This window comes from Cavia porcellus, unplaced genomic scaffold (genome assembly GCF_034190915.1).
Source record: "Cavia porcellus strain 051 isolate PalLab524CR breed Dunkin Hartley unplaced genomic scaffold, mCavPor4.1 scaffold_7, whole genome shotgun sequence".
Taxonomy (NCBI): Eukaryota; Metazoa; Chordata; class Mammalia; order Rodentia; family Caviidae; genus Cavia; species Cavia porcellus.
Window position 1 is genome coordinate 62119029 of NW_026947490.1, and position 128314 is coordinate 62247342.

The window sequence follows — 128314 nt, forward strand, 5'->3', positions numbered from 1 at the left end:
TCGTCCTTCCTTGTACGCAAAGACTGAGATTGCCTGAGGGTCATAACACCGGCCATTGCCAGAGAACAAAGCCTAAATAGGCAGCAATTTCTCACCCCAAGAAACTGAAGAGGTAAGATCTTGCAAAAGATTCAAAATCCAGCCAAGGATTTGGGTCAGCAGCATAAGCGCCTGCCTGAGGAGCACAAGGTTGTGAGTTTGATCACCAGTACAAAAAAAAAAAATTCAAAATCCAAATTCCAGCTACACCTGGAAGATATCTCTGACTAGTCATTTCCTAAAGATTTTAAATACTAGCAATATAGCTGAAAGGCTTTTGGCCCAGGCCGGACACTGTAAGCGGAACCAGGAAGCCCCTATCTCCCCCGCCCCTGGGAATTTGCCTATGGCACCAAACCTAGGACCAATGGGCTACCCGTGCATCCCTGATGCCCCCTTAGGTTCCACCCCAAACTGAGGCTACTTACAAACCCCCCACGCCACCTGTCCGCTGGAGAGATGGCTGGACTCCAGCGGTGGGGGGTGCCAGTCATCTCTCTCCGTGTTCTCAGAATAAAGGCCTCTTTTTGTTTTATACTTTCCATCTTTTGGAAATAATCCTATCAATAACTACTTACCATTAGCAATTTAGAAGCATCAACCCAGGAATTAAACTAATAAATAAATAAATAAATAAATAAATAAATAAGGAAGATACAAGCCCAGACTTCCAGCTCACCAAAGGCAAACATAAAGGGAAATTAGCTCAGTGGCATAAGCGCCGGCCTTGCAAGCAGGTAGTCCAGTGAGTTCAATCCCTGGTACCAATAAAAAAGAAAAAAAAAGGGGGTGGGGGGATTTGAAAGCCACTCTGAAGTGGTGACAGAAGTATAAAGTAGATAAATGAGGGTATTGGGGGAAAAAATAAACTCAGAAATAATCTCTCAAATAAGTTTAGGATGATGACCACAATGAAGGACATGGTTTGTGACTCTAGAGCAGACAATTAAAAAAATATAGAGGAGACTTCTGGAAGAACATGGTGGATAGAGAGCAGCAGCTATGGAGGCTCTCTGAGATACCCCGCTTAGAATCCAGGAACGCTGCAGTAGGAGGAGTCCTAAGTAAGGGGAAATACACCTTGATGACCCAGGAATGAACTAAGTTAAGAGAAACCAACTGGAAATCCAATCCTGGTGCTGTAACAGGAACAGATAAAATCTCAGCACAGGAGCTAGAACCTGCGCTACTAGAAGCCGCGATTTGAATTTCCTGCTGCCTCTTTTGCATCCAAATCTGCAGGGCAGGGAAAGAGATGCATGAAAGCTCTGAGAGCGGGAATCTGCGAATGGAGTTGAGAGCGGGACTAGCAGGGAGTCCTAAATCGACTTGCGGTGAGTGAGCGGAACAGGGACCCTTTCATAGAGTAGAAGGCTCCAGCAAAGGACATACTGGGACCGGGCAGACTTGCCGGAACAGGGCACTGCAGTGACTTCAGTCACATATTCCCCTCTCAAGCGGGGATTGGTGGGGAGTGCCTGGCCTGCGTGACACCCCTGACTAAGACCCAGTAGGCTAGCCCAAACCAGGTCCTAGGGCCTGGAGGTGCACCCTAGCGAAGCCTTCGGTAGGTTGACTTGGAAGGGTGGGCCCAGCAGAGGCTGCCAACGTCTGTGTCTCCCTAGTATACTGCAGTGGGCAGGAACACCTAGCCGGCGCAATTCAAACAAACTGTAACCGAAAAAGAGAGAAAAATTGGGCCTCCTACATTCACTTGTATGGAAGGAACAAAAAGTATGGGAAGAGGAAGCAACAAGAAAGGGTCCTCAATCCCCAATCCTGAGAACACTGATCCAAGAAACGGAAATGCAAAGGAAGACAGAAAACATGCAATATCAGACATGGCACCAATAGACATAAAGGGATATCTCCAGAGCCTCGTAGACGAGTTAGGGAATGAAGTTATTAATGACCTGAAGCAAGACATAAGCAGAATAGTTAGAGAAATGCTAAGCACTTCCCAAGAAAAAACAGATGGTGGAATGGAAGAACAGAAAAAAGGGGGAGAACTATTTGGTGGAGAAAATAGAGAAAACATAGAATACGTGAAGCAGGTTCAAAGAGATTACCAGGAAACTAAAAACTCTATCGAAAGCTGGCATAACAGCTTGAAAGAAACTAAAGATAGATTATCTGAATTGGAGGGCAGATTTGTAATATGGGAGCATGAAATGAAAAATTAAAAATAACAAGAAAACAAACAGCAATAATACAAAGGCTAGAAGATGATAAGAGGATCTATAACCTAAGAATTAAGAACATAAAAGAAGTAGGGACACAAACAAATGGACTACAAAAGCTATTCACAGAAATAATCCAAGAGAATTTCCCTAATTTAGCAAAAGATAAAGATACTCAGATGTATGAGGCATACAGGACCCCAGCCACCTACAACCCAAACAGAGCTACACCCAGGCATATAATAATCAAAATTCCAGAAATCCAATATAACAGAATATTAAAAGCCGTCAGAGACAAACAGATCACTTACAATGGAACACCCATCAGAATTACAGCAGACTTCTCGGCACAAACCATCAAATCACGAAGAGTGTGGGGGGAAATAATTCAAGCTTTGCAAGATAACAACCTCCAGCCACGATTGATATATCCTGCACAACTGTCCCTAGAAACTGATGGAAAAACAAGGTGCTTCCAAGATAAAGAGGAACTAGGGGAATTTGCAACCACCAATTCAACTCTACAGAGAATACTGCAGGATATTCTAAAAAAGGAAAATACCAAGACTTCAAAACAGTGGCAGAGAGGCCACAATGAATGGAGCAGAAAGCAAAATGAAGATGACAAACTGACAACAAACAACAAAAAAAGAGCTCAACAGAAATGAGGCAGAGAAGATTGGATGGTAGGGACAGCTATTTTGGAGAAAACAAGACATCATAATAGCTAGTGCTGATTTAGTATCATCTTGCTTGTAAGTCCCATCAAGCTTTTATTCTTCTGTCTCTGTTGGTCTAAAAAGGTTGTATCTTATGGGATTTTATTATATGTGATAATATAAGCAAAAACTTTTATAGACAAGGAGATTATACAGAAACCATTGTTCATTTTCTGATAGTTGGTTCTAAATACCCTGTAATACTGTCATTCTCTTGAATGGTTTTACATTGTCTTGGTATGTTTGGTACTACAATATACGAAGTTACACTCAAAGATTTCAAGGAAAGAGACATTATGGTAACTACTTTTATGTCGGGATGTCTTGTGGTGAAACACTATTTTGCTTAAATGGTTATGCTTTGACCTGCACTGTTTTGTTGTTATGCCCTCTTTTATCTCAGTCTCCTTTTTTTTTAAATTATTTTTTATTTTTCTTTTAAATTAAGGGAAAAATAAAAAAAGCAGCATACTTTATAGTAACCCACTTTGATTTCCTATTAACTTGATTTGAAACCCTCTATAGCCCTCACCATCTTGCTTTGACTGATTTTCCTCTATTCTGCTTTGCTTGATAAGTTCGAAAGTATAGGCAACAACTGTAAAGACAATAAGATTCATTATGACGCCCATTCCGGTTGAGTATCATCTTCTTTTAAATCCCTATAATGTCTCCAATGTTTTGGTTTTATTCTTTACTGTTTTGTTCAATTTTATTATAACTGATGATATAGGCAATTCTTTTTAAGATAGCAAGAGGCAGTATGGTAACCATTTTTGATCACCTAGTATTTTGTTTTTACATTCTATTATGTTCATCCTTTTTGTTTTTACATTTACTTTACATTTGTTTTTACATTTGTTTTTACATTCTATTATGTTCATCCTTTTGATTTGACTGACTCTGTTCTGCTATGTCACATTTGGTTTTACTCTCTTCAAAAAAAAGTAATAAGAACTGTGGGAGTAATAAAACCCAAAATGTATAACTGTCATTGTACAAAAGAAAGGAAAGTGCTCTAAAGAATATAACCGCATATATATTTAAGTGTATAAGATCAATAACCGTATTACTGAGTTTTGTTGGATCATTGAACAAGACTGTTTTCAGTCTCACTGTTTGAAAGTCCACTTTATATGCTTTAATGTTGTAACTTGAACAACTATTTCAAAATAACAATATGTAATCTATTAACTAGTGATTTCCTATTGTTTATTTTTTCTGAAATTCTGTATAACTTGTACCCTATTTCTGGGGTTTTTTTTTTTTTTTCTCCTTAATAAAAAAAAAAATAGAGAGAGAGAGGTGCTTAGGAAATGATGGAAACTCTGAAAGGCCAACTTAGGAAAGAAATGAAATCCATAAAACAGATTCCAAGAAATATGTGGGTGATTAAATAGTCCAAGGATATGCAGCAGAATAAGCCAATGTGAGGACAGAATATCAGATACAGAAGGCCGGGCATGGTGGCTCACTCCTGTAATCCCAGGACTTGGAAGGCTGAGGCTGGAGGATTGTTGCAAGTTTAAGTTCAGCCTGGGCTCAAGGCCTGCCCGAACTACAGAGAGACCCTGTCTCAAAAAAAAACAAACAAAAAAATCAGATACAGAAGATTGCAATTAGCAATCATAAAAAGAAAGATTTCTTTAAAACAGCATGTAATCACAAAAAATAAATTCAACAGTTGCTAGATAATGCAAAAATTGATCAGAGTCAATGGAAAAGCAGGAGATGGCACAAATGACATTAAAAGCCTGTTCACAGAAGTAATGGCAAAACAGTTCTCTAGCAGGGAAAAATAATTTGACATACAGATAAGTGAGGCATATAGACATCTCATTAGCCACAATCAAGAAAAATCTATACAAAGGCAAATAAGAAACAGTCAAGATTCCAGAAGTCCGACATAGGAACAGAATATTAAGAGTTGTTAGAGAGGAAAAACATTATCTATAATGAAAGCCCATCAGAATCACAGCAGACTTCTCAACACAAGCAATCAAGCCAAGGAGAGCTTAAAGTATTTCAAGTTCAAAAAGAAAACCTCCAGCCCCGACTGATATACCCTGAAAAACTATCTTGCAAAATTGATGGAGAATAGTGTGCCAAAGGAGGGTCATCAAAAGGGAAAAGTTTCACAGAAAGCAACACTGTCAAGCAAGGATGTGACCTGTCCTTATGGTGACATTGAGAGGCTCCATCCATGGTTCCAAGGTAATGCCTGAGGAAACTCAACTGACCTTGATAGACAGACAGCAAGAGGGTAATTTTGATTAACACAGGTCTCACTTTAACTTTGCTTAAATACCCAGCAAAAAAATATAACCAAAAGATGTATAAAAACAAAACCAGCTGGAGATTTAGCTCAGTGGCATAAGCACCTGCCTGGCAAGCACAAGGTCATGAGTTTGATTCCAGGTACCAAAAAAAAAAAAGTACAAAACTAATCGCTGACCCTCTTCTGTCAGTTTACAGTTACACCAGCAGGTGAGCACTATGGTTAAGCCAGGTAAACCTACAGGGGAATCTATAAAATCTCAATGAGTCCCTAAATAAATTCCTTCTCTCCATCTTCTTACAGCTAAACTAAAAGAACTTATAATAAAAAAATATCAAACTAGATAAACTCCATCAGCAAGGGGTCTAAAGTGGCAACTACTCCAAATCTCTCGCAATGTTTCTACACATGGCTCTCCAATCTGCTTTTCTATTGTAGCACTAATGCTCTGACTATATATGTTTTAATTACTTGGAAAATTGTGTTCATTCTTGTCTAGAGGCTGCCAAACTCCAAGTGATCATGCAAATGGAACCAACAACAAAGGTGCCAGACTCTACCAGGATGCACTGGATCAACCTCATACAGGGAATTCATAACTACTAAACTGCAACACGACTTCTAACCAAGGCCCCTGACTCTGGTGCCCTACACCAACCCTTCTCAGCTCAAAGCAGCCTTCTTCCCTAATAGACAGGAATACCTCTTCAGAGGGGGGATATTACAGGCTGCTAAATTAAGTAGATGTATAACAGGCAGCCAGACAGGGTTGGGCCCTTGAGGAGTTAGTGCAGATAATAACAACACAAATAAGATAGGTTGGAGACCCATCTGAAGATTAAAATTACAATAGTTACTTTTACATACTTCCCTAAGGGATAAACAAGGGGATTATTGAAATTTCCCATTAACCCCTTTGTTGGGTGGGGCTTCGTCTCCCACCTAAGACCACCAAAACTAATTAAGGCTAAGACTAAGACTAAAGACAAGACTAAGACGGTACATTACCGACCAAGGTTGATGATGTCACCCATGTACCAATGCTACCATTAGATCAATGTTATCTAAGCATTAAACTTGCAATCTTAGTCTACGGCCATACCACCCTGAACGCGCCCGATCTCGTCTGATCTCGGAAGCTAAGCAGGGTCGGGCCTGGTTAGTGCTTGGATGGGAGACCCCCTGGGAATACCGGGTGCTGTAGGCTTATAAAAAATAAATAAATAAATAAATAAATAAATTTTAAAAAAATAAATAAATAAACTTGCAATCTTATTGGTTGATCGTAAGTTTGAATCACATTGTACCTGCCTCATGATTTTGCTCTACAAAACTTCCTTTGAGAGGCAGGCTCATTGGCAATCTATTCAGGACCCTTCCTGTCTCTCAGGAGGGATTCCAGTTCACCATTCCACTATTCCTATTCACCATTGCTTTTCTCCAAAAAATTTCCTACTCTCAAAATTAATGGAGGGGACAGGGCTGTAGCTCAGCAGCACAGCACCTTCCTTGTAAGCATGAAGCCCTGAGTTCAATTCCCAGTACCAAAAAAAAAAAAAAAAAAAAAAAAACAACTGCTGGAGAAATAAGATACTTCTGGGCTGGAGATTTAGCTTAGCAGCATAAGCACCTGCCCTGCAAGTGTGCAGTCATGAGTTTGATTGCCCGGTACAAAAAAAAAAAAAAAAAAAAAGAAAAATAAATAAGATACTTCCATGACAAAGAACAACTGGGGAAATGAACTCCAAACCAGCACTCTGAAATGTTCTGAAGAACAACATAACAAAGACTACATCTCCATGAATCCCAACAGAATGAATTTGCAATTAAACACAAGCAGAAAAAAAGGAATCAACAATATGAAAATAACTCCAAACCAGCACTCTAAAATGTTCTGAAGAATGACATAACAAAGACTACATCTCCATGAATCCCAACAGAATGAATTCGCAATTAAACACAAGCGGAAAAAAAGGAATCAACAATATGAAAATAACATGAGAAGGATGTCAATACATACAGTTAATGATCTCAATTCACCAATCACAAGGAACAGATTGGCAGAATGAAACAAGAAGCAAGATCTGACAATATGCTGCATACAAGAAATATTTAATTCAAAAAGAAATCCAAAGAAAGACAAAGGATAGAAAATTAATACTCCAGACACAGGGACCCAGAAAATAGTAGGGGTAGCTATTCTACTGCAGACAAAGTGGATTTTCAAGCCAAGACTGACTAAGAGACAAAGTCATTACCATACTTATTAAATGAACAATGCAAGAGGAAAAGATAGCAACCTTAAATATATATACACCAAATACCAGCACACCCAACTATGTAAACAAACATGAAAGATCAAATAAGCGGGCCAGGGGTTTGGCTCAGTGGCATAAGCACCTGCTTGGCAAGGGAGAAGTCATGAGTTCAATCCCCAGTACAAAAAAAAAAGAAAAAAAGAAAGAAAGAAAAGAAAAGAAAAACAAAAAAAAATCAAATAAGCAGTAATAAACTACAATGGGAGAGTTCAAGACCTCTGCGTCACAGACAGATCACCTAGACCAAAAAATCAACAAAGAAATATCAGAGCTGAATCTACTTTTGAATAAATGAACATAGTAGAGGTCTGCAGTGTCTCATCCCACAACATAATACACATTCTTCTCATCTGCACACAAGGACATGGGACAGTCCTAGAGACCGCATTCAAACTCACAGAACATGCTTAAGCAAATGAAAAGGAATTCAAATTACCCCATGCATGTCTCAGACTATATTGTCATGAAATTAGAAATTAAAGTCAAAATAAACCAAGAGAACTTCATAAACATGGTAATTAAATACACGCCCTTAAAAAACCAATGGATCAGGGGCTGGGGATTTAGCTGAGCAGCATAAGCGCCTGCCTTGCAAGCGCGCAGTCATGAGTTCCATCCCTAGTACTGATAAAAAAATTTTTTTAAATAATTAAAAAAAAAAGAAAGACCAATATATCACAGATGAAACTAAAGAAATTAGTCAATTTGTACAATTAAATCATAATGCCAATACAACATACCAGAACTTATGGGATGCAATGAAAGCAGTCCTATGAGGCAAATTTATGGCAATGAATTCCCACATCAGAAAAACAGAGCGAGTTCAAATAAACCTAATGTTGAACCAGAAAAAGAGCAAGTCAAATCCAAAGCTCACGCAAAGGAAGAAACTGCAAAGATCAGGGCGGCAATTAAAGAGAATAAAAGAATCAATGAATTGAAGAGTGAATTCTTTGAAAGATTAAATAAAGTTGCCAGGCCTGGTGGCTCACGCCTGTAATCCCAGCACTCAGGAGGCTGAGGTGGGAGGATTGTTGCAAATTAGAGACCCGCCTGGGCTACAAAGTGAGCTCAAGGCCAGTCTAAACTGCATAGCAAAACCCCGCCTCAAAAAAAAAAAAAAAAAAAAAAAAGATTAAAATAAAATTGATAAATCCTTAGCCAACTTTATCAAAAATGGACTCAAATTCAAGCAATTAGGAATAAAACATGGGTGAAATCACAACAGATTCTTTAAAAATCCAGAAAATTATCCGTACCTACCTTGAAAACCTGTATTCTATTTGGGGATGACAATGCACAATATATGCACCATTGCTGCTCCCTGATGAGTGTATTTTGAAATTTTGTTGTAGTTTTTTTTTTTTCCTTTTTCTTCTTTTTTTTCTTAATCCTTGAAATACAATGGACTCAGAAAAAGAAAGAAAACCTATATTCTAATTGGATGGAAAACATAGAAGAAACGGACAAATTCCTAAATACATACATTTGATTACCAAAGCTGAATCATGAAGATACAAAAACTGTAAATAAAGCAACAGTCAATGAAATCGAATTAAAAACCTACAACAAAGAAAAGCCCAGGCCTAATGGATTCACTGCTGAATTCTATAAGCAATTTAGAGAAAAATCTAATGCCACTACTTCTCAAACACTTTAATGAACCAGAAAGAGAAGCAACACTTCCAAATTCATTCCTGGAAGCAAGCATTACCTAATACCAAAACCAGAGAAGGAGCCAAGCAAAAGAAGAACTATAGGCATAAAAGCTCCCTAATGAACATAGATGCAAAAATCCTGAATAGGAGAGTAGCAAATAGAACGCAGCAAATCATCAAGATTACATACCATAACCAAGTAGGGATCATCACAAGTATACAGAATGTTTCAACATGTGCAAATCTATAAATCTAATACATCATATTAACTAAGCCAAGGACAAAAACCATATGATCACCTCTATAGATGCAAAAACATTTGACAGGGTCCAACACCCATTCATGAAAAAATCCTGCAGAAAAGTGTAATAGATGGTCTTTATTTCAATCTGATAAAAGCCATCTATCACAAACCAACAGCCAACATCATACTAAATGTACAAAAGCAGAAAGTTTTCACTCTAAAATCAGGAACAAGACAAGGATGTTCACTGTCACTCTTATTCATATACACAAGTAACAAACTCACTGATAGAGAAATCAGGGAAACATCTTTCACAAAAACATCCCCAAAAAATGAAATACCTAGGAATCAATGTAATTAAGGAAGTATAAAAGATCTTAATTGAGCTGGGGATTTAGCTCAGCGGCATAAGCGTCTGCCTTGCAAGCAGGCAGTCATGAGTTCGATCCCCAGTACCGATAAAAACGAAAAAGACAAAAAAAAAAAAAAAGATCTAATTGAAAACTATAGTACTCTGAAAAAGGAGATTGAAGAGAATATTAGAAAATGGAAAGATTATCATGTCCTCTTAGATAAAAGAGCCAATATAGTGAAAATGGCCATACTTCTAAACTGTTATATAGATCAACGCAATATCAATCAAAAGTCCAACAGCATATCTCATAGAATTAGAGAAAACAATCCTAAAATTCATCTGGAACCAAGAGAGACCTAGAATAGCAAAGGCAATCCTGGGAAAGGCAACATGAGCATCACAATCCCTGACTTGAAATTATGTAAAGCTACTGTGATACAGGCAAAAAAAAAAAAAAAAAACGACCCACAGATGAATGGACACATTAGAAGATGCAGAAACAACTCCAGACACATTTAGCCACCTTATCTTTGATGAAGGAACCAGACACCTTACTAGAAGAAAGATCACACCTCTTTAATAAGTGGTGCTGGAAAACCTGGCTTTCTAGTTGCTGAAGAGTAAAACTAGACTCATATCTTTCACCATGCACTAAACTATAATTAAAATGGATCAAAATTCTAAATATAAAAACAGAAACACTAAACCTCCTGGAAGATAGAATAGGTAGAACTCTTGAAGACATTGGTGTAGGCAAATATTTTATGAACAAAACCCCTATTGCACAGGAAATATCACAAAGAATCAACATTTAGAATCTCATATAAAAAAGCTTTTGGGGGGGTCAGGGATATAGCTCAGCAACACAGCGCCTGCCTGGCAAGCACAAAGTCATGAGTTTGCTCCCCAGCACAGCAAAAGAAACCACCGAGTGAAAAGACAACCCACAAAATGTGAAAAAAACTTAACTGTTCCTCAATAGACTAATACCTATGATATATAAAGAACTCAAAAAAAACCCCTCAAATGTAAAGAAATGATCTAAAAAGAGGTATCCAAAATGAATATGCATCTCTCAGATGAAGAAATAGAAACAGCAAATAAATACATAAAAAACTGTTCAACATCACTGGTCATTCAAGAGTACAAATGAAAACTCTGAGATTCCCTATCACTCCAGAAGGAACGTCTATTATCAAGAAATCAACTCATAACAAACGCTAGAGGGGCTATGGGGAAAAAGGAGCCCTTCTCCACTGTTGGTGGGGTATAGCTTGATGCAGCCTCTATGAAAATCAGTGTGGAGACTCCTCAAAAACTAGGGCCAATGTGAGACCAGACAACGGCCATAACACAGTACACCTGTAGTGGCCTGACAAAGCTGGAGTCGCATGAATAACAGGAGTGAAGATTTACAGGGTTCCTCTATTTTCACAGACTCAGATAATTCCAGGTTTGAAAAGTATCTTAAGGATCCTCTAGGTCAAACCCTCATCTGAAGTGTCACTTTTACCTATGAATCTTCATCCAGGAGACTCATTTCCTAACAACAGAATCCTTTCTGTTTTTTATTTTGTCATTCATCGTTTTTCTAAATATATATCAATTCCAAACATTTCTTTGATGTTTTGAGTGGCCTAGTCTTCCTCAACCAAGAAATAAAATTAAGATATAATTGAAAAAAAAAATTAGAGCTAGAGATCCACCTGGACCTAACTATTGGCCTTCTTGGTATCTTCCTAAAAGAATTAACAGCATCATACGACAGCAATATATGCACACTCGTGCTTATAGCACCACAGTTTGTAAAAGCCATATCTTGGGAACAGCCCAAATGCTAGGAAAATCCAATCAATGGATAAAGAAGCTGTTTTTTTTCTGCAGTGGAGTACTACTCTGCCATAAAGAAGGATACACTCAAGCCATGCAAATAGATGCACCTTGAGACTATACGCTTAAGTGAAATAAACTGGACACACAGGTTTAAACACCATATTGTTTCTCTGGCCTAAGAAACCAAAAGTGTAAAGAAGGACCAAAATGTATAATAGAATTGGGAATTGAGAAGAAAATGTTTAAATGAGAAAGGGAATAAGGGAGGTGGGAGGAGGAAAGAAAAGGGACAGAACAAAAAGAGAATAAAAGAAAAAAAGCAAAGCAAATAAGAGAGCTCAGTGCAAAGGCCTTGGGCTCAATCCCCAGTACCAAATAAAGATTAAATTTTTAAAGTGAAAGGGTGGGATGTAGCTCACTGGCAGAACGCCTGTCTGATTGATCCCAGTACTGCAAGTCGGCCAGTCAAGAGCTCACTATTTAACTCCAGAGTAATGGCACCAGGTTCAAATCCCCAGCACCACACACACTTCACACAAAAACCAAAGAAGACAATATGCATAAATACACTGCGCTGTACCAACCCCTGCTAAATTGTGCTTTACACCTAAATGCCCCGCCAAAGCCTCCAGCACACACAGATGAGCACAATGACCAATCCAGGGTCCGCTCACTGCTGAGTTGTACTGGCCTGTGCTGGAGGTGGAGCTGGTGTGCAGAGGGGGTCACTGAGTGTGGCCTGCAAGGGCTTCTCTTATCCTCGCCTCCCTTTATTCAGTCTTTCTCTGCTTACCGGTATACAGAGGAGCCATCTCTCCTCTGCTGGGTGATGCTGCCATCCTGTCCTGCCTGGGGCCAGCTGGCTATGGACTGACACTTTTGCAAACTGTGAGCCAAAATAACAGTTTCTTCCACGGAGTTATGAGTGTCAGGTACTGTATCTCACTGCTAGGAAAGTGACTAAGACAATTAACGTAAGGCAGAATCTTCTACTCCTCTCTGTAATTTTGTTTTTCCTTCTTTGCTCTTGAGTCTAATAAACACCAATGCTACACTGCTGTCTTCGTGCCTTTGCTCTTTCTCTTAGTCCACAATTCCTATCTAAAACATTTTCCTTCTCTCCATCTCTCACAAGTACTTCATTCTGATGTTTACCCATCTGGGTAGGAAGAAATGCAAAACCTTTAATCAGAATAATCTCCCACTATTTCCCTGGTCTTCATCCAGTATTTTCCCAGTAACTGCACTCACTCTAGTCTCTGAAAGTTAACTTCTGAGCTAATCAGCATTTGGACTGCCTAACTGTAAGCATCAACATAGAGTTGCACACTGCTAATCCATTGAAAATATGTTCACATTATATTCAAAGACATAAATAAACCTAAGAGTTAAAACCGTAACTCTTGAGGGCAACATAAGGGGAAAGCCTCACACGAGCACATCTAGCAATGATTCTTAGACATAACACCAAAAGCAAAGGCAACAAAAGAAAATCAACAGGCAAACTGGTCTTCATTAAAACAGAGCTTCAACCCAGCACTCTAGAGCTTGAGCCCAGCCTAGGCAGTGAGTAAGACCCTGTTTTCAAATAAAAAAGATCTGGGGATGCAGCTCAGTGGAGAGGCTCTGGGTTCTTTCCTCAATACAGAAACAAAAAACACTCAATCCAATTTAAAATTGAGTGGAATACACACTTCTAAGATACACAAATAGCAAAAAGATGTTCAGTATTACAAGTGACCCATGAAACATAAATCAAAAACACAGATAGAGGTCAGCCATGGTAGTGCACACCTGAAGTCCTAGAACTTGGGGAACCGAGGCAGGAGGAATGCCACAAGTTTGAGGTCAGTCTGGGCTACATGGCCTGTCTCAAAAAACACAAAAAAATAAGTAAAGAAATAACAAATCACAGACAGTAAACAACCATTATTCAAACTTACAACAAAGAACACGTCTAGCATGAGAAAAAGCTGAAAGCTCTGTGTGCTGTACTGAGAATATAAAACCATGCAGCCACTTACCTGGTTCCTCGAAGTACTAAACTAGCAATCACACTATGACCCAGTAATCGCTCTCAGACATACATACAAAAAGGAACTGAAAGCCAAAAAGGAACTGAAAGCCAGGGACAGACATGGGTGCACCCATGTTCATACCAGTATTTTGAGCAAAAAGTAAAATCAAGCCAGGCACGGAGCACACATGCTTAATCACAGTACTCCAGAGAGTCTAAGGCAGGCAAATCACAAGATTGAGCCCAGCCTCCACAATTTAGTGACTTGGCAGGACCTCATCTCAAACTAAAAAGGGTTGGGGATTTGGCTCAGTGCAAAGGAAATGTATGCAGCCCCCAGAACCCCACCACTGCCACTCCTGCCCCCTCCCCCAAAAAAAAGTGGTAACAGGGCTGGGAATTTAGCTCAGCAGCATAAGCACCTGCCTGGCAAGTGCAAGGTCATGAGTTCGATCCCCAGTAACAAAAAAAAAAAAAAAAAAAAAAAGCGTATGTGAAAACAAACAAACCACCCAAGCATTCATCAACATGTAAGTGTAGTATTACATACAACAGAATATTACTTGACCATAAGGGTTTTGATACATGTTCTAACACAGATTAGCCTTTTTAAAAATTACATGAAATTAAACAAACCAGACGGACAACAACAAATAGTTTATGAACCTATTTATGTAAGGTGCTTATTATGAACAAATTGGTCTTCATCAAAATTTAAAACTCGGGGCTGGGGATTTAGCTCAGCAGCATAAGCGTCTGCCTTGCAAGGAGGCAGTCTTGAGTTCGATCCCTGGTACCGATAAAAAGGAAAAAGACAAAAAAAAAAAAAATTTAAAACTCCCATTGGGCACAGTGGCACACACCTCTAAGAGGCCTGCACAGGGCAACGTGAGATGGTGAGGGGAGACAGAAACTCAAGACTGCAAAGTTCGACTGGTAGTAATGAAATGTTTCAGAAACGGTGGCAATGGTTACCATGACATTGTGAATGCAACTAATGTCACTTAAAGATGGTGAAAGCATATACTTTATTTTGTATTTTACTCCTCCCCAAAATACTACCTTTATTCTAAGTGCTTAAAAATCTAGCTCACACGTACAACAAAGTTAGGATACCTGTAACCAGTGTGGTGGTGCATGCTGTAATCCCAGCACTCAGGAGGCTGAGGCAGGAGGATCGCTGCTAGTACAAGGCCAGCCTGAACTACACAGCAAGACCTAACTCAAAAAAACAGTTACGACACATGAAAACACTATCTGAATCTCAACACAAAGTCCTCTCTGAAAATAATTTAAATGGATGCTTTCTAATCAAAACAGTATTTATAACTACAAAGACAGAATGCCATTATTTTGTTCAAGCAGTCAAATCAGAAGAGAACCCTTAAAATTTCTCTAAAGTCTTAAGGCTACTTGGAGATACTATTCTTTTTGTATTACTCATTATTTCAGTGACTTACTATTACCAGATCAGCACTGTATCTATAACAAATTTTCTATTTCCTCTGGTCAGAGAACGGCAGTTACAAATGAAGGAAGAAGATCAGCCTGAACTTTGTGCTACTGGACTGGAAATGAAGGTATCGGGATGCACGGACTTCTAACACACAAATCCACACACACATGCACGTGCACTAATTAAAAGATGCATCAGTAAACACAGATGCTGCATGGATTCATACACATGCACATATTTCTAGTTCATGCACCTCATAGCACAAATACAGAGATCCCAGGTCACAGTTTCTAAACACCATTTTCCAGTAAAGAAGAGCTCCTTAGAAACACCAAGGCCACAGCAAAGAAATGTAGGTTCATCATAGACTCTCTGATGCGGCCAGAAAATAAAAGTGGCTTCCTAAAGAAAAGATAGGGCTAGGCTGAAAGGACAAACAGCCAACCTAAAAGTAGTAAGTGGCAAAGTAGGTGTCAGATTATAAGCCTTAGAGAAAAATAAATGTCCACACCTCAAAACCAATAAAAACAAATTATTATATACAAATAGATATAGACTAGGATCAGATCGTTATCTGCTTTCTTTTCTTTTGAGACAGGCTGTTATGACACTGCACTCACGTGTGCAAGTTATCCACCTGTAGCAGCCTCCCACGTAGGTGGGACACGTAGGCAACCTCCAGCACACCAGGCAGAAGGGCTCCTCCCTCCGGGTTAACTCCAATGGAGAAGAGGAAGAAAAACACAAAACCAAAGCAGAACACTTGGGGCCAACCTGAACCCCAGAGTAAGACCCACTCTCAGTGAAGGAAAGGAGGGAGGGAGGTGTGGTAATGCTATCCTAACCAAATGAGAGTCACCATCAACTCTAACAGGTTACCATGACGTCCTGCACCCCAAGATTCCACACACTGAGGAGGATTTAAGATCCTTGCTGCAGTACTCGTGCCAAAGTGCACAACCTCCCCCTTAAGAGAAAACAGCAAACCTGCATGGGAAGATATTCCACAAAGTGACTGGCCACACTCAACACAAGTGTGAAAGTCAGTAAAGAGGAAACGAAAACTTATCACAGACCAAAAGTGACTGATGAGACACAACAACAAAGTGTGAAGTCTGCTCCCAGACTGAATCCTGAAACACAACAAAGGCACTGGCAGGAAAATGGCAGAGTCAAACAAAACCTACAGATTAGTTACTAGCTTTTTATCACTGCTAATTTTCTGATTATGATCACTATGCTAACTGTATAAACTGTTAATAATAAAAAATGATGGGTAAATGACACACCTTAGTTCCCACCTTTGCAATTTTCTCTAACAGTATTGCAACATTGTAAAAATTTAAGTATCTGTACCTCTCTTCTTCAACAGAATACTTACAAACGGTACATTCAACATTCCATTCCAAGTAACCTGTTAGTTCTAATGAACAAGACTTCTTACTGAGATAACAGGTGCTCATTAAACATTTACTATACCCAAGACCAAAAAAGGGGCTGAAGATGTGTTCCAGAAGCTTCCAGTTGGTAAGAAATAAAAATGAATTATCAACTTGATGGGAGGACAAACACTGGCACACACATAATGTAATCACTAAATAACAACAGGGACATACATGTGACAGCATGGTCAAACCCTGGACTGGGAGTAGCACGGTCTGTGAGTGTGCCTGTGAGTGTACCTCTAGGAGTGTGCCATTTGATGAGCAAACATTTCTAAGTCTTAAGTTGCTAAATGAGTGGTGTCTTAACTGCAACAGTACATTGCGCCGAATCACAGGATAGTGTTGTTTGCGCTCTTGCTTTCTCTCTCTCTCTCTCTTTCTCCCTCTCTCTCTCCCCCCTAGCATCTCTAACTCTGGTTGCTCTGATGAACATGTAAGAGCTTTGGATGACTCTCACCAACTAAACTTTTATTTACATATAAAGGAACATCTCTTGGATAACTAAAATCTGCAAATGACACTTACACCTGTATACCTGGAGGTGGATTAGTGACCCCAGTGTCATAGGCTTGCCAATCACATACAGTCACTGGTGTTCAAAGCTTCAAAACTGCTAAGTATTTTCTATCAAAGATCATCTCCCTGAACTAAAAGGAAGCTGTTCACTTTCAACTCCCACATTAAACAACAAAAGAGAGGTAATACTAGGAAAAATTAAACAGAACAGTCTGTAAATCAGAACAATTTCAAGCAGGGCATGGTGGTGAATGCCTGTAATCCCAGCACTCATGAGACTGAGGCAGGACTGCAAAGCTGGAGGCCAGTCTGTACTACACAGTATGTTCAAGGTCAGCCTGAATAGTATAGTAAGACCTAGTCTTAAAAATAAATTTTAAAAAAACCTCAAAAAAGTACCTAGATCAATTTACACAGAAAATGTGTGGATAAAGGTAGTTCAGTGAAAGTCAAAATTTCTTTTTTTTTTTTTCTTTTTCATTCTTATCGGTACCAGGGATCGAACTCACGACCGCCTGCCCACAAGGCAGGCGCCCATGCCACTGAGCTAAATCCCCAGCCCCGAAAGTCAAAATTTCAACCAGTACAAAAATACTACAAATTTACTACAGAACGAGTTAACTTAATTCTTTCTTCAAAATAATTAAGTTCACAACAACTGAGAGAAAATATTCCTCATCCCCTTCCTCCAAATGATTCAACTAACAGGGCTCAAGTTACACAACAATTGTTGAATAACCACGCATGGGAAGATTCAAGGGCTGATCCTATCATAAATTTACAAAACTTAACTGATAACCCATAAATGAAAAAGACTTTTTTAATCAAAACCAAACATTTTTCCAGCCCATACAAAGACACAGCAGATGAGATGGAGCAGTGCAACCTTATATAAAGTCTGGCAAAAAGAAAAGCTTTTAAAACAACTCACAGATAGTTTATTTATCTGTAAATGAAAAAACTCAGAGGACAGAGACCAAATCAGAAAACAGTACCCCAGCAGTTTTCTTTTTTGCTAATTTTTTAAAGTATACTCATTTTATTTTACAACTTTTAACTACTATTAAATATTCTAAGAAATACAAGACATCAAAGCAGGTCAAGGATGCTACCATTTGTGCAAAAGTGAGGAGAACAATACACAAATACAGTACTTGCTCATAGGTGCAAAAAATATCTTTAGAGCCAGGCGTGGTTGTACATAACTATAATCCCATCTTCAGGGAGGCTGAGACAGGATGATCACAAATTAGAGCTCAAAGCCAAGCACAGAAGTACATGCCTACAACTCCAGCACTCAGAAAGCAGAGGCAGGAGGAATGCCCAGAGTTTGAGGCCAAACTGGGCTACACACTGAGCTGAAGGCCAGCCTGAACTACATAGCAAGATCCTGTCTCAAAAAATAAAAATAAAAATAAAGCAGTGGGCAGGAAGTTTGCTCAATGCAAAGACCTTGATTTTGATCACCAGCAACACAAAAAGGCAGTATCTTTGGAAAGATATATAAGGAACTGCTAATACTGACAACAAAGGAAACCAGGTAACAAGGACAATGTGGATGGAGATTTTAACACACCCTATTTAACATTTGAAATTTTGAACACCAAAAGATAAATCCTAATGCACTGCATTTCCATCCTTTTCCACTAGAATTTTCATTCTGAGAGGGCAGAGTTTTGTCTGTTTTTTTAACTACTGTCTCCATATTGCCTGCACCACAGCTGATGCTGGAAATCATTTCTTGAATGAATGACATCTAGAACTTTTAACTTAACGACTTGTAGATCCTAGTGCCTGCTCCTCAGCTCCACTTGAAGAACCAGCTCTCATCAATCCAACTCTGTCCCTATAACCTATTTCCCTTACCTCAGTATACAGCGTCACCATCCTCCTGATGAAGAACTCAGGAGATGCCCAGCCCCAGCCAACTGCACACAGATCCAAACTGTGACCAGTTCAATAAATCCCTTGAATGCCCAAACACGTCACAGAAACCCGGCTGTCTCTTAGCAGCCCATGGCTACCACTCTGTCCATCTCCGTTTTTCTGTTCCTCTTCAGTCAAAACTCAAAGGGTGAATCAGACCAAATACTCTCGGCTTTATAAAATACTCCAATATCTTTTCAGGATACTTTAAGAATTAAAAACAAGGGGGCTGGGGACTTAGCTCAGCGGCATAAGCGCCTGCCTTGCAAGCAGGCAGTCGTGAGTTCGATCCCTGGTACTGATAAAAACGAAAAAGACAAAAAAAAAAAAAAAAAGAAAGAATTAAAAACAAACTCCTTCGGACAGTAAAATATGAACTTTTCTCACCAAGGTCCACCTTATCCAAGATGCTTTTGGCTTGATAGCCCCAAGACCAGTATCATATCAAGTTTTTCGATGCACAATTTCCCAAGAAATAAACACTCTTTCATCAGAATTTCCAAAAGGCAGATTAAAGCATGAGGTGAGTTCAATCCCTGATACCACAAAAAAAAAAAAAGCCAAAAGGCAGATTCAGACAAGTGTGGTAGCACACACCTGTGTCCTAGCACTTAGGAGGCTATAGGCTGAGGCAGGAGGATCCTTGGGAGTTCAAGCCCATCCTGGACTACAGAGTGATTTCAAGGCCAGACTCCACAATAAAAAAAATAAAATAAAAAAGCCTAGATTCTTCATCAGGTTAAAGGTCACCTCAGAAGGGCCTTTCTTGACTACAGTGTATTATGTGAAATAATCTTCCCCCAGTCACATCTCCATACTTTACTTTCTTCATAGCACTTAACTTCTCCAATATTTTTTTTTCTTATTGTGTCTTTCCATCTCCAAGCAGAACTACAGCTCCAAGGGGGTAGAAATATCACCTCACTATGTTGTATCTCTAATGTCTGCAATCTTGCTTGGTGTATGTGTTGAATACTTAATATTTAAGGCAAAACTAGGAGAAGGTCCACAACATTTAGTTTAACTTACTAACGATAAAAGACATGCATAAACTCTATTTACAAAAATACTTAAAGTCACCAGAAAGTATGGGTAATATGAAGAGTATGTCAGATACACATGAACATCTAAACATTCAGAAGATGCCTCTTTGATGGCAGACACCTGTAATCCCAGCCCTCTGGAAAGCTGAGGCAGAATTATAAGTCAAGCTCACCTTAGGTAACTTAGTGAGACCCTGTCTCAAAATTAAAAAAGGGCTCGGGATGTAGCTGATGATGTGAAGGCTCTGGGTTCAATGGACAGTACTGCAAATAAACAAATTTTCAAAAGATAACAATGCACATTGTAGACATGTTTCCCACTCATACACAGAATCTGAAAAAAACATAACTCAAAATACTATGCACATACAATTGTTACATCATCTGTGACTCTTTTGGAAGGGTTTTCCAAATCATGAATATGGGCAAAAGAGGTACAGAATAACTAATCAATTATTTTGCCTGTCTTGAAAAGGTACAGGAAATAGAACAGTAATCATTTCTCATTTTTCCTACGAACAAAATAGTCTGTTCACATAGTAGGTCTCATTCAAAGATTTTTATATTATTGAAAAGCCAGAGTCAATAGTAAATGTTAATATTTTCTGGTTACCTGCAAACAAAAGTTTCAGAGTAGTGTCATTCAACTGGTAACAATAATCATGAGGAAAAGAGAACTTAATACACAGCCTACACCCCATAGATGTTATAGTTGCATGCCCATAATGGTAGGGAATGTATGGGCCAGACTATCCAGTGTGTAAGCAAGTCTAAGTCTGAGGACTTATTTCACCAGCCCCTAAGTGTAAACAGGAGGTCTCGCATGCACAGAGAATCCTCCTTCTCAAAGCTATCAATCCTTGCAGTCTGCGAAAACAAAAGTGAAAATACTCGTGGTGAGGATGCATGGGATTGATGCCACCACCACCACCCCAACAAGGACTTCTGCACCCGTGTGGGTTCGGAAATCAGCAGAAGCACACGCACCTCACCTTCCCTCTCTGGGAGGAAAATGGGGCCGAGGGAGGGCGGCGAGGGCCGGATCGAGGAGGCCGGGATCCGGTCCCTGGATGGCCGGAATACGGGTCAGCCCTCCGGGGAGTCGAGGTCACTGACAGGACACCACCTCTCCTGGCCTCCCCCTCGCTTCCGTCTTCCCTGAGCCCTCCAGCCCCCAACTCCTGTCCACCATCCCCGCCACCCAAGAACCGGGAAGTTTCCCGGCGCCTGCGGCCCGGCTCTCCAACTCTTTGCGGGGTTACCTTCCGCAGAAGCAGGACAAGGGGCAGGGGCAAGGGGAGGGGAGGCACCCGAAGGAGCGAAGGACGAGCCCCGGCGAGGAAGGTGGGCGGCGGCGGCGGCTGTCAGCTCGCGTCCCCGCTCACCGCGCTGCCATTACTGAGCGCCGAGGCCGCCTCCCGCCGGGCGCCGCCACCCTCCCGGGGACGCGGGGGGAGCCGAGCCCGCGCCGGCGCTCACGAGCCTCCGCAGGAGCCCCGCCACCCAGCCTGGCGCCGTTCCTGGGGAAGAAGACACAGACGTGTCGATCACAGGCTCAATAAGTCAATCGTTCTCACCACTGCCGGCTGCACTCACCACAGTCGTCTGCTTCCGCTGCCGCCGAAGGCCCCCACGGGAAGCAATGGTAGATTCCACACTACGGCAAGCGCTGGGAGCCCAGATTCCTGAGATTTCGAAGGCCACGGAAGTCGACCTACGCAGGGATACCCGGGGGTATGCACTTGTCAAGGAGAAGATAGTGCGCCGAGCTCAAAAGGCACCGTACGCACCGAGTTATGGGACAACTGACAAATTAAACATGGTGTTTTCAACAGAAGTGTTTCACCTTGGGGCATCTCAGACTTGCCTGAATATTTTTTTAAATTACTGGGGATCGAACCCAGGATCTTCACACTAAACTACATGCCCAGCTCGTTTTTATACCTATTTTTATGACAAGGTCTCGCCAAATCGTCCAGGCTGGACTCGAATTTGCGATACTCCTGCCTCAGCATGTCAAAGTGATGGAATTACAGGAGTGTGCCACCACTCCTGGGTCTGCGTGAATGCCTAAAACACCACACACCACTAACCCCTTGCCACACGCACCCATGAGTTTTGCAGATAATCCAGACTACTAGATTATAATTATAATCCAAACTCCCCTTCCCTCTAACAAGCTCCATCTCTGATGGATTTTTATGTATAGACTAACTCAGGGACATTCTCCTGCCTTAAGAGTTTAAAGGGCAGGGGCTGGGGATTTAGCTCAGCGGCATAAGCGCCTGCTTGCAAGCAGGCAGTCGTGAGTTTGATCCCCGGTACCGATAAAAAAGAAAAAGACAAAAAAAAAAAAAAAAAGTTTAAAGGTCAGTAGTGACAGAAATGTAAATGTAAATGTACCCAACATATTTCCAAATGCACAAACCACAAGGGAACAAAGGCCCAGCGTGGTTTGTTAATTGCCTTTGATGACCAAAATGTCAGTGGTCAGTGATTTGTGCATTTGAAGCAAGCATTTCCCTTTTGGATCCTTTCTTCTAAACTGTGCCAATCCTTCAAAGCCCATTTAAAAGCCTGGATCCTGACCTGATCAAACCCCATCAACAGGCACCTGGAATGCCAGCACTTGGAAAACTGAAGCAGGAGGATCACCATGAGTTCGAGGCCAACCTGGGCTGCATAGTGAGTTCAAGACCAGCCTGGACTACATAAATGAGATCCTCTGGGGGGGGGGGGCATCAATCGCTCTCCTCTTCTAGAAACCTGTCTTTTCTGGCACAAGTCTGTACTGTATTAAAAGACATATTGTATTCCAAATTTGACCATTTTGTTTGCATAAAAATGTTTTTTTAATGCTCCCCTTCTTTTAATCTAGTGATTCTCAAAGTGTGATCCCCAGACTTTTGGAAACTCCCTGAGACCAAGTTTACAGATTATTTTCGTAATATACTATGTTCTTTATCTTTTTACTTTGCCTACTTTGACATCCACGGTGCAATGACCAATGGTAATGCTGACACTAGAGGAATTGGGGCATGCCGGGATGGTGGGCCATCCTGGTGGGCCACACACTGGCAATTCTAGCACTTGGAAGGCTGAGGCAGGAGAATCTCAAACTCAATCCTAGACTAAGTAATTTAGCAATTTAGGGACACTCTGTCTCAGAAATTTAAAAATAAATTTAAATAAGAGCTGGCGTGATGGCACGTATGTGTGATCCCATGATCCCAGCTCTCAAACATGGAACCCTGAGACAGGAGGATCTCTGCAAATCAAGGTCAGCCTGGGCTATACATTGAGTTGCAGATTAGCCAGAAATGCAGAGGGAGGATAAAAAGAAAGAAAGAAAAGAAATGCAGAGGGAGGCCCAAAATTAATTAAAATTTAAAAGGTTGAGACTGGGGATTGGCTCAGAGGCATAAGTGCCTGCCTAGCAAGCCCAAGGTCATGAGTTTGATCCCTGGTTACAAAAAAAAAAAAAAAAAAAAAAAAAATTCAAAGGGTCTGGGAATGTAGCTCAGTGCAAAGGTCCTCTGTTTAATCCCCAGTAACTCCAAAAACCTAAGAAACTCTGAATTGTACAGACTTTAGTTAGGAACATGCCTCTATATTACTGCATTAATTGTAAACACCATAATACTATAATGAGTTAATAAAGGCAGAGTTAGGGGGAATGCATATATTAGTTCATTTCACATAATTAAAACAAAATGTCCCAGCTGGCTGGCCTTACCAAGAAGATTTAACTCACAGGTTTGGAGGTCCAAATTCCCCACGGAGATGTCCTTCTTCCTTCAGAGGTTCCCGGTGTCGCCTGGCAAGCTCCTGGTGCAGAGACCACTCTGTGTGGCTTTTACTTCTCTCCGTATTGTAAAGCCCCCAGGATCCAGCCTCGGAAGCTGATCTTACAGTAACTCAAAGGGAAAGCACTGGTGGCTTCTGCCAGGAATCCCAGCTCTCTGAGGCAGGAAAATGACAAGTTTAAACCCAGCCTGGGCAATTTTGTAACTAGGTGTGAGACCTTTTCTCAAAATGAAATATAGAGCTGGGTGTGGTAGTACACACCTCTAATCCCAGCACTTGAGAGGCTGAGGCAGGAGGATTGTCTCAAATTGGAGGCTAGCCTGGACTGAAAAGTAGTACATGGCAAGCCTGAAATGTAGACTGAGACCCTGTGTCAAAAACACACACACAAAAAAAATATAGAAAGGCTGCAGATACAGCTCAGTGTAAAGACCTTGGGTTCAATCTCTTACACACACAAAGCAAAAACCAACATCCCCACCTCTAACCTCCATAATCCCTTCCAGTTTCCACCTTCTCTCACTATCTGTGATAGACTCTGATTTTGTGGTCCAATCGCTGCATGAGTTGGGACTGAAGGGCAAAAACCATATTTACATCACAATGAGATCTGATCAGTTTATCTGTGAATTAAAACTGTTTTAAATAACTCCATTAAAACTGGGCCTGGGGCCGGGGATTTAGCTCAGCTGCATAAATGCCTCCTGGCAAGCTCGAGACCTTGAGTTCAATCCCCAGTACCAAAAAAAAAAAAAAAAAAAAACAATAAAACTGGATTTGGTAGCATATGCCTGTAATCCCAGCACTGGGAAGGCTGAGGCAGGAGGATCGTTGCATGTTTGAGACCAGCCTGGGCTACAAAGTGAATCAAGGCCAACCTGAACTGCACAATGAGAGCCTGTCTCAAAAAGACAAAAGTTAAATAAAACAAACAAATAAATAAATAACTACATTATTTTTTCTAAGCTCAGCTGGATGTGGTGGCACATTTCTATAATCCCAGCACGCAGAAAACTGAGACAAGATCACCACAGATTAGAAGCCAGCCTTGGGCTACATGGTGAATTCAAGACTAACCTGAATTACATTATGAGACCTTACCTCAAAAACTAAACAAAGCCAGGCATGTTGGTACATGCCTTTAATTCCAGCACTCGAGACTGAGACAGGACGACTGTTTCAAGTTTGAGACTAACCTGGGCTACAAAGTGAACTCAAGGCCAGCCTGAACTATATAGTGAGTACCTGTCTCAAAAAGACAAAAAACAAAAACCACTCATCTAATCCCTTTTAAAAGAGTTGTGCATGGTGGCGTAGGTATACAATTCCAGTATTACAGCAGATAAGGCAAAGGGAGCATGGGTTAGAGGGTGGCCTGCTGAGCCCAGTGTGGTGAGCCCAGCATTTCAGAGACTGACCCAGGAGGATCACTACAAGTTCAAAGCCAGCCCAGCTAAACAGTGAAACCTTGTCTTAACAGTAAAACCCCGTTAGACAGACAGAGAGACAGAGAGAAACAGAGAGACAGACAGAGAGAGAGAGAGAGAGAGAGAGAGAGAACAAGATCTAATCAAAAAAAGCTAAGAAACCAGGCATGGTGGTACATACACATCTGTAATCCCAGTGTTCCAGAAGCTGAGTCAGGAAGACTACTGCAAATTCAAGGTCACTCTGTACAGAATGAGTTCAAGACCATTTTGGGCTACATAGTGAGGCTTTGTCTCAGAACAAAAACCAAAACAAAACAGATCAACAGATCAACGTGCCCTAGATTAGGGCATAGTGAAGCTGACTGGGAAAGTAGGTAGACATGTTAATTACTGGGTCCTAGGTGAATGCAGTTTCCAACTCTGCCTGTGGGCTTTCCCAGCAGCTGGGTTTAGAGCTGTCGTCTGCCTGAAGTGTGGAACCCCAGCACCCGATCGCTTGGGAGTTGCAAATTTCCTCAAGATGTGGACCTCATAATGCAACAAAGATGCCAAGAACAGCTTGCTATCTTGACTTTCTTTACAGTAGCTGTCCCTGCTTTCTCCAGGGTGTGCTTTTCTCCTGCATTTTCTCCTTTTATTCAGCCCAAGCCTGCGGAGTGTTTCTCCCTGGTGTATCCCTTGAACTTTTTCAAATCAATTTGACTCCTGCTTTTGACTCATCTCCTTCAGTTCTTCCTTCCACATAAGAAGAACCTGCAACCTAACTCCAGTAGAGGTGATCAACCCAAAACCCAGTAATCCTGTAACCTTTATTTGGCGATCCCTTTTTAAAGTTTGTTTTGGTTTTTTTGGTTTGGTTTTATTGGTTTGGTTTTTGAGACAGTATCTTGCTATATATTTCATGTTGGCCTTGAACTCTTGGTGACCCTCCTGACTCAGCCTCTCAAGTACGAGGATTACAGGCGTGTGCCACTACACCTAGCAGTGAGCTACTTTTAAAGGAGTGAACTCATCCATTTTGGCATAGCCAACAGAAGAATCAATAAAAAAAAATTACCTGTGAGTGAGACAGGAGAATTACAAATTCAAGCTCAACCTTGGCGGTTTGGTGAGATCCTATTTCAAAATATACTTTTTTCCAAATCCATTTTATTTCAAGGAGAAAAAGAAAAAAAAAATAAAATAAAATTTCAGAACACATCAATCGTGGGACAACAATGGTACATACATTGCACATTGTCATCCCCAAGTCATTCACCCAGAGCATAGGACATCTGTGTCCAATTGTCAGGACAATATCAGCACAAATTCTTCACTTCAGTGAACTCAGAAAAATCAGTGGTATAACTACCTTAATTATTTTATATACATATACTAAGTCTCCAGTTTATCCCTTTTTATAGCCAAGCAGTACTCTGTTGCATAAAAATACCACATCTTTTTTATCCATTCCTCAGTTCATGGGAATTTAGGTTGTTTCCAAGATCTGGCTATTACAAATTTGCTGCTATAAATATGGTATACATATATCCCTATTGTATTGTTTTTAATTCTTTTGGGAAGATACCCAGACAGGGAATAGCTGTGTTGAATAGACCTCCCATCCTAATTTTTTGAGGAATCTCCGCACTGATTTCCACAGTGGTTGCACCAGTCTATACTCCCACCAGCAGTGGAGAAGGGGTTTTTTTTTTTTTTTTCTCCACTGCCCCTCCACAATTTGTTATTGCTTGATTTCTTTTTTTTTTTTTTTTTTTTTTTTTTGGTACCGAGGATTGAACTCACGACCTCGTGCTTGCCAGGCAAGTGTTTACACTGCTGTGCCAAATCCCCAGCCCCTTGATTTCTTGATAATAGCCATTCTTTCTGGGGTGATGTGAAATTTCAGTGTTGTTTTAATTTGCATCTTTCAAATGACGAGTGATGTTAAACATTTTTTTCACATATTTATTTGTTGTTTGTATTTCTTCATCGAAGAAATATGTGTTCATCTCAGATGCCCATTTTTGGATTGGGTTTTTAAATTGGGAGGACTGATTTTTTTTTTTCAGTTCTTTATCTGTTCTTGATAGAAATCATTGGTCTGAGGAACATCTGGCAAACATTTTCCCCCTCTTCACTCTGTTGATGGTTTCTCTTGCTGTGCAAAAGCTTTTCAGTAGGTTGAGATCCCAGTTGTTGATTATTTATGGTAGTTCCTGTGCTATCAGAGTTTTGTTCATAAATTCTTTGCCTGCACCAATATCTTCAAGAGTTTTACCTACTCTATTTTCTGCAGATTTATTGTTTTTGATTTAATATTAAGATCATTGATCCATTCTGATTTTAGCTTAGTACATGGTGAAAAATATGGGTCCAGTTTTAATCTTTGGCATGTATAGAGCCAGTTTTTCCAGCACCATTTGTTATAAAGAGGCTATCTTTCTTCCAGCGAATGTGTTTGGCACTTTGTTAAAGATAAAGTGGATCTGGGTGTGGTGGCACATGTCTGTAATCCCAGTACTCTGGAGACTGAGTCAAAAGGTGCGAGTTCAAGCTGGGAGTTCAAAACTAGCCTGAGCTACAAAGTGAGTTTAAGGCCAGCTTGAACAGCACAGTGAGACTCTGTCTCAAAGAGACAAAAAAAAGATAAGGTAACTTGTGCCTCTTAAATTGTTTCTCCATCTTCTAATCTGTTCCACTGATCTTCAGGTCTGGTGTTTTTGTTTTAGGCAGTACCACACTGTTGTTTTTTTGTTGTTGTTGTTGTTTTTATTGGTACTGGGGATCGAACTCATGACCACGCGCTTGCAAGGCAGGCACTTATGCCACTGAGCTAAATCCCCAGCCTCTACCACACTGTTATCACAGTAGCTTTACAGTATAATTTCAAGTCAGGGACTGTGAGTCCCCTTGTCTTGTCTCTGTTGCCCCGGGACTGCCTTTGCTATTCTAGGCCTCTTCTGGTTCCAGATAAATTTTAGGATTGTTTCCTCTCATTCTGTGAGATATGCTATTGGACTTCTGATTGGGATGGTATTGAATCTGTATATCAGTTTTGAAAATATGGCCATTTTCATTATATTGGTTCTTCCTACCCAAGAGCATGAAATATCTACCAATTTTGTAGTATCCTCTTCATTCTCCTTTTTCAGAGTACTATAGTTTTCAATGTAGAGATCTTTTACATCCTTTGTTAGATTCATTCCTAGGTATTTCATTATTTTGGGTGATATTTTAAAAGGTATTATTTCCCAGACTTCTCTGTTAGTGAGTTTGTTATTCATGTACCGGGAAGCTATTGATTAAAAAAAAAAAAAAAAAGGTAGGGATGAAGCCGGGCATGTTGGCTCACGCCTGTAATCCCAGCACTTGGGAGGCTAAGGTGGGAGGATCGTTGTGAGTTTGAGACCAGCCTGGGCTACAAAGTGAGGTCAAGGCCAGCCTAAACTGCATAGTGAGACCTCGTCTCAAAAAAGACAAAAAAAAAAAAAAAAAAAGAAAAGGTAGAGATGTAGCTAGTGTGAAGCCCATGGATTCAATCCCAAGTATTGCAAAATAACAGGCCAGGCACAGTGGCACATGCCTGTAATTTCAGAACTCAAGAAGCTGAGGCAGGAGGACTGCTATGAGTTTCAGACCAGCCTGGGCTACATAGTGAGCTCAAGACCAGCCTGAACAATATAGTGAATCTCTGTCTCAAAAAAGGCTGAAAAGAATCAAAACAAAAATTATCTATGAATCTATTATGTGTTTTGGCAGTCATGGTAGACATATAATTTAATCTGTTGAAAGTCAGCTCATTTTTTGAAAATCCAAACTGTTATTTGTAACAGATGAGTTTCTAATTTCTCAGAATAGGAGCTGGGCAAGGTAACACACCTATAATCCCAACATCAAGGGAGCCTAAGGCAGGAGGATTACAAGCATGAGGGGGATTGCACGCATGAAATCCGGCATGAACGATTCGGTAATTTAGTTAGACTTGTCTCAGAATAAAAAATAAAAAAGAACCAGACATGGTGGTACACACCTGTAATCCCAGCCCTTGGGAGGCTGAGGCAAGAGGATCATCACAAATTTGAGGCCCTTCTGTAAATCCAAGGCCCAATCTGAACAACATAGTGAGATGTCTCTAAATAAACAGATAAATATTTTAAAAGATTGGGAATATAGCTCAGTGCAAAGGCCCTGGGTTGAATCCTCAGTATGCCCCCAAAACACACACTTTTACTAGTGTTTAGAAGTGGGTTTTTTTTGTTTTGTTTTGTTTCTTTTGTTTTGTTGAGAAACAGTTCAGGCTGGTCTTGAACTCACTATGTAGCCCAGGAAGGCCTCAAACTCAGTAATTCTGCCTCAGTCTCCCAAATGATGGAATTACAGTTGCACAGTACCATAGCCAGCAGTTTGGAGGATTTTCACTATACTGAGGCAGAAGAAGGGTAAATTCAAGGCCAGTTTGGTCTATAAAGTATCTTTACAAATTTAAGTATAAAATCATGCTCTTCATGGTGGTACACGCCTGTGATTCCAGCACTCTAGGAGGCTGAGGCAAGAGGATCATTGGAAATTTGAAGATCACGGTAGCCTGGGATAATGGACTTCATGTTTCTTCATGTTTCTCTTCCTTCTCCTTTTTCAGAGTACTATAGTTTTCAATGTAGAGATCTTTTACATCCAGGCCTGGATTGTATGACAAGACTGTCTTAAAAAAAACCCAAAAAACATATAAAATAACATATGCAAGGTATACAAGTGTGGACCACAAAAACTTACATTAAACCCACCAGAAATGTATCAGTAACATGGGTTTAATTTATTTTTCTGCATGCTTGCTCTTCTAGATCTATGACCAGACGCAAAGTCATTTTTCAGTTTATGAGCACAGAAATACAGCGTCAGACCTGCTGACATCTGATCAGCTAGCGTTAAAAAGCTGTGTCTCAGCTATAGATGTGGGTTACAGTCAGCGGCTGTGGCCTGGACACCAGCCAGGATGCTACTTCAGGGCAATTCGATTTTATTCCGTTGTCACATACTGGCTACCTTCTTTTCATTTTGGGGCAGCCCTGGGGTTTGAATCCAAGGCACGAGCAAGCCGGGCAAGCCCTCTATTACTCCTCTAACCCCCGGCCCCCAGCCCATTCTTCTTGGCAAGGAGTTGCCCTGTGTGAAGGGCCCTGGGTACTTTCCAGCTCATTGTGCAAGGAATGGGTGTGGCAGGCAGCGGTGAGCTGTAAGCGGCTGGCTGAGTGCGCTTTGGTTAGGCACGCTGCTGTGCTTCAGTGAGCAGAGAGGGAAGCGGAGGCGCTGAGTTTGAGAATTTTAGGGCTGCACTGGGCACCTCGCGTAGGGTCCTCCAGATGTGACCAATACATGAGAGCAGGCAGGCGTCATAGCTGCTGCATCTGTCGTGGTCTGTGGCTCTTCCCACAGCAGGATGCAAGAGGCACGGTCCACACGCGTGAAGCCTTGGGGAGTTCCTAGAGAAGACGCATTACTACAGGTCCCGCCAGAGCACCGTCTCCCGGAGGGCCCCCCCCCCGGGGGGTCTTCTGCTTGCTTATCTCTGCCTCAGGCAGTAGGCCTCAGGGCAAAGACTGAGGGGCTGGCCTGGGAGCACGGCCCAGGTGCAGGGAGTGGAAGGCGTGGTCCTGTGGTCACAACTGCCCTGTCTGTATAAAGGTTCACATCCTTTGCATGAGTTTGTGCAAATATTTGTGTGGGTTTTTGTTTTGTTTTGTTTTGTTTTTTTGCTTTTTTTTTTTTTTTCTTTTTAAAATAAGGTTTCACAATGCAGTTCAGGTTGGCCTCGGGTTCACTTAGTAGCCCAAGATGGTCTCTAACTCACAACAATCCTACCTCAGTCTCCTAGAGTGCTTGCATTACAGGCGTGTGCTACCATGCCCAGCTAATTCTTTGAGGTTTTTTTTTTTTTTGAAACAAGGTCTTGCTAAATTCCTCAGGCAGTGCTTAAACCCGCAAGCCTCTTGCCCGTAGCTCAGATTACCTTTAAACTGTGTAGACTAGGCTGACTTCAAACTCTTATCATCCTCCTGACTCAGCCTCTCAAGTGCTGGGGTGACAAGTATGTGCGACTGATACAGGGGAAATGCAAGGCGTGGAGCATGCCAAATTCATGTCCCCGAAGTTAAAGAATGAATTTTAAGGAACAACGGAAGTTAAGACTAGAAAAACTGCCAGGCATATGTAACCCAGCACTCAGGAGGCTGAGGCAGGAGGATTGTTGCAAATTCAAGACCAGTCTGGGCTACAAAGTGAGCCCAAGGCTAGCCTGAACTGCATAGTAAGACCCTGTCTGGAAAAGACAAAATAAATACAGGCAGGATCCTGAATGGACTGCCACTGAGTCCACCTCTGAAGGGAAATTCTATAGAGCAAAATCATGAGGCAGGTACAATGTGGGTCAAAATTATGATCAAACAATAGGATTGCAAGTATAGTCACTTGGGTAACATCGGGTAACAAGGTTACATGGGTGACGTCATTGATCTGGGTGGATAATGGGTAGCCTTAGTTTTGTCTTCAGTGTTGGCCCTGAAGTGAGTTGCACCCTGTTAGGGCTGAATAGCCAGGACAAACCAGGCTCTATCAAATTGGGCCCTGAAGAGCCCACAGTCATTGCAAAAGTCCTGGAGTGGGAGGTCAAACCTGTGACGTTCCTGATAGATAATGGAACAGAACTTTCTGCTGTCAAAAGTTCCCTCTCTCAGGCCAGGGATTTGGCTCAGCAGCATAAGCACCTGCCTAGCAAGTGTGAAGTTGTGAGTTCTATTCCTGGTACCCCCAAAAAAGTTTCTTCTCTTAAAAAGTTACCATTAGCAGGTCAGCAGGGACTCTTGCCCCTTGTCTCTTCTGTCAGCACAAACTTACAGCCTGGGAGGACATCTCCTTCGCACCTCCTTCTCATTTAACCCTGCACTGTCAACTCTGATGTTCCCTGAGAGAAGGATGACCCTTGCATCAACCTGAGACAGATAACCCCATTCCTGAAATTCTGAAATCTCTCCTCCCAGAGGTACAAACTAAAGACTCCCCTCTGGGGCTGGCCATCAACCATGCCACCTCTCTGGGATCCCAATTGCTGTCATTCAGCCACACATCAGCTTGATGGACTGTTAATAATCCTGGGCACACACACACACCCAATGCTGTCAGCAACACAGCCATCTCCTTACGTTCTGCAGTTCCCAGCCCACTCTCTCTCTCTCTCTCTGGACTGTTAATCTATTGCCACTATTTTCAGGGTGGCTCTGACAACAGATTTGACTGCTCTCGGACAGCCTGTCTCTCTGTCCCTTCCAGCTCCACAATTCTGTCCCTGTCACCTGGACCCTGAGATTTGGGCTATTGACCACCTTCCTTGGATCCTGAAACTCCATCCTGGGCAACCCTCACCTGGCTCAAAAAGTGTGCAATGCCATGAGAGACTCGGCTATAAATTAAACCACACATCCAGAGATTGCAAAACTGCAAAATGTCTACAAACTGTCAAACTGCTGAAACACACCTCTCCTGCCTGTAAAGTCAGTTCAAGACCTCCAAGCTAACAATGCCGCTGTGATCGCCCTTCCTATACACTGCCGCAGTCTCCTGCCGCTCACAGCCTGCTGGTGCACCTGCCTGGACATACAGAATGCCTTCTGTTGGTTGGCTCCTGTCAATCAGCTGTTCTTCACAAAGTTCCCAGTTCTAGACTCAAAGGTTAACTGACCTGGACTCCACCTCTCAGAGGTTCAAAAACTTGTTTACCCTCTTTGGAGAAGATCATCGCACCTTTAAAAAAATTTTTTGAAAGAGATAAAAGAAAAAACAGAAAAATCAAGAAGAAAACAAATCAGGCTGGGGATTTAGCTCAGTGGCACAAGCACCTGCCTGGCAAACATGAGGTGGTGAATTTGATCCCCAGCATCAAAAAAAAAAAAAAAAAAAAAAAGCAAACAAATAAAAACAAAAACACCAAAAGCAAAATGACAATAACAACAACAAAAATAACAATAGCTATATAGGTTTTCAAAGCAAGATGATAGGAATTTAACGATTGTTATATTACATATTGTTTTTTTGTTTGTTTTGGTATCAGGGATCAAACTCACAACCTTTTGCTTGCCAGATAGGAGCTTACAACCCTGAGCTAAATCCCTGGTCTTATATTTCATTTTGTTATCTTCTAAATCATTGTGCAGGTTACCAGATGCAGGAATAAAACCAAACAGTAAAATGACAGGAAACACTGGATTTTAAAAAGAAGACAAAAGGAAATCCCCTGAAGTTGCTACAATGTATACTGCTACCCTCCAAATAGATGGCCAGACCACCAGCCTTATACCTACAAAATCAATCAAACAATATGAGCATTAAATTTTTTTAATTTTTAATTTTAAAGAGAATAAAATAAAAGAGAACAGAACAAAGAAAATCAGAAAAGAACAATGCAAGCAACTCAGCACTTCACAACAAGACAACGGGATATCAAAAGTAGCTACCATAATGTCTCTTTTCTTTGAAATAGTTGAGCATGCCTTCACATACAATAATATCAAACATAACAATAAAATGTTTTTTACTTCACTTGCCATCATCTCAGCCTAATTTCCTCCAAATCAGCCCATTGCTTATGGGGTGTTGGGGGAGGTGTTGTGTTTCTTGTCTCCCAGCCCCAGCATCAGCATATTCATGGGAAGGTGTGGTTTGGCTTCTTGTTCTCTTTCCACTCCCATGGCAGCTGCCCCTGGTTCACATGCACTTCTGATTGAGGTACAAAAAAACCTGCAAATTTCTTGGAGTTCCTGGCTTCTATAAAATCTGGATCCTTGTGTTCACACACTGATGTAGTCTGACAAGCTCACCTTGCAGCGAGACTTAACAGTTGAGGTTCCACATGCTGTACTGGATGAGCTGTTCTGTAAATGGCCCCCTTGCCAGACCCCAAGTACACCCCGTTTACCAATGGAAATAGTTGTGGTAGGAACGGAGTCCAACAGACTAGATATACTTTGGTCACCTTGGACAAAGCTATTTTGGCCAAAATTCCCCTTGCTGGGATGATCAGCACAGCAAACTGCTTCCTGCTGTTGTTTGGAAACCGCCACCAGCGATACTAAATGATCTGGTCCAGAGGCCTCAGCCCCACTCTGGATATCTGACTGACTGAACATCCACCTCAGTGACCAGACCTACCCCTACCTTGTGTTCTGCAAAGGCAAGCTCCAGCACTGGCCCCTGCAGCCACCTCAGGCTTCCGTGTCTGTGTCACTGGCACTGATCTCCCATTCCCTACCCATACTGAGAAGATAATAAAAATTTGTAGGAATCTGGGCGTGGTGGTACACACCTGTAGTCCCAGGCTTCGGAGGCTGAGGCAGGAGGATTGCCATGAATTTAAGGTCAACCCTGGCTGTATAGTTCAAGGCCAGCATGAACTACATAGCAAGACCCTGTCTCAAAATAACAATCGGAAAATAAATAAATAAATAAAATTAATAGAAATTTGTAGGATCCTGCTTTAAAAAAATCAGCCCTACATATGGCTACCTCTGACCTTTGGCAGCAATAGCCAGCCTGTATTTGTAGCAGAAGTAACTCAAAAACTAGATTAAATAAAAACTACATGTAGCATGTAGGCCACAAAGCTCTAGAAAGGTTTAACTAAAAAGAAAAATAGCTTGTAACCAGTTAAAAGACAAACTATGCCTGGTGTTATGCTGTGTACCTGTAATCCCAGCAGTGGGGAGGCTGAGGCAAAAGCATCGCTGTGAGCTACCTACCAGCTGGGCTACACAGTGAGTTCAAGCCCAGCCTAAACTGCAGAGTAAGAGCCTGTTTAAAAAAAAAAAAAAAGGAGGAAGAAAACCATCTACACAAGTAGATGCCTGCCTCTTACAAGTTTCAGAAATCCAGTTTTAGCTCCACTGAAAAATTTACCTGGACAGCTCTTCTGAGGCCCACTCTGAAGACACAACATATGCGGACCTGTCTACATACAACTGGGGCCTGAGGACATCATTCACGGATTGCTCCATACCTGTCCCTTGATTTTTGTGCCTTTTCAGGCTGCTTACCCAAGCCCTTGCTTCCCTGCCCCACTCCCCAGTGGTGGTTTTTGCTTTAAACTCTATAGATGTTTACCCCCCAAAAATAGAACAATCAATCAAACACTAACCAAAATCTGATGGGCAGCCCAGGCGCACTGGACACTCTCCTAGATCAGACTAACTCCCTCACTCCCTTGCCAGAGAAATGTTATAGAATAGACGGCCTAAACTCTAATGGGCCTTGTCTCAGATCACATGTAATATGCCCAGCAAAAATTTTCTGGGGAAATTAAAAGAAGGAGGGATGGTAACAGGAAATGCCTCCCCAGCCAGGGTACTTCAGTTTCTCAGTTGCCAGGTAACAGTTCCTGTTCCAGTTCCACTTGCTCTTGTCTTAGAAACAGCTGGTCACTGTGATGCACACGGTATAAACCAATCCCCAATTGATAAGCCATTCTGCCTCTGTAATTCCTGCTTGCTTGTCTCATAAAAGGCCTGGACCACCAGAGATCAGGTCTGATATTTTGGGAGTGATCTCAATCAGTTCCGTGTAAAATAAATCTGCCTCCAAATCCCGGGTGTCGTTTCAGTGTTTCTGCTTGCCCGAGCATTATCCTTAGTCTTCGCAGTCTTGGTCTTGTCTTTACTCTTAGTGTTTTTAGTCTTAGTCTGGGTCAGGGTTAGAGTGGTGAAGGGCCTGCCTGGCAAGCATGAGGCCATGAGTTCAATTCTTGGTAACAACAACAACAAAGGTATTCCTTGCTCTTGGATAGGAAGAACTAACATAGTGAGAATAGCCATACTCTCAAAACTGCTATACAAATTTAATGCAATCCAGATCAAAATACTATTAGCATGCCTCACACATCCAGTGAAAATACTCCTAAAATTCATGTGGAGCCAAAAAAGACCTAGAATAGCAAAAGCAATTCTGAGCAACAAAGGCAAGTCTGGGGACATCACAATCCCAGCTCTGAAATTAAACTACAAAGCTACTGTGAGAAAATCAGCAGAGCATTGGCAAAAAAACAAAACAAAAAGACAGTCTTGAGTATCAGTGGAACAAAATAGAAAATGCAGACCCAACCCCAAATACACTCAGCCACATTATCTTTGACAAAGGAGCCAAACATAGTCACGAGAAGAAAGAGCCTCTTTAATAAGTGATACTGGAAAAACTGGCTTTCCACATGCTGAAGACTAAAACTAGACCCATGTCTATCACCATGCACTAAAGTCAAAATGGACCAAAGATCTAAATATTAAAACAGAAACATTAAATCTACTGGAAGACAAGAAGGCAGAAGTCTTGAAGACATAGGAGTAGGCAAAGAGGTCATGAACAAAATCCAGTCTGCAGGGGAAATATTACAAAGAATCAACAAGTGGGATCTAATCATATATATATGTGTGTGTGTGTGTGTGTGTGTGTGTGTGTATATATATATTTTTTTTTTTTTTTTTGGTACCAGGAATTGAACTCATGACCTCACACTTGCCAGGCAGGAGCTGTGTCGCTGAGCTATATCCTTAGCCCCAGGATCTCATCTTATTAAAGTTTTTGCACAACAAAAGAAATCACCAACAGAGTGAAAAGACAACCCACAGAGTGGGAAAAAATTATACCCAGTTTTCCCTCAGACAAAAGATATATCTACAGCATATAAATAATTGAAAAAAATCAGACCCCTCCCCCAGATTTAAAGACCCAATCCAAAAATGAACACACACTTCTCGGGCGAAATATAAATGGCAAATAAATACATGAAAAAATGTTCAACATCACTGGTCATTCAAGAGATGCAAATTAAAACAATACTGAGATTGCATCTCACGCCAGTAAGAATGGCTATCATCCAAAAAAATCCATTAATTACAAATGCTGGCAGAGCTGTGGGAAAAAAGGAACACTTCTCCACTGTTGAGGGAGTGTAGACTGGTGCAGTCACTATGGTTGTACTGTGGAAATCAATATGGTGGGTTGTTTGTTTTACTGGGACTCCAACTCAGGACCTTATACTTGCCAGGCAGGCACTGTGCCACTGAGCTATGCCTCCAGGATTGGCTTCCCCCTACGTGCACCTGGTGTGGTATGAACCTGGTGTGGTGGCACACGCCTATGATCCCAGCTCTCCAGGGACTGAGGCCAAAGGACAGGCAAGTTGGAGGCCAGCCTGGGCTACATAGCTAGATTCTGTCTCAAAACCAACCAACTGCCAGGGATTTAACTTAGCGGCATAAGCGCCTGCCTTGCAAGCACACAGTTGTGAGTTCCATCCCTGGTACCAAAAAACAAACAACCAACCAACTCATGGCCTGGTGCTAGGCCTGGTGCTAGATTTAACCTGTCCTATTGAAAGCCCCATGTGGCTTTCCATCAGATATCAGTGAAGAATTGAAAATAGCACTTTCCTGATTGGTCCTGCAAACAGCCAGATTCAAATAAGCCAGATTCCCATTGGTTCCACGTGCAGTCATTTTGTGTCTCGTGTTCTGTTTACATCCTCTGGGTTTTTATGACCTTTGGCACACACTGTTCAGGTGACTGTCTTGTTCGCCCCATCCCTAATCTACCTCAGAGTGCTGGGGTTATAGCCAAGCACCACCAAAACCAGCTAAATTTGTATTTCTGGCACCTGGGTGTAAATAAATTGGCATTTTTAAAGTTAAAAATTAAGTCGGGCATGGTGGAACACACTTTTAATTCCAGCATGTTGGAAACTGAAGCAGAGGGATTGCCACAAGTTCAAAGCCTGCCTGAGCTCCATAACAAGACCTTGCTTCAAAAAACCAAAAACCAAAAAAAAAAAAAAAAGAGCAAACAGGATGAAATTTTGAGCACGAAAGGTTCATGATTGTTTGCTTATTTTGTTTTGTTTTTTGAGACAGGATCTCCCTATATAGTTTAGGTTGGCCTTGAACTTGCTGTATAGTCCAGGCTGGGCTCAAATTTGTAGCAATCCTCCTGCCTCAGCCTCCCCAGGGCTAGAATCACAAGCATGCACTACCCTACGCACCAAGGGTCTATGTTAGATTGTTCCCTCCCAACAGTGTTAGGAGCTTGGCAGCCTCGCTGCAAAGGCAGCTCAGGGAGGAAGCTAGGAATGAAGGTTTCCCCTTTGGGAAGTAGCTCAGAACTCAAGGTCAGGGCTGGCAGAGCTCAGCGGGTGGGCAAAGGGCTCTCCAGAAGCATGGGATTCTGAGATTGAATGGGGAGCTCTTCCCCAGCATTTCCAGCCCTGGACTCTTTCCCTCTCCTCACAGTTCCTGACATCAAAGCAGCGAGGGAGGTCTTGGGTTTTGCTGGGAGTAAAAAGCCGGTGTGGAGCCCAGTACTCCCTGGAGAAGGCCAAGAATAGTGCGCTAAAAACAGCTGCAAGAATAAGTGCTTTTCCTTTCTCTGTCCCTGAAGTCAGAAGGGGACAGGAGAAGTGAAGATCACACAAGCCCCTTCCAGCCTGGCAGCAGAGGGGAACAGGGCTGCACATTTTGTCTTCTATCTCTGATGGCTTTCTGTCCTTGCCAAACTTCCATGAGCAGAAGTGAGGTTAGCAATAATGTAAAAGCACAGGCTTGCTAAGTGCTCGGTGGAAGAAAGACCGGCAGAACGCGGAGTGTTCATAACTGCTGGAGAAAAAGAAGAAAAAAAATAGTTATTTTTTAAAAATTTTTATTTATTTATTTTAAGACAATGGCTCATTATATAATTGAGGTTCACCTTGAACTCATTATGTAGTTCAGGCTGGCCTTGAACTCACAGTGATTCTCCTGCCTCAGCCTCCAAAAAAAAATTATTCTTAGTCCAGGCTGGCCTTAAAATGTTTTGTTTGTATTTTTGAGACAGAGTTTTGTTATGTGTTTCTATTGTTTCTTTCTTTCTCATCCTATAGCCTCAGACAAGACTTCCCTTTGCCCCTTCGGCCATCTGCTCACAGGGCTGGCTGCACCCTTGGAGCTGGCTGTGGGCAATGCTACTCCAGCTCTGAAACATTAACTCCAGCCTCTGTTAGCCTTTATACCCCAATGTCCTCCTCAAGTCTGCTGTGCACATAGGTGGGGTTTTAACACGACTGAATCCTGGACATGAGTCCTGGAGGTGCTATAGCTAAGTGCAATGTCCGAGACAGGCCGTGACTTGGGAGGGTGCCGTGTCATCCCCAGCTTGTCCCCAACTGTCTGCTTTCTGGCTGCAGCAATGTGAACAGCTTTTCCTCCCCTGTGCCCTGTGCCATGGTGCCCCACCTTGGAGAGAGCAGACCATGCAGTGAAGAGTAAGCCCGGACAAACTCTCTCAAGTGTTGAGTGTCTGGTGCTGTGTCCAGCGCTAAGTATCCCAGACAACAGCGTACTCTGACTACACTGCCCTATTTCCACCCTCCAGCCTCCTTCAGCTGCTGCCATCATAGTGTTTTCTTCTGGTACCGGGGGTCAAACTCCCAACCCCACGCTTGCCAGGCAGGCGCTTGTGTCCCTGAGCTAAATCCCCTGCCCAGCATCATCCTTGTGATGGCCAGTTCGAGGTCCCCAGACCACTCCTCCTTCCTCCATTTCCCACCCTAATCAGCCTGCATGGTTTTTCATTTCAACTGTTGTTTCCCTAGACCTTAGGTTTTTTGTTCCTTTTCTTTCAGTTGTCTACCAATCTAGATAAAATAGCTGTGTACCTCTATGCCTGCACAAGGCTGAAGAAAAACGAACACTGCAGAATACCATTACGGTTATTGAATCCATTGTTTTGCTTTTTGTTGCTTGTTTTTTTTTGGGGGGGGTACAGGAATGGAACTCAGGACCTCAGGCTTGCCAGGCAGGTACTGTGCCACTGAGCTAAATCCCCAGCCCCCTTCGTGTTGGTTTGTGGAGACAGGTCTGCCAATATAGTCCCTACTGGCCTCAGACTCTCCGTAGCCTTCCTGAGTGCTGGGATTGAGGCTTGAGCTACTATGCCCAAGTGAATTTGCAGTTCTCCAACTTCAAAAGGGTGGCAATCTTCCCAAGTTTCTCTAATCAGTTTGATCTCTCAGTCTTACCAGGTAGTTCACATTTTCCAGATGTGTGTGTGTCTTTGAGAAAGGGCTTTGATATGTAGCCTAAGCTAGCCTTGAACTCATGACCCTCCTGCCTCAGCCTCTCAAGTGCTAGCCTGCATGTTCATTTTAGCATTCATGATCTATGTAAGTGTACAATCTTTAAACCTCTGTTGTGTTTTGCAAACCTCTCCTCTCAAAGAACTGAATGAAATGAGTGAAAAATGGTGGCAAATTTTCATTGAAAAAGCAAAAGTGAAGAATGAGAGAGAAACTGGCTCTGCACAGCAGGCTTGTGCTGAGTCAAAGAGAAAAAAGCAAGATAAAAGCAGGCAATAGGGAAAACTCGGGAGAACTTCTACCAACAGTCCTGAGAGATGGTGCTAGGAGCCCACTCCTCAGGCTGAGGTCAGGTCTAGGGCTTGGGAGGCTGAGGCAGGAGAATCACTGTGAGTTCAAGGCCAGCCCGGCTACAAAGTGAGCCCAAGGCCAGCCTGAACTGCACAGTGAGAGCCTGTCTCAGAAGGACAAAAAAAAAGAAAAGAAAAAAGAAATAAAGAAAGAAAGGGAAAAAGAGAGAAAAAAAGAAGAAAAGAAAAAAAGAAAAGAAAAGATCTGGGATATCTTACTGAAAATCTGCTTGAGTTCTCACAAGCAGCCCATGTGCAGGGCTTTGGGAACTACTCTGCATATGGGTCCTGGGATCTTGGTTGGTTTTTGTTTTTGTTTTTTCGTCTGAGACAAGGTCTTGCTATTTAGTTCAGGCTGGTCTTAAACTCAACCTGAGCTGGTCTGGAACCTCCAATGATCCTCCTGCCTCAGCATCCCGAATGCTGGGATTACAGGCGTGTGCTACCAGGTCCAGCATGTCCTGGGATCTTGTAATTAACAGGTCACCTCTACTTCCTGAGTCAGCCTTGCTGTGTCCTAAGTTCCTGTCTAAATAACTTCCAAACCTCACCATCACAGCCCTGGATACCAACAGGCTCTTCTTAACTGTAAGGTTATTGCCAGGCCTGCCTGTACACATTTGTATTCCTAACACTCAGGAGGCTGGGGCAGGAAGCCAACCTCAGTCTCCAGCCTCAGCTACATAGTGAGTTCAAAGCTAGTCTTAAACTGTATAGGAAGGCCCTGTCTGAAAAGATGTGTAAGGTTATATCATTTCATGTAAATACACAGGGATTCCTTGGGTTTACAGACATTTCCAGGGCACCATTGGGCAGTACAAAATCTTACACTGGCAGAAAAACCAAACTTCTATGTATTTCCTGGGTGTTTGAATAGTAATCCCACAGCAATCCAATCCATCCTTTCTGGGTTACGCGCCTTTTGATTTTGTTTGTTTGGTCTTTTTTGAGACAGGGTTTTGCAATGCTTTTTTTTTTTTTTTTTTGTAATGGGGATCGAACTTACAACCTCCTGCTTGCCAGGCAGGTGCTTATGCCACTGAGCTAAACCCCCAGCCCTTGCTATGCATTTGAGGCTGGATTTAAACTCACTTTGTAGCCCAGATTAATCTCAGAATTACAAAGATTGTCCTGCCTCAGCCTTTGGAGTGCTGGGATTATGGGTGTGTTCCACCATACTTGGTTTTTGCCTTTTAATTTTGGACTCCTCTCAGTATACAGTTTTTAAATGTGCTTTGACAGCTCACATGTCAATGAACTGCAAACCCATCCCTGTTAACTTCCTATTCCTCGGTTTCTGTTTTCTCTGATTTTTTTAATGGCGTTTTGGTTGTCTGAGACAGGGCTTCACTATGCAGTTCAGGCTGGCCTCAAACTCACTATGTACTCTAGGCTGGCCTCACACTTGTGGGGATTCTACTGCTTTGGCCTCCCAGCTATTATCTGTTTTCAATCATCAGATTTACTTATATCAGAGTAGCTGCTTTGATTTTTAGGGTCAAACACTTTCCTGTCTTTCTAGATGACAGAATGAAGATTTCAGGGTGGGTGTGGTGGCACGTACCTGTAATCTCAGCACTAGAGAGGCTGAGGCAGGAGGATCGCTGCATGTACAAGGCCATCCTAGGTTACACAGTTAGCACAAAGGCAGTCTGCACTACATAGGGGGGCCTGTCTCTGAAAAATAAGCAAACAAAGATTTCAGTGACGAGTGCTGACACAGTGGGTCGTGACTATTGATTCCGACCTCCATTCTTTGTTTTTTGGGATGTTTGTTTGTTTTTCAGTACTCCCCCAGGATCACGGGATTGGCCTTGACACTGAGCTACATCCTTAACCCTTTTTACTTTTTATTTTGAGACTGGGTTTTGCTAAATTGTCCAGGCTGGGTTCTAACTTGTGATACTCCAGCCTCAGCCTCTCAAACGATTGCAGGTGTGCAAGACTACACCTGGCTTACAGAGCCTCTATGAGCTAGATTTTAAACCTCAATCTATGAACACGTGCTACATGCTCAACCCCTCAGCACAGGGACCATGCACACTGCGCTATTACTTCCTCTGAATCCACTCCTCGTGCTTCCAAGCCAGTCTTCTGCATAGCTCAGTTCTATTCAGGTGACAAACCCATCATCAGAGGACATATTTAGTCCTGAGCCAGAGCAGCTGTGCTTGACGTTGGTAGCAATCCCACTCACGCTTGGCTAGCTGTGCCCATTCCAGTAGGTCAAAGGGAAACTCTTCTAATTGGAGTAAACTAATGGAGCTTGAGAAATGGGAGCCCTCTGCCATCCCTGGAACAACACCAAGTCATTTAAATACCTGTGCTTTGGTCCTTTAATAAGGAAATTCAACCAGGTGCTCACCACAGGTCCAGCCCCAATACTCCAAATTGTTGAGCTCCCACAGAAGGTGAACAGAATCTCACTGCCCAGATGTAAGGAAATGAATCAGTTGTAAAATCCTTGCAAAAAGGGTTCTAATGTTCTCATCGGTGCTTCACTTTGATCAGTCGGTGTGAGCTAACGTTGCTCTGTACCCCATTCACTCCTCCCCCTCAGTACCTTACCTAAAGGGCCACAGTAGAGTGTGATCTCCCCAAAAAGTAGACCCGGACTCTGAAAGGAAGGTAATAAAAAAATGTATAACTTTACGATAAAAATCTGAGGGCCCCCGAGAGGAAGCTGAAACTTCGTCAGCTTTCTGGTAAATCACCTGTACCTCCAACATGTGGGAAGGCACAGAGTGCAGCCCATTAGTTGCACAAAAACTACATTGCTATGGGATTAGTGCACATGCCCACACAGGCATGCACCTGAAAACGTGTGGGCGGAGGTCAGGAGCCAATGCTAGACCTTACTGGTCCCCTTGAGAGATTTGCTCTTGACTTTCCGGTCCTCTTAGCTTTTTCCCCCCCTTTTGTTGGTGTTTTGAGACAGTCTCACTTCCTAGTTCAGACTATGAACAATCTACATAGCGCAGGTTGGCCTCCTGCCTCAGCCTTCTAAGTGCTAGGATTATAGATGTGTGCCACCACACCGAGTTTTTTTGTTTTGTTTTGTTTTTTTTAAATTTTGAGACAGGATCTCGCTGAGTCAACCAGGCTCAAACTTGTGCTCCACCTGCTTCAGCCTCCTGGAATGCTAGGAGTACAGGTATCCCCTCCCCGCCCACTCTGTTTCTGTGTGTCCGTGTCACTCAGCTACATTGTTTTACCGTGCTTAGTCTCCAGCGGATGTTGGTCTCACACTTAGTGTGACTACCGACTAGCTTTCAGTTCTGCGTGGACCCAGTCCCTCAGGTGAACATTTTGGATTCCCTGCAGTAGGTTTGTTTGCTTCCTCAGGGAGCTATGTGTTGAGCTGTTTTCCATAACCTACACCATGTTGCAGTTCTAACCCAGTCTACAGTGGTTCTTTTGGCTCATGACACACTCAGCCAGGTTTTTTTTTTTTTTTTCTTTTTCGATTTTATCGGTTCCAGGGATCGAACTCACGACTGCCTGCTTGCAAGGCAGCCAGGCGCTTATGCTACTGAGCTAAATCCCCAGCCCCTAGTTTTTACTTTTATTTTTTTATTTTTTTGGTACTGAGAATGAACTCAGGACCTTATGCATGCCAGGCAGGCACTGTGCCCCCCAGCTATATCCCTGGCCAGTTTTTACTCTTGTCTTCTCATAACACATAGCAGAAAAGATGTTGGTCCTAATTTCTTCTTCCTAGTCTACTATCCAAAAATAAACAGACTATTCCCAAATATCCAAATATAAATCCAAAAATAATATCCAAAAACAAAATGCATGGTGGTGCAGGCCTATAATCCCAGCAGTTGGAAAATGTTGAGACAGGAAGGTCATTGTGAGTTCAAGGCCAGCCTGGGCTGTATAAGCTGGTTTGAGGCCAGCATGATCTACTCTAGTGAGACCCTATCACAAAAGCCCAAAATTAATACACAAAGTTTTTTAAAAAAGAAAATAGAGCGAGGTGGGATGCAGCTCAGTGGTAGAGCACTTGCCTCACTCTTGCAAGGTGCTCGTTTGCTCCCCAGCACTACCTAGAGGGAGAGAAAAAAGAAAAGCCAAAGGAATAAAGAATAAAGAAAGCTGACTGTGTGTATCTGTGATTTTCAGGAGGCTTTTTTTCATCTAAAAGACTTTCCAAATTCTGCATGCTAAAAAGTCAGAGTGAGCAGTTCAAGAGTGAATTTTTTTTTTTTTTATCGGTGTCAGGGATCAAACTCACAACTGCCTGCTTGCAAGGCAGGCACTTATGCCACTGAGCTAAATCCCCAGCCCCTCAAGAGTGAATTTTTGCACCACTCCTTAGAAACCTTCCAGATGTATTGGCGCCTACCTGCAACACCAACACTTGGGAGGCTGAGGCAGGGGGAGCACCAAATGGTCAAGGTCACTTTGGACTATGTAGTGAGTTCAGTGTCAACCTGAACTATATAGTTAGGCCCTGTCTGAAAAAGATAACAAAGAAAGAAAATACTAAATTATAAGCCATATGCCTGAATGCTTGCTTTCTTCTTTTTTGTTTTTTTTCTTTTCCCTCCCTCCTTTCTGTCTTTTATGATACTGGGAATTGAACACAGGGGCACTTTACCACTGAGCTATATCCCCAGCACTTTTTATTTTTATTGTGTGATAGGATTTTGCTAAATTCCCCAGACCACAGCCAAAGTTGTGATCCTCCTGCCTCAGCATCTCCAGTGCTGGGATCACAGATATGTAGCACCACGTCCAGCCTGACCAGTTTCTATTATAAATACTCTTTTTTTTTGGTACCAGAGATTACACTCACGACTTCATGCTTATCAGGTGAGTGCTTGAGCTGCTTCCCCTTGCTTCTTCTTGTGGGATACCTTGCTCTAGGGAACCAGCCCCGTGGCACTCCGCTGCAGGTTGGTCTGTCCACCTCAGCAGTGATCTGGCTGATTTGGAGGCTGAGTGTCTCATGATGCTAGACTCTGAGGCTATCTGTGCCTGGATGGAATAGATTGGCATCTTCTCCCTCATCTCCTGTTTGGTCACACTGATTGAAGGCAGCTAGCCCAGGCCATTGCTATGATTACACATGACGGTGTTCAGGTCAGAACCGTGGCAAAGCCATAGCCATGCCAGGAACCAATCTATGCACCTTTCATCTCATGGCAACTGGTAACCCAAGGGCTGTGATTAAAGACATCTCAAAGGGGCCAGGGATTTAGCTCAGTGGCATAAGCACCTACCTGGCAAACGCAAGGTCCAAAGTTCGATCCCAGGTACCACGAAAAAAAAAAAAAAAAGACATCTCAGAGAGAACAGAATGAAGGATGGCCTCCCCATCAAACTGGAAACTACAGGTGAGTGTTGGCACTGTGGGCTCATCAAGTAGATACGGCCCAGATCATAACAGTACAACCTGGATTTAGAGAACAAAGATTCATAGGAGACTGAGGCCTTGGTGCACATCTCTTAATACAGAGCCTTGGTGGCACAACACACACCATAGTTTTGCATCTGAAAGTTTTATTTTCCCTTATACTCATTCATCAAAAAACTATAAAAATGAAGTGTTATATTCGAGGACAATGAAATAGCCACACGATGGCACTATAACCTACAAAACAAGAGATTGTCTCTATTTTTCCCCGTCTTTTTGAGACGTGGTCTCTCTAGGAGGTTCAGGCTGGTTTTGAGCTCACTTTGTATCCTAGGCTGGTCTCAAACTCCCAACGATCCTCCTGCCTCAGCCTCCCGAGTGCTGGGATTACAGGCGTGAATCACCACGCCTGGTTTGATTGTCTGTCTCTTAAAAACCAACATTTTTTACATTCTAATCAGGGTACTTACTACTGATAAAACATGATCAAAAAGAAGGCATTCTGTATGCAAAACTAAATGAGCCATAGCTTTGGAGATATGCAGGCCAAATCTTCATTTCCCTTTTAAAGTGCACTATGGCTCAGCTCATAACACATGTTAAGTCTCAATTATCTGATAAAATATCTCTTGCACATGGCACTGGTCTAGATAAGCCAAGCAAAAGCTAACAGTAATTTACAAGCATCATGTAAGCACCCCATCTTGCTGGGCGCATCTCAATACAGTCCCCAAAATATCATATCATACACATGTATGTTAATTTATTTAATATCATATTTTTCCATAGGTGATTCTATAGGGAGGGATTCGGGATCTACTAGGGAAACTGTCAAAGCAAAATGAATTAAAAAAAAAAAAAACAAGTGGGGAAAAAAAGGAAGAAAAAAGAAAAAGTTAGAGCCAGGTATGGTGGCTCATGTCTATAATCCCAGCATGTAGAAGGCTGAAGCAGGAAGATCTTCACAAGTTCAAGTCCAGCCTGGGTTACATAGTGAGTTCAAAGCCAGCCTGAACCACACAGCAAGACCTTGTCTCAAAAATATAAAAAGAAAGAAAGAAGTGGGGATATAGCTCAATCCAAAGTCCCTGGCTTTAACTCCCAGTATCATACATAAATGAATGAATAAATAAGGTAGATGCTATCATGGAACGTATCTTCTGGCAGGAGACACAGCTTTAAACACATGTCAACATAATTACTAAATTAAAATTATAAGTAGTATAAAAGAGAACCCTCCGGAAAATAAAAAGCCTATAAATGATGAAAGGAACTTAATTCAGCCCAGTAAATAAAAGAAATTTCACTGAGGAAAAGGTGATGAGCCAAACTTTAAAGAATAAATTAAAAAAAAGTACAGAAAAGAAAAAGCATTTAAAAAAAGAAAAAGTACTACGGTCAAAGCACATGAATGATATATGCAAAAGGCCCAACATACTGTGTTTTGTCACTGGGAGCATAAAAAATCTACCCTATCTTGATTCACAAAGCCAAATTTTACCTTAGGGTATTATACCACCAATTCATTAATTTCTGGATTTGTATGCCAGATTCAGTTTAGAGATGAGCTATAGTCTAAAGTTTGATTAAAAAGTTATGTTTAAATTGGGTGTGGTGGCTCATGCCTGTAATCCCAGCACTCGGGAGGCTGAAGCAGGAGGATCATTGCAAGTTCCAGACCATCCTAGGCTATAAAGTGAGCTCAAGGCCCACCTGAACTGCACAGCAAGATCCTGTCTCAAAAAGACAAAAAAAGAAAATTATGTTTAGAATGAAAAATATTTTTTCTGTGACAAAAGTAGTACAAATAATAGTACTAGGAACTGAGAGCCTTTGCACTGAGCTATATCTGCTCTGCCTTTTAAATTTTTTGAGACAAAATTGTCTCACAAAATTGTCCCAGACTGGCCTCAGCCTCCTAGAGGGCTGGGACTACAGGTGGTGAGCCACCAGGTCCTGCTCTGTTTCATTTTGTGCAAGCAAGACTCTGTCTCAAAAAAGAAAACAAAAACAAAATGAGGACTATACTCATTTTATAGCCCAGATTGCCTCAAACTCACAGCAATCCTTCTGCCTCAGCCTCCCACATGTTAGGATTACAGTCATGCCTATGACACTCAGCTCCCTTTTATTTTTGAGACAGAATCTTGCTAAATTATCCACAATGGTTTTGACTTTGTGAGCATCCTGCCTCAGCCTCCTGAGCTGGCATTACACTTCTGAGCCACCACACTCAGCTATGCTGCTCTCCCTTATCCTTGTTATCCTGTTTAAAAAAATTTTAGTTGAAAGTGGTGGTAAGTGGAGAGATAAAAAATCAAGTCGTGTATATGGGGTTAGACAAGGGTGGTCCAGGATATTATCCATGAGTAGTCAACACACCTCATTTTAGCTCACAAAAAAAGAGACAAAGTAAAGAGAAATTACTAAATGATGAAAAAAAATCACCATTTACTGTGGTTAAAGTTTAGCAGGGTGCTAGATGCATATTTCTCATCACCCCTCATTTAGGGAGAATTATGCTTTTTCCTTTTCCCAAAACATTGTTCTCTACCTATTGGTTTATTCCTAAACTTCTTTGGGCAGAAGATACATTCTTTTATAGAGTTAGACTCTGTTGAAGGCCTTGCCACGCAAGTGTAGAATGGTGACCTAAAATACGCTGGACCTGGGGGCTGGGGATTTAGCTCAGCGGCATAAGTGCCTGCCTTGTAATCCTGTGGTCGTGAGTTCGATCCCTGGTACCGGTAAAAATACAAAAATAAAAAATAAATAAATACACTGGACGTCGGTGTCATAAGGAACACCTGAGAGCTAGGCAGGAACAGGATGTACCCAGCCTGGTGTCACAGGCTTGGCGTTCCGTTACCATAGAGAAGGAGGATCACTTGAGCTCAAGAGTCCAAGACCAACCTGGGCAACAACCATTCATGTATCTATATGTATGCCAGGTCCTGTGGTCTTGCAGGAAAAGGACAAGAGATTGTAAGACCGAGGCAGACAGTTTTCTATTGCTCTAAGAAATTACCAGGAAATTGATTACATTTTGGTAGGTCCCAAGGCTGCCATGGGTCTCACTGAGCTGAAATCAGTGGGTTGGCTTAGCAATGAATTCATTTCCTTGTTAGGCTACCATATTCCTTGACTCCTGGACCTTTTCCTCCTTCCAACTCAGCCCCAGCTGGCTGGCTGTCTTGCTGCTGTCTCATTATCCTCTCCTGTCTCTCACAGCCCCTTGTAAAAATTCTCACCATCACATTCAACCCATCCTGCTAAGCCAATACTACTATACCCCAAAGTCAACTCTTAATAACCTTAATTCCTCCTGCAACTTCAATGTCTTGGTCATCTCAATCTAACATATTCCCAAATTGCAGGCCGCTAGAAGGAACCTACAGCACCCATGCAGCGGCGGGCTGTTGCTATCACTGACAGCTCTAAAGGGTTCACGACCCCTGGTTTAGGACATCTCCAGGGTGTGTGGAGCGGGGAGGTTCTTTGTTCTGCCTTTGCAGAGTGAAAGATTCTAAAAGCTTTTATTCTTCAACAAACTCCTGGCTCATAGGTCCATTATTTGCATATCATTCAAGCACTGATTAGAAATGTCAGTAAGAAATGCCCATAACAGACTTCTCCATTTCTTATATTTATATCCACTAAAAAGTCTGTCATTTTTTTCCTAGGCAGGGTCTCACTATGTAATTCAGGCTGGCCTTGAATTCTCAGTAGGACTCTAGCCTCAACCTCCGCTCCCAGCTTAATGTTGAGTTTTAGTTCACTGTTTTTTGTTTTCCCCAACATGAAACAGGACTATGTTTTAGGCTAACAGCTCTTTCTGAGCATCTGCTCAAACTTAGAATGGTTTAGTCTGTCCTCCATAGGTGCTAGTTTACAGTAAGTGGACATTTGACATGGCCAGAAATGTCCCCCCACCACCAGACAGGGTCTTAGGAGATTCCCAAAGCTGAGGTAGGGAACCTAACCCACCCTACCTATAGCACAGGTTAAACGCAAGTTTGTTGACTTCCCTCGTGGAAAATACTTCAGGATGTGTAAGGAGCACTGGAAAGTTTTTTTTTTTTATTTTTTTGTTTTTCTGAGATACAGTCTCACTATGCAGTTCAGACTGGCCTTAAGCTCACTTTGTAGCCCAGGCTGGTTTTGAACTTGCAAGGATCCTCCTACCTCAACCTCCCAAACGCTGGCCACCACCCCCGGTTAGGAAAGGGTTTTTTTTTTTTCCTTTTTCAGACAGGGTTTCACTATGCGGTTCAGGCTGGACTTGAACTCACAGCAGTTATCCTGCCTCCGCCTCCCGAGTACTGGAATTATAGGCTAGTACCACCACACTTGGCCCCTGGAAAGGATTTATAAGGCAGACATTTAAAGGTTAAAAAAAAAAAAAAAAGGTGGCATAAGCCTCTAATGCTAGCATTCAAGAGGCCAAGGCAAAAGGATTGTCATGAGTTTGTGGCTAGCCTCAATTACATGCTGAGTTCAAGGATAATCTGGTGAAATCTGCTCAAAAAAAAAAAAAAAAAAAAAAGAGAGAGGGGACCTTCAAGAGCAAGGCGCATTGATTCCTAGACCTAGAAGACGTTTAGTTTATCCTTTAGAAATGAAAACTCGGGAAAGGCGGCTGTCTCCAGAAGGGTCCGGCCCATTTTACAGGTGAGGGTTTGTGTTTGTTTTTTTTTAAAGAGAGGTAATTTGAACATTCTTTGAATCTTCTCAACCTGTTCCTTTATCGTAGGATCAGCTTCCCGCTTTTATTTTTCCAATTAAACCAATTTATGGACTTACAGTATTTCCGAGGGATTTGGGGTTTGAAAGGAGCCTCAATCTAATCAAGGAATGGTTGATATGGATTACGTTGGGTCCTAGAAGTTGCAGTCTTTATAAAAAGTACAACTTTTAGGTTTTTTCCCCTACCCTCTTTATTTCTTCTATCCTAAATCATCCGTGACTGAAAAGGCATGGCTTCTAGCCGATGAAACAGACACTTTCCTTTTTTTTTTTTTTTTTTTGCTGGTGATCAAAAGCCTTCACTCCCCTCCATGGCCTCTACGTGGGGATGGTCACTGGTTCCCAGTGACAAGGACGCGAAAAGTCCCAGGGAGGCGTGGGGCGGCCTAGGGGGCCCGGTCAGAAGGCGGCGCTCTTCACGGCAGGTGGTCGGGCAGGTCCACAGGCGGTGAGGCAACCCTGAACCTCTCCAGAAGAGCCTAGCCCTCAGACCACCGGAGTTCACCAGAGCCCATCAGACGGAAGACAGCAGTGACCCCAGTTTGTGACAAATTGGATTTCCGGCGCAGGCGCAACAGGCGGCTTCCGGTCCTAGCCCCGCCCCTCCGCCTGGGCCCGCCCACCCCGTTCCATTTAATTGTTGGGTGGCCCGCGCTGCAGTCCCGCCAGCGGCCTGCAGGGGGAAGTATCGGACCCTGGGTTTTCCCCTCGGGCGTCTCCGGCGCGGGTAGGGAAGGCTAGCGAGCGCGAGACCGCAGTTACGTCCGCCACTGCGCGTCTTCGGGTCGGGCTCCGTGGGGCGGCCACGGCTGCTGCTGTCGTGCGGGCTGACGTGAGGCGGCGTCCCGAGCGCGGGCGGCGGTGTCCCCTCCTCCTGCGTCCGTCAGCAGTGACGAGCCGGCTACGTCAGGCCCGGCGCCGCGGTAAGTGGTTCCGCCCGGCCTCGCGGCCGCCCCCGCCCTCGGGCGCTCGCACCGGTAGGTCGGGATCAGCGATGCGGGGCGGCGACGGCCAGGCCGGCGGGGCAGAAGATACGGTCCCGGGGCGCGGAGGCCGGGGCATCGGGCCGCTCGGGTGGATCCGCCAGGCCGCCCCTCCCTGCCGCTTCGGGGGCCGACCACGACCCGGTGTCGTCTCTGCCCCGCACCCGGCGGGGACTGGGGTCCGCGTCCGAGACGCCTGGCGGCCCGAGCCTGCATGATCAGGACGGGAGGAGCCTTGCGAAAAGCCAGCAGGCGACAGCGCCGCCGCCTTTCAGGACGACCCGAGCCTGGAGGTCCGCTGGGCACGTCGAATTCGGTTACGGTCGTAGTTCACCGTCTCTGCTTTGTCCTCCTTTCTGTACCTGATTTTTCTCCTACTCGTGATTTTCTTTTTTAATAAGCTTGTTTTCGTCCATCAGTTAAAATCGTCTTTAATAAATCTTTGAACTTAACGCCTTTCCTCCCAGAGGAACGCACATTTCAAACTGTTTTCGTCGATGAATACTATTAAAACTAATTATTCAAGACTACTTTGTTCTAAACCCTACTTTTTAAAAAAGTGTTTAAATGATTTTGATCCTGGGTGAGTAACTGCATTGCTTTATCAAAATGTCGGTGAATCTGTAAATACAGCACTGTAGCAGATGCTTAGAATCACTTTGGTGAGTGTGAAGTTGTCATTACGGTGATGTTTTGTGTGTCTTTGTAAGAATATGAATAAATTTTTATTGACTATGAACACAGAAGAGCTTTTTAATGGTTTTGTTTTTGTATTGTCTCTGTGAGTTAGTGAAATTTGCCTCTTCTGAATTTTAACAAACTGCACACCCCATAGGTAAACAGGCTGTGTCCTAGTTTCCTACAGGGGCAAGTTACTGTGTAATTAAAGTATAAAGTCTTGTCCAGCGTGTCACAGGCCTGTTATCCCAGCCCTCCAGAAGCTGAGGCAGGATGATCTCTTCCGGTGAGAGTGAGTTCAAAGCCAGCCTAAAACTACACAGCCATACCCTTTTTCAGAAAACAAAAACAGAAACAAACAAATTCTTGTGTAGAATTGTGGTTTCATGAAAAGGAAGGGAGAGTTTTAGGTTATTACCAATATAAACATGATTTTCTGATTTTGTTTGCCCTAATTTGATTTTTCTCTACCACTATGTGTTGGGCCAGAAAACTGAGCTAGGCTTATTGTGGAATTAGTTTAAAGGACGGTCCAGACTGGGAACATTCCAGTTGCAAACTTGCACAGATACAAAAGGCCCTCATGTTACTAACAGATTGAAGCAGTAGGTAGCCCACATGTCTCGTGGCTGTCACAGCTGTACTGCTGTGTCGTCTTTGTACAGTGCCATAGTGTGTAGGAGTACAGTGCTCAGTCAGCCCAGGCTGTCTGGAAGCAAGAGGAAAAACTGTTTTATTTTTTTTTTCTTTTGAGACAGGTTCTCACTATGTAGTTCAGGCTGGCCTTGAACTCCCTATGTAGCCCAGGATGGCCTCAAATTCATGGTGATCTTCCTGCCTCAGCTTCCAAAGTGCTGGGATTTTTTTTTTTTTAAATCAGTATCGAGGTTCGAACTCAAAACCATGCACTTGCAAAGCAGGTGCTTATGCTGCTGAGCTAAATCCCCAGTCCCCCAAAAGTGCTGGGATTACAAGTATGTGCCACCATACCTGACAGAAAATAAACTAAATACCTGAATTTTGTTAACTGTTTCACTGTAACTGAACTGATGGATTCCATATGTAAAAGCCAAATTTGAGAAAAATTATTGTGCCTGGGATGTAAGTCAATATTAACCAAAACAGGCATTTTAAGCTGGGTATGATGATTAATGCCTGTAATCTCAGCAATTAGGAAGCTGGGGCCGGAGGATTGCCATGAATTTGAGGCCAGTTTGGGCTTCGTAGTGAGACCTTGTCTCAAGACAAAAGTGGAAATCATAAACAAGTTTTAACACTTAAAATTATATTAATAATTTCCTTTTTTTTGCCAAGACATTTAGATCCAAAATAATTTCCTTTTACAGAGTAAGGTATTTTAACATTTTCCATGAGAAGTGCACAATAAAGAGTATTATGATTAACAATAAATGCTTTCCTTGGTTTTCTTTTTCTGATGACCTAAGAGATGAGTGAAACCTAAGATCACACTGGTGAGGATTTTAGCCTGATACAGATGAAACTCCTTTACTCTTAAGGTTAAATTCAATTCTAGCAAAGTTTAAACAGTAAAATGAGCCTAATGGCGTAGCCTGGGACTGTAATCCCAGGTCTTAGGAGACTGAGGTGGGAAGATCATGAGTTGGAAACCCGTCTCAAAAAACAAAAGGCATAAAAAGAAATAAATTACACCTATTTTGCACTGATCCTCATTTCTAAGATTGTGAGAGGGAGTTACTGGCAAGAGAGAATTGTTACAATTAGAGAAAAATGCACAGGCAACAGTTCTATGGAAGCTTTGCTCTTAGACTGCTTAAATAACTCCTATGGATCGGGTCATGCTTGGTGGTAAGAATTCAGCAGGCTGTCTAGGAATGAAGAGGCTTCATACATATTTCTACATACTGGTGTGACCAAGGCAGTTAATATCACAATAAAGCTGAGCTTGTGATGCGTTTTTGTAACCCTAGCACTCTGGGAGACTGAGGCAGAGGCATTGCAAATTCAAAACCAGCCTGGCAATTTGGTGAGTTGGCCAGACTCTGTCTGAACAAAAAAGGACTAGTGTGTAGTTCCCGGAGGAGCCCTGGGTTCACTTACCAGTCCTGCCAGCAGTCAGAACTCTGAAATGTTAAGATTGGGGCCAGAGCTTGGATGGTGCAAGCCTGTAATCTCAGGATTCTTGAAGGCTGAAACAGGAGATTTGCAAATTCAGGGCCATCCTGGGCAATTTAACAAGCAGCAGATGGGAAATTAATTGGGAAAGATGTTTTGATAGTTCATCCTTTAGGAAATTTAATAGACCAAAGGCTCTTAAAAACGGGTATCTCAAGCTATATACTTAAGTTTCTAAATTGGAGTAGCCTTGAATCTATGTTATTTTATATTTATAAAATAAGCTTCCTTCCTTATATATAATTCATATGTGAAACATTAAAGACATTCACAAGTGTTTGGAATGTTTATTTCCAAGGGTTCCTTCTGGCCATTCCTATTTTTACATAAACATGTAAAACTTATTTCAAAGTTACTGTAACTTTCTTTCACAAAGAGTACAAAGCTTTGAAAGTCACAAAACTTTTTCTCTTTTTTAACATCTCTTTTAAGGTACATGATAAATTTGGGCTCGTCTTTTATCAGTTACAAATACATGGCTGTTTGAAATTACTTCTCTCTTCTCAAGGATTTCTCCTCCAGTTTTTCTTTCTTCTTCCTTTCACTTCTTCTCCTGGCCTTTCCAGTGAACTATATCTTCAGACCTTACTTATTTTAATTTTGAAACAGGATCTCACTAAATTTCTGAATTGTTCAAACTGGCCTCCAGCTTCAGTCGTCCTGCCTCAAGCCTCCCAGAGCACTGAGCCCAGGCCTGGGTTACCAACTTTTTCATCAAAGCCTGTTCACGATGTGAATTTCATGTTTTTTCCAGTATTTTCCAGCCTTTATTATTGCTACTTAAATTATAGTTAACCTACACTGATCTTAAACAACTACACATGTTCTTCATCTTAGAATTAAAGCAGTACTGTATACTTTTCTGTGTGCTTTTTCTTCCTGTTGCTATTAAGAGTGTGCTGCTTTTTAGTAAACATGTTTTTTTTTCCTTTTGGCTTTGTTCCTTTTTTTTAGCCTTCTTGCAAGTACCATCTCAATGGTACATAATTTGCAGACTCCATTTTTAGCATTTTAAAAGTGGAACAGGAATTTAGAAGACTGGGCCTAGTGGCACACCTCTGTAATCCCAGGACTGCTTGTCAAGTTCAAGGCCAGTGTGAATTGCATAGCAAGACCCTGTTTCAAAAAGCCAAACCAAGGGGCTGGGGATTTAGCTCAGCGGCATAAGCGCCTGCCTTGCAAGCAGGCAGTCGTGAGTTCGATCCCTGGTACCCATAAAAATGAAAAAGACCAAAAAAAAAAAAAAAAAAAAAAAAGCCAAACCAAAAACTGGGAGTGTCTTATGAAGAACTCGTTATTTTTGTGTTAATGCCCAGTATTTTGTAGTTATCTCAGGCTGCAATGTGGCCCCAAAGCAGAATTTTTAAAAAACAGTAACGAAAAAATGGCTCAGTATATTTCCAAAGCTTTCAACTTAGTTTCCAGAAGAGCAGTTCTTTTTCCATCATTGTATAAATCCTGCGTGTGTGTGTGTGTGTGTGTGTGTAGTATGTAAGTGAGGTACTGAGGATTGAACCCAAGGACACTACCACGGAGCTACATTCCCAGCTCTTTATTTGCCAGAGGGTCTGTTAGATTCCTCAGACTGGCCGTGAACAATGGGATCCTCCTGCCGCAGCCTCCTGAGTGCTATTATAGGCGTGCACCCCTCATTTGATTCTGATTAATTGTTTTACGTAGCGTACTGTTTAGCAAGCGTGGTGGTCGGGATGCACAGTTATCTTGGTGAGCAGACAGTCCTGCTGCCAGGAACAGAAGTGCTAGGCCAGTGGAGACACACTTTTCATCCTCCTGCCTCAGCCTCCTAGAGTGGCATGTGCTATTCCACCAAGCTCAGGGAAATTAATTTTCTTTTTTTTTTTATTAGTAGCAAAGTTTTATTAAAGATAGGAAAAGGATCAGGCAGCACAGTGTGAGTTTGGGTCAAGTGAAAGTAGGAAAAACTGCAGCCTGCAGCATGAGGGTGGCCACAAGGTAAGCATGATCATGTGAGTTCAATCCTCAAAGAAAAAAATCAATCAAAGAAAAAAAGAAAATTTGTAGAATAAGGGAATGATGTCAGTACCTACGTGATTTCAGGTGTAAAAAGATCACCTAAAAATTTAAAGCTCAGATGTTTGAAACACGATCCTGAATTCCAGGGGATGTTAGGTTACATAGCATAGTTTTATGTCAGGCCTATCATGGGAACATACGAGGACATTTGAGCCCTAAACCAGTCCCTGGGGTTGGGAGTGAGGTGCTGGATTCAGCCCTTGTCATCGTGATAAGAGCGGGTTCTAAGGCTTTGAGACTGATTTGGAATGCTTCAAAAAGCAGCTGAGATTTCAGGGGTTCATAGCATATACTGATGGAAACTGGGGCCCCTGCTTTACAAATGTCCAGGATTAAATCTGCATGTGGGATGCTGAAGGGACAGGAATGACATTCCTCAGCCCAAACGCTTTTACACAGGTTTTATTAAACCTCCATCTAAGTACCTTACATGTGCAAAACTCTGGATATTTCAGGGCAAGGGGGACCGGTGGAGAATTTTAAGTAAGGAAATACCAGGTTCGCGTTTCAAACAGTGTTGTGGGCAGGTGGAGTGAATTCCAAGAAGTGGAGAGGAAGTCGGAGTGCAGTGATGACAAGGACACTGACGTTGCTTGGAGCGGTTACTGCTTTGATCATGACACGCGTGAGCTGGGTGGGAATGAAAGAATGGCAGGGAGGGTGGTGGGAACGGAGGGGAGGAAAGGGCTATTTAGGAGGCGGAATCACTAGGGCTGAGTATGCTGACACTCCTAAACTCCCATGCCAAGCCCAACTAGACATTCTGCATTCATTTCTTTGCTTTCTTCTCACGTGATTTGGCCAAAAATAAAGACTGCAGTTAAGCCACGTACACCTGGAGGATGGGAAGTTTGAGTTTCCCTATGTCAAATGCAGGCTTGTGCTGGGCATGGAGGCACATGTCTGTAATCCCAGCCTGGGCAGGCTATCAATTTAGTAAGACCCTGTTTCAAACCATAAAAGTAAAAAAGACCAAGCAGGAAGAAATTTAATAATTTCAACAGTTGTCCAAGATCACATGACTAATACGAGGTAGAGGTCATTCACTCCAAAGCCAGTGACTGCCCCCCAGTTCCACCTGAGCCCACGATGCCCCCTGGGGATGGAGGTGAGGGAGCTGAAGACCCTAGGGAGGCCTGCCAGGGAGAGAGAGCATTCTGGGTTTGAGGCCCCTGGGAACAACCCCAAAAGAAGCTGTGAGGGACAGGCCGAGGGGTGGGCCGGAGGGGAAAGCTGGCTCTAGCGGCACCCTGGCCATCAGAACAAGGTGAAGGCCTGGGGAGGCTGCGAGGAGACTTGCACCCAGGGACTACAGATCTTAGCTGAAGAGTGGGCCGAAGCCCACAACACACAGGACCAACTGAGTGGAAGGGAAAACATAAAAGCCACGGAGGGCAAGACTTCCTGGGGGGATGGAATGCTGAGGGGCGCTGAGGAAAATGGAGACCAGAGCAGTCTTTCAGAGCTGGCAAGCAGGCATGCCATCACTGACTTCTCCATCAGTGCGGCTGGTTGCAGGAAGCTGGCACTCTCTTCAGTGCTGTGAGCTTCTGGGAAAGGGGATGTGGCGGCTGTGGCTGGACTTCTGCACTGAGTACCTTCTACTATTTACAGTTTTGAACTATAAGAGTGTGTTACTATTTGAGAAAAACATATCCAAGGAAATGTAGAGATGAGCAGTCATTCCTGTTACATGGTGCCATGGTCATGGTTGCTCCAAATAATATTTTGCACCAAATAGTCATTTCCGTTTGTTTATGCATCTTTTTCCCTATGTCGAATGCAGGCTTGTGCTGGGCATGGAGGCACATGTCTGTAATCCCAGTACTCGGGAGGCTGAGGCAGGATTACAAATTTGAGGCCAGCCTGAGCTACATAGTGAGTTCAAGGCCAACCTAGGCTACAAAGTGAGACTGTCTCAAAACACAAACAAGTTGACTGGCATGGAGAGAATCACTTTGGTGGGGACCCTGGAGACATGGTGTCCACACTAAGCACCACCATTGCTGGCAAAGTACCCAGCATTCTTCGGAACAAGAATCATTCTTTCCTGCACTAAAATAAAAGAGTCTTAGTTACTTTTTTGCCTTTTATTTGTGAATTTTATTTCCTCCGTGCGTCATTTCTTGGGGGAAGAGCTGGAAAAGGAACCCAGAACTTTGCACATCTTAGGCAAGCACTCTGGTGTGAGATCCATGCCCTGCCTCTCAAATGTGTATTTTTGAGAAGATACTAGTTAAAATTAGGGCGTATCCAAACCAGTTTTGACAGTGGACTGAACGCTCCTATGAAATTTAAATGAACTGTGATATTTTACTTAATTTGACTCATGTTTGAATTAAAGGTCAATGCAAAATGGGTGATGTGTTGCCATTGAATGAAAGTTTAAAGAATGATAAATACACCTGCCTTGAAAGCAGGTAGTCATGAGTTAGATCCCGGTACCGATAAAAAGGGAAAAGACAAAAAAAAAAAAAAAAAAGAATGATAATATCATTTATTAAAGAGAGCTGATGACTGAGCTGTACACTGTGTATTTGATGAGATTGTGCTGCTTTCACTTTAGTAGAGAATAATTTAAGAAGTAGTGTAGCATTTAAATTTTGTGAATTTATTTCCCTGGGAAGAAAATTGAATGATATATAAATAAGATTGAAGAAAAGCAATGCAGAGTTCTCTTTCCACTATCTATTCTTTTGTGCTTTTTTTGTTATGTTTTATTTTTAGTTTTACATAGACTTTTTCCTGGCCTAGCTTTGAGGGATTTTAATATTTTAAAAATAAAATGTTATGATCTCCCTACTTAATTTTATGGTTTCACTGCAGGGTATATAAAGAAGAAAGTGGAGAAGGAGCAAAGAATTGATTGCAAATGTCTTAATAATGAGCAAATGTGGCAGGAAAAAATACATTAAGACAAATACAAGGTAGGTGGATATGTTTTTCTGCTCTTTTGAAGGTTATGCCTAGAGAGCTAAAAGTTAAAATGGTGAATGAGTTAATGGTATGTAGGTATATACGCACGTATATGTGAATATATGTGTATACATTATAGCAATATGTACTCAGAGTGTTAGTTAATTCTTGACTTGGGCTGCAAACTAGAATATCATCTACATATTGCAGGATGGTTCCTTGTTCTAGTTTTAGGTTTCTCAAGTCTTTTGTAGCACCTGAGCAAAAAGGTCAGAACTCTCTAAACCTCTGTGGGAAAACTGTGTGTGTTGGGTTTTTTTTTTTTTCTTGATAAGAGATTTTCTTTCATTCAAAGGCAACAGAAACAGTGTCTGTAGGGGGATGGGAAAGAATGCCTCCTTTAAATCTAAGACTGAGACCAATTAATATCACCTGGAATTTGGGAGAGACTTATGTTGGGATCTTCCCCCAGAAGTTAGATTGGAGTAATAGCCTTGCTAATTAGGTAGAGGCCTTGTGCCATCCTGTATTCTCCTGAGGGCTTTATGACAGAACAGGAGTGGTCAAGGGAGGCTTCAGAAGGCCGTGTTTTAGAAACCTAAATATGAGAGGCTGGAGGCCTTTATGAGCCCTTTCCTTGATTGGGTATTGTATTCAGCTAGGAGACCAGCTGGTAACTACTGGCTTAGCAGGATTTCCCTTGTAACGTGCAGCAGGATCCACCTGCTGGCTAATGTGGTCTGGGAGACCTGGTGTAGTCCAAGCAGGTAAAAATCCATTTTAGCCTCAGCTGGAACTTGAAAATTACTTCCAGTGTTGTTAATAAATCTCTTCTGAGCAAGACAGTAGGATACTGTAAGACAAGAGGAACTCATAGTTAAACATTTGACCTTCACAGTGACACATCAGAGGTCAGGAAAGAATCTCCAACTAGGGGTCCCATTGACCCCAACTATGGGATAGGCCTAGAGGAGTTTTCCAGAGAAGGAAATCGAAACAGAATGAGCCGTGTCTGTCTATAAGCAGTGGAATTCCTCACCCATGATGTGTAAGATTACCCAGTGCTCTTCAGAGAAGATGGTGATGTCCATGCACAGGTTCACTGCAGGTTCCTCTGGAGCTCTTCAGTCATCAGAGCAGGAAATGAGCTTTCTGGCTGACCTGGCCCCTGTCTGGGAATGGGGCAGTGAGGCCTCCAGTGCCAGGAGTCAGGCACATCAGCTGCCTCACATTTAGTGCAGGGTCCAGGTAGAGGCTTAGTGCAATCTTGTGCCCACATCCAGTCTTCTTACACTTGAACAGGACGACCTCTGTCGTCCTTGGGTTGTGTTTTGTTTTCCTTAGATGACTTGAGGGGGTTTAAACTATCACCAATTGCAACAGCCATAATCTTAGCCTTTCTCTCTTCTTCCTCCTCTGGGTCCTGATTGCTAAACACAGAAAAGGCCATTGTCAGCAGTTGGGTTTTATGTACATCTGAGGTCCTATCTAAAGCTTTTGTAGCCTACATCAAATATCTGGAGCTGACTGACAAATGAAATATCTCGTTAGTGCCTCTCCCTCCCTAGCAGATGGATCTATATTTGTATACTTGTGGAAGGCCTCTGCTAATTGGTTGCAAAGCAAAGCTGGATTTTCTTCTGTGCCCTGTAAGACCCTACTCCCTTTATTATAATTAAACTGTGTAATGCACATTTTCATCACAATATAAGAGCAGCTAGCACACTAGACTTCATTTTTAGTGCATCCCATACCCATCTTTTTCCACCTCCCAGTTTGTATTGAACCCAAGCCATATTACAATGATAGATAAGTTGTTCTTGTTTTAAATTGTCAGGTTCAAACCTGTCCCATTCATCAAGGATACACCTAGTGCAATGGTGATGAGATCTATATTTCCCAGCTGGTTGTCTTCAGACTTAGAGCGAGAAGGGAGACAACCTGGCCTCTGCTCCTTAAGGTGGCATCCCATGCATAAAGACACCTGAAATCTACAAGGTGCTCGTCATGTGACTTTACAAAACCCAGCAGATGTCTCTGAGATCTTTAGAGTGATGTCAGCATAGGTTTACATAGACCACAGAAGAAACCCCTTTCATAGTGTGCATTTGTCTCCACATCTTGACCCATTAACCCATTAGAGAGAGGGGACTGGATGATCTGTTCTCCTTGCTTTGTTCAAACTCCCAGGAGGTAATGGCAGAACTTTCCCAGGCAGAGCTCATTTAACCACCTCATTGGAACTCTTGCACTTAGAAATCATGTAGTAAGAAGGGTTGTGGGTATAGCTCAGTAGCATAAGCACCTGTCTGGCAAGCACAAGGTCATGAGTTCAATCCCTGGTACTCCCCACCAAAGAAGTCATGGTAAAAATATCTCTTGCATGTACTCTAACAGAAGAAGTACTAAGAATTGGGATGGCTGGGTTTTTTTGTTTTTCATTTACAGTTATTTAAATTAGCTGTTCTGTTTATCTTATCTGCATTTAAACAGGGAAACACAAATGTCAGGTAATAATGGTCTTATGCAGGCTCTTGAACCTGAGAGGAAAATATTGCTGGCCCTGGATTCTGCTAAAAAGGATAAGTTTTGTTTTTTTTTTTGTTGTTGTTGTTGTTTTTCTTTCATTCCCATTGTTCCCACTCCCTTGGCTAGGTAAGACAGTAACCCTGCTGTAGTGGAAGCAGGCATCTATCCTGGGGCCAGCAGCCCCAGTTCTCCAGTGCTGTATGAGTTCTTTTTTTTTTTTTTTAACATAATCCTAGAGAACTGGAACTGTATGAGTTCTTAAGGGATAGTACACTGTTTCTGTTTTTCTTTTTGTGCTGTGTTTAGGTGTCCCTCAAAGCCTCATACAGTCATGGGGGGACTTTTCCAGAAATGAGTGGATCTCGACTGTGTGATGCTGGGATTGATTCGTGATGTATTGCTAGGATCAAGGGCAGGAGGATTAAGGGCATGAGTGCTACCTGCACTGAGTACCCTAGATAAGATATAAGAGATATAAGGAGAACTATGGTTGTCTCTTGTTGCTTTGCTACCTTCTGCCCATCGTGAACTGTTTCTTCTTTATGGTGCCCATCGCCCATGCCATCCTGCCTTGGAGCCAGCTGGTTATGGACTGAAACACCTACAGATTGTGATCTACATAAGCCTTTACCCCTTTAACATTGTGTATCAGGTATTTTGTCTCAGCAATGAGGAAAAGCAACTGAGACAGAATTTGGTATCAGAAGTGGGGTCACTGTGTGACTGTACTTGGCCATGTGTTTATGAGCCTTTGGAGCTGGCTTGTGTGAAAGTGAAGAGTTAGGGGGCTGGGGATTTAGCTCAGCAGCATAAGCGCCTGCCTTGTGAGCAGGCAGTTGTGAGTTCAATCCCCGGTACCAATAAAAAGGAAAAAGACCAAAAAAAAAAAAAAAAAAAAGAAAAAGAAAAAAGAAAAAAAGAAAGTGAAGAATTAGGTAAGGTTTAGAGATGCTGGCTAAAAAGGTAGAGCTGGAATGCCTGAGGCTATACTTGATGGGAGATTCTGGTTAGAGTTCAGAAGACCAGATGGCTGACAGAAATTCTGCCAGGATGGGGCTGGGGATTTAGCTCAGTGGCATAAGTGCCTGCCTGGAAAGTATAGGGTTGTGAGTTCAATTCTTAGTACCAAAAAAAAAAAAAAAGAAATTCTGCCAGTAAAGACCAGGCTCAGTAGACTTCTGCTGGGAAGAACATTGGTTATTGGACTCCAGATGATGTGTTTTATTTCTTGGCAGAAAGTTTGTCTGCATTGTGCTTGTGTCCAGAGACTCTGCCTGCGACTGAGAGTAAGGGCAGCAGGTTAATCTGGCACAAGAAATTTCAAAACAGTCTAATGTTGAGGTGGTGACATGGCTATGTTTGGGGGCATTTAGCTAGATTGATGTTGAGAGCCAAGAGCAAAAAGCCCAGCAGAATGATTTAAAACTTTTTGAGTTTATCCAGAAAGGAAGCTCCAGTAAAGTTGTGGCCTGCAGAAATGGAACAGAGGAGAAACTGGTTGCCGAAGAGATTAGTTAGAAAAAACCAAGTATCTGAGAAGAAAACACAAAACATGACCTGAAGATATCACAAGAACCAACAGAATTCCAGGCTCCACAGCCTTGTAGTTGCAAAGGCGAAAGCCTTTGTGTAGAAGAACAAGTGGGTGGCTCTCCTTGAATGCAGAATTATTACCTCCGCATGAGTTAAACCAGGCCCTGTTATGCACAGTTGTACTGTTATGCACAGCCCTAGCTAAGCTATTTCCCTTTCCCTTCAATTGGCTTTAAGCAATGCAAATAAGGCTTAGTGAAGTACTGATATATAACCCTTGAGGCAGGCCACAGTTTCCTGTTTCCTCACATTGCCTTCCCCATAAATGATTAAGCACAGTGTGATGGCAGAGCCATTTAGCTCCAGGAATGTCAACTAGGTACCAGCCTCAATTTAAGAGGCTATTACTTCCCAGGGACACAAGTTTACATATCAGAAACTGAAACAGCAGCCTCCTAAATCCTTCAAAGGCTGCACTAACTGGGTTATGCAGACTGTTCCTTCTGCATATCCTTCTTTGCATATTGCGGAGGTGCTTGCTCTCCACCTGGCCAGCTCACCTCACAATGCTCAGGTAATTCCTGCCATCCTTACTGTCACACATCCTTGAGCCACTCCCTTCTTCGTGGGATAATACATTCTGGGCCTTGGATCAGGGCCTTTGTTCCTCACCTGGACTGCACTCAGGACCCCTTGGCTTCCCACAACTTTGAATATGGCTTAGTGTCTTTATTCTCAATGTGGTTGCATTGGAGGTGGTAGTGATATAGGGGAATGAAACACTCAACCTACTATGTCCACTTGTGATCTCTGAAACCGAAGAATGAATTTTAGGAACAACAGAGGTGAAGAGTAGAATATGTTATTGAGAGAAAGGAAGCTTCCGTCTGAAGAGAGACGGAAGGCGTTGTGTGTGGGTTGCCAAGGACTTTGTCTTTTTCAGGGACTTTTATAGAGTAAAGCCATGGATTCAAGGTGCGGTAGACAGAACTCACAAGGCAGATGGGCATGAGGTAGGACATAACTATAGTTAGCCAATAAGATCAATAGTTCAGGTAAAATTGATTACATTAGGAACAAATGGGAGTCCCATAGAAAGCAGGCATTCTTACAGAGCTGTGACTCTTTCCTAGGGGGATGGGAACTATTTAGGGTATCAATCCCAGGATATGAGTGCATTAGTACGGTCTTTTGCCTTGAGGCCTGGCCCACAGCAGGAGATGTCAGCTTCCCTGCAGCTGCCAGGTGTTTGTACTGGCTCCATTGAAGACCTGGCCCTATCTCACTGCTTATAATATTTCTAACTAGCTCAGCTACCTGCAACGATAGGTTAGAATTAACTTGCTGGAATTCCAATAATATTCTAATGGGATTACAAATATAAACTTTTTGGACCATGAGGGAGACAGGATAAGAAATTTGGATTACAATATTTGGATTACAGTATACAGTATTTGGTTTACAAGACTGTGCTTTGAGCAGTGAACCCCATGTTCCAGAATGGTAGCAGCCTGGAGAAGTTGTTCCTTGGAATTTGGTTCATAGATGCTCAACTCTTTCAGCCAAGAGAGAAGAAAGCCTGGCTGCTGTTCCATCTAGTGGCAGACCTCGGCATCATCCCCATGGAGCTGGTTTTAGGTATATGCAGAATGCAAGAGTTGTGGTATTGAGAAGGCTTCTACCTAGATTTCAGCAGAAGGCCTGGGAGGCCAGGCGGCGTACCCTTGAGAAGGCAGTATGTAAAGCTATGAGTGTGAAGACATGATGTTATGAGGAGACATGGCACTGTCATATTTAAGGATCCAGGTGAGGTAGAGGGAAAGGTGTCTTTGATTTAGACATGTCATTATATCAGGATGACGTTGAGGTAGGATCATTGTCATAGTGAGGTAGAATTCTGAAAAATAAGTGTGAGGTTAGGAGGAGTGATGTTATGAGAGGTGATTACTCCCTCATCTGAAAGCATAAAAGTTAAGAGGGTAGGTGTGTAAAACTTGTCTCTGGTCCAGGAGTTGAACCGGAAAAAATAGGGGGAGTAGGGAAGGCGGTGGCTGTACCAGTATAGGGAAGGTAAGGGCTTAGGCTTTCAGGGATGTCACGTTTAACCAGACAGCTGAGGGTCGAAAGAACTACGACAGTCATCACGTAGAACATTATGAAGATGATCTTATGCATGATGTGAGAGTCTTTAGGTAAGACTGTCAAGAGTTCTGCTGTAAAAATGATCATTAATAGAACGTAAGAAATTAGGAACCAAAGTGGATAACAAAACTTGACTTAGCCTGTTAACTGTGGTTGCGAGACCTTTGTGAAACAGAGACAGGTGGGCGACAGAAGATGAGATGACCACTCAGAATGATCAGATTTAGGGCTGGGAGGACACCTCTTAGCCTGAGTGATGTGAAACCAGGATGGGAGTTCAGCAACTTTGACCGCTGTATGGGTAGCCAAGTAGACCAGATAGGGGCCACTCCACCTTGGTTGTAGTCCTGTGGATTTAGAACATTTGAGATAAATTAGATCTCCTGGGGATATGGGAGGATCTGGTTTGGGCTCTCCAGAGGGTTGTGGAAGGCAGAGATCAGCATGTTGTTGCAACAGGTGTCGGAGGAAGGAGAGGACTGGGACATAGTCAGCAAGCAGAGGGAGATTTTGGTGAGTAGGAAGATTGTGGAGTAACAATGGCCTGCCATACATGAGTTCAAAAGGACTTAAGAAAATAGGAGCCCAGGGAAGTGCCCTGAGCTTGGCTAAGGCTAAGGGCAAAAGTTGAGGCCAAGGTTGGTGTAGTTCCAAAGGGAGTTTTGTAAGGTGTGTCTTTATGAGGCCATTTGCCTTTTCTACTTTTCCTGAAGATTGTGGATAGTATGGGATGTGTAGGTGCCAGGTAATGTGTAAGCTTGAGGATACCTGTTGATTGATCTGAGAAATAAAGGCGGGACCATTATCTGACTGAATACTCAGGTAGACCAAACCTTGGAATGATTTCTTGTAATATGACTTTGGTAACTACATCAGCAGTTTCCCTGGTTGTGGGAAAGGCTCCTATCCATCCTCAAAATGTACAAACAAAGGTGAGAAGATATCTGAGAGTCTTGTGGGGGGGCATGTGTGTAAAACTATCTGCCAGTCCTGACCAGGAGTGTGTCCTCGAAACTGATGGGTAGGAAAGGAAGGGGGTGCCATATGTCCCTGAGGAGAGGTCCTGGCCCAGAGATCACAGGGGTGAATAATCTTAAGAATGATAGCTTTTAGAGAAGGGTGTGTGACTATTGGGGCTAAGAGTTTGTATAGAGCCTGTGATCCTATATGAAAACAGTTGTGTAAGTCAGTGATGATGTCTAAGGCCTGTTGATGTGGGAGAATAAGTTTAGATCCCTGAAAAATACATCCCTGAGTGTTTTGTGTGTAATCTGGTTTATGAAGTAGCTGTAACTGCTCTGGTGAATAATTAGGCTGAGGTAGACTGTTTGGGACTAACAAGAGAAGATGAGAAGGGCAGGGCCCTTGTGCAGCTAACTTGGCTTGTGAATCTGCAAAGGCATTGCCTTGAGCAATAGGATCTGTAGAGTTTTGTTGTCCTCTACAATGAATAATTGCTGCCTGCTTTGGAAGTTGGGCTGCCTCTAGAAGTTTAAGGATAAGGGGAGCATTAATGATGGGGGTTCCCTGAGTGGTAATAAAACCCTGTTCTTGCCAGATAGAGGCATGAGAATGTAAAATGCTAAATGTATACTTTGAGTCAGTGTATATATTTATAATCTTGTCTTTTGCTAGTGTAAGAGCCCTTGTAAGGGCAATAAGTTCTGCCCTCTGCGACGAGGTGCCAGGTGGCAGTGGATTTGCTTCTATAACTTTTGACTGGTTAACTATTGCGTATCCTGCCTTCTTTTGGTTGTCTGTGTTTGTTGAACTGCCATCCATGAACCATGCCATCTATGAACCTGCCACCTATGAACCAGGCCAAAGAGAGAGGTGTGCTACTGATGTGAGGGAAAGGGGTGGGAGTCATCTGTTAAAACTTAGTACAGTCATGGTGAGGATGGCCCTGTGAGGTGGGAAGTAAGGTTGCCACATTAAGAGGACCACTAGTTGCAATAGAGATGCAAGGGTCTTGAGAGAGAGCTAAGTGTACCTGTTGAAGGCGAGAAGGGGTCATTAGGGCAGGGAGCACCTTATGTGAGAAAGCTCACATAGGTGATGAGGTGAGTGTACTGTAATAGATTGCCCTAAAGTAAACTTCTTAGCTTCCTGTGTCAGGATGGCTGCAGCTGCAAGAGCTCAGAGACAAGGGGCCCATGCTTTTACTGTGTGATCTAACTGTTTTGACAAGTAAGCTACTGCTTAAAAAGAAGGGCCCTTTTTGTGTCCTAGTATACCTATAGCATTGTGGCCCTGACAAGTAGTATATAGGATGAAAGGTTGGGTGGGATCAGGAAGGGTAAGAGCTGGAGCTTTTAGGAGAGCCTCTTTTAATTTTTGAAAGGAGACATGTATGGGCCTAGTAGGGTCCAGGGGTTCTGACAAGGGATTCTTAGAGGGCTTGTAGAGGGGTTGAGCTAGGGCTGCAAAGTTAGGAATCCAGAGATGAAAGAAATTAGCTAAACCTAGGAAAGATGTAACCTGCTGTTTAGTTGTGGGCACCTGGAGATCACGAAGAATTGCCTTACGATCTGAGGTGATGGAGTGAGTGGTGGGGTTGAGAGCGAGACCTAGGTATTTGACTTTTGGGGAGGCTATCTGGGCTTTAGCAGGAGAGACCCTGTATCCACGACTAGCAAGGAAATTAAGAAGACTGGCTGAATGGTGTATGGCTAACATATGGGATGGAGAACATAATAGAAGGTCGTCTATGTATTGAAGAACAACACTAGGTTTGAGATCAAGTTCTGTGAGGTCAGTAGCGAGAGCTTGACTAAAGAAGTGGGGACTATCTCTGAACCCTTGGGGGAGCACTGTCCAAGTAAGTTGTTGAGACCTGAGAGTGTCTGGGTTAATCCATGTAAATGCAAAGAGGTTTTGGCAGTCAGGTTATAGGGGGATAGTGAAGAAGGCATCTTTAAGATCTATAACTGTAAAGTGAGTGGTGGAGGGAGGGATATCCAAGTTATGGCACCAAACGATAGGATTATTTCCAAAAGATGTGAAGTATAAGACAAAAGAGGCCTTTATTCTGAGAACACAGAGAGAGATAACCGACACCCCCCAACCGCTGGAGTCTGGCTTTCTCTCTGGCAGACACGTGGCGTGGGGGGTATATAAGTAGCCTAAGCTTAGGGTCGTGCCCTAGGGCCATTAGAGATGCACAGGTATCTCATTGGCACACGTTTGGCACCAGGGGCAGATTCCTAAGGGTGGGGGGAGATAGAGTCACAGGTAAATCTCTAGGGGCGGGGGAGGTTCTGGTTGAGGCTTTCCTGGCTACAGTGTCCTGCTTGGGCCAAAACCCTTTCAGCAGGCACTAATAAGTTGTATATACGGGTCCTCGAATTGCCCTGGGATCTTGTGATTGACAGTTCCTGCTCATTTCCCAGGCCAGCTTTACCACACCCTTTCTGCTGTATCAGTGACATTCTGACCTGCATTAGTCTTTTTTTTCCTGTATCTCTAGAGGAATAATTACAGGGTTCTTGAGAATGAAAACTCTTAGGAATTTACCACATGGTAAACAATTAATGGAAGTTATAATTGCTATAAGACATTTGGATTTTTCCCACATTTGTTAGCTATTAAAGCCTTTTAAGTAGAAATAATATGTCCTAGAGCAGTAACTGTTGGCATGGATTGTAGCCAGGAGATAAAGGGGTAGCTGTGGAAATGTAGGGACTGGTTTGGTGGGGTGGGTTTGTTTCCAGTATTGGGGATGGAGCCGTTTTTAAATTTTTGTCTGTGAGACAGTTTTGCTAAATTGCCCAGGGTCAGCTTGGCTGGGGCCCTCCTGCCTCTGCCTCCCACAGTGCGGGAGCTGCAGGCGAAACGTGCACCATGAATCCTGTCCTCAGGTGGTTAGGTCTTGGTGGGACAAGAGTGGGAAACAGGTCCAGAGGTGTGAGTGGGAAGGAGGCGGGCCGTAGGGGCAAACACTGGCATCACTGTAAGTGGCTTTGTTGTCTTGGTGACAGGGTGGTTGGGGGCATTCCCATTGCAATCAAGAGGCAAGGTCTTATGGTGTGTAAAACTAGGTAAATTCAGGGATTTGAGAAGAGAGAAAATGTGAACTACCTGGAAAGATTGAGAGATCAAACTGATTAGAGAAACTCAGCAAGATTGCCACCCTTTTAAAGTTGGAAAACTGCAAATTCACTTGGGCATAGTAGCTCAAGCCTCAATCCCAGCACTCAGGAAGGCTACGGAGAGTCTGAGGCCAGTACGGACTATATTGGCAGACCTGTCTCCACAAACCAACACGAAGTGGGCTGGGGATTTAGCTCAGTGGCACAGTACCTGCCTGGCAAGCCTGAGGTCCTGAGTTCCATTCCTGTACCCCCCCCCAAAAAAAAAAACAATACCAAAACAAGCAACAAAAAGCAAAACAATGGATTCAATAACCGTAATGGTATTCTGCAGTGTTCGTCTTTCTTCAGCCTTGTGCAGGCATAGAGGTACACAGCTGATTTTATCTAGATTGGTAGACAACTGAAAGAAAAGGAACAAAAAACCTAGGGTCTAGGGAAACAACAGTGGAAATGAGAAACCGTGCAGGCTGACTAGGGTGGGAAATGGAGGAAGGAGGAGTGGTCTGGGGACCTCGAATTGGCCATCACAAGGATGATGCTGGGGATTTAGCTCAGGGGCACAAGCGCCTGCCTGGCAAGCGCGGGGTTGGGAGTTTGACCCCCGGTACCAGAAGAAAACACTATGATGGCAGCAGCTGAAGGAGGCTGGAGGGTGGAAATAGGGCAGTGTAGTCAGAGTACGCTGTTGTCTGGGATACTTACCGCTGATCACAGCGCCAGACACTCAACACTTGAGAGAGTTTGTCCGGACTTACTCTTCACTACATGGTCTGCTGTCTCCAAGGTGGGACCCCACGGCACAGGGCACAGGGGAGGAAAAGCTGTTCACATTGCTGCATCCAGAAAGCAGACAGTTGGGGACAAGCTGGGGAGGACACGGCACCCTCCCAAGTCACAGCCTGTCTGGGACATTGCACTTAGCTATAGCACCTCCAGGACTCATGTCCAGGATTCAGTCGTGTTAAAACTCCGCCTATGCGCACAGCAGACTTGAGGAGGACATTGGGGTATAAAGCCTAACAGAGGCTGGAGTTAATGTTACGTAGCTGGAGTAGCATTGCCCATAGCCAGCTCCAAGGGTGCAGCCAGCCCTGTGAGCAGATGGCTGAAGGGGCAAAGGGAAGTCTTGTCCAAGGCTACAGGGTGAGGAACAGACCCTTCTGTTGAATGTGAACTTACACATGGTGGAGTGGAATCCTTCTATGGATAGGTGCAGGGTAGCCCTGCTGGTTACCTGGAGCCTCCCTGAACAGGGTTTCTGGGGCCATAGAGAGGAACAGTGGGGAGCAGTAGTGGGGCATGGGTCCCTGTGGAGGGCAGGTGGCCTCCGATCTTGACTGAGCGGAGGATGAGTGGCTTCCTTGCAGAAGGTGTGGGGGCCTTTGGGCCCTGGAATTCACACTGCAGATATGTGGAAAGGAGACAGAGTATTCTAGGGGAAGAAGGCCAGTTACTAGGGCGAAGATGAGTAAGGGGAACGTCTATGTGCATTTTTTTGAGACAGAGTCTCACTATGTAGCCTGGGCTGGCATTGAATTTGTGAGATCCTTCTGCCTTTGCTTCAGTTAATAGGCATGTCCATTCTGCCCGGCAGGAGTTTTATATTTTGGACAATAACTGGGGAAGTGGTTCCATGAGGTGTTGATGAGTGCGATTCTGGTACAGTCACAGTATAGCAAAAGACCAGAATTTGTGATTTATGATCGTCGGAGTGAATGGCAGCATTGGGGAGCAGCCACTGAGCTACTTGGTTCACTGGGCTTGATAAATACAAACCATACTGTCTCTCAGGTAACATTCTTGGGACCTCAGGACAATAGCTTTCTCAGAAACAATTCAGTGTCAGCAATACTTGCTCAGAAAGGGAGCTGTAGGAATACAGTGGCCCTTGAATTCAGGACCACTGGTTCACCAAGTAGTGGCCCAGCAAGGAGGGGACCCCCATTTCCTCATTCAGAGGCTCCAGGCTTCATGGTATCCTAGGTCGCCTGGATTTTTTTTTGGGGGGGGGGGATTCTGGGGTTTTTTTTCCTTTAGGTTGTTTTTGGAGGACTCTCTCTCTCTCCTCCCTCTCTCTTTCTTCTCAGACCAGGTCGTGCTATCTAGTCCAGGCAAGCCTTGAACTTACTAGGTCTCCCAGGCTGGCTTCAAACTCATGGTGATCCTCCAGCCTCAACCTCCCGAGTGCAGGTTGTGCCACCATGTCTTGCAGAATGGGAATCTTCATTTTTAAAAACAAATAATTCACTTAATTCTGATGTAGGTTGTCCAACAATCATGCTTAGAGAACTCAAGGACCATCTAGTCAATGAATTCCTTAGGAGAAGGACCACAAGGCACCCATTTGTGTGTTGGGAGAGCCAATTATGTAGAAGGTGGTAACTAAAGGTTTCAAAAATGAGTAGATTGCATGTAATTTTGAGTTGAGACTCGAGTTAATTAAAAGATTTTTTTTTTTTGTACCAGGAGTCAAACTTAGGACCTTGAGTTTGTCAGGCAGGTGCTGTGCTGCTGAGCTGTGTCCCCAGCCCCAAGAGGCCTTTAGGTAATGAGATGTACAAAATAGTGGAGCCCTGTGGTGGATTAAGAACTGGTGGTCAACTGACACCTACCTGAATTAAATCAGTGTGGAGCTGCCTGTTGATAGCCCTCCTACGGATTGTTGCCAACATAAAAGGGAAAACTGGTGAGGAAAAAGTAGTATTGTTCATTCTTGTAGGTGTTGGTTCTCCTAGGTGTTGTTTGCTGTCCTGTCGGAGCTTGTCGGGGCTTCTTTTCTGATACGAACTGAACTGTTATTGTCAGAGGAACTCAGGACCTTGTTGTTACTGAGAGTGGCTGTGGTTCACTTTTGGGGAGCTTTGGTTTTTTGATCATCTTTTCTGGACTCCATATGGGAAGATGTGTGCTGTTCAGTCTCCAAGAGAAGCTTGTCATGCTGGCTTCCTGATATGAACTTGGCTGTTCTCATCGTTGGAGGAGCTTGGAACTGGCTGTGGTACTTTTCAGGGGAGCCCTGGTCCTTCCTTGAGCCTCACTTCCTGGCTCCAGTGCAGAACCCTCAGCCTACTGGTGTAGATCCTTCAACCTGCTGGTATAGACTTTTTGGCCTCCACCGCTGACCTGTGGGCCTTCCCAGCACAGATCCGTGAAACAGACTTGCATAAGACATTCTCATGGGCTCTAGGTCTTCAGTTGGACTCAGGCAGGATGCTGCCATGGCATCTGGGCCCTTAGCTGGATTCTTTGGGGTCTTTAGTGTATGGACAGATTTCCCAAATGTTCTGTGTTTGACTCTTTGGGTGACTGTTATACATGATTCTATAAATTATGTGTCCGGAGTTAAATTGTTTTCCTTGCAATCCCTGCCAACAACAGGCACACTTTGTGGGAAGAAGGGTTTGGTGGTCAGATGCTTTTGGGAAAGGCTGCCTCTGGGATCTTCACTCTTGACCCTTCTCAAGTTTCACTAGCATGCTGATACTTTGGTGATGTCCATGGAAACAAACGAAACTCAAGTCTCAGATGTTTAAAATGTTTTAAAAAACCATTTCCATATGCCGTCTTCCCTTCTCATATCCCACAAAACTCATGTTCTGTGAGATTCTTTGGGATCTGCTCACATAAGCAAAGGTAGAGATAGAGACCTAGTCCTTTATGGATACTGATAACTTGTACCTACAGAGAATTGGAAAGATAAAAGGATTGGAGAATGTTAGGGGAATAGTATTTTTCTGTAGGAAGCTCTGGGTATTAATTTTGGTATAGTTGCTCTAAATCATCATGGTCAGAAGTATTAAGTGACTTTCTGAATAGACTATAAAATATTTGAGAAGAAATGTATGGATCTAGGAAATGGCTGTGGAAATGCGTAAGAAGAGATGTTAATTAAAAGATAGCAAATGAAGGATTGTAGGATCTGATTACTAAGTGTAGAAAAGACAATCGGGACTTTTTATTCAAGGTCAAATGGGTTGTGTACTCTAGACCCATTTTTAGGCCGGTAAAGTGAACAAAACACCTTGTAGTTTTGACATTTGAGAAGATACATAATAGAAGGGAGTAATTCTTTATTTTGTTTGCATTTTATATCTCCTCTCCCTTATTTGTAGTGCTGGGGCCTCATACTGAGCCACGTCTTCAGCCCTTTTTTAATTTTTAGGAAGAATCTCACAGTTCTACAAGTTGCCGGGCTGGGCTCAAGCTTGGCATTTTCTTGCCTCAGCTGCCCAGAGTACTGGGTTATAAATGTGTACCACCAGGTCTGACTATCTTTTCTCTCTGTCTCTTTAGTGGTCTTTGGGTTTGTTTGTTTGTTTTTGTTTTTGTTGGTTTTTTTGGGTGTTTTTGAGACAGTCTTGCTCTATAATTCAGACTGGCCTCAAACTCATGATAATCCTCCTTCCTCAGCTTCCTGAGTCATGTAATTACAGGCATGTGTCACCATGCCTGACCTTATATTTTCTCTTAGTTGAATAAAATTTATTATAATGGGTTTACTTTCTAGAAAAATTCCACGTAGAAACCATTAACTTAAATTGAGTTCGGAAGCAAACTGAAGTGTCTTGGAAATACTAGATTCTTTTTCTTTTTTGGCTTTTTCGTTTTTACTGGTACCAGGGATTGAACTCAGGACCACACACTTGCAAGGCAGGCAGGCGCTTATGCCACTGAGCTGAGCTAAATCCCCAGCCCTTAATACTAGATTCTTGAAAAGAAAAATTAAATTCTCTTTAAATAATTGGGGAACTAGAAGAAAGTGTTTAACCTTTATAATTCAGTTTGGGAGCTTGTTTGTCAGAAACTTTCAAGTAGTAACATAGCAATACATTATTATATCATGCACATGTAATTTATGTGATTGAAGAATTTTCCCATACCATACCATAATATAAAGCAGTTATACTAGGTAAAGAGAATCATAGACATACTTTTCATATAAAATAAAAAACCTAATTTTCTTAATCATACTGATCATAATATTTAAAATAATTATCAAGGAAGCTTTCTGATAGGATTATTTGAAGTTTTATTTGTCAGATAGGGTTCACTATGTAGTTCAGGCCAGCCTTAAACTCACAGCAACCCTCCTGCTTAAGCTTCCCAAGTGCTAGGATTACAGGCATGCACCACCATGCCTGGCTGTTTCAAGCTTTAAAATCAGCATGTTCTTGTAAAGTATTTTGTAGTGCTCCACTGGTAATGCTTACATCCAGTGAGCAGAGAATGTTCCTCCAGTCTTGAGAGCTTGGACTCTGCTACTGAGCCCAAAAATAAAAACAGTAACTGTGAGAAATGAGTGTCAGAAAGCAAGGAACAAGCAAAATTCACTGCTTCCAGCTAATTCAGATGAGGTTTTAATTCTTCCTCCTCTTTACTGTCTTTTCAGACAAATGGCCATGGAAACAGTTGACTCCCAGCAGGATGGAAGTGTACCAGGTTCTATAGCGGGGAGCAGCTCTGCCCATTTGCACACTCGGCTTGGGCACACTCCAGTGCCCACTGTAGTTCAGGTAGGCGCAGGCAGGCAGGGAGGACAGTTTACATAGGTGGAAGTGAAAGTTAAACGCTGTTTCCTCCAAGGGGATGTTACATTTCCATCTTCCCTGGTGGCCAGCCATTCCACCAATTTGCTTTGGAAGATGCGTACTCTACTTACTTTGCAAGGCTTTCGACAGGCACGTGTTAATACCCCCACCACTGCCACCACCGCAGGGAAGAAGAATGAAAGTAACCACAGCCACCTAGCTCTAGAGCAGTCTGAGCAGCCTCAACTTCCGAAGTGACATGGTTCTATTATTCTTAGCTGTCAAGACAGCAGAAGCTGTAACTATTTCCTAGTGTGTACTTAGCTTGCTTCTTACTTTTTCAGTTGGCTCTTCAAATTTGAATTAGTTAGCCGGGCTTGGTGGCTTACGCCTGTAATCCCAGCACATGGGAGGCTGAGGTGGTAGGATCGCTGCGAGTTCGAGACCAGCCTGGGCTACAGAGTAAGCTCAAGGCCAGCATGAACTGCATAGCGAGACCCCCTCTTCCCCCGTCTCAAAAAAGACAAAAAAAAAAAAAAAAAAAAAAAAAATTGAATTGGTTTCATTGAGAGACTGCCAGTATCAGTTAGTTCCCGGTTTTCAGCTCAAACTAACCCCTGAGATGTCTATAAAAGTATAGAGTGAAACAAACACATTTGTGTGTTAATTAGCCTCTCAGCTCCTTCCTGAATCCGTACTGTCTGAGTGCACATGGGCGTGTAGCTCCTGACCTTAAGGATCTCAGGGTGTAAGCAGGCAACAGATACCCTAAGGAAAGTCAGGTAGCATGTGGAGTGCTGTGAAATGCTCCGTGCCAGTCAGTGAGGCACACAGAGCAGGAAGTGGCCAGGGTTTTCCTCTGAGTGTGGGCTCTGGGTGGCCGGGCGGCAGAGACTTGTTCCCGTGTGTCCAGAGCCTTGTGTCTGCTCTGGGCACTGTAGCTGGCAAAAGGGAGCAGAGCTGCTGGCGTTTGGCCACTGTTCCTCCTTTTCAGCGATCCAAACAGCCCGCTGTGGTCCATGAGCTGCAGATTGGCCACCTCTGGTTTGGATATGCTGCGTTCTCACGGTGGGAGCAGGGTCAGCAGTGTGGGGGTGCTGGCGGCACCTGCAGTGTGCAGCTCAGAGCAACCCTGGGCCTGGGGCAGGCTGAGGAGGAGCCTGGGGAGCCAGGGCACTGGCCCTGGTTTGCCCAAAGCCAGCCTGGTTATATGAGTTTCTTTTTTCCCAAGACAGGGACCAGCTCCCCTGCCTGCTGTCAGCACCCCAGTGTCCTCCTAGCTCCCCTGAGGGCTGTGGGGAACCATCTCTCCAGAGCACGCCCTGCGGCACAGAACCTTTGCCTCCACGAATGCAAACACAACATTCTTCTTGGTAAAAAATGCATTTTTTTGTAGAAAATTAACAAGGCAAATATTATTAAAAAGAACATAAAAATTACCCATCATTTTAACACCCAGCGCTTTAGCTGTGTGACATTTAGGTATTGGGTCCTTCCTGCTTTTTGTCTGTGAGACTAGAATAGAAAAGAATAGAGAACTTTTCTTTCCATGAATTTGGACCCTCCTGAGTTTCTTTCTTCTTAGCCCTTAATTCTGCCTTTCCTTGCTGAAGGTGTAGTTGAAAGCAGACCTTATGGGCTAGGGATTTAGCTCAGCGGCATAAGCGCCTGCCTTGCAAGCAGGCAGTTGTGAGTTTGATCCCTGGTACCAATAAAAACGAAAAAGACAAAAAAAAAAAAAAAAAAGGAAGCAGACCTTCCCCGACTTCCAGGCCAGCATAGCCAGGCTGCTCTTTGGTTCAAGGCCCTGGGGCAGCAGCCCGCACCCCCAGGGTCAGTGAGAGTTGCCAAGAGTTGCCAAGGTCATTGGAAGCTGGAAGCAGCCTAGTCCACTGCACAGAAACTACTTTTCAACAAATTAGACCATAAGACAAAGGAAGCAGAAATGGAAAGTATAGGTTTTTCTGGAAATTTATCTATGAAATAAATAAGAAAGATGACCTAGTGAGACAGAGAAAGGGGATCTGGGATGTGGGAAAATTGGGAATGTTTGGACAAAACAGATGTGGCAGCCAGATATGGTGGTGCTCGCCAATACTCCGGGAGGCTGAGGCAGAAGGATGGCAAGTTAAAGACAGCCTGGGCAATTTACCAAGACTGAGTCTCCAATGAGTAAATGAACAAAGGGGCTGGTAATGTCGCTCAGTATGAAGACCCTGAGTTCAGTTCCTAGCACTTAGGAAAAAAAAACACAGCACAACAAAACCGAATAAAACCGAAACGCAAAGAAAATAGAGATACACAGGAAGTCTCAAATACATCAAATGCTGATAATTACTAAACCTGTATGGCAAGTTTGTAGATTTTATTTTTTCTCTCTCTATAAAGCATTTAATAAAAAATAAACTTTGGTTTTTGTTTTATATTACTAGAAATCAAAGAAATTAAAAAAGAATTGGTATCCTATTTCATGGGTTATTTGAGTTAACTAAAAACTGCCCTCTATGCTGTGTATAAATCATTTTTTTTTCAAACTTTCAGATCATGTTTTTTTTTAACAATTTGATCACAATGCTTAGCAGTCAAAATTGTATGCATATAATTATGAATTTAGATTTTTTGTTTTTGCTCTCCTTTCATTTATCTTCATTAGTATGTAAAGTTTGCATCCATTGTGGGAGTTTGTACATGTATGTAACACGTTTTGTTGGTTGTTTTTTTTTTTTTTGGTACTGAGAGTCAAACTCAGGACCTTGTGTTTGCCAGGCAGTCACTTGTACCGCTGAGCCATATCTCCAGCCCTGAATTTAGATTCTTTAAGTGAAGCTGTTCATTTACAAGTATTTGTTCAGTGATGCTATATATTTTTTGAAATATTAGGATATCAAGCTGAAATCTTTATGAATTCTATCATATATACCAAAAGTAACAAATTCATTTAAATAATTCTTTTTTAAAATTTTATTTATTTACTTACTTACTTTGGCTCTTTAGACAGGTTCTTGTTGTGTAGTGCAGGTGGCCCTGAACTCACTAGGTAGCCCAGGCTGCTCTCAAACACCCAGAAGTTCTCCTACCTTAGCCTCCAGTGTGCTAGGAACATAGTTGTGTGTCAGTACACCTGGAAACTTGTGTTTTAAGTGGTATCTTTCTCATCTGTTACTCCAAAGTCAGAGGTGATAATACCAAAACATTGCAAGCAAAAGTTACTATCAACAAGCACTGAATAGCAGATAACTGAGGATTAAATATTGTGATCTGGTTTTCTTCTTGCCTGAATTTTAAAAAATTTATTTACTTTCTATTTTCAGATACTCATTACGCAGTTCAGGCTGGTCTCAAATTCACAGCAGTCCTGCCTTAGCTCTTCTAGTGCTGGGACTACTGGCATGTACCGCCATGCTTGGCTTGCTTAAATTATTTTATGTTAATTAATTGGTTTATTTTTTTGTGGTATTGGAGATTGAACTAGGACCTTATACATGCTAGGAGGCAAGTGTTCTGCCACATCTCTAACCTTATTTATTTATTTATTTATCTCAAATGAGCATCCTACAATCTAGTTCAGGCTGACCTTGAACTATGTTGCCTAGGTTATCCCAAAACTGGCCAGATCCTCCTGCCTCAGCATCCCAAGTTCTGGGATTTCAGGCACGCACTACTATGTCTGGTTGAAAATTTTACTTTGAGAAAGGTCTGCAAGTTTGCCAAGCTGCCCTCAAACCTGAGATTTCAGGTATGTGCCCTTGAGCTTGGCTTACGTGTTGACTTTTCTTTAAACTGGAGTTGATGTCTTGTCGATGAGGGATATGTTTTGATATGTAAGACTAAGATTCCATCCAACCCTGGAATAATGCTTGATAGCAAATTACAGTCTGTTTTGTTTTTTACTTTGTTTTTTGCTGTGCAGAGGCTTGGACCGAGGACCTCAGGCTTGCTAGACACATTGCCATGCTGCTGAGCTACATATCCAGTCCAGCCTAGAGTCTATTTTAAAAACCAGCCCAGGAAAAAATGTTCCAAAACCCAAAATGGTGTAAAACAAAAATACTGTGTGCCCAAGTGTTTTAAAATAGTTATACTGACATCCTCTAGAAATAATATTTAAATGGATAAGTAATTGGAAGTCAAAACTTTTCTCATTGTGGAAGATTTCAAAGAGTAAAATAATGATCCCACCCATGTAAACTTACCAAGATTTTGTACCATTTGCATTTCTTTCCCCCTCCCCCTCCCATCCCTCCCCACCCCATCCCTTACCCCCTTCCCCATCTCACCTCCCTTCTTCCTCCCTCCCCCCTTCCCCACCTCCCTTCTCCACCCCTCGCTCCCTCCCTGCCTCCTTCCCTCCCCCCCTTCCCCACCCCCCATTTCCTCCTCTTTTTGGTGAAATATTTTGAGGAGCTTTGCAGATCTCAACATCCTGTCATTATTCCTACTTGCCTCTGTTGATGCAGCACCTCCGGACATTTCTTATGAAATAAAATGTCATCGTAATTCGTGAAATCAACTCCCGTTCCTGTAATACACAGGTTTCCTCACCTATCTCACAGATACAGGGTTCACTCAGGGTGGTGACGACACCCCGAACTTGCCTATTACGTGTCCTTTTTTTTTTGTATCTGGAATAGAACTTAAGACCTTGGGCTTGCCAGGCAGGCGCTTCACCACTGAGCTGTATTTCCAGGTTCTCCCCGACACACACACATCCCGTTTTTGCAGAGTGAAATCTCGGTGTGGTCCAAATCCGGACACCTGAAGTAAACAGATGCAGCAGTTGGCTTGCTTTTTCTCTGTGACAGCGCTCCTGGCACGCGTGACTTCAACGCGGGGCGGGGGGTGGGGTGGGGAACACCTCGAAGGAGGCCGAATGCAGCCCTGAGAACTACCCGGAGGTCCCGAGGCGCAGCGCAGCGCCGCGCCTGGAGAGAGATGGTTCTGCTCACTGAACTGCTGCCCAGGAGGCAGAGCTGCCCAGAGGAGCTTTGCTCGTCTCATCCGTGGCTTCCGTGGCAGGGCACGAAGTGCCTCAGAATAAGAGGCCTGGCTGTCTGGAGGGATTGAAGTGTTTTCACCAGGCTGCTTGGAAATGCGTTTTAATGTGTGGGATGTAAATTTTCTTTTCCCATCTGGTGGAAAACTGGAATAGCATTTGTTTTGGCCAATTGTGTAAAAAAAAAAAAAAAAAAAATCTTCTTGGTCCTCCGTAGGACTGGGGAGGAAGGGTATGTACAATCCTAAAATACCAAAATAATAAAAACTCTTCAAGCAACATTCGCCACTGATGATAGGTCAGCAACATCGTATTTGAATGTTGAAGACCAGCAGTATCCTGTTAGGTTGATGAGACGTATTTGTTTTTATAACATTTGTAGCGTGGTAGGGGAAGCAGCAGAGACCACCACGCTTGTGTAGAGGCACCATGGGTGGGATTGATGGAGCCAGGGTGCAGGCAGGCAGAGAGCATGGTAAGACCGTCCGCAGCGAACAAAGCGAAGAGTGTCCGTTTTACAGGGGTGGAGAGAAGGCAGGGGACATTAGGAGGGAAGATTCTGATAGACATCTGTGGTCAGAGTTCTCTAACAGGCTTGCATCTCAGTGGGAAAGGCCTTGAAGTGTCCGGTGTAAATTTTCAGGTGTCCCCAGATGTCCCACAAGCTGAGAAATTATTTGTCCTGTCTTCTTTCCTGTGCTGCCTGATGACAACTTCCATACTGAGTTCCCTGGAGACAGTATTGCCTCTGTTGACAGCAGGTTGGGGCTGGATCAGGTCTGATTTGAACCTTACTGTTTTAAGTTGGGTAGATCTAGGGTTTTGCTTCATTTTTTGAGACAGGGTCTCCCTATGTAGTTTGGGTTGGTTTTGAAGTCTCTGTGTAGTCTAGGCTGGCCTTGAAGACAGCAATCCTCCTCCTGCCCCAGCCTCCTGAATACTGGAATTATAGGTATGTGCTGTCATGCCCAGCTAGGTAGATCTAGTTTAAATTCAGTGTATAATTAATTAATCTTGATTTTTAACTTAAGTAGAATAGTTTCCCTATGTAATAGCCTCTTATTGAAGGAGAAAAACAGTCTTAAGATTTGAGTGGGGGCTAGGGATATAGCTCAGTGGCATAGCACCTGCCTGGCAAGTGTGACATCCTGAGTTCAATTCCTAGTACCCACAAAACATAAATAAATAAATAAAGATTTGGGGGAAGCCAGGCATAAGTGGTACATGCTTGTAATTCTAATGTTATGGAGGGTGAGATAGGAGGATTGCCATGAGTTTGGGGCTAGCCTGGGCTACAAAGTAAGTTTGAGACTGGCTTGGAAAACATAGCCCCTGTCTCAAAAAAGAAAAAAATTGACATGTGGCATACTTGCTGTAAATGTTTACTTTATGATAATCAGTTTCTGTCTTAAAGTAGGCCTTTAGACAAAGTGACTTATGCTAGTTTAAACAGACATACAGCTGAGATGCAGCCAGTGAGCAAAGAACCTACCTGGTGCGTGGAAGACCTTAGATTTGTCTCCTAGCTCCACAAAAATAAATAAAATGCATAAAATTGTCTCAATAACATAACATTAAATTTACTTGTTATGCTTAATAGGCTCTGGAGGGGATAGAGAAGAAAAACTCTTGGCTGCTTTATAAGCTTTGTTCACAATCTGATGGCATGGGCTTATCTAAAATTATGTTTTATCCTTTAAATTTAGGTACTTTAGATTTCTTCTAGCCGTTTTTGTTTTGTTTTATTGAGACAAGATCTCATAGTCCAGGATGGCCTTGAACTCACTCTGAAGCCCAGGCTGGCCTCAAATTTGTGGTGATCCTCCTGCCTGAGCCTCCCAAGTGCTGGGACTATAGACGTGGGATACTACATGGGGCTCTTTTAGCTATTTTAAACATTGCAAACATTCTCTCAGGCCACTTGAGTGCTGCAAATCCAAATTTTTTTTTTTTTTTTTTTTTTTTTGTCTTTTTGAGACAGGGCCTCTGTATGCAGTTCAGGCTGACCTTTAGCTCACTTTGTAGCCCAGGCTGGTCTTGAACTCACAAAGATCTTCCTGCCTCTGCCTCTCGAGTGTTGGGACTACAGGCATGCACCACCATGCCTGGTTTAAATCATTTATTTATTTGTTTAGCAATACTGGTGGTGCTAGAGTGCAGGCTAGACACAGACTCTATATTCTCAGCCCCTATTCATTTTCTTGTGAGACGCAACTGGCTAAGTAGGCCAGGCTGACCTCGAAATTGTGATTCCCCATCTGGGCTCCTGTGTACCTGAGATTACAGTCATGAACCATCATTATAGACTATAATTAAATTTAGATTTCATAGTAAGACCACATGTCACTAATTTTTTTTTGGAAAGTGAACACTTGGACTTGACTCTTTAAAAAGTCTGATTGGGAAACCATACCTTTCAGTGAGCAGGGGAGCCGCCATGGGAACAGGAAGAGAAGCCAAACCACACCTTCCCATGAGCTTGTCCGGCTGGAAGACCAGAAGGGCAGCACCTCCCCACCCCCACCCCATAAGCAATGGGCTGATTCACAGCAAGTCAGGCTGTGAAGACAGCAAGTGAAGTACAAAAATCATGTTTGTGTTGTTTGATTGACTTACTAATTGATAGAATTGCGGTGGCGGCTGAAAAGAAGTATGAAATATAAATGACCTTTAAGAATGCAGGGAGAGATCCCCGACCCCCTGGGGTGCAGCGTGGGACACGTGGGGTGGGGGCATATAAGTAGCCTAGGTTTGGGGTGGAGCCTGAGGGGGTATTAGGGATGCACAGGTAAGACAAATAAATATAATATTAATAACAACAACAACGAAAGGCTGAGGATATAGCTCAGCAGCACAGTGCCTGCCTAGCAAACACAAAGTCCTGAGTTCAATTCCCGGTATCAGAGAAAAATAAAAGGAAGGTTTACCAGACCCTGTCCTAAATGCTTCACACAGTGACTCAGATAGAAAGGCTTAGTTCTCGTTTCTTGTGTTGAGGTGCACAAGGAGAGAGTCTGAATAATTTCTCTGTGTCACACAGACAATATAAGGCAGAACCACAATTTGGGCCCAGAAATCTGGCTTTAGATTTCATTAATCACGCCATCATTTATTACCTGGAATATGCAGATGTTCAGTGTTGAGCTGCAGTTTCAGAGAGCATCTCCTGAAAAGTCCAGTTACCAAATAGTACTCATATGCTGTGTATATGGCCTATAAAGTGTATACTAGGGCTGGGGATTTAGCTCAGCGGCATAAGCGCCTGCCTTGAAAGCAGGCAGTTCTGAGTTCGATCCCTGGTACCAATAAAAACGAAAAAGCCAAAAAAAAAAAAAAAAAAAAAAAAGCATATACTAGTGTATATTGCTACTGTGTATATACATGACTATGTATTATATATGTACTATAATACATCATATATAATACTGTGTTCTTATATCTCTAGTTATATATGCATAGTACTATATGGTCACTATTATAGATGTATACTATTACTTCATATTCAGTGACAGAATATAATTTCATATTTAGATACTAATTCAACTTATTTTTAAATTTATTTTTTGTTTTGTAGTGCTAAAAATAGGCCTAATTCAATTTTAACCTTCAGTGTAAAGGGCATAGACATTTTATATATTACTTTATTTTTTTGGTTTTTTGAAATGGGGTCTTGCTATGCTGATTTTGAACTCACTTTGTAGCCCAGGCTGATGTTGAACTCACAGCCATCCTCCTGCCTCAGCCTCCCAAATGCTGAGATTACAAGTATGCACCACCACACCAGGCACATTTTTTTTTTTTTTTTGTACGGGGGATTGAACTCACAACCTCAAGACTGCAAGGCAGGCACTTATGTCAGTGAGCTAAATCTCAGGCCCTTAATTGTCTTTTTGAGACCCAGTCTCGCTATGCATTTCAGGGTGGCCTTGTACTCTCAGGGATCCTTCTGCCTCAGTAACTTTTTTTATTTGTTTTGTTTGAGACAGGATCTGAACTCACTGAACATGTAGTTCAGGCTGAATTTGAATTCACTATGTAGCCCAGGCTGGCCTCAAATTTGTAATCCTCCTGCCTTGGTCTCCCAAGTGCTGGGATTATAGGCGTTTGCCGCCATGCTTCGTTTAGAAATTTTACAATTTATTTTATTTTTTTGATACCAGGAATTGAACTCAAGACCTTGTGCTTGCCAGGCAGGTGCTGTGCTATTGAGCTCTATTCCTGGCCCTTAGAAATTTTAAATGTTACCTATTTCGATGAATTAGTAGTTGTTTCCCTATAATCGCTGGCACCAATGACCCTTTTGTCTGTTGAATTATAATTCTGAAGCCAGGAGTGTGTGACTGTCCAGAGCTTTAGAATTACAACTTTTAAGCTAACAAGGAGATCAGTCTCATTGCTGTTTAATCAAATCAGTTAGTTGAATATTACTCAGGAATAAAGTTAGTTAATTACCATAGCTACCAAATTTGGAACCATAGGTATTACTGTTTTTTATTATTAAAAAATAACAATTTTGGCCATTTTAAACATACAGTTAGATAATGTTAGGTGCATATTCATGTTGTTGTGAAACATGAAATTTTTCATCTTGCCTATCTGAAACTCTGTACTTGTTAAACAATTTCTTTCCTTTCTCTTCGTTCCCAGTTACCCCTTTCCACTTTTTGTTTCTATAAAATTTGACCAACTTCCTCCTGTAAGTGGAATCTTACTGGTCTTTTTGTGACGGGCTTATTTAGCATAATTTTCTTGAGGTTTATCTGCATTGTAGATTTGTTTCCTTTGTAGGCTGAACACAATATTCCGACGGAAGTACAGTGTATGTTTAGTTTTATTGGTATTTTAAAATTGCTCTTGCCGACTCCGTCCTCTACAGAGTTGCACCAAGTGACAGGTAGAAGAAACACGATGGGATGAGATGCAGGTGCAGTGGTTTGACTGCTGCCTAGGCAGTTGCCCAGAGTTGGTTTTAGGGGCTGCCACGTTGGGGCCTTGGCCTAACACAACTGGGGTTTGGGCTTGACACCCAGCCCTGAAACAGTTAATTTCGGTCAGAAATAAAAACGTGAAATTTAGGCAGGTGTTTTGTGTGAGGTTTTGTGTATGTGTGTGTGTGGTGGGGGGGTGTTGAGGGGACCGATCCAGGACCTTAGCACCCAGCTGCCTTTCCAGCCCCTTTTATTTTTTATTTTGAGGCAGGATCTTGCCAAGTTGCTCCATTGCCCAGGTTGAGCTTGGACTTGCAGTCCTCCTGCCTCAGCCTTCACGAGTGCTACAATTACAGGCTTGCACCACATCTACCTAGGACAGTAGTTTTCAAGCACCTTCTGTGGTTGATGGCTCTGGGAATGTCCATTTCTTATTATTAGAAGTGACCTGTTATTCACCATTTAGTCTTATGTCTGCTGCATAAATACATTTTTGAAATTTTTGGCTCAGTATTTCTCTGTAATTGACTTTCCTTGTGCATTCACTGCTTTGACATCTTTTAGCCAGTAAATTGTGATTGTATCTAACTGGGCATGGCGGCACATGTGTGCAATTCAACATAGCACAGCTTACGAGAACCAGAGTTTACTGGGACCCTGTTTTCACAGAAAAAGTAGAAAGAGGGATGCAGAGCTGGCTTAGTGCTCAGGCCCCAGTCCAGCACACACACATGTGTACATGTGTATGCATGCAGCTTTAGTGCCTGTAGAGTTCTGCCTTCCATAGAGGTCATATTCCTCTTCAGGTGTGATACCTTCAAACCATGATAAGGGAAACACAGTTCATAGGAGGTTATTAGATGATGCTCCATATTATAAATAGAAAATTCACAACACTATATGGATTAAAAGATGAACTAAGAACAAAGAACTCTTAACTGTTTACTGAAGTATCATCAAAATATACTTTTGAATTCCTCTATAATTAAGAATGCCTTCATTTTGATACATGCTTTGCTTTCAAGGGGTGAATTTTTAGAAACATAAAAGTTGGTCATATTTGGGCTGGGGATTTAGCTCAGCGGCATAAGCACCTGCCCTGCAAGCAGGCAGTCATGAGTTCGATCCCCGGTACCAATAAAAATGAAAAAGACAAAAAAAAAAAAAAAAGTTGGTCATATTTATAATACTAGAAACAGCTGGGCATGGTGGCTCATACCTGTAATCCCAGCACTCAGGAGTCTGAGGCAGGAGGATCATTGCGAGTTCGAGACCAGGCTGGGCTACAAAGTGAGCTCAAGGCCAGCCTGAACTGCATAGTGAGACCCGTCTCAAAAAGACCAAAAAAAAAACTAGAAACAGTTGTGTACTTCCTCCAGCTTTACTCAGATTATAGGATTCAGATAACATTTATTTAAGCCCTACATTCACAAAAAAGGATGAGGCGATGGTATCTCTTTAGACATTATGGAGAAGAGAGATAAAAATTAACTGTATTTTCATTTAACACAACTAGTTTTAAAAAATTAAAGTGAAAGTTTAGATTTGTAAATGTTCAAAATGTCAGATATTCTTATTTTCCTGCTTTCATCCTTAAAATATTTGAGATAGTCTTGACATCCTCTTTTTACCATAGAAGAAAAAAAGACTCTTCATTGGGTTGCCTTGACACATAGAAATCAAGACCGTTTTCAACTGCTTGCTTAGATTGTCAGTAGATTTTCATCATAGCCCTGGACGTTGAGCTATATATTCTCAGGGAGCAGAGTTGATAGAGCAGTCTGCTGTCCGGTGGAATTACATCTCTCTTGAATGCAGGCCCTGGAGGTCTGTGACACTCCCAGCTCCACTATGACATCATAAGGCCCATTGTCAGGGACCTTCGCTACAGAGTGGAGCCAGTCTACTAGGTGCTAATCAGATGTGTGTTACAACATCGTGAGGTTTTCCCAGGTTTAAGTGTCACTATTAGGATTTTTTTCAATTGGAAAGCCACCGAAGGCTGTGAATTACATCAATTCAACCTATTTCTTCAGCTTAACCGTTGTCTATTGTGGGGGTCTCAGTGGATGTGGTGGCAGCAGCATAATCTATGTTTCAGGCATCCGTTAGAAGAGGATTATTCTTCGGGGGATCTGGAAAAAAAGGTAAACTATATCTTATGAGTTTATTCCTTCCACTTTTACATCCTCATAAAGAGATGTGTAAATGTATCCTTTTTATGTATTTAACATATTTTTTTGAGCAGTAGCCTACTTGATTATTGGAATGTGATAACTACTCCTTGACCTTCTCCGTATGACTTTTGCCTCTCTTTATTTAGATTTTTCAGGGAAATGTTCTCAGATGAACAGCCTCCTTCTGCTCCCCATCCCATTCTGTCACTCCCTAATTCCTCACCATAGTTTTATGTTTGTTTTTTAAGAATTGCACTGCACCCAGAATGAATGACGTATTTACTTTGGTCTGTTGAGCAACTTTGTCTCTGACAGACGAACTCTCTGTCAGGGTTTCTGAATGTGCTGCTGTGATGGAACAGGCATCTCACCGTGTCTGCACTTCATTCTATTAGCCAATAGCCAAGACCTTCCTGCGTAAACAGGGCTACATTAGTCCAGAGCAGCAGGTTTCGGAGTACAGTGCATAGAACCTTGGTGAAACTGAGGACACTTTCAGAAGGTTTGCTGGGACAAAACCGCTTTTCTGGTTGTTAAGATGTTACTTTCCTCTTCTAGGTACCATCAGTTGCACTGATGGTACAAAAACAAAAAGATAAACTGTTGTTTCCAGTTTGAATCAATCAGTGGCAGCAAACTGCAGTCATGGTATTCCCCAGTACCAGTCATCACAGCACAGCAAAGCCAGTTTCACTTGAGGATGTCCTGGAAGAAGCAGTAAAAACTTGCAGTGACATTCAAATGCTAACCCTGAGGACATATTCTTTAATACTCTGCATCGTGAGGTGAAGCTCACAGCACCCGTGTGAAAAGCGCTTGTGATAGTTTGCATGCTGTGGTAAACTGGCCAGGGTTTTCACTCTCGGGGAGGCATAATTTTTCCCAAAAGAATGACTAGAAGCCAAGTCAAGTAAACTTGTCACTTCAAGTGCTTATTGGCCATGATAAAACTCAAGTTTTAAGCAGAAATTTTATCTGCCATTTATCTTGACCATCTGCTGATGGAGTTGGTGGTATTTAGGGAATGTGGTTTGTGATAGTGGGTTGGCACATGGTGGTACATGCCTATAACCCCAAGATTCAAACCCAAGAACCTCAAAAGCAAAACAAAAAACCCAGCATTTGAAAGAGCCACTTAACTCAGTGAATCAGTGTTTTCATACAACTACTGCATGATGTTATTACAAAATCCTGTGTGACAGATTCATCCAATATATAGGATCTGCCAGTGGGTTTCAGTATAATTAATAAAGTTTCAAATTCTACAATATAATTACCCATTTAAGGCACAACCACTGTTGACTTTGTTGAAACAAAGAATAATACATTGTTCTAAGAAAGATATTATAATATTCCTCCCTCTTTAAATCATGTATCAGTGTGAGACCCATAGTTTCTTCCCATACCAAGGAATCCAAATATTGCAACAGATTTATTGCAGGAGATGGAAGAGTCTAGTAGTTTTCACAGCCAGACATTAAAGGAATTTTTTTTTTTTTGTCTTTTTTGAGACGGAGTCTCGCTATGCAGGTCAGGCTGGCCTTGAGCTCACTTTGTAGTCCAAGCTGGTCTCGAACTCGCAACGATCCTCCCACCTCAGCCTCCCGAGTGCTGGCATTACAGGCATGAGCCACCACATCCGGCTTAAAGGAATTTTTTTAAAGTAAAAATAGCGGCATAAGTGCCTGTCTGACAATCTCGAGATCATGAGTTCAATCCTCGGTACTGAAAAAAAGTAAAAATGATTTTTTTGTTTTGGACAATGTAATTCTTTTTCATAAAGATTGTTAGTTTCATTAACATTACTTATGTTAATACATAGTAGATTTATTGTTATTTTGCAATGAGTTTCCAAGTGTTTAGAAATATTTCTCAGTTTTAATGTCTAAGTTTTTTTAGTGGGACAGGTTTTGAGACAGGGTCTTACTGTGTAGTTTAGGCTAGTCTTGAACTCACTATATAACCCGGACTGGCCTTGAACCTGCTGTCCTCCTGCCTCAGACTCTCAGCAGCTGGGATTACAGGGATGAGCCCCGCACTCAGCACAGGTTTAATTTCTCACGTTGTATGTATCAAGAGATAAACCAGGGTATGCTGAAGTTGCTTTGTCCTGGCTTGCAAGAACAAAACTTTTATTCTTTTCCAAAACACTGTGTTTAATGTCATATATCTGTAACTTGAAATCAGCAATAGGACGGATGTTTGCATCTCAGACATCAGCAAAAGCCCTAAGTCAGGATCCTCCCTTCCCAGGATACAATTATTAAATGCTTTCTAACACTCAGTTGGATAAAAATTACATAAAGCTATCTACAGTTGTTAGCAAGTTTTAAGTCTAAAGATGTCCTGAAACTAAATTTTGTGAGAATTAGTTGTATGGGGGAAAGGGAGTCCCCTGGTCATTAGCAGAGCAGTGGATGTCTTTCTGTAATCTAGGGCTGTGTTTTGTGCCAAAGATGTTCATAGAATAAATCCATGTTTTCCTTTGTAACTCAGAGCTGTTAAATCTACTGGCTCCACATGAGTGGTTCTTTTTCTTTTCCCCCTAAACTCTAAGGTAGGCGATAATAAGAATATTCAAGGTGTGTTCTCCCGATGAGCTGGGTACTGGTTGCATCTGCTCTCATTTGTCACCTTCTGTCCCTTTTGATAGACGGGAATGAAACTCCCAACCTACTGTGTCCAGAATGAGTTCGTGTTCTCTAAAATTGAAGAATGAGTTTTAGGAACAACAGAGGTTAAAAGCAGAAATATTTATTGAGAGAAAACTTCTGTCTGAAGAGAGACAGAAGGGACCCTGAGTGGATTACCAAGGACCCTGCCTTTTCCAGGGACTTTTATAGAGCAAAAGCATAAGATTAGATGGCTCAAAGATAGGAAAAAATGGAATTTGCAAAGTGGATAAAGGTGGGACAGGACTGTGATCAACCAATAAGATTAATAGCTCAGGTAAAATTGATTAAATTGGGAACAAATGGGGAAGCGAGTCTTGTAGAAAGCTGGCATTCTTAGGGAACAGTGGCTCCTCCTATAGGGGATTGGAATGCTGACTTCTGGCTTCTCATGTGGTCCAGATTTAATCCCTATGGGTTATACTTAACCTTGGCTGCATATACTTAACAAATGGCTGCATTTGCTTTGCCTTCTGTCCTGAGATCTGGCCCACACCAAGAGGTGTGTGTCTCCCCCAAGGTCACCAGACCATGGTCCTCTGTCCAGCTTCCTCTGACTGCCTATGATAGTTCTAACTAACTCAGCTGCCTGTAACAACATTACCTAGGCTGAGTTTGAGTCTGGCTCAGGCTCTGGCTTCTCCCCGAAGCCTTCCTACCTTGCTCAGCTTTCTCTTCTGTACCCCTGATGTTCACGGCTGTTAGTAGAGCAGTGGTGGCAAGCCTGTGGCACTCATACCCAGCAGGCTGTTTATATCACTGCTAGCCCTGTAATTGTTTTTCTTTCAAGTAAAAGTAGTTTTGCCTAAACTAAAACCTCAGTATTCAGGTTTAATTGCAGCATCAGCAGTAAGTAAGTGGGTTTGGGGTTGCAGTTTGAGCACTCAGTCTCTAAAAAGTTCGCCATCACTGGTAGGATTTGGCAATCTATTGCTTTGTAAGTATCAGTCTGGTCAATTTTTCTGTCTACCTTAGAGCACCTAGGATGATGCTCGACACATATTTTCTCTTGCATGGAAAACAGGTTTTAACCTTTTGATGATGTAAATTTTAGTTATCTGTTTTATATTTTTAAAACAGTGTCTCACTGTGTAGTCAGGGTCGCCTTGAATTCACTGTAATTCAGGCTGGCCTTGAACTCCCCTGGGTTACAGGCACCACCGGGCCCAGCTAGTTATTTGGTGTAAACCTAGTTTTGTTTTGTTTGTTTTTTTTTTTTGTAAACCTAGTTTTTAATAAGTGTTTTAAAGACCAGTAAAGTAGGTTAGAAATCACTGGTGATTTATTTTGTTTTGGTTTGTTTGCTTGCTTTTTGGAGACAGGGTCTCTCTGTGTTGTTCATAGCTGGGCTTAAACTTCACTATGTAATCCAGGCTGGCCTTGAATTTGTAGTGATCTTCCTGTCTCTGCCTCCCAAATGCTGGAATTATGGGCATGCGTCACCACACCCTGCATCATTGGTGTTTATTAAAAGTGAGGTCACATACATGCTTCCTTCAAAAATCGGTTAAGATCCTAGGGTTGTACCACTGGTGATAGAGACTGGTGACTTTTCTCACTTCCAAGGTCTTTGCATGTTCTGAGCAAGTCGTAAAAGTGAATCTTAGCAAAACGAAGCAGTTTCTAAAATTACCGTGGCTTATTCATGGACTTTTGGGGAAGAGAACAAAACTTCACAAGAAACAAGCCCTCCCTGCAAATCAGTGCCATGCGGGGGCTGCTGGGAGGGACAGCCAGACTCCAGCCTCTTCCAGCATGTGTGCTGGGAAACAAGAGCCACTCCTCACCCCACTCCCCAAGTGACCAACTGATCCAGAGAAACAAGACTGCAACCAGAGCTGTTGAGGTGAAATGCGATTTGATGCTTGTGGTATCTGGTGTTCACTGACTTTGCAGATCTAGGGCCAGTAGTCTGATCATCTATTCAGAGGATCATGGTACGCAGTGTAGCATCTATGGGGAATCTCCTTCTGAAGGTGGTAGCCGTTGTTAATTCCCTATTATTTTGTTTTGAAGTCCTGTATCATTTTCAGTGTTTTGTTGGGTTGGGTTCTATTCTATTTGGTTCTTTTTGGTTTTGTTACATCCAATGGCATGGGCAGCTCTTTCTTTTTTTTTTTTTTTTTTTTGTCTTTTTCCTTTTTATCGGTACCAGGGATCGAACTCACGACTGCCTGCTTGCAAGGCAGGCGCTTATGCCGCTGAGCTAAATCCCCAGCCCCTAGCTCTTTCAAAGATAGCAAGATATATTATGGTACCATTTTGGATTTACTATTATCTTGTTTTGTAGTCCTTTATTACATTCATTGTTTTGTTTTTATTGGTTCTATTCTAATCTGTTCTGTTTTGTTTGATTTTTGCCATATCTGAAGCTATCTGCAGCTATTTTGAAGAGGCATAGTAATCATTGTTGATTTCATATTGTTTTGAAGTCCTGTGTCACCTATACTGGTTTGGTTTGTTTTGCCTTTATTCTATTTTATTTTGCTTGATTTTATTCTCTTTAAAATAAAAATAAAATTACCCTGGTTTACAGGACAGACACTGTTGACTAAACAGGCTTAGCAGGTTTTAAGGCCAGGGTTCTGGGTTGAAAGTGCTGGAGAGTTAGGAAGAGCTAGGAGGTGAGGTGACTCTCCCAGGCCAAAGCTAAGTGATTTCACTGGCTCTCTGCTTGGGAGCTGTCCATCTTGGAGAGAGGAGGAGCACCAGAAGGTTACCCCTACTTTGAGACAGGACCCTTCTCTGGACCAAACACACTAAGGGCTAGTGTTAAAAGGTCCTAGAATCTCTTTGGTCTGGGGTCTTTGTGGTTATAGGGGCATAAGTATTTTGGGGGTTTGTCCTTATGAGTATAGAGATAGAATTAGCTCACATCTGAAATAGTACTAGAATTGTCATATATGAAACATAGTTCATTGATTTATATTCTATCTCTAGTTTCTCCTAAGAAATTAGAGAAGGTAGTTTATCCCCTGACCTCTGAAGGGCTTCACTGTTAGTAGTGTGAGGTAGTTTAACTGCTTTAGAACTCCGTGCTCCGAACACTCTCATCCACCCAAGCATGGGCACCAACAGTGAGGAGCATGGGTTCTTTACTCTCTGTCACACCCGGGAATAACAGTTCCAGGACAGGGACCGCGTCTGCATGGTAAGTACCCCAGGTTGTTTGTCCTTTCTCAGAAGCAGCAAAATGAAGAGAGGCTGACCAATTATGACAGTACTTTTTTTGGTTGTTTTTTGAGATGAGATAGTTCAACCTGTCTTTAAATTCACTACATAGCCCAGGCTGGCCTCAAACTTGTAGCAGTCTCCTTGCTTTGGCTTTGCAAGTGCTGGGGGCTCTACTTTTTTTTTTTTTTTGTCCTTTTCCTTGGTACTGGGGATCGAACTCACAACTGCCTGCTTGCAAGGCAGGCGCTTATGCCGCTGAGCTAAATCCCAGCCCCTGGGCTCTGCTTCTTAAAACTAGACCAAAACATTGAGAACAGGTCCGGCTTTAATCCTCAGCAAGGATTGCTTTTGCAGGTTTCTGTAGCTGGGTCAGGCATCGCGAGAGGCTCTGTCTGTGACCCTAGTACACGGCCATACTGTAACAGAGTGCAGGAATCGATCATCCACACCACCCCGTCACAGCTCACAGATACACTGTTCTGGTGTGCTTCCTTCCTGGGTGATTTGTCTTTGACAAATGATGTTAATTTTTTCGTGTACTAATTCACTTAGCACCCTTATGTAGACTTTATACACAAGTTTTCTACGGATAATTGGGGGAATTTCTTTGTGTGGCATGTACTGTGCCGTTAGGTCCACAGATGTGGCAAAGCAGGCGGAGTGTCGTCAGCCTGTCGATCACAGCAGGAGTGATTGGCAGAGCAGCGGCTCCCGTCTTCTTCAGGTGGTTCTGTGTTCAAGCTCTGATTTACTTGTTTATTTACTTTTTAACAAAGCCCTTCAATGGTGCTTAAGAATATGTAAAGAGTTTTGAGGAGGCGATATCCATTAACACAATACAAAGGCTACAGTTCTGATGTGTGTGTTCATGAATACTCAGGAGATTGATTGAAATTTTCTTTAAATGCAGTGTCTGTAACCCTTAGGAAATATGTATGCATGTCCTCATTTATTTTGGTGTTGGAATTGAACCCAGAACCTCATTAGGCCAAGCATGAGCTCTACTATGAGCCACACCCCAGCCTAAAGGCACCATGCTGTTATCCTCATGTGGGTGTTGTTTTTATGTGTCATATATTCCTCCTGGATTAAACCTTGGCTTGTGTTGCTGTGAGTAGTATTGTGGTTGTGAGCCAGAGATGTATGTTATTATTTATTGTATCAAGGTTTGTCATCAATTCTTAATATTTGTTGAAGGCAAAAAAACATTTTTGATCAATAGATGTAATTTGTTAAGTTACGTTTCTAAAGGCAAATTTTTCCTGTTTCCTGAACTTATTTTGGTTCCCTTTTAAGGTCAGTTTGTTACTATACTTTTTTTGTTTTTGTTTTTTGTGTTTTTTTTTTTTTTTAGTACCAGGGATCAAACTCATGACCTTGCACTTGCCAGGCAGGCACTTGTGCTGCTGGGCTATATCCCTGACCTTTATTATACTTTAAATGTTGAAATTATTTGAACCTAACAGATGACAAAAAACCTGAGGAAAATAGAGAAACATGTCTTCTTACCTTTTACCTTCACATTGGAGTACAATTTATCAAAAAATGATATTGAGTGCTGCAACACGACATCTGAAGTAATTCATACACTTTAAAGCCTTGGTTACCTTCAGCATAGGCATCTTGGTTGCTCAGAAGTGTAGGAAATAATTCTCATCACTGTCTTTCCGATGGTGAGCCTTATTCAAAGAGTGTTTTAACTCTTTCTGGCCCTGGTGATGAATCGATAGTCGGTACCAGGGATTGAACTCACAACCGCCTGCTTGCAAGGCAGGTGCTTATGCTTCTGAGCTAAATCCCCAGCCCCTGAAACAACTGTGTTTTTATGCCCTTCTTTGTATTAGGGCTTTTCTTGGGATGCAGCTATTTCTACTTGGTTGCATCCTGGCTGAAACTGGAAGAAAGTATTGTCAAATATTCCATGGACCTGTTTTAAATTTTGTCAGGTGCATGACTTGTCTTTGTAGGGATAAATACTCTACTAGGAGCATCTTGTAGAATTTCTACTTGTTGGACAGTGGGCCGGCCACTTACCCCTCTGTGCATAAACTTTAGTTTCCACTTTTCTAAGATGGGTAACACGATAGGCTACTTCACGTGAGTAAGTGTGGTGATCATGTGATGCTGTGTGATGGCCCCGTGTAAGTGGTATTTAGTAATGAGACGCATTGTTTAATGCAAGAACCTTTTTTTTTTTTTTTGGTACCAGGGATTGAACTCATGGCCTCACGCTTGCCAGGCAGGCGCTTGTGCCACTGAGCTAAATCCCTGGCCCTGCAACATTTTTTTCAGTAAGTTCTTTTCATGGTCATTTTTTTTTTTTTTTTGTCTTTTTCCTTTTTATCGGTACCGGGGATCGAACTCACGACTGCCTGCTTGCCAGGCCGGAGCTTATGCCGCTGAGCTAAATCCCCAGCCAGTAAGTTCTTTTCATTGAATGTGTGTGCTTTGGTGTGGGTGTTCATGACCAGTGGGGTGTGTGTGTGTGTATAGTCGTATATATAGGTGGCTGTGTACACACATCTTTGTTCTTTGGGAACTACATATTCTTGTATGTATGCATGCATGCATGTGATTGGAGATTGAACCCAAGGCTTTCAGCTAAGCTACCTCCTTACCTCTTTCATTTTTTTTGAGACAGGGGTCTTGCTAAGTTGCTAAGTTGCCCAGATTAAACTCAAACTTGCGAATACTCCTGCCTCAGCCTTTTTGCTTGGATTCTTGATATTATAGTAAATTATTCATTGTCCCCTCAATCAAGTTCTCATATAATTTTAATATTAAGTAAAATAAGGTTTATAAAGTCAGCTACCCTAAGGGCCTCAGAATTAAGTAGCTGTGTACGCTGACAGCATGCATTACGTATTTATTATTTTTGTTTTCTGACTTTCCTTAATAAGTTCCTGTATTCCTACTTGACTTGAAAAATGAAATCATGCTGAAAACTCTGATATATCTCTGAAATTTCTTATTTTCAGCACCCGCCACCATCAAGCCTAACCTGTTCTGTGTAATGGAAATCCTAATTTTAACCAACCTGGTTTGTGGACTTGTTTGCACAAGTTCCCATTGCTTGGTGGTCCTGTCCGATGCCGGATTCTGAGACCCTGCTCAAGCCAGTCTCGATGCCCTAAGAGGGCATTGAAATCGGGTCATTTTCCTGCCTCTGTCCCTGGCTTGTTCACACTGCTGGAACCACTCTTTCCATTGCATTTCTGCAGTATTTATTATCTATAGCATAACCACACTTTTTTTTGACAACTTAAATGTTAGAATGAGTGTTTCCAGGGGCTGGAGATTTAGCTCAGCGGCATAAGCACCTGCCTTGCAAGCAGGCAGTCGTGAGTTTGATCCCCGGTACCGATAAAAATGAAAAAGACAAAAAAAAAAAAAAAAAAAAAAAAAAAAAAAAAGAATGAGTGTTTCCTTTGCAAGGCCAGGTAGTGAGCTGCTTCCATAGCGCAGGTTCACTGTGACCCATGGCTGGGCTGTGCCTCAGCCCCTGGCTCCAAGCTGGACACCACAACCTCAGCCACCAGGTTTTTGGTGAGGAAGGAAATCATGTGTTTTATGATGCCTTTCAGAAACTTTTGTGTTGTAGGTAGCAACAATTACAGAGACAGATGAGTCTGCAGATTCAGAAGGTGTAATTGATTCTCATAAACATAGAGAAATCCTTTCACGAAGACCCTCTTACAGGTGAGTTAATGACTTTTCTTACTGAATTTTTTTCCCCAGAAAGGTAGAATAATTAAGATCAAAGCAACTGTGCATGTGTTTTTAGTATGTGTTTAATATGTGTGTTCATGTGTTTTCTTTCTGTCTTCAGCCCCTTCACATATCTTAATGACTTGTATTGTTAAATTATGTTTTAGAATACTGAATGAACTTTCCTCTGATGTGCCTGGTGTTCCCAAAATTGAAGAAGAGAAGTCAGAGGAAGGAGGAAGGCCCTCTAACATCACCACCATGGCAGTACCAACTAGCATATATCAGACTAGCACGGGGCAATACAGTATGTATGCGGCAGTTTGTTACATACAGCACTAGCTTAAGCCTTCTCCGATTATAGGAAGCAATGTGGGTGTTAGTGATACATTGTTCCATTTTAAAATGGGCCTTTGTTACCTAAACTGTGTATCACAGAGTGAAAAGTACACACCAAAGCAGTGACAAATCTGAACTGATATCTATGATATACTTTTGAAAAGTAAAAATTTTTATTGCTGAATATAGAAGAAAATTTGGGAGTAAAAATAAAATATTTTTCTGTTTATATGTTTAGATTCATTGCAAGTAAAAGTTAAAAAGTTTTCTGTTGTCTTTATGCTGCATGCAAACATATTTGTCTCCCACTCTTGTTGCTTTTGTTACCAATATATTACTAATCTAAAACAGGTACATGTTTTCTAAATTATGTTTTAAGTCAAATAATGTTTTTGCTACCTTCTGTGTTAATATGTACTGTACTTTTTTCTAAAATAGAATGAAAAATTATTTAATTTTTAAAACTATTGCAACTGGATAGATCTTATTTGAAATTCTATGCACTGAAAACTCTAAATAAACAGATACATTCACTTTTAGTCTTGTGCATTTTAATGGCCTTTTAATTCTGTGCTTTTTGCTCTAATTAAAGCACTAGTTTTTTTCCAAAGTGAAGAATGTTTGATACATAAAAATGTTAACAAGTGAGAGCTGGAAAGCAGTGTGAAAGGGGAGGAGAGTGGACAGAGGAAAAAGCTACATTGGCACTGAAATATATGTGCTATTAAGTTCTGTGTTTAAGGTGTCAAGATTTAGGTGTATCCTGTTTTTCGTTTAAAAAGTAGCAATACCTAGAAATGTCTCAAGTCTTTAAAACCTGGCTGTTAAGACAAGTTATACTCTTCTTTCATCTGTGGGAAGATCTTATGTAGCCTTTCTTTTTGTGGGAGGAGGTTAGAATATTCTTGTGGTGACAGATTTGCAGTATTAAACTATGAAACTAATTTTCCTTTGCTGATTTTTGGGAAGCATCTGTGATGCTACCCATGAAAACTGGGGTATAATGAATCCATGGCCTCTTGGGGATGCTGAATGAACCTGTTTGAAGTTGGTGTTAGGGTAACAACCCCGTGACCCCCTCCTGCAGAGTTAGACTTGAAGTGTTCACTGTGATGCTCTGATAATGTGCTTTATCGTTATACTTTGCTCTGGCAGCTGGTTTGCAATATGGCACCAGGTCCCAGACCTTCACACCTCTCAGCCCCTGGAGGGGCTGGGCAGTCTTGGCCTTGAGCAGCTGCGTCAGTTTACCCTGAGGGGTGTCCCTGTATTATTTTCTGAGTGTGTCATGACAAGGGACATACTGTAGTTATTGCTGAGTAGTGCTAACACCTCTCAATGTTCTGGGTGTGACCCCAAAGACTCTTGACATTCTTTGGCTTTTGTGGCTTAGGAATTCTCACAGAAGCAGGTAAGGTAAGGAGGACGTGGACCCCGTAGGTTAATTTCCCTAAAGTACTGGCCGAGCATTCGAGACAGTGGGAACACATGGGTTGAGTGGACATTGCAGCTGCAGACGGTGTGGGCAGAAATCCTGTTTCTGTTTGGTAATCCATTGATCACAATGCTTTTTTAAAAACATTAAATTCATTGATGCAGTGCTTTCTTGTTGCATCTCAGGTTTTAGTCTTTGAAATGGGAATACTTTAATTTGCCCAATTTGGGGTTCGTGTGGAGGCAGATGAAGGTAGCAGGTGAAGGGGACAGAAACGGAGGCTGCTGTTGGGGCTGCATTCACATCCATCGGTGTCCCCCTCCGGCCAGGCCCACTGCTGCTATTCCTTCTGGTCTGGGTGCAGGCTCCCAGCCCGGCTCAGCACTGGACCTCCCTGTGTGCGCTGAGGGGCAGTGAGCAGAGTAAATGTGGACTTCCGGGTGAGAACTAGGGGTCTGCACTGAAGGAAATTTATCTGTGTTGCCACATACGAAGTTGGGGATTTTGTAAGCTGTTTAACTTACTCCCCTACAGTGTGATCCTGGCTATTTTTTTTCCAGGCCCTTCTTACAGCTACATCCCATGAGTTTATGATACAAGGAGATTAAACCGCTCATTTATTTTTTTTATTGAGCACATACTCTGTGCTAGGCTTTTTGTGCTTTAGATATGTTTCTAAAACATTGTTTCTATGACCTCCTACAAACACATTATCTGCTAAACAAACACATTAAAATTAAAATATATGAACAAACAAAATTCATTACATCCAGCCACGAAAATCCAAGAAAGCAAGTATCTCTTATCTTTTTGGACTTCCCTAATAAGTAAGATCTCTCCCTTAAGTCTTCCACTGTGAGGGCGGAGTGCTGAGACCCTTGAAATCTTTGGACATTGAAGATGTGTGTACAGACTGTGAATCACAGGATACGCCCACCACAGTGATGCCCCATCAGTTTCTCAATTGGGCACCGCTGAAGTGCAGCTCATTGCTCAGTTTCTGGCAACTGCGCTGTCAGTGAACTAAAACACAGCACGTGTGTCTGTGCTGAAAACTTTTAAAAAATGTTAACCCTCCCTGGCATAGTGGCACATATCTGTAATCCCAGGATTTGGGAGGCTGAGGCAGGAAGATCACCGTGAATTCAAGACCAACCTGGGCTCTATAGTCAGTTCAAGGCCAGCCTGAAATACATTGTGAGATCTTGTCTCAAAAATTTTTAATTAATATGTTAACCCTAAAAAATGAAAACTTTAAAAATCATTTAAAAGTGATTTGAGCATAATTCAGAGTATATTTTAATCACTGTTATATAGTATATTTGCCATGATTTGTATGTATTGTGTTATTCTTATGGTGTGTTTTTAAAAATCTTCATTGTGAAGTCCAGCTAGCTAGTTTATACTTGATATTAAAAGAAAGAAATAATCCTTGGTTCTGATTGATTTCCACTGCTCAAACTAAAGTGTGCTGTTGTTATCTTTATGCTTAAGTATATAGACCTCTGGAGTATTTTAAAAGTAGCTGTCTATTAGTGAAACTTTAAACAAAATTTTAATCATTCCTTTGAAAGTTGAAGTTAATACGTGAACTTTAAACATGACCAGCTAATTGCAGTGCTAAAGGAAGTTTATTGCTACTCCTGTAGTTAATTCCATCAGTAGTGTTATCTTGTTAGATCCTCTCCAACTTAACATGTTAAGTTTTGGGATTATCTTAACCTAGATGAAGATTACAGTTTTGTAGGTGTGAGCTTTAAAACCAAAATATATGGTATACTGTATGCTATATGTTGAAAGCCACTTTCTTTTACTGATAAATCAGAAAAGTAATTGGCCAAAAAAAGGTACAAACTCCTAATTGCATTGCTCAGTGGAAATTTTACTGACCATTTCTGAGGAATATTGTTTATAACTAAAAACATCTAAGAGAATGGAGAAGGCCAAGAATCTAGACTCTGTCTCCTCCTCTTTTCTTTCGCTTAATTTAGTTGGGTGGTTTCTGGGGAAGAGGAAAATGCCACAGACGTTAGGAATATCAAAAAGTTCTGGATATAACATAAACTCAAGTGATGTAAGCTCTATAAAACTCTTGTTCCACAAAGCTGATGTTCTTTATCAGTTCAGTGTTAAAGGATAAGTAACTTAAGCACGAGAAGCAATGGTAACACATAGCCGCCATATGCTCTCCCCATATAGGGTTATTGGAAATGAAACCAGAAGTTCTCTAATCTTTCTTTTCTTTTTCTGTTAAGTTGCTATCGCCCAAGGTGGAGCAATCCAGATTTCTAACCCGGGATCTGAAGGTGTTCAGGGACTGCAGGCATTAACAATGACAAATTCAGGAGCAGCTCCTCCAGGTGCCGCGATTGTACAGTACGCAGCACAGGCAGCTGATGGCACCCAGCAGTTCTTTGTCCCAGGCAGCCAGGTTGTTGTTCAAGGTATATTTTATTACTCTAATACGTTTACAGTAGCTGTAGATTAGTACGTCATACCCGTTGGTGGTGGTTTCGTAGTTTTATAAAATACACATGAGGTAGTGTTTGGGGGGAGGCCCTTTGAAAAGGCTTGGAGAAAAGGTATTTTAATTGTTAAGCAAATTAAGTAGTTTGTATGATATTAACTACTCAAGGTTTTACTGGCTCTAATGAAAGGAAATGGAAAAATAAATGGATTTTTAAATTAAGCAAAAGTGGAAATATAAATGGATTTTTAAATTAAGCAAATAGCCTATTTGGGGGTCATAAATGTACCTAACATTTTTCTAATCTCCTGTTCTCTGAGGATTTAAGTATGCAGCCCATGACTCCTTGAATGCGGGCATTTCCCCAGCTATTTACACTTAAGCCTAAATTTAAGACCACTTGTTTAAAAACAAACACTGGGTTTTTTATTTTTGATAGCATGAGTCTGAGGAATTCATTCTAGGTCTTATGAAAGCTGAGGGCAGCAAAATAAAATAACTGTGATGTAACCTAAGGTTTTTTTAAGGTTTCCTAAGATTTCAATTAAATTTTGAGTTGTGTATCATTTTAACTCCATTCAGTTGTGCTTACAACTATACTAGCACTTTCAAAATCATTTACTTCTGTTCTTCTGGGTCCATTTGCTTAGGATTCATAGCTCTAATATTAAGGAAAATAATATCAATTATTTTAGTTTGCAAGTATTGCAAATAGGAAGCAAGATTATAGATGATAAATTTGTTGGTGGTTAATAAGCGTTACTGTTCTGTATTTTGGAAGTTTATATGGACTCTAGTAGAATGAAGAAATAAAGTAGTGATAATTATGAAGTAAAAATTTATACTATTTTGCCGGGGATTTAGCTCAGTGGCACAAGCACCTACCTGGTAAGCGCAAGGTCATGAGTTCAATCCCCAGTACCAAACAAACAAACAAACAAATTCATACTATTTTAAAGTAAAATTACAGCCACCTGTTTAATTTTTCCCAACATCATGAATCCTAAATGTCCAAGTGAATAATCTTGAGGAATAGTTACAAATTGATTCTTTGACAAATAAGTGTTTTTGTAATTTTTTGTTTTATATAGTATACATGTAAATTTTGTACTTTGAACTTATTTTCTTACATAAGTCATAAAGTTATTTTTTTATACTGCCTTCTATGAACTTTCTAGTTTTAGGTTCTTAATCCATCTAGAATCTATTTCTTGTAGTGTCAAGTCAGGGATCCATTTTAAATTTTTTCTCTGTGTGTGAAAACTACCAACGGTTTTTCCTTTCTTAATTTATGAGAAACCTTAATTTTAAAATAGGTTCTCATATGTACTTGGAGCTGTCTCAGAAGTCTGTTCTCACCATTCTTTTGTGTATTTGTTTGGGTACCAGGGATGGGCGGGGATGGACAGATTTACCCAGCTCCTCACCCACAAGCAAGCATTGGCCTAATATTATGTCAACCCTTTCAGAATTTTATTTCAAGACACTTCTCCCTAACTTGGCCCAGTCTGGCCTTGAGCGTGCAGTCCTCCTGCCTCAGTCTCCTGAGTAGCCAGGATTGCAGGCACGTGCCAGCACACCCAGTTCTCCATTCTGCTGCTTCTGGATGCCGGTATCGTCCTTGTTTGCTGTGCCATGAGACAAGTTCAGCTTTTTGTCCTTTTTGGAAATGTTAATCTAGCTATTTGTGAACCATTCATGTGTGTTTAGAGTAAAGCTTGCGTTTCTAAGTAACAATAATAATGATAAAATAAAAGCCAATGATGAGGTTGTATTTCAGGTATAGATTTTAGAGAGAGCCGGAGCCTTTATAATGTTAATGTGACCTATCACAAACCCTGGATACCTCATTCATTCAGATCTATCTTTCTTCTAACAGTTTGTGTTTTCCCCTCCATGCTCTGTTGTGCTCAGTTTATTCCCAAGTGCTTTCTGGTGTCTGCTGCTGTTATGTACCACACCTTAGTGTTCTGTTACATTACTGGTCTAGAGACGTAATACTTTTTAAAAAAGTTGATCCTTTATTTGCTAAACTGTAATTACTTTTAATAACATGCTGTTGCTTGTGTGAATTAATGTGATACCTTTATACCATATATATATATTTTATTTCTTTCCGTCTGACATTTCATACTTCTGTTTTCCTTCTCCTCTCTCTCCCTCTCCCTCTCTCAAGGCCAGCGGGCTTGCTCATCTTGCCGACCCCAGACACGGTGCTTCTGTCCCACCCTGTGTTGCTGCCTCCATTCCGTACCCTAGTCCTAACCTTCACTGATCCTGGATGACGCCCTCCCCTCCCGCGGCTTTGAGGACTGTGATGCCTCCCATCCCACCTGTCTCCTCAGCTCCGTTTCCCTCCCCTTCTCTGCCTGGCTTTCCCCACTTCACTGGTGGCCTGCTTGCCCCCTGTGGCTTCAGGCCAGGAGCCAGGTGGGTCCCTTAGTCTTGGTTCCCCTCTCTGCCCAAAGCCTTGCGTGGCCCTCCCAACCCCCAGCCCTGAGGCTCCTTCCCTGATCTCCTGCCACCCTCCCGAGACTCTGCTGCTCACCGCCAAGTCTCTGTTTCCACTGCTTCTCCTCCCACAGCACACAGGTGTGCGGTTGAGACCAGCGTCCCTAAAGTTTACATCCAAACCTGTGTCCTCATCCACGTGAGCTGCTAGAACAAAGTGCGGCTGGGTGGCTTCCCCCGCGCACATTTATTTTCCACCCTGGAGGCTGGGATGTGCAGGGAGACAGCCAGAGCGGGCCAGCAGCGGGCCGTGCTCCGTTCTGTGCACAGACTGGGCTTCTTGTTTGATCAGGGGCGAGGGAAGCGAAGGAGTGCTGTGGGCCTGGTTTCTAAAGACACTGGACCCATTCAAGGGGCTCCACCCTGGAACCCTGCAGCCCTCCGGGACAGGTGGGCCCACCAGCGTCCACTCGGTAGCAGGTAGCATCCTGTCTGCCTCTGCGCAGACCCTTGAGCGAAAGCCTGGCGTTTGCTAACGTCTGAAATCCTTCGTGTGGCCCAAATGCTTGTTGGATGCTGGCTTTGCCCTTTTACTGGCCTCTGACCTCTCCCTTCTCCGTTAAGCAGCTCTTTCTTTCGGTTCCTGCAGCGGGCCACAGCTTTCCTCCTTGCCCAGGCCAGGATCTCCCTCGGGCCTGACCCAACACGCCCCCGGCTGTGTGCTCTGATTGCAGGTTCATCCCAAGGCAGCGCCTCTTCCAGGAAGGCTTCCTGCCGGTTCAGGCGACCCTGTGAGTTTGTTCCACTGGCCTCTCAGAAAGGCAGTGCACTTGCCGGGCGTCTTCTGGTTTAAGTTCTGTTCAGAGAAGACCCTCAAAGCCTAGTACAGTCCCTGGCATGTGAGAAATGTCCACTAAACATGCACTGAATGAAAGTAAAGCAGCGTTCCTCTGAGAAAGTGCTGTTTCTTCCATATGGTGATTAAGTTTAAGTAGTCTAGGGAATATTTTAAAACTTTATGAATAGCAGTAAACAACTAAGCCACCAACTCCCCTCTGATTTTTTTTCCCTGAGGACTAATTCCTTTATCTTTTAAATATTAATACTGTATTTTATTAAGCACCTACAAGCCAATTTAAAGAAACATTAACACAAAAACAAAATGGAATGTTCAGAAATTTAAACAAAATGTACTCAGAGTACTCCTGGCCCTAAATCCATAGGCACAGCTGGGTGGAACAGAGTTCCCAGTGGCGGTTGATATTTAGCTTGAGCTGCAGGCTTTCTGGCTCCAGGTATCTTCACTGAAATCCCAGGCCCCTGTGTAGGAGTGCCACGTCCCTCCAGACATGTCACTCGCTAAGGACCAGAATGTAAAATTCCTGGCACTATGTAGGATGCTTAATTGAAAAAGTGGAAATATGGGACATGTCCTTCAGGTTGAATTCAGACCATCTGAGGCAACAGGCTTTGTACAACCCTCTGAAAAGCAGGTGGTCTCTGACCTGGCCCTTATTTGTGCTCAGTAGCAATGCAAATAATTTTTTTCCCAGACTATGGTCTGTTATACTGTTGAACATTTGCTAGCTTTGTCCCCAACCTTACTGTTGTTAAATTTTCTATAGTGATCCAGTTCTCACATTCTGAATCATTAAATTATCCAAATAAAGTTTGACATTTAAAAATTTTATAAATAATTATAATTTGTGAATTTAAAAATCATAAAACTCTTCAAGGGACTTTAGCAAATAAAAGAATGTGTTAGATTGAATCATAAATTTCTATTTTCTGAGACAGGGAAAGTCACATATCTGCAAATTTACAATTTGATAATTCTGAAAAACTAAGATGTAACTCCTATTATACTGGCACAGTGACTTAAAAATTGTAGTATTTACTTCCAGTGAAGACAGCACGTTTTTTGTCACTTTATGAGTAGCTGCTTCTTATGATGCCATAGCAAATGAAGATAAAAGCGAACAAAAGTGACTAAATATTTCTCGCTTGGTAAATGTAGAACTGAGTGTGAAACCCAGCATTTCTGTGCTAATTATGAGGAGTTTTCTTTTTTGGTACCAGGGATCGAACTTACAACTGCATGCTTGCAAGGATCGCACTGAGCTAAATCCCCAGCTCTTCAGGAGTTTTCTTAAATGCACGAAGTTTAGCTCTTCAAGTACTTTTTTCTCTTTGGAGTTATAAGAAATACACAGGGTTCACCCTGTCCCTTTTACCTAGAAACCCTGAGCACAGCAGTAATAAAGAAGTAGCCTCAAAAGAGGCAACTGTGTAGCTTTTAATGTGAAAGAGACTTTTTTCTTAAAACTTGGAGCTCATCTATAACAGATTTCTATGCAAAAAGGGGAGAAAAAAGCAGTGTAACATGGTTTATTACAGGAAGAGTTTTTATAGGGCCTTTGGTTTCAGAGAGCTTCTCGGTGACAAAGCAAATTGATGGCAGTGATAGGCCAGTGATGTCATTGTGATGTCAGTGCTGCTACTTATCTTGCACATGCCGCTAGTTGGGAACACTTTATGTTGCACAGTGACAGGAGAAACAACACCAATCTGTATGCAGAAGCCCATCATGGCTGTAACTGGAGATGAAACAGGTAAGAGTGGAAAAGGGGGTTTCAATTCGTTCCGCAGACTTTTTTGAAGTTTATAAAAGTACTTAAGAACCTCTGCGAGCTTCAACGCATTTCCTAGTCAGAAGCAAGAAGTTTCTCTCAGTGTTTCTCTGTGTATTCAGCTCACTTCGGTAAGGTATCTTAGTGTAATTGCTTCTTTGTTTAGTATCAGATGGTTTGCAGAGCCAAGGCACGCCTCCTCCCCCCATTTTTTCCTCCTCTCCGCGCACGACACACTCTCTCTCTCTCACTCTCTCTCTCTCTCTCTCTCTCTCCCCCCACCCCCCCCCCGCACCTCCTCCTTCCCCGCCCGCCCCCTCCCTTCTCAGCTGTTCTAAAATAAGCTATTATTTCATCTGCAACCTGTTGCAAATTTAATCCAGCAACAAGTTAAACATATGTACTGTTTATGCTGTAAACCATTAAGCTCGTGATTTCCCTGCCGTGCCGGGAGGCAGCTGCCAGCAGCCCTGGAGAAACCGCTGCCGGGAGTCTTGCGCTCACCTCTCTCCTCCTGTCTTTAAAGTGGTCTGTTCCTCAGCTAATTGAATTCAAAGGGCTGACGTCATTACATTTCCTGGAATCGAGTTTCAGCCGGGAAGTGGAAAAGTTAAACTCCTAGCGAGCTGCACATTGACGTCAGCCTGAGTGGTGCTGTGATTTAGTCAGTTCCTTTCTGCTTTGTCAAGCGCCCTGCGCTGCCAGGCGGAGCGTGGTTAACTAGCTCACCGCAGCCCTATCTGCAAGATCGCCCCAGGCTGCGTGGCCTTCTGGCCGGCCTTGCGTAGCCTTTCTCAGGAGGTAAGTTTGTGCTGGAGGAGGAGGGACCCGGCAACACGGGCAGTGCTTGATGAGTGGAACTCGGTGTCCGGCCAGCGTAGCAGTGGCCAGCTCGTGGCTCCGGATGCAGTGCTCTGCACGTGCGTGGTGACAAGTGGACTAAATATAGCTAAGGAGTTCTGGGCCGCTGCTCCAGGGTGAGAACCCCGGGGCTCAGCGCGCCCCCTACTGCCCAGTCGGGGGAGTGCTCGTCTCTAGTCTTTTCCCAACCTTTGGTATTTGCGTAAACTTGTAATGAATGTTCTTGATGTGGGTGGCTTTTCTGAGTTATAAAAGAAGTGATTTTGCAAGACTTAGTTACTAGTGACCTTTGTGTGGTGTAACATTGTTATCGCAGTGGTTTTATTTGTAACCCAGTTTTGGATTTGCAGTTGACTTCGGAATGAATGGTCATTAGAGTTTCATCACTTTAGCTCTTTGGTTAGTGGTGTCTGCCCTCTTACTGGGTTGGAATATTCCATTGTCTTGAGCAAGTACAACTGCATTAAATTGTTTTAAAGTTTGTCTTAGGAGCTTTTTTGTTCAGTAAAGTTTCTGTGAAGTAAGTTATAGAAGTGCTAAGGATTGTCATTGACATAATTTGTGCCAGACACATAACTTTTTAAAGTGATTTCAAATATTGTATGTCATGATTCTTAGAATCAAAAAGCATTTCTCTGCATACATGTACTTTCTGTGGTTTGTTTATATTTTTCTTTCAACTAGCTTTAATTCCTACTCACTATTTGACTTGTCTAAGCATAAATCAGTAATACAATAAAATAATTTAAAATACCAGATATATTTAAAAGCAAATGTTTGAGATAAATATTTATATTAAATTTTCAACTATTTTTTTGTTTTGGTCTTTTTCCTTTTTATGGGTACCGGGGATCGAACTCATGACTGCCTGCTTGCAAGGCAGGCGCTTATGCCGCTAAGCTAAATCCCCAGCCCCCTAAACTTTCAACTATTGCTTGCTTATAAGTTAAAAGAACATTTTTATATGTGTAATTGTCATTGTACAAAAGAGAGGAAAAGAAAGTGCTCTAAACGATATAACTGCATGTATATTTAAGTGTATAAGATAGAAAATGATATCACTGAGTTTTATTGGATCATTGAACGGAACTGTTTGCAGTCTCACTGTTGGAATGTCCACTTTACAAGCTTTAATTTTGTGACTTGAACAATTATTTCTAGGATGACAATATGTAATCCATTAACTAGTGATTTCCTACTGTTTATTTTTTTCTGTAAATCTGTATAACTTGTACCCTTTCTCTGCTTTTTTTTTCTCCTTAAATAAAATTTAAAAAACATTTTTATATATGTATGTTGATAGAATGAACATATCATCCTTGATGAAGTTATTTTCAGTGTTACCAATAATACTTATGCATGTTTTCCCTTTTTAATTTAAAAATTTCCAGATCCTTAAAACTTAAAAATGTTAAACAATACAGAGTATTTTTTTCACAAGCCTTGATTATGCTTTTGGAATTGTTTTTCAAAATCTAACAGAATCAATGCTATCTGAATAGCTATTTTAAAAATGAAAAACAAATTTTCTTTTCTTTCTTTCTTTTTTTTTTTTTACTGGAATCAAACTCATGACCTCACACTTGCCAGGCAGGTGCTGTGCCACTGAGCTACATCCCAGCCCTTTTTGTCATTTTGAGATAGGGCCCCCCCGCTATGTAGTTCAGACTAGCCTCAAACTCACAATGATCCTTCTACCTCAGCCTCCTGAGTGCTGAATTTATTTTCTTTCTTTCTTTCTTTCTTTCTTTCTTTCTTTCTTTCCTTCCTTCCTTCCTTCCTTCCTTCTCTTTCTTTCTTTCTTTTTCTTTCTTTCTTTCCTTCCTTCCTTCCTTCCTTCCTTTCTTCCTTCCTTCCTTCCTTTCTTGAAAGACAGATTCTCGCTGAGTAGTTCAGGGTGTCTTTAAATTCACTGTGTAGCCTCGCTGTGAGCCACTGTGAGCCACCCTGGCCTCAAACTCAGCAATTCTGCCTCAGGCTCTCAAGTTGTGGGATTGCAGGTGTGTAGCTTCATTTCTTTTTTAAGACCCAAAAGAGCACAGGATTTAAGGGATTTTTCAAAGTGTAGCTGAGAGGCTTTCAGAAGCAGGCTTTTGGGTTCTCAGTCCTGGCTGAGTATTGGTAAACAAGGGACTTGATCTAGAATGTTGTTTGGGAGAGTTTTTGGCCACACGCAGCATTGCATTTTGTTCACTTTTTTGGTACCGAGGATAACTCACAATCTTACACTCGCCACACAGGAGTTTACACTGCTGAGCTAAATCCCTGGCAAGGCAGCATTTTATATCATGATTTAGTTTCAAATACAACACCCATAGGTTTTTTTTTTTTCTTTTAAAAATGCTATTCTTGAACCATGACATTGATTTTATGACCTACTGATTGTCTACAATTTAGAGTTGGAAAAACTATGAACTTGAGTAAAATTAGGTTCTTACCATGCATGACTGGTCTGGAAAAGATTTTAGCAGTTTTTTGTTTGTTTGTTTGGTTGGTTGGTATCCAGGATTGAACTCATGACCTCATGCTTGCCAGGCAGGCTCTTATGCCACTGAGCTAAATCTCTGGCAGATTTTAGCAGTATTTACTTACAGAATCCTAAAATCTATGATAAAAACAGTGAATATCCATAGTGTATCTTCTTGAATATGGTAACAGAGCAAGATATAATAAGGTTGGAAGTGAAAATAACAAGTCTCTTAGCTACCTGAAGTTTCAGTAAAACTCCAAAGCTCTGTAGAAGGTGAAATTTCAAAGGCTATTATGCTATTTTTCTATTTTTGAAAAACAAATTAATATACTTTGAGATATTTATTTTACATTGCCCCATTTGATTTTCTTGCATGAATACAGTGCCTAATAATATAATTATGAAACTTTGAATTGATGTAAAAATTAAAATATAAGAAAATCACTTCATGTTACAAATAAGCACAAATACAAACTGAAGGAAGTGCTTTCAGAGGAGCTGTCAGATTGCGAGTGACGCAGGAAGCAGGAAATACAAGCGAAGTCAGGGTGGGCCTTGCTGAAGAACACGGGGCAGATGCTATCGCACTCATCTGCGTGGGACCTGATGCAGTTCTGAGCCGGTAAAGGACTCTGCCAAACTGACAGAGTTTGCAAGTGGCAGAACCAGTGTGGGTCTTCACCCCGCTCTGGTTCTGTTCCTACCACACTGTTTGCTGTCAGCATTCACCTGACGTGGGTAAACAAAGGCAACTGTAACATGAGAAACAATAGCACACAATATGCTGCCTGTAAATATGTTGAAGGAAATTAGCATCATTTGAAACAACCTGCGAAGGTTACATGTAACTGAGCTTGGTTGTGGTAACGGGTGGAGATATATATATCTCAAAGTATCACATTGTATTCCTCGGATACATACAATTCCCATTGTCAACTATTTCTCAAAGCAGAAAGATATTTCATGGCAACTCTATGTGGTTTATGTGTTACAATAATTATAACAAATTTGAAATGTTCAGTGCTTACACAGTCATTGTTCTATGGGATTAATTTCCCTGGAGAAAGTGGAGCGATGGGGCAGGGAAGTTTCTGAGAGTGTGAGGCACAGGCATGGGCAAGGCTGATTTGGGAGTGAGGAGTGGTGGTGTGGTAGGAAGCCGGGAGATGACCAGGAAACAAAAGTGTGTTTGCCCAGTTATCACACTCAGGGCCGCAGATGTCTCGTAAATAAATAATAAAAATCATCATCATTTGAGGTATTGACAAATTGCTTTGGTTTTAAATCTATTAAGGTAGGTCTTTTTTTTCAATTTTTAAAAAAATTTTTATCAGGAGATCAAACTCACGACTGCCTGCTTGCAAGGCAGGTACTTATGCCGCTGAGCTAAATCCCCAGCCCCTTAAGATAGGTTTTAAAAAAAAAAAAAAGATGGTTTAAAAAAACCTGAGCTCTATACTTGTGTCTGTTTTCTACTTTGACTTGTGGGGTTGTGGTTCTCCTCTGTAGCTTATGCTTTAATAACTTATCATCTAAAGGAATATTCTCTTGACATATTTTTACCCAAAGTGAGGCATAAGAACTATATGTTTTGATTCCCCAAGTGTAGTAGGAAAAAAACTTCAGGGGAAATTCTACTTATATATATTATAAGCCTTGTAACTAATATATAGATATGCATAATTCGGAACATTGTCTTTCAGAGTTTAAGGAAGGGAAGAGGAGGGGAACTAACATTTGCTGAATGACTTCCACATGCCAGGCACTGTGTTAAGCTCTCTGACATATATTGTAGGGGTTGTTGTGAGTATTAAATGAGACCATGTATCCCCGTTTTACAGATGAGGAAACTGAACTTGCCCCAAGTCACATGGCTGGTAAGTGGCGGAGCTGGACTAGAACCCAGCCTCCAAACCCCATGCTTGTCTGCCGTACAGTACCATGTTGAATGAAAGCTTGCCGGGACAGGTATGAAGTCAGTGACCAGTTACAAGCTGGAGTTTTCTTTTCCCGTGAAATATTTGTATCTACCTACCCCCTCCACACTCACTTTTTTTTTTGTATCAGGAATTCAGTGATTAGAAATACATCATAATTAGAACACTAAATTTCAAAATGCCCTGTTAGATGAATATAAAGTATATCGAAGGGAAGATTTAGAAACAATGCCTTTGATAAAGCAAGGCCACCTTGGGGGACACCTTGCACCCTGTCATGCTTCCCATGTTAAAGTGTTAAAGACGTCCCCATACGTCTGCAGGGAAGACTGCTTATTTTAGACACTGCTAATGGCAGTGGTGGTGCCAAGGCCCAGGAGTACTCCTCAGTGTCCACACACACACACCACACACAGGGCACCCTCTCCAGAACAAGCACTGTGAAAATGTACTGTCCCTGCTTGTCTCAAAGCTCAGCTTGTCTGCAAAAAAATCAGTGTCTAAATATATTTTTCTCATTATCTATCTCCAGTCAGAATGTTTAAGCCCCTACTGATGACCTGTATATTTTCAGAAAATAAAAATGAAATGCTAGGCTAAGAAATAATTTGGACACTTCTAATAGGGAAGGAAGTGGCCTTTCTAGTAATAAAAATATGTCACCAAAGAATGTGGGATGGTTTTCTGAAGTGTGATCTTGATATCTAACCTGCTTTAAATTACTACTGAATTCATGATAGTGTTAGAAAGTGAGGCCCATTAAAACAGTCTTTTACAACTTGCTTCAATAATAAAACATTTTGACAGTTAGATTTCCTCCAGTTGAGATTCTCTGAGGCTACATATTTCTAGTGTACTTTATGAATAAGATTATACTTGAATTATGGAATTTGTTCATTGGCCATTAGAAGTGTACCATCAGCCAAGTGTGGTAGAGCCACCTGCAGTCCCAGCACATGGGGATGCTGGGGCAGGAGGTCACAAGTTCAAGTTCTACCTGGGCAACTTTGTTAGACCTATGTCTAAATAAAAAGTAAAGATGGCTGGGGGTAAATCGGTGCAGAGGCCCTGGGTTCAATCCCCAGCACCCCAAAAATGTGTACCATCTTAGAGATTCTTTGGGTTCGTAAGGAAATTTATTCTAAATCCTACTAATTTACACTAATTCATATTTCTGACTTGAACTAATGAGCTATACTTTTTTATTTGTGTTAAATAAAATGAACATATGGCATCTGAAACAGTTTAATAATACTTGGTTTATCTAACATCCCAGAACTAATATATCAGCTATCTTATCTCCTTCCAAGTTATTTTAAAGCTATGTTTTTTCTGAGCTATTGCTCTAAATGTTTTATAAATGTATAATTTGGAATTTCCATTGTCCTTCCTGCTGCCAAGTTTGGTCTTCAAGAGTGGCCGTGGCTTTTGGAAACAGGCAAAAGTAGATCGGAGCCACTGCTGGTGTCTGTTTTCCTCTGTCAAGGCCTCCTGTGTCTCCTTCCCTTTCATGAGTGCATCACGTCCCCCACTTCCTTGGCATACTGTAGAAAACACCATTGTGTACCACACGGGAGCAGAGGAACCCTCTGCTCCTCTCTGTCTGGGCCCCTTCTTTGTGCAGAGTGTTTAGAAAGGTCAGCCCTGGCACCAGCTTTGCAGTCAGGCTGCCTGCAAATGTCAAGATGATGACATGTAGACTTCTCATTCGTCACTGGCCATTGTTCCAGTTTTAGAAAGTCTGCGCAGCCTCCAGCTGTTGCATTGTTCCAGCCTTTATTATCCCATAACCTCCTTCCTCGGAGGTGGGCACGGGGCAGAGCAGGGCGGGCTCAGCTGTTCTGCCCTACCTCCCATCTCCTGTGACAGTGTCTCAAGACATTTAAAAAGCTTTGGTGTGTAACCGGTTTTCTCAAGTATTCCAAAGCTTTAAAGCTTTCTTAGACATATAATAAGACATGCATGCAGTATTCTGAATAGTCACAAAAGCAAAAACAACAAATTTAGGCCAAGCATGGTGGCCCAGCACTCTGGGAGACTGAGGCAGGAAGACTATGAGTTCAAGCCCAGCCTGGACTGCATACCAAGATCCTTTTCCAAACCCAAACAATGATAATGACTTGGCTACTTTCAGTGATAATATACAATTTGTGTAAAAAGTTTTATTTTCCATATTTGGAAAATTTTTCTCACTCAATGTATTATAATGCATTTTTTAAAAATGACAGTCCTGCATTTTCTTTTGATTGTATCTGATTCAGATTGATTTTTGTAGAATTTAATATCTTTTAAACCATTTGGGGGGAGGTTGAGACAAGGTCTATGTATTTCCAGCTGGCCTTGAACTCGCTATGTAGCAATCCTCCTGCCTCAGCTTCCTGAGGGCCGAGATTACAGGCAAGCACCACTACACGCAGTTCTAAACCATTTTTCTTGCATTTAGAAAGTATGTATTTTGGGGCTGGAGATTTAGTTCAGTGGTATAAGCGCCTGCCTTGTAAGCAGGCAGTCGTGAGTTCAATCCCCGGTACCAGTAAAAACAAAAAAGACCAAAAAAAAAAAAAAAAAAATACGTATTTTGTCCTCAAAATATCAAGCTAATCTGGACCACACATTCTGAAAGTTGAAGCACTAGTGGTAGACATTCAAAGTCATCTATTTTTTCTAGCAAGCAATGTACAGTGGTAGACAAATTCTGAAATTAAATTAGGGAACCATGTATTTATTTTCAGTATTAAACCTGAATAATAAGTAAATATTAAATCTGTCTTTCAGCTGGATGATTATACCATATTTAGAAAACATTTTTTAAAAGATGACTACTAATGCCGGGAACCAACTTGAGCCTTTTCTTCTTAAAAAAAAAAAAAAAAAAAGATACTGAGAAATGTATTATTTTCCCAAAAGAAAGACAAACATGATCTTTTTCCAGAGAAGCCAGTTTTATGAAGAGCTCTGCTGGGCTTTTGTTATTGTTGTGGTTTTTAACTGAAACCACAGAAAGCTGGATTCCGGCCCTCCCCTGAATCATTGTTTTGCAGAAGGACCCTGCGTGGCTGCTTCAGGCATGCTATAGCACGGGAAGCCTCTCCCGGTGCAGAGCTGTTTAATGAAGATGCTCTCCCTGGCTTGCTGGGGTTGGCTGTTAAACTTGCAACCTCTTTGTGAGCCATTATTAAAAATTAAATATGTGTGTATACTCATATATACACATTCATACTCACACACATTCAAATAAATGACTCACAGCCCGTCATTCCTAATGATTTTATCTGTGCTCTTAAACTTATTAGCATCTCCATCCTCTGTCTAGTAGACATCTTGCTTGCCTTTTTCTTTCCAACTTACATTCAGTAAAGTCTCGCAGACATTTTGAAACTGGCCATGGTAAAAGTATTTCTACTGTGGGAATCATCAAACATAACCAAGGTCAGGGTCCCCCACCCCACCTCAGATGTTTCTTTTCTTTTCTTTTTTTTTTTTTGTCTTTTTCCTTTTTATCGGTACCAGGGATCGAACTCACGACTGCCTGCTTGCAAGGCAGGCGCTTATGCCGCTGAGCTAAATCCCCAGCCCCCCTCAGATGTTTCTTAAACATGTCAGTACACTGCTGGTTTTAGCTGAATGAACTGTAGTTTAACAGCTTGTCTTCTTTAGCCTCTGATAAAAACTTGTTTACAATGCATTTGGACAGTTTTCTACCATAAATAATGGAAAGCATGCCAACATGATCCTATCAAGTGCCCGGGAATCTTTGATGATATTTAAAAGTCCTGTCATGCTCAGAATAAGTATCTTCCCCATTCCAAGATCACCTCTAGTGACATGTAAAAAGTGTGCTACTTCTAGGATAACTGACTGTGCCATTTCAGCTCCTGAGCTGTATGTGTAAAGCTTGCATTTTGTCATTGCAGCCGCCACGGGTGACATGCCAGCCTACCAGATCAGGGCTCCTGCTACTGCTTTGCCCCAGGGTGTGGTGATGGCTACCTCACCGGGAACCTTGCACAGTCCCCAGCAGCTGGCAGAAGAAGCCACTCGCAAACGAGAGCTGAGGCTGATGAAAAACAGGTGCGGTGTTCGCGAGCGCTCAGGAACTGCTTGGTAGATGCATGCTTTATTACTGTGGGGCTTTGAAAAACACATGCTTTTCTCAAGCTCTTTCTCCCAAGTCAGGTGTTCATGTGGTCTTGTATGCAGGTCTGCATTTCCCCTGCCTGTAAAGCTGATCAGCAGTTCTTCAGGTTGATCCCTGGCCACACGGAAGAATCCATCAGCAGGAGTGCAGCCCTGTTGGGGGGGAGGGGAGCAATGTTCAAAAGATGCATTCTTGTATGAAGATTAAAATTTTGTGTATGTTATTTACATTGTGAAATAGTATGGTGACAATTACAACTTTTTAGTTGTTATTAGCAAAAGAAATGTTAGAGCATTTCTTTTTTATCACTATTACAATGAAATGCATATTATTCTAAGAAAATTCTATTCAAGATGTAATTGCAAAATAACAAAAAAAAAAGTGACTCCACTCCTTAGAGATAGATAGCTCAGGCTATCCTCATGATCCTCCTGTGTTGCCCTCCTGAGTAGCCAAAATTATAGGCGTGTACCACTGTGCCCAGCAGAATTTTTAGATTTTGAGCATCAGTACACCATATTTTTAGAAATGTAAGCCTTTACTTTGTTAAACTTGTGTTATTTTTTTCCTGTTCTTATGGGGATGATATAAAATAATCTATTTGCAGAGTGGACAGAATTGTCTGACAGTTTCCTGCCCTCTTCTCACCTACTCTTAAATTGTAAACAGTGTCCTCATTGTAAGAAAAAAACATTTCAGGGGGGATCATCTGCTTGCCTGTGACCAGGACCAGGGTCATTAATTTATCAGGACATAGCCAACCTAGTTAGTCTATAAATTTGGGGATCTGAGCTCTGAGTTCCTCGACATCTTTGATAACAGCATGGACCAGAAGCAGCCATACTGAGCTTCCCATCATCTTTTAAGTGACATAATTCAATTCTATCATTCTCAAACTTACTCATTTCAGTGAGTGTTAGATGGTATTTTGAATGCTGGGAGATTCAACACATAGCCAGAAATAGGACCAGAAGGGTATACATGATATCAGGGCTTGTCCCGGGTGTACTGAGTCACTCTGAGTTCACATTCTTTATCCGTTCTGCTCAGAAATCCCCATGGGGCTGGATTGATGGAACTGAGTATGGTGGTTGTTAACAAAGACCCTGTCTTTGATCTAATGAAGATTCTTGATACTTTAAAACTGTATTTTCTGGGCCATGGGTGTAGCACATTGGCAGGGTGCTTACCTGGCATGCAGAGGGTTTGGTGTCGTGCCCAGCATGGGGAGGTGACAGACTGATAGACAGACAGATAGATAGATAGATAGATAGATAGATAGATAGATAGATAGATAGATAGACTGATACACAGATAAGTAGATAGAGAAATAGACTGATAGAGATGGAATTTCCTGGGATTTCAAGAGCTCTGAATATAATCACGTCTCTGGTAATATGTACATTACGAAGTTCAGTTTAGAAATTTAAAATCTGCCAATAATGCCAACTGTAAAATTGTTCATTGGTATCGTATTTTACCCAAAGAAAGTAAAAAAGGAAAGTCGTCTTTATTTCCACTTTTGCTGTCATTCTCTCCCCTTATTTTTAATTTCGGAATTCTTACAGTAACAATAGCAACGTAAATTCAGTATAACATTAGGCAGTGAGTTCCTGTAAACATGCCAAACATACATAAGACATGCATAGCAGCTCCCTGAGGGGGAAAATTATGGAAGTTTAGTGCTTACAAATAACTTTTTTTGGGGGGTTGAACTTACAACCTCACATTTGCCAGGCTTACATCGCTGAGCTAAATTCCCAGCCATTACAAAAATCTTATGAATAATAACCACTAACACTTAGCATGGGCTACAAGTAACTAAGGAAGTGGAGGCTTCCATTTCTAACTAGTCTTTGTTCTAACAAGTCTTTGTTCCTCCACAGCAGCACAGAGGTACAGCACTTGTGGCTAGGACCAAGGGTCGGGCCTAGGCCATCCTCCCTGGGCTCTCCTCTGCAGCATGGACCCTTTGTCCTCCTGCTCACAACCTAGCTGCTGCCCCTCTAGGCATTGCATCAGGCAGGAAGAAGAGAAGAGGGCAAGAGCCAGAACTAGAGGCTGGCAGAACCTGCCCTCTTTTAGAAACTTGTCCTGGAAGACTCCCCTCCCCCACTTTAACCCACATTTCATTGACAGCACAGCTTCCTATTTATTCTGGCTTTCAAATCTTAGTCTCAGAGCAACAAGAGAAGTGCAGCTATTAAAGAACTATTAGGTGCTCGGTATCTGTTTAGCAAATTTATTTCTACATTTCCTTTAGCTCACGTTGTCTTCCCATGAGAATTGTCCTGGTTTTTGTCCCTACCTTAGCAGAAACTGATGTTCAGTGAGGTGAACAGGAAGTGGGGTAAGGCCACACACCCCAGACTAGACAGGATCAGGCTGCACGACCAGCAGCCTTCATTCCTGAACCAGTCCACTGCCCTGAAGCACCGCGGTCACCTCCCAAGGACCTCACTGCAAGCTTCAGATAGGCCTTCAGAAATGCATGTGACCGGGGTTCATAACTTACGGGGAAGATCTCATGCATTCTCTGCTTATTCTTTGGATGCATGGATGCTAGATATTTAGTTATATTTCTGCCAACACAGCAAGTGTTTTATTTCTTAGAGCCTGTTGGCTTTTCCTCTTTGCCATGAGCTCCTTCTCCTTGTTGAGCACAGATCCGGTCATATGCAAGGCCTGGAAACTGAGCTATTAATAGAAGCAACAGGTGCCTTCTGCAGTTGAGGATGGCTTAGGAATGCCTGTCTGCTGGTGTGGTCACTTAAAGCTTTGGGCTGGAACACTGGGACTCTTAGTAATACGCCTGCCCCCAAATGTAAACTATGAAGTATGGATATTTATAGCAAGCCACTTGGTGAACAAAAATTCAAAGTTAAACCCTGTAACACTATGGCGAGATGTTTAAAATTTAATGGCAATTTGTCTTATAAAATGACTGCCTTCCTTCTAGATCTGGAGTTTAATGATTTAATCATGAAAATATTGGTCTTTGTAACTGAATTATAGCTTTTTTGTGGAAGGGAGTTGAATTATATTCCCAAACTAGCAGATTTATATGTTTGGATTCATTGTTAACTTTCCTCTCTGCATCACGTAGATGAATCTCTGTTCTATTTGGTTCAGTTCACTTGCACACTTTTTATTTTTTGTTAACCAGTTGAGCAGTCCAGAGCTTTGTGAGCTCACAGCATGAGTGTGTTGCTCTTGGCTAGGGAAGTAGAGATTGCCTTTTCCTGCAGCTCCTCGCGATTTCAAGGTTTCTTTTCTGCTGATTTTTGCTTCCCATGAGAAAACAGATATTCCATTAAGAGTCAGCTCGCCTAAAATGAGCTCAATTGGCTAGATTTTGTGCACGTTATACTTGGTGGAGGGATACAACAATATGAATTGGCATTGTAGTAACTGGTATTTAGAAATACAGCATTATTGTCATTGAAATATACCTGAGTGATAATACCTAGCCCTTATTCTGGAATTGCATTCTCCAGAATAAAGCCATTCTCGGAGGAGATGTAAGTAAAATAGTTGCTATCCTCTCCCACCTTTAAAATAAAGTAGAAAGGGGAAATGTTAGCTGTATCGTTTCTTAGTAGAACAATGCCTGAAAATGACTAACTCAGCTATTTGCATTTGTTGCTTTGGCTGTTGGTCTGTTTTTTCCTTGTGACATGTTTACCGTGCTTTAAACTCAGTGAGTTGCATATTCAGTGCATGTGATTAATGTGAACAGTCTTGAAATGCTTTTGAGTTCTTCATTAGATTCCTTTTTTGTGATTTTAACTGTGGCACTGTGGCATTCTTACACGTGTGGGTTTTAATTGTCTAAGTTATCAAATGTTGTGCTATGTAACCCCAGCTTTAATTTTCAGAAGCAGCGTCCACTTCATTTTGGTTTATAAAAAGTACTTTGTGTTTGCCATTGTAATTTATCCATGTCGTGTTTTCAAGCCCCCAAACCTGTTTCTTACCATTGTGCTTGCCCGCTTTTTGCTGAGATTTAGTTTTGAAGAATAAAAATCTTCAGTATTGACATTTGAAGGTTTCTGAGAATTGTCTTACAATCATCGTAGCCCTCCACCCATAATGATTCATTGTGATGAAACAGTTGTGGTTTTTGGCAAACAAAACAGAATAAGGTTGGAAAAATCTAGAAATGCCTGCAGAAACTGGCCTTGAGAATGTGGCCCCTTGTTTCAGCTCACTGAACCCAGCCCCTTTTTCTCCTGGACTGGGTGCCTAGGAAGGCGCCAGCTGGATAAATTGGTTGTGCTCTCAGGTTGCTCCTGCTGTACAAAAAGGCACGCGCTTGGTTCCCTGTGTCTGTGGCTTTGTCCGAACCTTCCCTCTGTTTGGTTGGCTTTGGATTTCTGGGGGCAGGGACTCGGTTGAGCCATGGTGGACCGTGCTGGGAGGCTGTTCCTCTAGTCATCTGCCTTGTGTTGGTTCCAGGGAAGCTGCCCGGGAGTGTCGCAGGAAGAAGAAAGAATATGTCAAATGTCTTGAAAATCGCGTGGCCGTGCTTGAAAACCAAAACAAGACCCTCATTGAGGAACTCAAGGCCCTCAAAGATCTCTATTGCCATAAAGCAGAGTAACTGTCTTTGCCCTGGACCTTGTTTACTCTGAACCCTAATCAAGGCAGGCGATGCAGTAGTGCTAACTGCCCGTCGGACTTGCAGAGGGACACCTGGGACCTTAACTAAGAATCCAGTTTGGTTTAGAATTTGACATTGAATTAGGAGTCCTGTTCCGAGGTTTGGAATGCAGCCTAGCTCACTTTCACCACGCTTGCTTCGGTCTGTCTGTCGTCAGCTCGCACCACTGTTTGCCCTTTTGCTTCTACTTTTTCCAGGGAAGCTGCAAAAGAATGCCGACGGCGAAAGAAAGAATACGTAAAATGTCTGGAGAGCCGAGTTGCGGTGCTGGAAGTCCAGAACAAGAAGCTTATAGAGGAACTTGAGACCTTGAAAGACATTTGCTCTCCCAAAGCAGATTAGTAAAAATATTTAACTATGGACTGATTGTGACGTGTACAGTTGCTTTGTAAGCAATACAATATATAGCTGGCAAGAGTGGCTTTTCTTTTCCTTTGTATGACTCTTCTTCCTTCCTAATTGCTAACATTCCTCCAGTGCCTCACTGTACCGATCCAACCCTTGGCTATCACTTCAGCTTTTTAAAAAGAGATAAACCGTTCAAAGAGATGTATGTAACAAATTCTTCACATGAAATATTTGTAACACTTGTGCCGTACTGCATGTCTGCATGTCCCAGGCTGTGTCAGGAATAGTGTCCTATGCAATAAAAACTTGTACGGGTCTTTCATCATTTTAGGAAGGGATGATCCGAGTTAATGCATCCAGCAGGAGAATAAAATTAAGCCACACACACAAAAATACCTCAGGAAAGAATTAAAACACGATATCTCGGGCTGGGGATATGGCTCAGCGGCACGGTGCCTGCCTGGCAAGCACAGGGTTCGGAGTTTGATTCCCAGTACCAAAAAAAGAAAGGATACCTCCATGCCCACACAAGAATAGCACGGAAATGAATTTTGGCATTTGTAGATTTGTATATTAGTCACTTGTAAAGAAAATGCAGTATGTATTGCTGTTCTTCAACGCCACAGTCTTAATAGAACCATGTTGGTTGCACTTTATAGTAATTGGTACTTATTTAAACATCAACATTTACTGTAGGTTTTTTTCCACTGTCCTGTAATATAAACAATCTTGCAGAAGTTCCTAGTGTTGGTTTCTTATTCCCTGATGAAGATGACAATATATTTTAGACTCCACTGTGAGTTGAACGCCTATTAGAACTAAATGGCACATCTCTGTGAGTTCAGGCTGATTCCTACAGCGGGGTACAGTCCCTGCAAATGCTGCTCCTCTCTCATCAGAAAGTCAGCCCCAGGCCCAGGGTACCGCTCAGTGGTTTGGCACTTGCCTAGCATGTGCCGGGCCCCGGGTTTGACTCTAAGCCCCATAAAATGATGGTGGTGGTGGTGAGAGTGAGCATGATGCATGGTAAGAATCTTAAGGTAAAACTCAGAACAAGCTGGGATTTTAGTTTGCAGTTGAGAACACTTACATTCCACCTCTGCTTAAATGCCGTCACGTAGGCACAGGGAGGATGAAGTTGGTGACGGTCCAGATGACAGTGTCCTATCCACAGTTCATCCTGTTTTTAGAGTAGAAAGCTTCGAGGTTTAAGCCAGAGCCCCAACCATAGGACATGGCATCTCCTTAAGGATGTCCCGGCCCCAGGTTCAGGAGCAGAGCTGGGACTGGTCTCAGGGAAGCACAGAAACAGGTACCCACCTGCTGCTCCCCTGAGCTCTGTCACCCTCCCCATAGGCGTCACTTCCGGAAGGTAAGCCATGTTGCTTGCCTTTCTTTGAAAGTACTTCCTGCAGGGCCTGGACTCTCAATTCCTTTTTCCTCCATTTTGGCCTTTTCTTCTACAGAGAAGTAAGATGGGGAAAGAAGACATGGAAGAAAAAGAAACAAAAAGGAAAGCCCCAGGGGAAGGGAAATTTTAGGGCTTTTCAGTCAGTCAGGCTCCATAAACAGCTGAGGGGTGGATACGAAGGGGGAGAGACCAGATCAGCAAACAAGATGTGGAAAGCGAAAGGCAGTAGAGTTAGAAGTAGAGACAGATGTCCGGGATCGAGGGAAAACTTCAAAGAGGAGGCTGAGTTGGAACTGGGCCCTGCATGGTGGGGGGTGATGGGGAAGAGAGCAGAGCGGGCGCTGCCCTCCCAGGGGCCGACTCCTGGGGTGGAAGGAGGAAAATTAACACACACTCAAGAGCTTAGACGGAGAGAGGAGCAAAGGGAACGTATATGCCTTCGTGAACTCTACGAAATGTTATTTCATAGGATGGAGATGTATCTAATTATGTAGACCACAATGAACAGAATTCCTACTTCTCTAGCCCCAAAGTTTAAAGAACGCAGACATGTTTTTACCTCACAAAGAAGTCCAGGGGTAGGAGACCCCAGGGTGGCTTAATTCAGTGACTTAACAATGATATGATGAGGTTTTTCTGCCCTTTCAGCTCTCTCTGGTCACCAGTCCCCCAGTCCTAACGTTGAAAAGATGGTAGCCCCTTCCTTTTTTGATTCTTGTTTTAAGAGCAAGGAATTCTGGCCTGGAAGCTCTTCAGCAGGGCATTCCCTCTGAGTCTCCCAAATCAGCTTTTCATAATAAATTTGTTTCTTGACCATTACTGACAAGGAGCGTAGAATTAAAAGCACTGGGTTGTCGGTGAATATTTACCCCTGAATGCGAGGGAGATTCCAGGCTTTGGGTCACTGATGTTAAATAAATAAAACCAGGGTTCAGGATGACTGCCACGTAGGTATGGGCAGTGTCCACCTACAGAGATGCACGTGAGGTTAACACTGTCCCGGAAGTGAGGGCTGGCACGGAGGTGGAGCCAAGCTCTCGAGGATGTGCAGGACTCTAATCCTGCTCAGCTGCCTGGTTCCTGGAACTAAGCCCTTTCTACTAAAACAGCGTGACTGGGCCCTCTGCATTCAGCTGTGCGGTGACAGGTGTGGCCTTCGGCCTCTGCAGGAACAGAGCCAGCAGCAAGTGGGAAGCTGGTCCATGGATACTGGACCCCGTGCCCTGGCGCCTCCTGGGTTCCGAGCTGGCACTGCGTGTATGTCTGTTTCTAACCCTTAAAGCTTCAGTCTGGACTGTGGGGTGCACAAACTACGAGTCCCAGATTACAGCCCTGTATTCACATTTAGCTAGGTGTTTCCCGACTCAAAGTGACGCCCAGTGAGGGAGCACAGGAAGCACACGTTTACTGCTATTTTTTTGAGACAGGGTCTCACTATGCAGTTCAGGCTGGCCTTGAGCTCACTTTGTAGCCCAGGCTGTTCTCACACAGTGATCCTCCTGCCTCAGCCTCCGGAGTGCTGGGATTACAGTCCTGTGCCACCATTCCCGGCTTGTTTTAGTACTCTCACCCCCACTTCTCAGTCTTCTCCATGTGCTCATTTCATGCTGTTTTTTGGTTGGGTGTCAGAAATTGAACTCAGGACCTTGTGCTTACCAGGTGAGCACCGTGCCGCTAACCTATACTGCAATCACCGCCCACCTTTTCTTTTTGTTTTGTTTTTTGGTTTTTTTGAGACAGGGCTTCACTGTGCAGTTCAGGCTAACTTTCAACTCTCAGCAGTGCTCCTGCCTCAGCCTCATGGGAGCTAGGATTATAGGCATGTGCCATTGCCCCAGCTTATGCTGTTTCTGATGTGCCTGAAACTGTACCTTTTAAAACATGGTGGTTCATGAAGCCAGCACATTTTTGCTACTGGCACATGTGAGGGTTGTCACCATTGCCAAAATGCAATGGCTTTCATTCTGTCACCATATTGCCTGGTTTTCAGAAACGTAAATGCGCTCCATCTTTTCTGAAGTCATCCTCAAAGACACAGGCAGGGGTGCTTCTGAAGGACTCAAGCACAACACACTTTCATCTTGTGTTTTGTGGGTAACTTTTATCAATACAGTCCACCTCTGTATTCATTTTAGTTATACATCTTAGGATTTAACTTTTTATCTGGGTGATGCCAAGGATTGGACCCAGGGTCTCCTGTATGCTAGGCAAGTGCTCTACCCCTGACTTACAGCCTCTACCCACAGACAAAGCATTTTTATTACAGTGTTACTTATTCATCTGAGATGCATTTGGCCATAAGGTACTGTGGTGGTTGCTTTATAAGATTTAAAATATTTATTGCAGGGCCATGCTTTTCATATACAGTTCCGTCAGGGACAGAAAATGATCAAAGGAGAAAACTGATCTTGTACTTTTCTATACTGTATTGTATTTGAAAAAAAAAGTCCTTGTTCATTCTCTTTTTTCTTGTTATTTCTAAATCGGTCTTAATTTGTAAGAAGAGGCTATTTTTAAGGGTTTTATCTTGTTTTTTTGTTTGTTTGGTACAGGAGATCAAACTCACAATCGAGGACTTGCAAGGCAGGAGCTTATTATGCCCTTGAGCTAAATCCCCCGCCAGGTTTTATGTTTTATTAAAGGATATTTTTCCACTGTTCTGACCCTGTGGAGTTGATTTCTCTTCCTACTTTAACCGGCCCATGTTCACTCCACAGACCATGTGCCTTTTCCTACCTAAAATAAATGTAAAACTTCGCCATCTTTTTTACATGACCAAACCCACACGCATGTGCACTTCCTTCTCCTCTCTTTTTCTCTTAAGTGCAGATCTTTGCCCTTGCTGGGTGACAATGGTCAGTACCACATGAGACTTTGGTGGGGGACATATACATAGTAGCTACAACAATGGCTCATGCTTGTAATCCTGGCACTCTGGGAAGCTGAGGCAGGACGGCCACAAGTTTAAGCCCAGTCTGGGCAACTCCGTGATTTAGCAAGACCCTGTCTCTTAAATAGAAGAAGTGGGAACGTAGCTTTTTCAAAGGCTATGGGTTCTATGTCCAGTATTACATCCAACAAAACAAATAGTGCAGTGCAAAGAGGTCTTACAGGTATAATTTACTCCTTGAAATACTATAGACAAGGAAACCAAGATTCAGACTGTCTTAAATATTGACAACTGTGAAGACAGAGAAACTAGAAATTGTCAGATGTTTTAACCAGCGTGGTAGTGTTTGTGTTACCATGATGGCTCTCTTTTTCTAGGGATCGTGTTTTCAACCAGCTTTGGTGGCAAACAGCTCTCTGAGAAAATGTTTGTCCCTCTAGTCTAAATAGATGGATAGGCTAGAGGGAGAATTCAGTCATTCATACATAGAATTCCAGCTGGTCTCTCAGACAATCAGAGGACACAGGAACTCTGCCAGATCTACCTCAGCCCTACTAGAAAGGGTTGGTGTGGCATATGGTACATTAGTTTTCTAGAACAAACAGCTTTTGACAAAGTTTATGGTAGCTCTTCCCTTCAGTGGTCAGTGAGTTCTGCAGACAGGCGGCAGGCCTGACTGACTTTCTGAAACACAGTAATTACAATACACTTTTGAAGGGTCAGTAACTCAGAAGTCCCCGGTATTTTTGGCACTGGGGACTGGTTTTGTGCAAGACAGTTTTTCCAGAGGTGGGCTTTTTATTAGCATGTTTTCAGCATGTACTACTTTGCTGTCCAGGGCTAGCATCACCTCCTCAGCTTCACCTCAGATCATCAGGCAGGAGATTCTCTTAAGGAGCCCACAGCCTAGGTCTCTCACATGTGTAGTTCACAGGAGGGTCTGAGCTCCTGTGAGAATCTAATACCTCCAGTGATCCAGCAGGACACAGAGTTGGAGGGTGGTTTGAGCCCTGGAGAGCAGATGCAAATAGAGAGGAACCATCCATGGCTCACGCCTTTCACCTCCTGCTGGGCTGCCCACTCCCTAACAGGTCAGCCTCCACAGTGACCCATAAAAGGAGACAAACCAAAATGGCAGAGGATCACAAGTGTATCCTGTGTTTATGGTAACTCATATCCCATATGTCTAGAACTTAGCTTTAGAAGGTATGGGTATTTGTGTGTTTAGTAAATTCCACACATATTTCTGAAGCACCCTAATGTTAGGGAACTTGAACTGCTTGACTCTGGGTAAGGATCTGCCCCGTTTCCTCCTAAATCATGACTGCTCCAAATGATTGCACCGACCCAGGACTTGGTGAGCACCCAGACCTACACTTAACATCAGAGGTGCTGCTTTTATATGTGGTGCTTCTATGACTCCTTGTTTTCCTGGAATCATTTGTTTGTCAACACTTCAAAACCAACAGGTAACATTTCTTCTCTGCTATGGATTCTCCAAGTATACACCAAAACCCCAGAGAGGTACAGAGGTTAAGAGCAGTTTTCCCTGGTCTAGTAAGTGAATTATATTTATAGTAACCCTGGCCAGTCTTAGAGAAAGTGAAATTGGGGAGGAGCCATCATTTGACAAGATTTTTAGGTGGGAGTTGGTTTTTTTGAGACAGGGTCTCACTTTGTAGCCCAGGTTGGCCTCAAACTCAAAGATCTTCCTGCCTCAGCCTTCCAAATGCTGGGACTACAGGTATACAAGGCCATGCCCAAGTATTTGACAGATCTGACAAGGAAATCCTATAACTATAGATTGTCCCAAGGGTGTACAGGCACACAGTTACTTGCAAATGGAAAAGCTATCTGATATAGGAACTTTTTTTTTTGGTACCAGGAATTGAACTCAGGACCCTGCACTTGCCAGGCAGGTACTTATAGCTACTGAGCTCTATCCCCAGCCCTGATACAGGAACTTTCTAAGTTACTCCAGGTCATACATTTTTAAACAAATGAATGACTTAAAATGAACCATCCACTTTCAGTTCTGCCTTAATCCCTTCTAACTGGTTATTTTTGGGTAGTTAGAACAAACTGGAAAATGAGATATGGGTCAAACAAGTGCACGACTTGTGCACACCCATGGGTCATGTCTAACTGTGTTCTTGACCCGTTATCAAAACCCCTCACAGAGCAGGTTGAGCAGAATCTGAGCACTAGAAGTCACTGATGATACTTGGAAAAGAAGCCTCAGCTATGTGGGGAGAGCAAGGATGTTTTTATATTTAAAAAGTGTACCATTTGCTGGTACTTAGAAGAGTTCAGGTCATCATTTGACTTGTCTCAGGAAAATGTAACTAGAGTAATTTCTCAGAGGCTAAATTGGCAACAGAGGCTCTACATCTTTGAACAATTCAAGTGTAGAGACTTCTGAGATGATGCACAAGTTAGAATAAGGAAATATTTGAAATTCTTGAGTTTAGAACATTAATCCATGTCAGTGTTAATTTACTTGAAAACAGTACACGAGCCCACCTACTTCTGTGACTTTTCCTCCCTTTACTTCACCTCCCAGGCAGTGCTAAAATACATTCAGTGTCTCAAAAGCCAGAGTTGTGGAGCAGTGTGGGTTTTCCAGGCAGGTCTAGCTCAGCATTGTTTACATGGTTTCTTTCATCCTTTCATTTCAATGTCTGAAGGGTACAACCTGGTTAGATTTTGTTGGTGTTGGGATCTTGATGAGTAGAAGCGAAATCTACCTTTTCAAGAATCCATTTGGTTCTCTAGTCAAGCAACAGGCGTTCCAAGCATGTCAGGAAATACTGGACTGCTGATGCCCCAGATGTACTGATAGGGTAGCTGCTGGGGGTACAGGGCGGAGCTGGCATACCGGGGTGTTTAGGAACCAGAAGCCCAGTGTAATGGCAGAAAGCAAAGAAGACTGAACTGCTCTTGGGCTCTGCAGAAAATCTTTAGAGATGCTGCCACCGCTGGTACAGATGCAGTCACCAAAGTACATTATGAAAAATGTCCTTTGTAACTAGGTGCACACCTACCCTACTCTGAAGACTGAGGCATGAGGATGGCAGGTTCAAGGCCAGGCTGGGCAACATAGAAGACTGTCTCAAAACAAAAGAGCTGAGTACGCTGGTGGTGCATGCCTGTAATCCCAGGACTTT

General features: G+C 42.3%; 2 protein-coding genes and 1 non-coding gene across 25 annotated transcripts in view; 2 read left to right on the forward strand and 1 right to left on the reverse strand.

Annotated features, from left to right (window-relative positions):
• The window catches only part of Cul2 (cullin 2), a 99796-nt gene extending 78354 nt beyond the window's left edge, over nucleotides 1-21442 (reverse strand). Inside the window, exons 1-3 of one of the 6 annotated variants that reach the window (XM_063253687.1) lie at nucleotides 21290-21442; nucleotides 20201-20291; nucleotides 13419-13491 (exon numbers count right to left, since the gene is read on the reverse strand). The gene's annotated coding sequence lies outside the window, so the exon portion shown is untranslated. Of the gene's footprint in view, nucleotides 1-13418; nucleotides 13492-20200; nucleotides 20292-21014; nucleotides 21100-21289 lie in introns of those variants that run through there. The other 5 variants (XM_063253689.1, XM_063253686.1, XM_063253688.1 and 2 more) reach the window with 5 other exon arrangements.
• On the forward strand, nucleotides 6305-6423 carry LOC111756435 (5S ribosomal RNA). Its single transcript, XR_002790931.1, has one exon. It is a non-coding gene; the product is annotated as a 5S ribosomal RNA (ribosomal RNA).
• Nucleotides 21443-51582: 30140 nt separating the features above from the next.
• Nucleotides 51583-121176, forward strand: Crem (cAMP responsive element modulator). 18 transcript variants are annotated; one of them, XM_063253691.1, is made up of 9 exons: nucleotides 51583-51766; nucleotides 59540-59640; nucleotides 75317-75440; nucleotides 97001-97098; nucleotides 97275-97414; nucleotides 101137-101325; nucleotides 111602-111637; nucleotides 115612-115768; nucleotides 120294-121176. In XM_063253691.1, exons 2-9 carry the CDS (start codon nucleotides 59597-59599, stop codon nucleotides 120436-120438), a joined length of 933 nt encoding a protein of 310 aa, XP_063109761.1. In that variant the 5' UTR covers nucleotides 51583-51766; nucleotides 59540-59596; the 3' UTR covers nucleotides 120439-121176. The 18 variants fall into 18 exon arrangements, with proteins under 18 accessions (XP_063109761.1, XP_063109762.1, XP_063109766.1 ...); XM_063253692.1 differs by having other exon boundaries at nucleotides 120696-121176; XM_063253696.1 differs by lacking the exon at nucleotides 120294-121176 and adding an exon at nucleotides 115898-116058.
• Nucleotides 121177-128314: the final 7138 nt, after the last annotated feature.

Excerpts from the sequence above, each read along its gene's own strand:
- Crem (XM_063253691.1), top strand. The coding sequence starts at position 59,597 with ATGAGCAAATGTGGCAGGAAAAAATACATTAAGACAAATACAAG. Across the intron at positions 75,441-97,000 it reads CAGTGCCCACTGTAGTTCAG|GTAGCAACAATTACAGAGAC; the intron begins GTAGGCGCAGGC and ends TTTGTGTTGTAG. Across the intron at positions 97,099-97,274 it reads TCACGAAGACCCTCTTACAG|AATACTGAATGAACTTTCCT; the intron begins GTGAGTTAATGA and ends ATTATGTTTTAG.